The sequence below is a fragment of the Mastigoproctus giganteus genome, chromosome 9, assembly GCF_048544385.1.
Source record: "Mastigoproctus giganteus isolate SK-2022 chromosome 9, ASM4854438v1, whole genome shotgun sequence".
NCBI lineage: Eukaryota > Metazoa > Arthropoda > Arachnida > Uropygi > Thelyphonidae > Mastigoproctus > Mastigoproctus giganteus.
Window position 1 is genome coordinate 44,439,273 of NC_143583.1, and position 144,179 is coordinate 44,583,451.

At 38.8% G+C, this 144,179-nt stretch overlaps 1 protein-coding gene across 1 annotated transcript; it reads left to right on the top strand.

Annotated features, from left to right (window-relative positions):
- The first annotated feature begins 31,972 nt into the window (after nucleotides 1–31,972).
- On the top strand, nucleotides 31,973–84,484 carry LOC150080193 (uncharacterized). Its single transcript, XM_090381325.1, has 3 exons — nucleotides 31,973–32,086; nucleotides 68,034–68,156; nucleotides 83,855–84,484. The coding sequence occupies exons 2-3, from the start codon at nucleotides 68,051–68,053 to the stop codon at nucleotides 84,058–84,060; spliced, it is 312 nt and encodes a 103-aa protein (XP_090237451.1). The 5' UTR covers nucleotides 31,973–32,086; nucleotides 68,034–68,050; the 3' UTR covers nucleotides 84,061–84,484.
- Nucleotides 84,485–144,179: the final 59,695 nt, after the last annotated feature.

Consider the following 144,179-nt stretch of genomic DNA (forward strand, 5'->3'; position numbering starts at 1 on the left):
TTTGTGAACCTTGAAAGACCAACATATAGTGTATACACATCAAATTATCTACCACAGATAGAACCATCTGTGGTAGATGCTTTGACGTGCATTTCGCCTTCCAGGAAGAAGAACATTTAAGAAAAATAAAAGAACACGGAGCTGCATATTGAGAAATGAGTTTGCGCAGATACTCATAATGGCGGTTTGCCTGCATTTCAATTCTAAGATGTCATATTCATGTTTTGTGTACTGAATTATTCACCAAAACCTATGGAAATGCGAGCGCGTGATGGGAAGTCCTAGCAATGACTCTAATAACATCTATAAGGCTGCAGCGAAATCGATTCTGCCGCTATATGGGAAGTGTTTTCACACTGTGAAAGTCAATTTAGCTGAAATTATTGTCTGGTTCTTCAAACTTCACAATTGTCTTTCTTACTAAGTTTGAGTAAACATAATCCACGATGTTTTGCTTACCCTGTATAGACTTTAAGAAACGGATTCTGCGATTGTAATGTAAGTAAGAAACTAACAGAAATTTCAAGGTTCTGAAAAGTGCGTTTTATGCTTGCTGGTTAAAATGGTTGTATTCTCATTACAAGTCAGTTCTTTTGACGAATTTAAGTTAATTATCTCTTTAAAAAGTTCACAACTCTTCGGCTAATGCGTATTTACGTAGTAGAGAGACGTATGCACCAGAATTAGCTGTCATAATATTAAATCTTGTGCTTCTTGTGTGTCCAACGATGCTGGTACTATTTGCGAAAGATTACTGCCACGCGTGTAACAGAAAGAGTGAAGCGCTTTTCCAATTCCAGTGTTAACACACAGTTTTCGATCTAGGAGGCAATCATGGGTAAATGGTGAGTGGAGATGAAGCAGCGCTGGGACCGTAATGTGAAAAGCAAAGAAAAGCATTTCTTTGCATGAAAATAATTTGAAATAGTTGGATAGTTTACAAATTGATTTTTATTGCCTAAGTGAGCGATACAATTCAATTGCCTAACGCGACCCTTCTGTACAGCAATAGAATTGTTTTCAGTATCACTGGCCAAAAAATTAGAAACATTTTGCAAATGGTGTCAACAGATAATTAAACGTATGGGTGTACAAGTGCTACGTTGTCACCTGGTGTGATCACAAGTTACTTACTATATGGTTCCCTGGAGCTTCTTAGTCGATCCATTCACAAGAAGAACAGGTTATCTTTCCGATTTTCAAAAAGGTGTTATTTTTGGAACACTTTTATCAAGCGGCCACAATAAAGAAAACAAAGTAAATCACTGGTGTGTCGAAAGCAATCATCTCAAAAGTATACAACGAGTGAAAGGCGAAAGGGAAATTCTCTAAAAGGAAGAACGGCAGCAGAAGGTTTGGTACTTCAAGAAGGAGACCGTAGGAATTTAAAGCTGTGTGCTTAAGAACAGAAGGTCCAGTTTTCAGCAAATGACTGAAAAATTCAGTTTAGGAAAAGACTCATTTACAACCGAATTCTGCGGAAGAAGTTAAATAATCTGAGATTTCGTAGTTGTGTGACTATACTGAAGCCATTTCTTTCTTTTAATTTTCTCATCTGACATTCCAGTCTTGTCTTTATTAGGTGTCCCGTTCGTTTTCTTACTGGGGCTCTGGGTTATCTCGACACGTAGCGAACAGTCCAATCTCAATAATAAGATGATGAATCATGCTGCAGGGATCACAAAAATTAATATTTATTTTGGCTTAAAGATCAACAGTCAAAAATTAGCATTATACCCATATCTGAAAATGAAAGAGACCTTTCCTTTTCCTTCTCTCTCAAATGTACCAATTCTTAAGGTCCTCTCTTCCCCCACAAAGATCCTGGGAATAATCATTAACATGTTTAAAACTCACGTATAAGAACTCAGAGTCTTATTATTCAAAACACTGCGGCTTCTGAGTCAAATTTTGTTTTATGTGAAAAGTCAGGAAATAATTGGAAAATTCATGTTTTATCCATACTCTTTGCTATTTTTATGGCTCTCAGATTTAGCCTAAGGCTGTCTCCCTCTACCAATTTCAAATTCAGTACTTTCTTTTAGAGGATGGAATATCTCCTCGTTCTTACAATAAAAACCAAATAGTCCTCGGTGTTAAAATTTGGAAGGTTAAAGAGCCTCGATTCCATTATATACGTATTTGCGAAATTCTAGCAAGATTATGATGTGTATTTTCTTCTCCGGTTTCGTGCTCTCGTGGGTAGCACAGTTGGTAGAATCGCCGTCCTCCCCACACCGGGTAGAAAAGACTTGGGTTCGATTCCTTCGATGACGAGAGGAATTTTTATGGGACTCTTTCACAACGTTGCTGAGTTAGTACGTCTCAAGCCAGGGTAGCATGGATTTTCTCCAGGAAACTCGAGTTTTTCGTCCAGCAAAATCGTCCACAGAACACACGCAATTTACAGACAGTATATACGGAGCAATACAGCCTTAGTCGCTAATGATGCTCCCAAAACCCAATAATAACAACAGCAACATGAAGTTTCGTTCTATATTTGTAATAAAAGATACATCTTTGTTTCTTGTACAGTATATGACAGGTATAAGTGTTGTATAATGGTGAGAGGAGCACCTAGATACCTTCACAAAGGTTGTAACAGTAAGTAGTCTTGGTTTAAACAGATATTCATTTCTGCAGTATGTGTGGTTATAGAAGAACCTAGGGATGTTTATTTACAATGTTTTTATTTATTTCTTTATTATTATTATTGGGAAGCAAAAGCGCGCTTCGTAGGATTAAAAAAAGTTAAAATTACTAACTTTCTTAATTAAAACTTTCCTACAACAAAAAGACTATGCCTTCATATGTATTCTGATCACTGCCATCTGAGAATCTTGAAGCATATGTAGATTTTATCTTTAGCTTCGAACAGAATGTAAAGGAGTCTCAGCTGGCCATCAAAATTTCGCTCTCTTTTCCTTCCTAATCTGTCCCCAATACTTATTAGCTCCGTGATGGTTAAGGGGCAGCCATTAACAGCCTTTTCTTGAGCAACACCCCTGGGACTGACATGATTTCGATCATTATATTAAAATTTGCTAGCTCTTTCATCTATGAACTACTTGCTGTTATCTTTAACAAATGTTTGGTTTTACTTTTTTGACTGCTAGAATGAATACTCTATTATTCCTGTAAGAAAAATTCCGAATCCTAAAAGCTCAAAAATTGGAGACCTGTCTCTATCTTGTCGTTGCTACTAAAACCTTCCTAGAAAATTCTTCTTTCTTGCTTAACCTCTTAAATTTTGTCGTTTAGTTCTGATCATGTTCACTTCGATGAAAATCCTCTGCAGGTTTATCATTTATAAGTTTCTCTTTTCTTGCTACTCAAGCAGTTAACTAATGCTGAGCTGGACTAAATTCGTTTTGATGTACCTGCTGGTTTTAATGCTGTCAATTCTCAATCATTTGTTCATTTCCTATACGACTACTGTTCCATTTCTGGCTCTCTTCTCTCCTTCATTCAAAACTCCATATAACAGAAAACTTCGTTCGGGGAAAATGACATTGATTAAAACATCATCATAATTACCTCAAGAGAGTACACTATCTGCTATACTTTTCTCCATTTTATTCTTCCCTAATTAGGAATAAACTCTCCAGAGCCCAACAAAAGCCTACGCTGATGATTTGAATATCTAGTCTGTCTTGCATTCTGTGGAAGAAACTAAGGCAAATAACGTTTTTGTAAATCAATGCATTGATACCACTGTAATGTCCTTCCTTAACGTCTTGGTCTGAATCCTCAAAAGTTTATCTCTCAATAACTAGGAAATCTTTTCCGCATCAATTTAACCTGCCATTGGCAACACTAATTCAAAAGGCCAATAATTTGTATATCCGATCAAGCCATAATAGTGAAGTACATGAAAACTCGTCTTCATCCAGTCGTATTTTACAGCTCCGTCAGTCGGGCTGCTGCTGCTGCAAAATCCAATCTTTCTCTTCTCCTAATTCCACATTCTAAAATGTGAAAGGTGGTAATTTGTTTACCTGGCCCACATCAGAAATGTATGGCTCTCTTAACCATACTCCTATTTCAAAATTGTTCTTGATTCTCTGAAGACGAAGAAGACCTCTAAAATGTATACTTAAATTCTTTAGCTCTCATTTATCTGGGATGAAATTGGAATCAAAGGCCTCAGAAAAACAATAGATCCATATGTTCTCCCTATACCTTACAAAACAGAACAAACACTCTGAAGCTTGAATGAACGAAATACTAGACGTGTGTTTGTTTGTAACTGACAGTCTCAGTGGAGTTGTGTTGCAACATTAGTGGTTCATGTACTGATATTTAAATTTACATTAGAATTCATCCATTAGTGGTTCAAGAATAGATAATCTAAAAATAAAAAAAAAAATTATTTATTTTTGTTATATTAAGTTTGACGTAAGCCACTGTGGACACGTACCATTCAGGGCAGGTCACTCTTCCTTGAAAGTGTAAATTCTTTTATGAGGCCCTCGGGGCTAGCACAGTTGGTAGAATCGCTGTCCTCCCCACTCTGGGTGGAAAAGACCTGAGTTCGAATTCCATCGATGACGTAAGGAATTTTTATGGGCCTTTTCCCAACGTGGCCGGGATAGTCGGTCTCAGGTGTGGCCAGCGCAGCTTTTTCTCCCGGAAACTCGGATTTTTCGTCTAACATTGAAGCAAATGGACCACAGAACTTACAAAAATAATATATATGGCTCAATATGGCCTAAAATATTACAACATCTTTAATGAGTGAATAATAAACTGATTTTTATATTTTATTTAGTTTTCTACAGGGCAGACTAGGTATGTACAGTATATTACAGGTGAGAGAGAGAGAGAGAGAGCGTATAAATCTAAAATAACTAGATCGCTGTAATCTCAAAAGATCCGCTAATGATGAATTATCGGTTATTAACAAATCTGTTTCTCTAGAAAGAGCCTTGCAAATCCTTGTGAGAAATACGAAATTTGAATCGAACTGTTCAAAGGAATTGAATAGCGTGATGCTGCGGGATATATTCAATAATTACGTCATTCTGTTACTGAGCCTGATTAAGTCGTAGGATAGATGCAGCGTAGGAAATTGCATAACAGCGCAGAAGTTTCCAAGGACGGTCATTATTAATCAGGTACTTGTTATCAATAATACGATGCTATACTTAGATGTTGCGAGCGGAAAGGGCGAACTTCCGACATCATTGCTGTAGTTCAAGCCTGCTGTCAGTGATGTCAGTGATTAGTAACAAATATCCACGCTATTTACATATAATTACATTATTGAAGCACAGTATTTCGGTAAATACAGCATTCAATAATAGACATTTGCTCCGTCTGGTGGCTAAATTGTAATTAACAAAACATATACAAGTGGAAATCCGATGATCTGCGTAAATTTGAGACGCCTGTAATGGCTGTTTCAAAATGATGGATGCCCTCTAGTTCAATATCCTCTATATAGGAATAAGCGAAAATTTTATTTAATTAAACCGAAAAATGCCAAATAGCGGATTGACACATCTTCCATCTTTTTTGGTTGTTTAAAAATTAAGAAACACTCCATCTCACTTGGGAAACGAACTTGATTTTTTCTAATTTACTTCTAATGTTTTTTTTTAAGTCCCAACTGCTGGGAAATTCGCAGCTTTTCTTGTAGATCTAAACACCGAGGAACGATATGAATCACGGAGGACGTACTGATATTCACACTTCATCCCCAACAAAAGCAATAGCCGCCTGTTTTTGTTAATGCGGTATACGCACTTATACTGAATGTCTACTTTATTAAGTACAACTAACTAACTAATAGTGAGTAAGTGCCCCAGCCCTCAGAGTAGCATGGATTCGTATTATGGACTCAACGTTCGAAAGGGTTCCACAGGGAAGCTGGGCAATTTGGATGGTTATCGATCTCTACTCCAAAGAGCTCATTCCACCTCATACCACAGGTGCTCAGTTGGATTGAAATCTGGTAATTGGAGAGATCACATTAATCTGGATTCGCTCTCATTTTTCTGGGAGCAGTTCTATAAATTCTGGCCTGTGACATAGCGCGTTACCCTGTTGGAAGAAACCATTCGCATATCAATACATATCAGCCATTAAGAAATGAGCTTGGTTGAAAACAATTTCTAGATAACCAAACGTTGCTCCACTGGTATAATGGGACCTAATATGTACTACTAAACCATACCTCGCACATTACGCTGCATTTGCCAGCCTGTACTGTTGGACGGACCTAGCTTCTCACGATGGGAGTACAGGAACGTGTTTTCGCCATACTCTTGTCTTCTCATTAATGTGAAACAACAGGAAGTGGGATTCATCAGAACAGGAAACATTTATACAATTCTCCATTGTTCAGTGTTGGCGTTCCAGAACCCAATATAATTGTACCTTCTTGTTTTTTTTTCAAAGGCGTGAAACCCGTTTCTACCGTTAGCTGATGGACCTCGTCCGTAAAAGGTACGACGGGTTCTGTGTTCTGAAATGCCTCTATGGTTACCATTGTTGTATTTGAGTTATTTTAATAACTGTAGGCTTTCTGTTATCCGGTACAAAGCTTTCCAGCTTCCGCTGGCCTCTTGAATCAACAGACAGCTTCCGACCATAAAATCGCCGTTGATTGGACGTTATTTGATTATTTGGCTAATATTCATACACTTGGGACATAGTTATGTGTCCCAGGTGTATGAAGTTCCAATGGGAAGAAGTGGGGAACGGATGAGCTCATAACTCAATGGCTATAAGAAGAAAAATCTAAAATCCGGCCCTCTTCAGAATATTATACTAATAAGATAAAAAGGTAGCTATGAGAAAATAAAGATGTTTAATAACTTCAACATGTAGATAATGATCTGATCATTAAGATTATGATCTGATAACAGCAGAAGCGAATTTGCAGAATAAAAAAGACAAAAAAATAAGATCCTAAAGCAAAAAAATTCTAAGAAATAATATTACAACAGAAAAGAGTAAAGTGTTCTAAGAAAGGAGGGATATGTGAGTGGACTGTGTTATTAACAACGGACCGGACAATAACCAGCGAACAACACGCTTAAGCACTAGACTATTATATAATGAAAGGAGCGAATAGCAGGTGATGCAAAGGGGCTAACGAAAGGTTGATGAATTACATCACCGCTAACCTCACTACGCAGTAAAATAACAGCACTTGTTAGTGGAAATCTCCTGCAGTTGGCATTTGTAATTGTTCGTTGGGTCAGAAGGCAAACACGATCTCACAATGCTGAGAAAGTAGATTAAAAACTGGATGTCAAGTCTGCTCCGTGCTTCGCACAATAGATGGCACGGTTGACAAATGTTTGTGATGGTCACCTAGGGTGACAGTTATTGAAAGCTACAAAGGGACACGGAGCGAAGAACAAAGATGGAAGAGGAAGTGGTCACCCGCACTTTAGTACAGGCGTTGCTGTGTGGTTTCAAAGGAATATTCCCTGGTGCTCTGAGGAATACATCACTTGTTTCGAGGAGCGTAAATAAAAATGAGCAAAATATGCATAAATTTAAATTGTTTTGTAATTATTAGGCTATTTAATAGAATAAGAGAAGAAATGTCTTAAGAGGACAAGCGTAAGAAATGTAATTGTTAGTATTCAGTGCAAAAGGGCTTTTAAATTCCAAAATTTAATTCTATTCAAAATTATAGTAAAAAATTAAGACAATTGTACGTTACTTCACATCATTAATGCAATTTTAAATGGTTTATCGAACCCATGAAGTAGAAATTGGACCGAAGATACAAACCTATAAATGCTACTGCGAAAAAAAAAACGTTGTTTACAACCCTAGTGAAGAACACAGTTTTTTTCTTAACTGAAAAATAAAGAATATTTTTTTGCAAAACTTTTATTTTAATTTTTTTTTCTCTGCAGGCGGTTTATCTTTCAGATCGCAATTTTCTTTACTCTGTATTGGTCCTGGGATGAAGTATGGTACCTCTCCTAACAGGTACATCTCCTGATCTGTACCATCGGGGATAAAAAGGAATCCTTAATAATAGCTTCAATTACTTTAATCTTAGCTCGGTATCTTTTCTTTCTTTATTACTCTTCTGCAGATTCTTGCGCGATACCAAAGTTAATTGAACAGTTATGAAAACCTCCCTCAGAATAGCTTTTTCCCTACTTCTTGACATTTTTCTTTTCATCGGAGTCTAAATTTTTTATTCTTCCTCATAGATCTCATCTCATCCTTCTTGTTTATTGATTTTTCCTTTGACAAACTCTATTCAGTGCTGTATGATTGCTCTAAAGATCTTCCCATCCATCGGCAACATTGGCAATTTCGAAAGCTTTCGATGCTAATTCTCATTTATTGAATAAACTTTTTATTTTTATTATTCTCGACCATTCGTAATGTTTTTTCTAAGTCCGTTCCATAAGAAAGAAGCACCTTTTAGATTCAGCTTTATTCTTCGTCCTTACAAATATGACAAGGTCGGCGCACGTGGATGTTTTTCAAACAAACCACGCTGCTGCTTTACTAAAAGATACCTCGTTTCTTTTCTTTTACTCTGAGAAGTGCTCTGAAATGTGTTCGCATTGGAACTGTCAGATGCTTGATCACTGATAATGATCTGAAAATGTTTAGATTTGTGTGAGTCTTTTTTTTTAAATCACGGCCAGCAAAATTTTGATCAAAAAAGGAGGATAAGAAAGAACTAAGCAAGATTAAGCAATGTTACTTTGTAACATTGCTTAATGTTACAAAGTACTACTATGGTGGAGACAAATTTTAAAACTTATCTCTTCTTATATCTAATATTTTTAGATTTAAGCTGATGAAATTGCGATGGTTTCGTTGATATGTTGAAGAATATATTGTGAAAAGGTGACCAAGATATCTATAAATGAAATAGAGAAATGTATTTGATAAAGTATTTTGTTTATTTCTTGTTAATATATGTAAATTGACCCACAGTTATTACTTTTTTATTAAATTAACTCACGACATTTAAATTGAATTCGTTTAATATAATTAAACGAATTACTAAAGGAGATTACGTAGGAGCTTCCGAATTATTATAATTAAGGAAATACTTAGCCCACGTGTGTAATAAAGTTCAGTTTTATTGGAATATAATAGAAGCTACAAAATTATTGGCTTAGCGTTCCCAATTTAATAACATTTTATAACGTTTAAGACTGATAAAATTTAACCTAAAGTTATAGACTTTAAAATTTTAATTTTGAATAATTGAATATTTATTTTTATAAACTGTATTAACTGATATAAAATAAAATACAATCAAATAAATTTAAATATTAAATAAAACTATCATAAGCCATTGCACAAACTATCTAATCAAGAAGTCATAGCATGCCGAATAGCTATTTAGTGTAAACCAGCCAAAACTCGAAGAATTAAAAATTAAAACTAAAACTATACATATATATTATAAAGATTTTATGAATACTTATATAAACTATATTTTGATTCAAATCAGTGCTGTGTATTTCCTAATTTTGGCTGCGACATAAACGAGATGTGGGTAAAACGTCAGCTTCATATCGGGGATGATGCCTAAAGCATTTTATTTCAGGGAATTATTTTATGGGTGCTCCATTAATTTTTATGGTTGGTGGGCTAGTTAGATGAAGCGAACCCTTGAGCAAAATATGCCTTTTTTTCTCACCAGAAATAGTGACCCGATGTGTGGAGGTCCAGCTCTGGAGCCTTGTGAGTGTCAGATTTGCATTGACTTCCAACTGGGCTCTAGAACAAGCTTAGACAGAGGAGACTGAAATGTGGACAAACACTGAAAAGTGTTTGTCCACATTTAGTTCCTATGGGTGTGTAGCCCACAGCCCAATTGTGCGCCGTCGTATATAGTAAACATGTTACGATTGGAAAAAAAGATGTTGTTGTTGTTGTAGTTTAGGGGGCATCAGAAATTTACCCCATATTGAGTGAATTGTTTATGTTCTAGGTCGATTTTCTGTTTGCTGGACAAAAATTCCGAGAGAAAAACCATGCAGTCTTCGCCTGAGACTGACTAATTCCGTTACGTTGTAAATTCTTCGCGTTATTGATGTGATTCGAACTTAGGTCTTTTCCACCCGGTGTGGGGAGGACGGTAATTATACCAACCGTGCTGAAAACAAGAGTTGTAGCAGGTCGTACAATAATTACAACCGGGACTCTGTCTCAGGTGAGGGTAGCATGGTTTTTCTCTTGAAAACTTTGATTTTTCGTCCAAAAAAACAGAAAATCGACAGACGCAATTTACAGATAGTAAATGTGGAACAATATGGCCTTAGTCACTGATGCTCCTAAAACGATACAACAACAACAACAACCGGTACCATACGATGGAAAAGTTAGGGAGAAACTTTTTGGGCTTTTTTGTTTTGAGATTGTGGTGACATCCGACTGTCTCAGAAGAGCATTTGGGAACAAACGAACTAATAATACAATAAATACAATTTACGGACAGGATGCACTGACACCTCAGGAAATCCACAGAAAACAAGATACAAAGTGGCACATGTCGTTCATATAATTCATGCAGAGATTTAAGCTATATTTAAAAGCTTATGTCATACCCACCATAGTCTAAACTTGCTATCCTCCCCTGAAACATCTGTGATCGAAATATTCTTAACTGATCATGACGTGATAAGTGGGGTTAAAAAGCTGCAGGTGATTCTGGGTACTCGTCCACACCACGGGAAGGTTGGCCAGTCCCAGTGGAGCCTTGCAATTTCTTCACAAAGGATGTTCGTGCGCACATCCATTAGAAAGACAAACAACTAAAATATTGGAGATTATCTAGAAAAATAATATTCCGATACTTATACCCCACGCGCTACGTTGTGTTTAATGTCAATAAATGAAACACTCATTTAACTTAATTATGACATCAATCATCGAGTTAATCTTAGTATATATACGAATAGAATCGATATTTATAAACCGGGAGATTTTATAGGATTTGGTATATACTCTCCTGCAGGTTTAACCACTGCGATTTCATTTTTCTTTCTATGTTTTTATGTTTTTGAGAAGTTAAGACGTTGCTTCTAAAAAGCATTAACGCTACAAAAAAGATGAAGACGGAAACAGGAGGGAATCTATTTTACAATAACTGCCGCGTTCTGTTACAAATAGACAATAAATATCGTCGTGAATTTGATATTTTCCTTTTCGGGTGAGTGAAAAATCGATAATCAGCAATCTGACTCCAAAAACAACAGTAGTTTCACCTTTCCCTTTTACCTTCTCTTACTTCTTTGTTGTTCTTTAAAAAATAATAACTTATATTTTCATAATTCATTTTTATGTGACCGATTCTCTGAAATTTATCTAAAGTCTTGATTTCATAAAGGTTTTCTGTATTTTCAGTTTCCATAAGAAAAAAAGTATGATGATAACAAAAAAAGAAAAAAAAATTCAAAAATCCATCAATCTACTTTTTTTTTTCTCGGAATAGCAGGTTGCTTTTTTCTTAAAAAATCAAAGTAGACGAATATACGTAATCATGCATCTTTTGAATCATTTCTCAGTCAAAAATGTTCTTTTTAACAGATGGTGTTTAATTAGATTTTCACTTGGAGTCATGATTCAAATAATATTCTAACTATACATTACCTATTTGCTATTAATTTTTCCAAAGTATATTCGCAAGAAATATATAATGTATAAGGATCGTTTTATGTGGATTTGCTGTTTCAGGTGGTGTGTATGGGGAGGAAGGCGAGTGGCTGCATACATTCGGAATGTTTTTAAAGCCATCCACGCGCAATCCTTTCCCTATACACAATGGAAGTATCGACCAGAAACGTTCCATTGAATCTTGGTTTCAGCATGACCAATACATGAACGGGAGGAAAAGGATTCCACCACCAAATGCCTGGTCAAAGGGCATCCGTTTCTCAGTGTAGTCTCCACGATAGTAGTATCTGTTCGTGGGAGGTACGCAGCGGGAAGCAGGATTCGTGGGGGACGCATTATTTTATTTTTTTATGTATTCATGTTTGAATATTGTAGACTTCATCTGCAGTTTAGCTATTCATATGCAGCACAAAGATACAGGATTCTCCTCTTTGACAGCGTAGTGTACTTTAGAAGAAATAGTGAATTATAATACAATAAATGATTAAAAAATAAGACAGTAACGTGATTTCACAATTTTTATGAAAATATGGTTTCCCACCTGCCTTGTGCTCTTAGCTGCGCGATTGTTCAGTTGACATCAGCGGATTATAGATCCTTGAAATAGTCTGCACCGATACATGCGTCACCTCCGTTATTTCATGGGACTGAATAATCGTACCTCGCTTTAACTCGCTGATATTTTCACTTTTTTATATAATAAATTATTATTGATGATGTCGAAGCTGCACAGGTCTATTTATTGATCCTTAATATCTATACATTACTAGGGAGGGCTAATCCATACAGATTTTAATGGAGGGAATTTTCTACGCTCTTTTCACACAATGGGGAAGTATCTCAGTATCAAAAAGACCACTTCACAATTACTTTGACCTTCGGCTTTTCAACGCTGTAACAGAAAGATCAGTAGTTTGCTTGATTAACCACGTTTTTCTATGAAAAACGAAAGTTCGTTGAAATTAATTGAGTGTGTTATTTATTCGTACAGAAGAACGAACAGTTACTGAGATTTTAAGTGATTCCTAATGGGCTATTGATTTCAAAGCAGGCTGCGCATCGAAGAAATTTCAGTTGTTTGCAGCTGTGAGTACAGTTTCTTTCAGAGCCCTGCCCTTCAGAGCCAAATGGCAGGTGGATGTTTCAACATTCTGATGTTTAGTTTACTGGTCTTTTTGTAGGGGGAGTTACACATTCGGCCTTTATTGCCGATCATCTTAAAACCAGCATAAATTATTCTTGTGTAAAATACAGTATATACGAAGATAAGTCAATAAATTACATTAATATTAAGTTTTTATAAACATAGTTGTTATATACTTAATACCATATACTCTTATTACTGCACGTCTCCAATAACTGTAATTTATGCAACATAAAGCTGGCAATATCGGCATTGACTAACTTTAAAAATTACCCTCGTTCTATCTTTAAAAATTGCACTCGTTCTTTTAGAGGTGGATCGTTTTTTTACAGCGAATCATCACTTTGGTTCACTTAAATAACTAGAGCAGCTGTGCGATGCACAGCTGAAAAATGAAATCACCCAGTTATACAGTTAATCTCACACACGTGATAAGATATAAACAAGGACATAAACAAGAATTAATCTCTCTAACGCTGTCGTCCCAATTCAGTACACATTTCAGAATAAATAGCAAGAATCTTGCAGAATAAATGAAAGCACCCTTAATTTATCGGCGCATTATAGCCATAGCAGCCACGCCACAAAACCCCCATAACAATAACCTTAATTTATCAGGAAACCTGTTAATAATCCTCAAGCCAGTCCTTCCTGAAAACTATCTTCATAAAAATTTCCTGATAAAAAAAAAATGGAGGGTATACTCAGAGCAACCTTCTTTGCAATACTTTAGACCCACTCTGATTTCTTAACCCCCAACCTATATTTTAGATCACCTGCGTATCATGATATGCAGATGATCTAAAATTCTTCATTATATTTAATAACCACAATATTGAAGCTCTCATTCTGCTCATCAGCTGCTCAACAACTTAAAAATTATCTTAGAACCATAGGACTTGAAATCAGTGACAGCAAATCTGGTCAGATCACCTTCACAAAAAAGAAACACCCAACACTATCTCGCATCAAATTCTCTCCTGTCTCCAAGGTTAATTAACAGTAGGGCGTAAATCTCAACTTTCTTAATCATTTCGAAAAAAAAATCAAAATCAGCTACATCCTTACTGCCCTTGGGCCCATGTGATAAGAACTCGCGAGAGTCAGTAATATTCATTTCATCATCCGATACATTCAAATGTGTATTTACTGAATTGTACTATATGCCTCAAAAATATTCTGCTCTTCCTCTCTCAACTGAAGAGCCTGAGTTTTACGCCCTCCGATAAGAACAAGATGGATTGGAATCCATTCTCTTGCTCAAAACCCAAAGGATTGCTATTCAACTCCTAATTCCATAGAAGCCACAATTATTTTGGAGAAATAATTGTTGCAACGTAATTTATCAATGGCAAACTCGATACATTAAAGATTTACCACACTTTTCGAAATCCACAGACAGAATAACATTCTCTTGATCCCAGATTGCGAGAGATTCAAACAAAACTGCTTTAAAAATGTGTCCCCCGTGAATACTACGACTTTTGTAATAACTGTATGGAAATTGATCTAAAGAAAATCTGCAAAAATAAATGCTGAACGAAAGAGATATTCAATGAAACATGCAGAATACAGACCACGATTCTGAACTTAAGCGACCAAATTAAATTTAAATTTAAATCGTCTCAGGCGATTGTAGCACGGTTTTTCTCATGGAAACTCAGCAAACACCAAATCAACCAGAGAACACAAGCAATTTACATACATATTACTCGTACATATACGGCGAAAGCCTAAGTTGCTGATGCGCGTAAACCCTACAACGACCAACCAACCGGAAAAATTGAAAAAAAGCACCATTTTGGAACAGGATTTGACCACGTTTTTCATCGCCTAAAGATTCTGACCTGTACTTTTAACCTTGATGCACTTATCAATGATAAACTCAATACACGAACCACAAGTTGAGGCATTTGAAGCACCAAGGATGTCCCTCCTCTAGGCCTGGATATAACACAGAGAAGAGTTTTAAAAGTCTTGAGGCAAATACTAAGGCGAATTCATAGACGTTCACATTTGCTAAATTAATAATTCCGAATGATCGTATGAACAGTATGGATTTTGTTAATATTAGTCGATCGGTTATCAAGAGATGAAACCATCGCTTGCTAGTAAATGGAACATCACCTTATTTCCATCGAAGTGTAACTAACCTTCTCTGGAATGCAAAAAAGAGCTTCAATTTAAAAACTTCTGGCTGTAGGAAGCGAGTCTTAAGAACCCATACTTAAAAAACCCAGGCTTTTCATTTATTAGAATTGAGATATACATCTAAAAGAAGTAGAGTATTGACTCCAATCACTTTAATAACTCTGGAAGTAATTTTTTAATGAAAACCTCAACACGATATTAGAACCTACGGTATGGTACTTAGTGCCATAGACAGGGGTAGGTTGAGAAAATGAAAGAAGATACTTGTTGGCATTAGAATTGAATTTCCAGACAAGAGTTAATAACTGAAAATGAAGAAGGCCAAATAAAACATTTGAATTGAAGCTATAAATAGAGCGCCGCAAACAAATTACATAAATAATTTATGTAATTTAAAAAATAAACAAAAAAGACCCGCTGCACATGAGGGGAAAACTTTTCTTTTTCCTTTAAATAAGGATTAATCAGATACCGAATAATTTGTAAAAAAAACTTTTAAAAAAGTTTAAAATTTGAAGAATAAAAAAAATTAAAATTTGCAGTTTAGCCTGCATGGGTCCAAATGTGAATACTTCAAATTCAATCACAGACCGGAGGGCAGTTCCACATTTTCCTTTAGTAAAAATGCAGTCTTTTCTTCTGGACTGGATCCCCTTTCGACACTCTCTGCATACCAAATGAATCATCATTGAAATTTCCTTGCTGCCTGAGCTTGCTTACATCATTACCGTTTATTTTCTCTTGTTTACTTTGAGCCACCATTTTGCCTATTTACTTTTCATCAGTTTCTTTGGAGACGGTATTTCATCATTTTTTCCGAAACCAATCATATCCTGCTGGATTGGTATTGCTATTGAAAGGATGACTAATGTCATTCTTTTAACAAAAGTATGGGCATCGTAATGCTCTACACATTACTAGAAAGGTAAATTTCTCAACCTAATGAAATATTGAGCTAATTTTTCACCATTTAAAGTTTCTATCCAGCCTTATGGACCTGGTACGCATTTGGTGGAATTCTTTTGTAATTTCGTAATTTCTTGGAGTACATATCCAGCTAGCCATTATAAAGAGTTTATGGAATTCAACATCCTTTATTGATTGTTAAATATAAGTAATGACTACAGACAAACGTTTCAGAAAAAATATAAATATAAATTGAGCCCAACATGCTTTAAAATAAACGTTATGGGGAAAGATACCAACTCGTGTTATCATGTCCCGCACATTTACTGGCTCGTTTCCCTACATATTGGTGTAAGACGACAGTAATATTCATTATAAGATGGTCCTTCTACATGTTACTGTATTAAAATCAAAATCTGGCAAACAGTCTTAAAAACATTTGTATCCATGAAATATTTGCTTTAATACTGTTAATTGGCAAAGAAATCTTATGTACAGAGAGCTAAAAATCGTATCGGCTTCAAAATTTACTGTACCTACCAGACGGTGCACAGCAACCCCTTCTATTAAATAAATAAATATTAAGACGTTGTGCTTATTTCTACCCTCTTGTTTATGGAATTGGAATTATACACCTTGTGGTATCTTCCACCCACTCTTTTGCATTTTCCACAAATATAGTCCATCGTGTGGATGGATTATTCTGGTCTGATCGTGTGCAAAACTGAAGACAGAAAGTAGTGGTTAAAAGTCTAAAAATACGGAAGAGATGGAAATCAAACTGAGACAAACGCATATAAGAGTAAAAATAAATAAATACTAAGGAGAAATAAAGAGAAGGAACTCTGCGTTTTTCTATTTCATTCTAGCAAACTGGATAACTGTATTTTAGTGTTTTTAATATTTTAAAGAAGGGTCCCGATAATCTTGTTCTGAAGCAGATATTTTCAGCCGAAGTTTGAAGATCTCATGTTTGATCAAATATTTCTCTAATAAATAAATCTAGTGAAATATCGATTTTCCGAAGACATCTGGCTACCTAACCCATTACGACTATCCAGTCCTTTTAAATTTAAATGCATTGAGGACTGCAAGAGTATAGGAGGTTTCTCTTCGTTATAATTGCTCTCAAAATCATATGTAGCATTTTTATGAAGCGAACTTGAAATGATTATTACATGTTGGCCGGTATATCTCTAGAGAAAGGGAAAAAAAACGCCATTATAACATAAATATAAGATGAAAAAGAGCGAAAAAGTCATGGATATAACAAAGAAGAAGACAAAATATACGGTTGTTATTTACGGTTGTTATTTTCATATGTGAGAAAACTTCATTCATCTCAAATTTTAATGACTGAAAAATGCTGACTTCGAACTAAAGCACTCCGAATTAGACAAAAAGGGAGGTTCTCCACCTTCAGGACATTTTTATAGTCCATCGTGATACTGTTAGAGAGTTTTAAGCGCATCCGCGACTTAGACTATATATTGCGTCAAATATATCATGTCTGTAAATTTCGTATGTCCCTGGTTGAATTTTCTATTTGTATGATGAAAAACCAGAGTTTTCTGGAGAAAAACAAATCATGCAACTCTTACCTGAGACCGAATAACTGAGCCATTGTTAAACACAATGAAATTTGAAGATGAAATAAATGTTTTCAACTGCTCCCCTATCTTGCAATCACACCTTGTAAAGGGGTGCGCAAAAGAAGTGGACAAAGACAAGGACTAAAAATACATAACCCGAAATATTTAAGTTGTATGAACTCTGCCAAACCTATGTATTCTCCTCCACCTAATGAAATAAACCCGATGTAAGAGAAGGAAGAAGATTTAAACGGCATATCATCTTTGATTAGGATGATTGCAGAAACGAAATAATCAGAGACTAATTTCTCTGAAATTTCATCGACGCCATTTAGGATGGTTGCTGTGACTAAATATTTATCTCATTTAATGTCATGCGATAACGTGGATAAAGTAGATGAAAGGGTGAAGTGGATCACATTAAGCTGTTGCATGTACTTACTGGCCAAAAAAAATAAAATAAAAAGCTTTTGTTGCAGTTGGCGTTAATAGATAATTAAACCTACGGTATGCAAATATAAGTTGTCACATGGTACGATCAAAAGTTCCTTGGCATCAGATAAATGCTGTGCGATTTCTTGGGATTTAGTCGAGTTGACCATGCGAAAAACAGGTGAACTTTCCGATTTTCAGAAGGTATCGTTGGAGCGCGTTTAACAGGAGCCGCTTAACAGGAGCCGTTTGAGAAAACAAACGAAATCGCTGTTGTATCAAAACAACTATCTCAATAGTATAAAAGAGTGAGAGCAGAAAGGAGAATGTAGCTCTAAAAGGAAAATATGCGGCAGAAAGTTAATACTCTTGCAGAGATAAGGAGGTAATTATCCCATTGTACAAGGCGATGTTTAGGCCGCATCTTGAGTACTGGATACAAGTCTGGAGGCCTCACTGTAGGAAGGATATAGATCTTCTGGAACGGGTTCAGAGAATGGTACCGAAATTAGTGAAGAGAACAACAGGGTGGTGTTACCAGGAAATCTTCAATTCTATGAATTGCAGCGTCTTGAAACTAGGCACCTGCGAGGTGATCTGATTGAGGTGTTTATGGCTTTGAGTGGATTGAGCAAGCTCATTGCTGATAGCATTATTCCTCTTTCCCAAAAAAACACATATAAGGAGGCACGAATTTAAATTTAGGAAGGATGGGTGCAGGAAAGATGTATGGAAGTTTCCATTCAGCCAGGGGGTGGCCGGCTGTTGGAAGAACTTCCATCCGTTGTAGCGGAAGTGGGTAGTTTGAATGAATTCAAGAAATAACTAGATAAATTATTGGAGGGGATGGACAGGTGATGTGGAAAGGGTTTTTTTTATCTTTTTTGTCTGATGCTGTATAAGCTTGCTGTCTTGCACAATTTTCCACTACTAATACTACTCCAATAACGAGATTGCAACAATTTAAATCGAATTGTTCTTCAGAATAAAAGGTCCGTTGTGCAGCAAAAATACTACTGAGACTTCAAGATAGGCTAGGCAAAAAAAAAAAGACCCAAATGAATTATACTGCGGAAGGTAGAAGAGTCTAGGATTTGGTAGAGGGGCCTATGCAAATGCCATTTCTTTCTGTTAAAACATCAAAAGATCCGACTGTAATGATGTTATCAACGCCATGATTGGATTGTGAACAGTTGAAAAAGATCATGAGGTCCGACGAGTCGCGATTTTCACTTTTCTGCACCAATGGTAGGGTGAATGTGCGTACCTCATGAAGCTTTGCATTCAAACCATCTCGTGTCCACCACTCAAGTGGCTAAAGGTGATATCATAGCATCGGCTATGCTCTGTTGGCACGGACTGGGTTCGTTCATAGCGTTAGAAGGTTATATTACCTCCAATGAATATCTTTCTTTCCTTTAGGAACAACTTCATCCTGAATTTCTTCATTTTTATTCGGATTACGATGAATTCTTTTATGACGACAGCAAAACTATCCACCGTGCCTCTGAAGAGTTCGAGAAATATTATCAAAATTTCCAGTATCTACCCTGACCGCCTAATTCTTCAGAGCTGAATCCAATTGAGAATGTCCGAGATATGGTGGAAAGGGCATTCCGACTACGTATTTCTCTACCGACCACAATACAGCAGTCGACAAATATCGTGATGGAAGAATGGTAAAATCTGACACTTAGTAGAATCCATGCCGATTGTAAGTCCAGGAAATGGTGGCCCTTCTAGATATTGAATAAAGGTTTATTTTTTATATATTTTTTGGCCAATGAGTGTAATTAGCAATACATTCAAACAGATAATTTTACTAATGAAATATTTGAAAAGTTATTCGTTTTCGTAAAGTTTAGCAGAGAACTTTGGAAGTAATAGTCTTCTGAATAGATATTTGCAGATTATAAAAAACTTGGATTCTTTTTCAGAAATGTCACCATTTACAGCAGCTCAAGTCCGAATTATAATTTTGCATCCTATCTGAAATGTATTCATTAATCTTTTAATGTGAAAAAAAATATATATATATCGCATGCAAATGATTTTCTACGTTTTCTTTTTTTTTGTTATGTTTATTATTAATAACCTACGCAATGGGAAATTATATTTGGAATCGTTAAAAATATCCCAAAAATTTTAAAGAATAACTCTAATTTTATCTTCCATGAAAGCGTAAAAATGCATTTAACAACCCGTTCCTGCTATCTTTATTCAAAGAATTTTCTAAGTTGTTTCTTTTTTCCAATCAAAGGCCAATCATTTGAGCTGCTTGAGCATCTCTTTGCTGCGTTATTGACTTTAAGTTTCTCTCCAAATCCAAATGAACTCTACTCTCCTTTTCTCATTGTATTTGTTTTCATTGACACCCAAGTAATATGAATGTTTATCAAATGGAAGAAAATCAGAAATAAAAATGCGCTTATTTTTTTATTAAAATTATGGATCAAATCCGTTTCAAAAGGACTTTATTTTGAAATTGTTATTGCAGTTGTTTGCTAGATTCTGACACACATAGCTAATTTTCAATAACAGGGACAGAGCTGTTTCCCAAGGCTATTCTCTGGTCTTATCCACATTGAATATTAGATTATGCTGCATAAATCACAAGATTCCCGAAGATTCTGGAAGTGATAAGTACAGTTGGCTGTACTTATCAAGGAGTCGTGCATATGCATTTTGCTTGCACAGGCCACACATTTGGCACCAGCATAATACATTACTAATGGTTGTTTTGACAACCACCAGTGAGATCTATAAGCATCACTTCAGAAGTTTCCATTATGAATGAGTATGCCAATAGAAACGATGCCACGACAATCTACTCCTATCCGATATTCAATGCATTATCAGTTATTCAGATATTGTAAAACTATATGAACAGCCCACATATTTTTTTTCTTTTATTCCCGTTTTGCATTTTCTAAATTGGTGTATTTAATAATGACTGGGATGCAAGTAACGCTAGAATCTGACAAGTACAAGCATTAAACAGATTGTGTTCAATATGATTAATCATCAGGTGTTGTAATTTTATCATTTGGCTTGGTCACCCTACCTTGGTTCAATTATTCTCATAAAAACGTTTTTTCCTGAGTGGTCACAAACAAGAGGGTTATCCAAAAAGTAATGCATATTGCGGTTGTGCTCTTCACTTCGCACCACTGTATGACTTACATTTATCAGGCTAACAATTTGAAGTTTAACCTCAACACTAGTGTGCTTGAAACAGAGTTCCTGACTGAATGTTTATGCTTTTAAAGATGAATGCTAATTTTTCTTCTTCTTCTCAGACTTCGAATCAAAGGTCTTTTATCAAAATTGAAAATTTTCGTGGTCGAACGCCAACACAAATGTATGGGTTGTTGCAGGAAGTGTGTAGTGAGCCTACGTTAAATCGTAGCACGTTTCATGTTAGTCTCAAAGTTTCGTCAAGGTCAGACTAATGTGAAGGCAAGCAACGCTCAGGTAGACCGAGGACATCTACTGGCAACACATCGCAATCATTATTACTACGATTTTGGAGGAAGACAGACGTACGTATTGTGGAAAAATAGCCAACGAATCTGGAATACCGCCCTCATGGGTAGCACAGTTAGTATAATCACCATTCTCCTCACACCGGGTGGAAAACACCAGAGTTCAAATCCCATCAGTGACGGCAGGAATTTTTATGGGTCTTTTTGCACAACTTGGCTGAGTTAGTCGGCATGGTTCCTTCTCCCGGTAACTCCAGTTTTTCATCCAGAAAACAGCAAATGGACCACACAATATAAGCAATTTACAGGCATTATATACTGCGTAATATGGCCTGAGTTGCTAATGCGCCTGAAACTTTACAACAACCTGCCATCTGGAATACCGAAATCACGTTCACCAAATTTCATCTGAAGGTTTTATAGAAAACAGACGAATGCCGTTGAGTCCCACGTCTGCTATCAGATGGTCAACGAGAAAAGAGTAAAGAAAGTACAATGCAGTTACCTGCAAGGCGGTGAAGAGTTTTTAAAAGACATGGACACAAGACTTGGAACCTGAACTGAAATTCAGTGGAAGCATTCCAAATTTGCCAAGCCCATTTAATTGTCCCCGATAACAATAAAAGGTGAAAAAACTGGTCATCATTGCTTCCGATTATGAAGGCATTATTGCCTGTGATCAATGTTTATTGTCAAGTGGCGCGGGAGTATCCTGTAAAACTGCCTTGTCGGTTATCATGTGCTACTTGGAAGATCAGTAACTAGAGACCAGGCCACTGTGCAATACTTCTTCGTCAGAAATTACGCCCGAAAATTCGCCAGAAGCTGCTATAGACGTTGGAAGCAGATTTTCTGATACTCCGTGACAACGTAAGACCCCTTCACAGTGTGCACAGCATGTTTTCCTCGATTACAAGTGAGAAACCCTATCTCACCCACTTGCAGTCCCGATATGAGTCCTTGCGATTACGATCAACCCGCCAAGCTCAAGGAACCGTCGTGTGGACAGACTTCTGCTTTGTTAAGCATTGGGTGCAATCATGACTCAACACATCAGACATCAGACAGCTTAATTTCAGCAGATAGTTAAATGACATTCAAAAACAACCAAAAAGTTTGGAAGCAATAAAGTGTGAAGGAACATTGAAGGTTTATAACGTAAATTACGTTATAAAATAAATTCATTTTATATTAACCGCTTTTGTACATTACCCTTGGGATAACCATCGCATTATATCTTCTGATCGTCGATTTTTGAAAAACAAATTGTCAGAAAATAGAGAAAAAAGAAGAAAAAGGAAACTCAACATTGAGTTTGGCGAAACTCATACATAATCTTAAAGATAATCGTGTTCTTCAGTTTGTAACATTTTAAAACTTTAGTAAACAATACAACAGTTACACATCAGAGTATGCCAGGGTTACATGCAAAGCTAGCTCCTGTTTCAGATTTTCTTGAATGATATCGACTACAGAATAATGAGTACTTATAAGATATTTATTACTCGATGCCTCCTTATATTGAAATTATGATTTGGCTGTGACGTTCTTCTTCTTCTTCTTCTGAGAAATCCGTGTAACACACCACGCTAATAAATGCTATACTTCTCCTCAATAAATAAACTGAACTATATATATTGAAGAAGATAGGGGGGGTGACCGTACAAGACATGTTACATGGGTCTCATTAAACTGCTACACGTTATCTTAAAGCACGCTAACAGCAGCAAAATCGAGAGAAAAGAGAGGATTAAGAAAAGAGAAAATGATAAAGAGAATTAAGATGAAACCTAGTACTAAGCTCCGTGCTAAGCTCGATCAACTTGAGTGCTTTCAAGCCATGTGCCCCTGTCTAACGCCCTTAGCCTAAGGCAGAAAAAAAGATGATTGCTCTTTCGTCTATCTACCAATTATCAACATTTCATCCAATTAAGCAATAAAGATTTTTTTCCTAGCTTCCAAGCTAATTCGATTGGTTTCATCAATGAACTACATGGAGACCTTGACTACATCTGCACCGATCGAACGTACAGAAAACAAATATTTGAAGAACCTGCAACTACCACCGTTTATATGGAATATAGATCACCACAGCTTTTACACTTACCCGGAGGACGCGCTGCGATGTAGGTCTAATGAGATCTCGTCAGTTTAACTTTTTCTTATGGTCACTGGAGATCTTAGAAATGTCAATATAAGCTAACGATATTTCATTCTGCTTGAACCTTACTGCTAATCTATATGTTTGAATGCTGTTCGCGTACAAACAGTAACGTGATATTTAATTTTCTTTTTTCCGATAATTTATGAGCTGAAAAGGGAGTTTGGCACAATACTTCCTGTTTTTTTTATTTTTATGTCCCTGTCTTCTCGTTTTGTAAATCACCCTCCTAGCATTCCATGCTGTTTTGAGGTGATGCCGTTTTGTTTAATTAAAATAAATAAATAAACAAGATTAGAATAATAAAAAAGAAGGTATGTGCGGGAACAACGTAAAAAATGGCACAGTAAAAGCGACGTTGTAATTTTAATTTTGTGAAAAATATTAACTCCTCGTTTAATTTCCAAAATATACAAGCAGCAAAAAGTACAGGTAGATCTCCTTCTTTTGAGAAGTACCTCCCATCTTACTAGTTACAAATTGCGTGATGGATTTTCAAAGAGAATGAAATACGCTAGCCGTCAGTTGACCTTTTCATGTGGTCCTCATCTGAGACCCTTCTGTTCGTTCTGCGTCTATTGTATTTGGTATACCAGTCAGTCAAAAGTCCAATGTTTGCATACTCCTCAAACCAATCTCACGTACTACCTTACAAGTATATTAATCGTCCGTAGCATAATCTGCCACACTCAACATTTAAAGCTACTGTTCTTTGTTTGCACACTTATGCCACGGCGAGAGCAGTAATTGGATCGGCTATTGGACCTTCAAAATCTTGCGAGACACTCTTCATCTTTCCTGTGTTTCCCCACAAAGACTACGCTTCGGTGACCGCAAACAATCGGGCCAACCATGTTGTTTGTCTATTTTAATTCGCCTCCTTATCTACACCTCTGAATACCAATATTGATTGCTAAAAGATTGTGGCAGTTTGTTCAAGCATACACATGCACGTTCACTCTCCTATTGCTGTTTTTATGTAACTTCTTTTCCACTAAAGAAAATTAATGGGCATCATCTTTCACTTCATTATTGTGAATTTGAAATGGCAATTTTAAAATCCATTCTCTCTCTCTCTCTTTTGTTTTATGCGCTTTTTTAAATTTCATTCAATTTGTTACATTCGCTTTCCTCTTATTACAACTAGTGCAGTGGAAGGTTCGATTATAAATCCTCTTAATGCTCACTGATTTGGTAAAATCTATGTCCGCCCACTCAATTAAGCTTTGATAAATAAATGAACACAACAGTATCCATTCATTAACATCCGGTAATTGGATTTCCATCTAGAAATTACCTTAAATTCTGAACTAAGAATAGTAAGGAGGGCTTTTTGAATTTTGAAAGGGGCGAATAGAAATGCATAGCTTAAAAGGAATTTCAGATGTATGCTTTAGCTGATAGAAAAACGTCACCCCATTATGCCTTTTTTGTCTTAGCAACAACCAAGTTGTTGTACACGAAGGCCCTGTATTTTAATAGTATCTTAATCTGCATTAAGTAACTTCTTTGACGCCACTAAGGAACTATATATCGTAACTTTTACTGGCCAAAAGGATTCAATTGTTCAATGGGGAGGTCGTTATGTCGTTAAGTTGAACATCTGAAGCAATAAATTGCAGTAATGTGAGGGAAATGATCGCTTAATATAATATATATTTCATGCTCACGAAAATGAGGTAAAGAAAAATAATCTTCAATGGAAAGGATTCTTTTCTTAGGTCTTGTAAACAACTGGATTTGAGTTATTCTGAAAATGCACTCAGTCATCATAAAAATAAATATTTATTGGTTATTTTAGTCAATGAAATTACATGTACTGTTTATACTAGTTTAAGCAGATTGAAGTTCTTTTTTGGCTTCTGAGATAATGCAATATCTAAACCGGAAAAAAAAACTATAAGCTTTTTTTTCTCCTTCTGAAATAATCAAAGTGATCTTCAAGCTAAGTTTCGTCGACAAAATTATTCGCTCTCATCGAATCCTAGAAAAAAATTCTTATTGATATTCTTATACCAGAAATTTTAATCCAAACTGCCTGGTTACAAACAACTGAGGAGTTAACTTCTTGCTTACAAAACAAATCAAAACAAACTCATTAAACGCTGTACTTACCATGAAAATATTTCATAATAAACATAATTGTAGCGTCTTATCCCCTCACAAGGTCAGCGAGAAAATGTTTATTGTAGGTGACTCACAGGTTGGAGATCAGTAGTTATTTTGTGTATCTTCTTATTGATGTCTTTTGTCTTGTATTTGATGCACTTTGGACTAATTTATATTATTTATATTGCAAAAAGGGACTAAAGCTGGGAGAAAGTGTAATGGCTGTAGAGAAGGCAGCCGCCCGATTTCATTGGAGCATAGTTGTTCCACCAAGCAAAAGAAAGGTGGAACAAGCCCCCGGGAAAGGGAAGAAAGTCACATATCAAGAGAGCAGGGTGGTGACCGCCAAAGAGGTAGTGGTGGTCAAAGACCCCCAGAATCGTACTCTGTTCAACGATAGGATTAACAAATCCTATCCCGATAAGATTTGGGTCAGCAGATATATTGAAAGTTTGATTGGCAGGGTAGAGCCCGTGAAACATACGGTAGGACCATTCATCTGGCTAAAGTGTAAGCATCATCATGGTTCTCAGTATGAGAACCATGATGATGCTTACTAGGCTGGAGTGTCTTGAATGTCTTGAGAAGAGATCTTGGACACATTTGGCGAATGCATGACAGTACTGATCTTCTGTAATGATCAAGTGTTCATTTTCCTGTGGTAAGTCTTGGATCCTGGTGTAAAAGATGCTACGAAGATCCTCATAGAGTGGACAGATGTATAGTAGATAGTTCCAGTTCACACATTGTCTATTATGCCCATAGAAGTCAATTTGTCATTATTGGTACCATGCCCAGTTATTAGATACGTTTTGCGTAAAGACATGGGGAGAACCAGAGTAGGGCTTTTGGGGAAAACAAGTGAAACGTCGGAAAGAAATTTTTTGGTAATTAGACCCAGGTCAGTTCTGTCCATGTATCCTGCCAGGTCTATAGAAGCATGGTTGCAATTAGTTTTTTCTCCGTCTTGCTGCCATTGAGAGTGCTGATGGTATATCCAATGATGGAGGTTGGTAAGGACTCTATTACTGCCCTGGACAGGCAGTAATAGAGTTTAACGCAGCTCGGTGAAACCAGACCTTGGAGCCTTATGTAATGATTAGTGGAAAGATGGATTTGTAGAGCAACTTGAGAGTGCGGTGGTTCAACCCCCACTCTCACCGGATAACCCGAACAACCAGGGCTGTATAATTCCTGACCTTGGTAGGTCTTGTTTTTGGTTTCTTATGGCGCAAATTCGACTACGGTTATAATGCGCCACGTCACCCTGACCTTAGTACGGAGATGAGAAATATGTGAGAAAAAGATTAGCATAGAGTCGTCTTAGACGATGCCCAGGTGTTTAAGTTCGATGACCAGTTTGATTATAGCTCTTTATATTTTAATCTGTGGAGGTCTCTTGTTGTCTGCAGGATCTCTTGGAAAGGATGGGCTGCTTTTTATGAGGGGGGGATGTAGCTTATGCAGTTTGGCTCGGTCCTGCAAGATCCGAATGGCGTGATTTGCGATGGTTTCAAGAGATGTTTGAGTGCAGTGACCGATATGGCCAGGTCGTCGGCGAATGCTTGGGCGGTAACATGGCCCAAGTCAAGAGCAAGGTGTTCATATAGTACAGTGTTACAGAAGAAAGGGCACAGGACTGAGCCCACGGGGAATCTTCGGACAGAGCTTGTGAGTCTTCTGTATGGAGTGCACGCAAGATGCTCGGCCAACAGATCATATCAAATTCCCCGGCGAAATCTATTGCAATGACAAATAATATTTATGTGTTGCTGTTGTGCCTGTAGTGACTAGTATCGTCCTATGTGCAGCATCCTGGACGAAAACTAGTGGACATCAGATTGAAGGCATCAGAATCGTTGATACAATGAGCTTAGAGCCACGGTTGGAGAAACCTTTCGAAGAGCTTGCTGATCATGGATACAAGAGCAATGGCCGTGTAAGAATTGGATTGCTTGGGTGGTTTGGATGAGTTCTTAAGTAGGAGTCGAATATCAGTCCTCCATTCTTCCGAAAAGTAACCAAAATTTAAGCATTTGTTGAAAAGATCAGAAAGGAACTGGGGGTTGATCTGTGCTGCCTTCTTAAGGATTTCGGGATTTATATTAGGTCTGGTCCAGGGCATTTCTTGTTCTTCGTGTGAGCGAGGGTCTGCTGCAATTCCTCGATGGTGAATGGAGCTTCAGTTGCCTCGTTGTAATAATAAGTGCTGTTAGAGTGTCAGATTCCTGTTGGTGATCTTAATAGGGTTCCACGTTGTTGATAAACTGGACGTTGAGGATATTATTAATTTATTCTCGCAGGACGTAGTCATAATACCTTGGGGCGTGATGGTAGAATTAGTTACATCATCCCCTGGGGAGCCTGTTAGTGGTGATGCGATACACCACTCTCCAGAGGTCGGAGTTTTCAGAGGTGAATGCAAGTCGCTCTCAGGAGGCTTTTTTATATAGCAGTTCACACTCGAGCAGTTTTATCAGCGATTTTATCCTGCAGATCTGGACTCAGGCGGTCCAGGTGTGAGGGGAAAACCACTCGTGTGTTGCTGCCAAATGTCACAATGAACCTCGAAAAAAATAAAAAAATCAATGATTTTAATAATAATGATTATTATTAATGATGATAATAATTATTTCAAGTTTACACGGGAATAAATAATTGTGATTTATTATTAATTTTAATTGAAAAATGTTAATTTCAAGGTGTTCTCTGGATTAATTTGTAATGCCGTAATAATGTCCAAGTTTCTTGCAATAACCGACTGCACAAATTTAAATTTGGCAGCAATTAATGTAGACATGTGTAGTATCTTATAGAGGGCAGCACCTGAACATCAGTTTAACAGCAATTAATAGTGTATTTTTGATCATCCGAAACTGTACATTGTCATTTTAAGCACGTTTGCCTTTTTTGCCATATCTGTACGTGTGTCCTTCCTTCCACATGTAATAACTCAACTCCCAGTGGATGGATTTTCATGAAATTTTAATTTTCCCTTTTATAGACAGATTTGTCAAGCCAACCCAAATTTAATTAAAATCCGAACAATAGAAATTCGTTAATTATATATCACATAGACTACCCATATAGTGTATACTGTGGCTGAAGCATTGGACATTATGCTTGTTGATCGTGTCTGATTGCATAAATAATTTGAAAATATGGCAGATGTGCAGAAGCTAAATGTTCTAGGGTTGCGAATAAATCGTTGCAATTTTTTGGTTTTTGTTTTCAGTTTACGAAATACATAAATCATGAATTATTAGCTTATTATATTAATCAGTGCAGAAGCATTAAAACATGTTTCATCTGCTATTAAAATCCTGGAAGAAAACATACTGCATCACAAAAACGTTGACAATATACATCAATTGTTTATTTTTTTTTAAATCACAAAGCCTGAAATATGTGTTGCAGTTCATTCCCCGTTGATTACAAAGTATTACAAAAACGTGGAGCGAATGCTATGTTAGGAGGTACGTGTAGTAAAGTGAAAACAGTTACTTTGTAAAAAAGAAACTGCCTTCTGTTCATTAACTAACTTCTTTTAAATTCAGCTATAATGGTAACCGTCCCGAATCGAACACTTGTTTACATGAACTTCTTAGCAGGTAGAACTACCGTTATAGTTCTGTGGGGTAATTTAAAAGCACCCTGTATAATTTAAAGATGATAAATCTCTTTAACTATCTTTAATCTAAACACTGACCTCGAATGACTATTTCTCTGCATGAATTGTGTATTGTGCAGAGAAGCTACATATAAAGGAGTAGGAAAAGAAACACTACAATATAATAAATTTTCAGTTTATCCACATTTCGTGATTTCGGTATGTTGTTTTCGAATATGACCTCAGATTTTTTCATAGCTTCAATGGTTGCTCAGAAGTTAAAGAAAAGTATATATGAAATAATATTATAAATGATTCATTAATATTGTTTAACTTTGCATGGAACTGAGTACTAATCATTGCTACAACAAAACAACTTAAAATCACGAATATGAAATAGACACCCCTCCTCGATATAATAAAAAATCATTAAAAAGCTGAATTTTAACCTCTTTGGATTCTGTGGCCAATGTGATAAACCTAAAAGCAATAACTAAATATAGTCTCCCATCTTAGTTCAGCCTACCTTCCATGCTACCTCTTTTATATTGGCTGTTTATCCTGATCGAATCTCTCCACATTCTCTTCACTAACGTCGCCCAGATTTCATTTGAAAACGTCGAGATGACAGTGCAAGTAATGAAGCTCGACTGACGTTCTGCGTCCCATTTTCCAATAATTTCACCCAATATTAACAATAACTTTTCAACTAGTTATTATGAATTTTTACTCTTAATTTTATCAAGAAAATTAACTACAAGGCAAAACGAATGCCAGAAATTTCGCTCAGCATCGGTCATTTTGTCTTCCAGTTTCTTATAAAAAGCCAATACCTTCCTAACTTGTGGATCAATGCATATGCCACTTTGCATCAGATAATTTTGGAAACACAGACTGTATGTGCCTGAGAGGGTCACCCGCTGCTTTAACAAATTGTTTGACCATTTGCCCAGCTTAAGACGAAGTGGTGGAAGTAAGATTTTGTTTCTTGGAACCAATGTATTGCTTACTAGATTGTGTGATCACCTTTAATCCTTTAATCCTGATTTGGTGTCCTGATGTTCTTGAGGCAGAGGACCCAAAACGTAGTGAAAGCGCCTCGCAAACTCAGTATGAACCCGAGCATCTTAAAATCCCCACAAAAATTCCATTTATATTGATTATACTTGATATTCTCTTCATATACTTTTCTTTCTGTTGCCTTGTTTAATATGAAGTTTTTTTAATGTATTATACTATACTCCCAGCCAACTTTCTTAGTAACCCTGCAACATATTTACAATGCTATACCGCTCAACAATGTTGATGCATAATTATCTTAGATTCCCTCATAGAAGGTCAATTCATTCTCAACGTAATGTCCACGACATCGTTGGATTCAGACACAGAGTGCATATATGAAGCCGTTAAATATAAACATAAACAATTTTGTTACACAGTGTGGTTAAATTAAATTAAATTAAATATCTATAACACTAATAAATATACAATTCTATAAGATAAACGTCTTAAAGAGAAGGTTAATTTTCAGTGAATGAAACGGACTATAATTTCAAAAAAAAATTAATAAACAGAAGATAAATTCTTCTCTGTGTTTATTGTGCCCCGACAGCTACTTATTTTTGAATGATAAGTATTTAATGGTGAAAATTGCCTTTTTCTTTAAAACTGTGCAATGGCAAATAAATGCCTGGTACACGTGAAGTTTCGCATCCTCTCCATCTATTTTATTTTAGTTCCTGACGCGGTTTCGAATAACGGATACTGGTATTCCCTACGTTCGTGAAGATATCGATTATACGCCCCCTTCCCTTTCTTTTTCTGCCTCTTTAATTACTTTCTCATCGGGACTTGATTTATTATTGCTGTTAGTTTGAACTGAAAATGAGAAATAGACAGAGAGAGAATAGAAATGAAAGTTGACAGGAAAGAGAGAAGAGCAAAAACGATTATCATGTTTAATGTACCATCCGTATCTCACATATGATACATAGATGGATACCATTTTACAATAAATTTATTAGTTCATTTGAGAATCAGTTTTTTAAGACAAATGTTTGATTTAGCGGTGATTTACAAACAGAACATTCAAGATTAGGGATTGAGTAGTCAAGAGATGGGAGGATTTTTATTTAGTGACTTAACTCGATATGTTCTGGTAGCAAAGTTGTTAAGATCGCATCAGGAAGTGAGTTGTAACCAGATATTTAATTTGCTGAAAGAAGATATGCTGAAGAAGTAAAGTCCCATTTAGGTGTTCTTTTCCTTTGTAATGACCTCGAGGGAAAAGCTTCCATTAGGAATTTCACAAAGAAAGAAAAGTCGATGTCTTAATACACCAGAAAAGTTAAAGTGGAAGAGAAAGAGAAAGAGAGCGAGAAAGGGGAACTAGATACAGGTTACTTTATTCTAAATGGTGGGTCAGATAAACTCTAGACAGAAATATTTCCATAATTCAAAAGAAACAATGTAAAAAAGTAAATCCATAAAATGAAAGGTAAAAATAGAGAGATGAGGAACAGAAGGTTGAGTAAAAATGACGCGCACCCGAATACAGTGTGTCTTCAGAATGCGTAAAAGGAGCACTTTGTGACCTTCAGAGAGAAAATTGGTGTGGGACAGAAGAAAACCACCCACCTACGTTTAACGTTCTCCGTTGCGCCTACATTTTGCGCTTCTTCGATAACGAGTGAAGGGCGCGCGCAGAGAGAAAGTGACGTCACTCTAGAAGTGCGCGGATTCTGGATGCACACGTTTCACCGAGGACCTATAAAAAGGATGATCCGTCCACAGAATAGAAAGATCATTCAATCAACAGGCGGACGAAGTCGAACACAGTTCCTGAAATCTCCCCCGGACGAAAACCTTTTGTGGGTGAGTAGATATACATTCCTTAAATAAACAGAACTTTTTTTAAAGTTTAGAATTGCAAGCGAGAGTTTGATTAATGAAATTTTGGATCGTTTTAATCCGTTTTTAATTCCCGGGGTGTTGTCTGTGATGTCTTTATCTTTAAGTCGCCTTTCACTGGTTTCGAGAAATATTAGCACTAGTGAAGAATCATTACTAATCGATGTTCATTACTTGAAGCAGTTTGGGCCCAGCTCGAACTTGTTTTTTTTCATGCTTAACAGTAGATGTAAGGATGATAATTCCACCAGAAATCTTTTGATATATGCAAAGAATATTTATTTGTCTTCGTCCCTTTAAGTGAATGTCCTCTCGGGAAGTTATTTCCATGTATACTGCAAAGAAGCATCTAACTTCTTACATCTCAGCTTTCCTTGTTAGAATATTGCAAGTAGTCGGAGTATCTCTTTATATATGATACCACTTGACATCCTTTATCAGCTCTACTAGTCCATTGTATATATTTATTAGATGTCGGGAAACATCGGTTCAGAACCTGAGTTTATATCCCCATAATTAGTAGTGCTGAATTATAAATCTGAAACTGATATGACGTCTTTAGATATGATATAAGATGCAACAGTCTTCCCCTTTCTTCTGTGCCTGGGAAATTTATATAATTTGGTTGGAATGTATTTCAATCATCTATCATTTGCGATTGGTTTCGAAAGCTCTCGGTCCATCTATTTTTTTACGTTTCATTAACTGCTGAATGCTTTTTATTTTAAACACGTTTTTTAAACAAATATTTTAAACAGATGAGTGGAATAGAGTTATGAAGTACTGGATCTTCTTCTCTGAGGTTATTCTAAATAAGGAGTAAGTTAACATCCTGCCAGATTATCATTAATCTTCCAAAAACAAGAAAATTTCAATGTGACAAATCCGGAATGGACAGAGACTGTCCTGTCACTTCCTAATGCAGCTTGTGGATAGTTCCCGTTTTATGGTGGATAACTTGTTGCATAACAAATACTCTCAATCAAACGTCCAGGTCTTTTGTTTTTAGTAACACGCAGAACAATTTAAAGAATTCATGCGTAATTTTGTGAGTTCACTGTTACACTTCTACTCGCGAAATGGCACAGCAGCAGTCCCTATGAGTCGAAGAACAGCACGAACATAACCTTCTCAATACTTTCTAGAGTCTTGAAGTTCTTCAGCTGAGATGATAACTGTTGTTTCCACTGCTCGCTACGGTCGCCTGTTCTTTGGCTTAAGGTGCCTGTACTATGTCCCATCCATAGTCACTAGGACCATGGACTTGTCGTATTACAGCCTCAGATGCCGTTGAGCATAAAACCACAAATAGGCCAACCAAAAAAAAAAAAGAATTGACTTTTATCCAAGAAGTTATTTCTTTTTTTTTTTTTTTCATATCAGGTCAGGTGTTTCAGACAGATTCACATTGTGCAAACAATTCGGATAATCATTCAGACACACTTTAGAACACACTTGATCAGACTTCCTTGCATTGCAGTCTGCTATGGATCGTGGTGTGGAAGTGCCTATAGACAGACCACATGACTGTTATCCATGTGAGATCAACCACCGATCCGTCCTGATGACGTTGGTCTGCTAATACATTTTCTTTTGTGACAACCGTATAAGCTTGTTTGTACGGAGATCATCCTCCAGGGCTTTTCGTTTTTCTTCCTCATTGGTTAAATATCTGCCCATTCGTAAGATCGTACATATGACATTCTGTTGTCGACGTACATCTTTCCGTATGCTAGAGTTGCGTTTTTTATAATTAACTGAACAATACTGAGGTACGCTATTTGGACGCACCTATCACTGTGAACACCATATTACTACTGCTGCGCATCTTCATACATAACAGCCGACGTGCTCTATTATTTAGGACTCATTAGTACCGTTTTTCCTAAATTTAGATAATCGAAATCTCGTTTTCATTTGACTCACCCAAGCTGATATACATAATGGAACTCCAGAGGGAATTCGGAACTTATAGCAGACCTCGGTGTATTACCCTTAAGTGTAATACACTGTTCTCCACTACGGAAATAACTTTACATAGAATGGACCGATGATGGACAGTGGATACTTCCTCATATACAATAAACGGGAATTTATTTATTTATTTAACCTGTTGAAATTATTAGACGGGTAAGAATATGAAGTTTCATTTATGACTTCTGGCCAGGACAAGAGCAGAGGCTGCCTAAAGAAAGGAAAAAAAAACACATAGGATAGAGAAGAACAGGTAAGCCTGGGGGGGAGATGATGACAGGGAAGGCATTCCTCTGGCACTCGGAAAGTCAACGTAGAGTAGGTGGGAGCCCTGAAGGAGGGTGGGACAGGGTGCTAAGAAAAGTAAAAAGATGACAGGAAGAGAGAGACTGTTTACAGGGCGATCACTGAACACCCACACAAAGCGGGCCCAAGGGACCCGAAAGGAGTGGAGGACCCCACGGAGAGCAGTATACTGTCAACATGAAGGAGGTCAGGACAGCAGAGGTGCAAGGCAGGATCGCCAGTCGAGCGAAGCAGCAGAGGTGTCAGGCACAGGAGACCGGGAGGACCGAACAAGCAAAAAAGAAGCAAGTCAAGAGAATGTGGTGAGATCACGAGCGCCTATGGTAAGAGATATGGGCTGCAGCTAGAAAACTGTATTTTGGGTAGTGCAAGCAGGCTCAGTGTTCAAAGTATTTGCGTTCACGGTTCAAATTCCTTGCCTTTGAAAAGTACGGCGTTGGAAGACAGCTTTGGCATAGGAGGTCAAGGCTTGGAAGGTTTCTTTGGATGCGATAATCTGATGTTCAGGTTGCAGTGTCGTGATACCCAGCGCTTGTAGTAGGTTCAGTCTAAGGTCAAGATAGATTGGAAAAACGTTCATGACGTGGTGCCAAGTTTCCTCATCCACATAAGAACAGAGTGCATCTTTCTAGATTCATGGAACCCGCAATTTGCTATTAAAGACTCCATGTCCTGTGAGGAGAACAGTTGTCTGTAGGTTTGGATTCAGCCATGAAGTAGTTGTCTTATTAATAATAGTCACGTTGGGAAAACTTTTTTCCTGTTAATTTCACCTTTTTGGACTGGCTCTCCGCCTGAGCGCGCGAAGTCAGGAAAGACAACGTAGCTGCGCTCATTCTTTAGTAGCAGTTTCTCATTATACTACGGATTCTCTTGGATTTTAGTGTGGAGCCTGAGTCGGAAGTTTTTATATAAGGGACACATTTACATAATGTAGTTTAACTTTCTTCAGCTCTACATGAACATAGCGAATCGTTTTCAATTCCTAGCGTTGTTAGCGTTAACTTGAAGGGCCCATGTCCAGTTGGGAGAAAGGTTTCTTGCAAGCCTAGCGAGTACCAGGGAGGAAGCTTTGGACTCGTGAACCAAATTGTAGGGATGCATTTCTCAGTGACGAGACCTTTATTCATATAATCCCAGTTTTCCTGCCAGATTCGGGTGAGCTTTTCCACGATTCTCTTCCTTTCTTGCTTGGAGCTATTAACAAAGTCGAGCGTAATACCAGCTATCTCCGTAGGGATGCGCTTCTTCGGACTTCCACGTTCCAAATGTACTGAGCCAGCTAATGTTAGAGACGCTGAGGCCTTTGTTATCGCTAATGATCTGACATAAATCGTTTACTTAATTTCCGGAATAGGAGATAATCAACGCTCTCTTACTACCCTTGATCTTTTCCTCATTGACACACTGTTGCTGTCCCAGCAGCGTAACTGGCTGTTTTTGTTCCAATCAAATTCGATGACGTCATTAAAATGCACTGCCACGCGAAAGTCTCCTAAGGAACCTAATGAAATAGCACATCACTTATTATAATTAGAGAGCGTAGCTTCGATATTGTCATTCAAGCGGAACTTACTATGGCAGATGATTTAAGTCATCTCGTACTTGATAATTTACGATTCTTGTTTCATCCATTATGTTTTATGGATATTTTTCAACTATATAATTATCTTGCACTGTTTGCTATTGAAGTCAGTCCTGTCTTATATGTAATAAATAATAATAGATTCCCACGGGAGTCTTCAAAGGCAACTGAAGAAGTTGCCTTTGAAGACTTCTCCAAAGTCTTCTCCAAAGACTTATAAACATCAAAAGTGGTCTTGCCGTTGGCCACATCCAAAATCAACTTAATTCAACAATTCAAGATCACGGACAGAAATTGCACTAAGCAAACAGCTTCTAACAACAGATGCCCATAAAGATTCCAGAAAAGAGCTACACTTCCCGAAAACTTCCTCATTCATTTCATAACTATACTTGCAATCTCGATTATGTCCACTTCCACTCTTTTAATCTATCAAGTTCCGCTTAGTTTTTCTGACAAAATTTCAATTATCAGGTGCCTCAACTACTATTCATTTTCAGATACTCTAATTCGCTTTATGATTCCTTTCAATTAAAAAGTTGGTACTTGCGCATATGTCCCCTCTGATACTCCATGTCAGATACTTCGTATGGAATCTCCTCCTTTTGATGACCTCGAGCTTAGAATCTCTCTGCTCCATTTTAGCAAATTCATCTGTTGCTTAAATAAATCAACTTTTTGCTTTCATTTCTTTGAAACTCGACTGGGTCCAGTCTAAATTTCCTATAGTGAGGTAATTTTTCTTGCTGATTTTAATACTTAAAACTGCAGCTGGATTTAGCTTTCTAGTTACACGGAATCAGCTGGTGGTGATGCTGAGTCCTTTGCTAGTACTAATGACATCATACAGCTTGTTCATTTATTTACCAGAATACAGTCCCCTCTTTCCCGTTATCGTAAAATTTCCCCTATCTTTACCTTTTCCAAAGTAATGAAGAAATTCTTCAAACGCCAACTTTTAAACTATCTCCAAAATTTGCATAATATGAATGATCATCGATATGAATTCCGTCAGTGCCGATCCACTAGTGATATATTGACTTATGCTACTGGCCTTTTCACAAATCCGATGGAACAGTTTGGTGAAGCTTTTAAGGTTTTGGATCGTATTTGGTACGTTCTTATAAACAAGCTCTCATTTTCTGATTTCCGACTTTGACAGTTCCCTTACCTATTTTCTCTCTGGTCGCTCGCTCATTCGGATGAAATCGAAGGAGTAGCCAGAGAGAAAACTTGAAAACTATTTTTCACTTAACTTCTCTATTAATGCTAGTGTTCCTCAGGTTCAGTTTTACTGAACTTTTACTGGACCAGTTAACTTCCGGTTTAACAAAACTTCTATTCAAAATTCTGGTTTTGAGAAATATTTCTCCGCAATTTTCGAATATTCACCACCAATTCCATAAATGCCATTTTTCAATGGGGCAAAGGTAAACTACTTGACTGCAGCATTTGACTCAATAAATGTTCCTGCAATGCTGAAGCTACTTTCAGACCATTATCAAATCAAGGGAGACACTCTACAGTTCCTCACTTCACTCCTTCAAAATAAAATAATCCGGCTTACTGTCCACGGCCAAACATACGAGCGATGTGTCTCTTCAGGCGTGCCACAGGGTGGTGTCTTATCCGGCCTCTTATTTACAGCGCTCATCTCGCCGCTTGTTGAGTCCAGGCATGATACTCTATGCTATGCTGTTGATATGAAACTCCTCACTGATTTCCCCACATGATGATCTTATCGTGATAACAGCATCAATTAACAATATACTCCGGGAATTTGCGAACTACCTCAACCAGTTTGGACTAAAAATAAATCCAGAAAAGTCTGAATTTATGATATTCTCGTTAAAGAAAACGCCTTCCTATATTCAGCCAACACTATGCAATTCCCCTATTCCCATCGTCAAGAAACATACTGATTTGGGGGTTGTTTTTGATCCTAAGCTCTGCTTTGGTAACCACATGGAAAAGCTGTTCACCCAGGCAGCTCGACTCCGATGGATGGCCAAACAGCATTTGCATTATATTAATGAAGTAACGACCACCAGAAGATATATATAAAGCACGGTATACTCTCCGCTTCTATATGCTGCAGACGTATGGGCATCTGCCGCCCCTAGCACAATTCGACCACTCTTTTCTACTGAGCTTTGGCTCTTAAAATGGGTCATAAACAAACATAAACTTCCTCCACAGTTAAGGACAACTGAAATGGCCAGTTTGATAAAAAATCACAGGCTTCCCACGCTGATTATGATGAAATGCCTTACCACAACTGTAAAAATGATCACTGGAAAGATCTCGGCACCATCATTCTGGGACCTTTGCTCTTGGAGAGTCCCTCAGCCTTCCCTCAGACCGACTCCAACTCTATGCCCACATCTCAGCCGTCTCCACCTATCCGATACGTTTCTGCCATATCAGCTACTATCATGTGCCCAGTCTTTGGATGCTGATCTTAATAAGTTTTCTAGTGATAAGGAGTATAGACGCCGCATCCTTAAATTGTACTTCCCCGTCCCTGAGTCTGCTCCTTGAAGCTCGCCTTAACGCCGCAATCCAGCAATGCGACATGAAGATGGCTTACCAACCAACCTTGTAGTTTTCCACCTGTATATTCTTTGTACATTGTGATGTTTATAATTGTGTTATACTTTGAGTGTTGAGCTCTATTTACTTTTGATTCGTTCATATATGTATTTTATATTTAATTTATTAATTTCCTTTCTTACATATTGTAATATCACTGTTAACCCCTGGCCTTGTGGCCGTGAAAGGCTTATTGCAATGTATCCATTGTATTACTATTATTATTATTATTGCAATAAAGATTTCTAATACTTAATTTCAATCCTTCTAAAACTCAAATATGGATCCTAAACAATAGCCATATGTGATCTAAACAAGATCACATAGAAGCTCACTTTATGCTGTATTTTCTGTAGATACTTCCATAGGCAATGTTCTTCTATCATATCTCTGATTCCTCTACACTTTTCTAAACCAGTCAGGACTTAATCACTGTCCAACTCTGAACTCACACAACCAACGTTTTGTCTTCTTGTTTATCCCTTCACTGCTTTCTGGAAAACAACCTTCCTTCATGTGTTTTTCTCGAAAATTCAAGTGCAATGTCAACAAATAGCTTCTGTCTTCTCAACCTTCAACCCATGCACGGTACTAACAAACTATTTATTAGGGTCACCTAGAATGTTAATTCAACTACCCATGTGTATTGGGTCTGTAAATTGCGTGTGTTCTCTGGTCGATTTGCCTGTTTTTCTTGAAGAAAAACCCCAGTTTTACCGGGGGGAAAACCTTGCTATCTATGCCTGAGATCGACTAACTCAGCTACGGAGTGAAAAAAATAAGACTATAAAAAGTTCCTCGCGTCATGGACGGGATTCGAACTCGGCCTTTTCCAACCGGTGTGGGGAGGACGGTGATGAGAGCGGTATTAGAACATATAATACTTAGTACCCGCGCAAACCATGCACGGTATAAGGTATAAGGTATAAGGTATGTTAGTGTCTAACGGCTCCTGGGATTTCTCCCATCTCCGCGGGTGTACATTGTATCGGGGCCAGAGATTTGAAGTGTGTGGGGGTCATGTGCTGTATATTGTGTTGTGCCCTTTGTTCCTCCGGTCTATTAGCCGCCGAGCCCCTAGTGGGACCCGACGTTACCACACCATGCCACGGGGAGGCTGACCGGGTGTACCACTGTAGCTAGAGTACTCTGGCGGGTCCTGCCACCTACTTTCCTGGGATTTTAGTGGCTAGGACCAGATTTAAGAATGAGATGATCGCTGTTTCTTGAGCAACGGTTGTAATTTTAACAGAGCGTAGGGTTGTTCGCTGATAACTTGTTCTAGGGCCAAATAGGTCGGGCAGTAATTTTGATGTTTTTAGATTTAGACCTGTGGGGGCATGAGTGTGTGTGTATATAAAAATATATATACACACACACCCACACACAAATATATATATATATATAAACTAAAAAAAAAAAAAAAAAACGTTGTGCAAGAGAAAAGTAAGGGAGGAAGGCAAAAAGACTGGAGGGTAGGAAACAGAAGAAAGGGGCCAATAGAGAAGATGGCCCCTGATGACACTAATAATACTTAGTGATAATACTTAGTACCATGCACGGTACTAAGTATTATATGTTCTAATACCGCTCTGGTTTGGAATTTTCTAAAAATATATGCCAAAAGCATTAGCACAGGCATCCCATAGCGCGAAGTGCTTTCTGGCTTGTCGTTCACTACTATTTTAGCGCCCTTTGTGAATAGCAGATTAGACAAAATCAGTTAGACCTGATTTTGTCCTGAAGGTCTTTCCCTCGTTTACCGAAATGATAATCCATTACATTACAAAGTAACAAAAGCCTGCTTGAACTGGCTCAGTACTTCCAGCAATTTAGCCTCAAAATCAACCCGACAAAATCTGAGTGCCTGCTGGCCTGCTGTTTTTATTAAAGCCATCACCATCTATCATAACACCCATTCTTCATGATACCTTGATACCGATTGCAGAAAAACATTCAGATTTGGGAGTCATCTTCGACTCAAAACTGTCGTTCAGCTGCCACCTTGACGTACAGATTTCTCGAGTTAATCGCATAAAATATAAATAGTCACACTACAACATCTTGACGACGATTATCTGAGTTAAATACATTAAACCGTAGTTTATCTGCTAACACTAATTATTTATTCTGCTGAAATTTGGGCATCAACCGCCTCTAACACACTAAGACCGAGTTTTGGCTCATAAAACGGAAAACTAGATAACACAGACTTCCTCCACAACTACGTCTTTAAAGGCTTTCGGTACCTACACAAACGTTGCTTTATTACATTTATTAAACTCGCGCGGAATTTTTATGGGCTTTATCCATTACATGACTGATTTAGTTGATGTCAAGTTACTATAGCAAAGTCTTTTCTCTCTCTCTCTCTCTCTTTCTCTCGGAAACGTGAGTTTTTCATACAGTAAAACAGGGACCTGACCACAGAACACATGCAATTTATGGACATAAACCACACGGGTAGACGAGATAATTCTATTGGCCCTAACATGGCAGGTTCCCCCCATAGGGCCATCCTTCGCTCTACCATCACAAAATTGCCTTCATCTAGGTCTAGGAGATAGATTTTGTTCTGCACCAAATGCTATAGCAAGTGCATAATCTAGACATCAACCTCAGAGAACTTCCGTTGATCGTGTTTATCGTAAGTTCCGTTACAACTTTTTCCTCTGGAAGGTAACTTCTAAAGAATTCCTGTCCGACCAAGGACAATAGTCGGTCCTCCTTGAATGTGATAGCCCAATTTACACTGAGTGATCACCGAATTATGACCACTTACTTAATACCGTGTTTGGGCCACTATTCGCCTAGGTACTGGCGGATAACAGTTGCTATTCGCCTAGGCATTGACTCCACTACATGTCTGAAGACATTCGCCGGGACCTGTATCCATGATGCCTGCGTGGCTTTTCACAGTATTGGAATAGATGATGGGTGCGTGCCGGTACACCTCACTTCCCCTTTCAAAACAATCCACAGGCATTCAATTGGATTGAAGTCAGGCGAATTTGGAGTCCAATAGACCACCAATCAAGACTTCACTGTACACGAGTGGTTCGAGGAACCACTCATGAACAGTGCGGGCCCGATGACACGGCGCATTATCGTCTTGAAAGATCCTGTTTCTGTCTGGGAAAAAATACAAACATGACAGGATGCACAACGTTTCCTAAGACATGTGGATATTTGCATATGTAAAGGGCGGCTCCTAGAATTAATGTCCGAATCCCTTCATACGAGGGGTTTCCGAAAAGTAAGGTAACACATTTTTTCTCTTAATAATGGTGAAAGGGAATGAGATGAAACGCGGTGGACAGATAGACCCGTTAATAACATACAAAAAGACCGCCAGTGCAGTGTTGCGGTACTGTCGCCTCACAACAGATTCCAGTTGCGAAATAGCGGCTACCGTGCGAGTGGGGTCCAAAACAGGTGTGCGTGAAGTTATTCGCTTTTTGCAAGCATAAGGGTGTTCACCAAGTGACATTCACCGTGAACTGGTTGCTGTGTATAGCGAAAAGGTGATGACAAAGAAGCAGGTGTGTTTTTGGTGCAACAAATTTAAAGCGGGCCGTGTTACATTAAAGATCGACATCATGGCCACAGTGTTCTTGGATCGTCAAGGAATTCTGTTGGTGGATTTCTTGCCGAAGGGAGGAACAATCAATGCACAGCTTTACTGTGCAACGTTGGAAAAACTGAAAGCCAACATTCGACGCAAACGACCAGGACTCCTGACAAGCGGCGTGATTTTGTTGCTCGACAACGCAACTCCACACACTGCCCACACCACTCGTGAGTGGCTGCGTCGTAATCGTTGGGAAACTCTATCACATCTCCCCTACAGCCCAAACTTAGCGCCTTCAAACTTCCATTTGTTCGGCCCTCTAATAAAACATCTTTCAGGAAAGCATTTCACCACGGAGGAGGAAGTTCATCAGACGGTGCGATGTTGGTAACTGCGTGTGGGCACGAACTTCTTCAGTACTGGTATTGATAAACTGATTCATCGTTGGGACAAGTGCATCAATAAAACTGGAGACTTTGTGGAGAAGTAGTGCATGTTCACTTATTTCTTGGTGTGTAATTTCAACTTCTTGTTAATAAACATCATCGAAAAAAAAAATGTGTTACCTTACTTTTCGAAAATCCCTCTTATCTCTCTGAAGAAGAGTAGCAGTGCAAAAGAGCCAGATATGTGATTAATGTGGGTTTGTGTGTATTGTGTCGTTATGGCCACTTGACCATCTAGAATCATCAATCACCTGGAGAGATGATTGTGGGTCCTCTTTTACACCGTAAAAAGGTGGACCAGTCCCCGTAGAACAAATAGTACTTTCTCAATATGATACTCTAGTCCACCTGATGTTGCCAAAAAACTGACCGAATTTCTTTTTTTTGGGGGGGGGAGGCACTCCAGAGGAGTAAAACAAAAGCCTGTGGTGTTAATAAAAAAAAAAAAAAAACTCTGATAGATAAACTTATCCAACAAAATCTAAAAGCTTTAATGAATTGTAATCTCTTTGCATAAACCTGTACGTTTTAATAATCAGAATACGATGATATGTCAAACTGTTAAGTAAAGGACGGAACATCAAGGGCCATGACAATCAAGGACAAAACAAATGTCATAAAAACTTCTAATACGTTGTAATCCTCGCGTCAACAAATCATTTTGTTAATGAGAGCTAGTACTGTACTTTTTGTTAAATGTATCAAGTTTTGAAATGTTGCCAATGACTGTAGGAAAAAACGCAACAACATAGCAAGATGCACAAGGTCTCCTTAGAGCTGCCGGTAGATTTCACTAGTGAAACGTTGGTCCATACGCACCAAGAGTCCCAGTTTTTTCCAGCAAAACATGCCCAACCACCGCCACCGGCCTGGACACTGAGCGCGATGCACGATGGGTCCATGAACACGTGTTGCTTTACTTGAAGATGTCCGTCGGCGTGTTACATCTGGTATTTAGACTCATCTGACCAGCACACTCGTTTCCAGTCTCCCAGTGGCCAGCCAGCATTCGCCGTCGACGATGAACACCAGCAAGGAGAGGTTGTCTCTTGCGTCGTCTGCTGCGGAAATCCATATATCTAAGTGTGTGATGTATAGTCATTTGGGATACTGCTTTTACATTCCCCATATTGTATCGCGATGTCAACTGTTGCACAGTGACCTGCCGTTCAGCCAGAACAATGCGCTGCATCTTCGCTCACTACGAATGTCTCCTCCCCCTGCGTAATCCTTTAAAATTCTGTTGTGGTTTGACCCTAGGATTCAAAATCTCAACTAAAAGAAAAACTGTTCAATAAACTATAAAAATGGTCAAAAGCATAATTCTTGTAGGGATGTCAGCTTCATATGAAATGCCTTTGATAACCTTGTGAACCTAGCCGTCAGCAAGTTTTTAGGGAATAAACATTGGGCTACTTTAAAGTAATAGAGACACTAAGCGAATGTTTTATGAAACAAATTGATTTTCCGAATCCACAATCGAAGATGTGTGCGTTCATTTGGAAAGCAGAATGGGCAACAGCTGCCAACGAATATTTAAAACTTAAAGAGTGCTCTTATAGGAATGGAACACTATCAGAGATATCTGTTCACGCGAGCCTTGTAAAATGAACGTCAAGGAGAAGGATTGCTGTACATTACTTCTCTGAAGCAACCAAGCATAATAAAAGTTCGCGAAATGAAAATACAATATATTTTACACTGAGAGGGATTATTATTTTGAAGAATTTTTTATACAATTTAGGATTTCTATTAACGGTAGATCATGTGTTGGCTCTCTACATTTGTCCTGCATCCATTTTCATTCTGCATTCGGAGAAACTGTCCGCTATCCATGCCTTAATTCTACTTCTGAGCTCTCAGCTTCATACCTCATATCTCAATTGAATGCTAATTCCAATCGTATCAATATGACTGTTTCGGCTTTTATAAATAATGTCAGGAGCTTGAAATTAGTAGTTATCTACTGGCTAGTTGGTAGTTGCTGTATGTTAATGCCAAGACAACTAAAGCCATGAGAAATCAATACATTATATCTGAATTTTCGTGTATTCATCGGTCGTTTTGCCTGTTTGGAAAAAATCTAATTTTTTTGTAGGAGTAAATCCTTTAATTCATTCCTCTTTGACCTATGGTCCATTTTTTGAAGCTTGCTTTTGCAACAAAACAGCTAAGACTGTTCAGAATAAGAATAAATCTGTCACAAATTCTCAACTTTGCTTACTAACTAAACTAAACCATTCGCCTTACAGCTTCCTCTACATGCAAAAAAAATTGAGTTTTTTTCTCGTTTGCTTCAGGTGTTTTCTTCTAAAGGGATTTTAGATATCTAAAACATATATGGGATATTATTTATACATTTTTGAAGTGTTCATAAAACCACTAAAACTTCTCGATTCTATCACAAGAAACGAGTCAAAATACCTTGCGCCACTCTTCATTGCATAAAAGATTCGTTTCTGTTGCGTGCTCTTCTGCAGATATTTCCATGGGTGCTCCTCTTCTGAATTGGTATCTGTAACTCCACTTCTCTTTTCGAAGTAGTCCGAACACGCGAAGTTATCGCATTGCCAAAGCAGGTTCAACTTCAACCTATTTGAAGTAACTTTTCGTCAGCTCCTTCTGCATTTATTTCCACTATTTCGGCTCTTTGGAACAGTTCAACTGTACGTGTATTTCCTGTAAAATACATCCAACAGAAAATCAAGTTCGGTATCAAAAGGTTTGTTTTCGCTTCTTAACTCCACTACTCCGTACCAATAATGTAATAAGTAATGATGTTTATGTGATTTCTCCTTTAACCTGAAGAATTTGCTTTGGTCATGTCATTTATAGAAAGAAGACCCTTCGATAAATATTAGTCTACAGATCTAAAAAGACAATTCTTCAATCGATAGGCTAATATTTGTCGAAGTCTAAAACATAATATATTCTTCTGTTTTAAGGAGCCTGATGCTTCGCAAAGAAGTACAAACAAAGTTTAAATTCAAGAGACACAAATGATCGATGTGTTACAGAAAAAAAAGAACCATTAAATACGGTAATTGAGATATTTCTTGTCTAATGGCTTTCATCATGTCAGACTGGACCTCCTTTCCTTCTAGCTGTCTGTGTAGAAAATTCCATTTAGTCATTGCTGGCATCATTATCATAGTCGATTTTGTCTTACTTCATCGCTCATATTTCCTAAAATCATCATCACAAATGACCTTCACATACAAAAAAAAAAACAAAGATTTTTGTTCCAATACGTTTCTTTTTTTTCTCCCAATTTGTTAAAGGTCATCTGCTGTTTTGCTTCCAAGAAGAAGCGGTCAGTTTCGAACGGGAATGAGGATTCGAGTTACAATTTCTCGACACAACGCATACATTACTCTCTTTCCATCAGTATTCTCTTGTCTTCAGTTTTTTGTAGTTTTTTTTCTCCTAATCCCTCATCATAATTATCATTGGATGAAAATCCTACCATCATACCACTCTTTTTCCGGATGGTCTCGTCTACGAAACCTTTTCCAACACTTCCATATCTTCACCGACGAAACAAATACGAAGAGGGACCATTAGGTTGGCTAGTGTTGGTTTGTAATGATATTTCTGTTCAATAAGGAAAAGATATTAGCGGAAGCAACTGTTTATAAAAAAAATGTCTGTAGTGTGCACGATTTATTCCTGGACAATAGCACTTTTCAATTTCCGTTTGTGAATACTCTGTTATGAGTTTTATTAGATTCCTATGAAGTGAAAATGTCAAAGCTGTTGGAATTCGTTTCCGGTTCGGAGAGGGTAGGACTATACTTAGAACATCATGGAATAAACCATCTTCTGTTACAAAGGCATAATGGTTTTACACTCTTGACAGCTCTTCTCATTCAGAATATTGTAACCAGGACTGGTTTCTCAGATAGAACTCTATTAACAGAAAAAAAGTGCGGATCTCTAAAATTACTAGAAAATCTGAAAACGTGTGACGGAGCTTTTCTATTTCAAGCAGAAACCACCTCTTAGAATACAAAAAGGGAGTCACTATAATTTATCTCTTCAGCTTAAGAAAACTGCAAATATCAAGGAGTCGCTACTGAAATAAAAAGCATAAAGTCAATAAAACTGTATCTTTCTTAAACTTAACGGCTTGCTAGGAAACGTGTAGGTGTTATTAATGACGCCAAATTCGCCTATTACGGAGGAATGGAGTAATTTATCTTAGTGCTTAGCGTGTTTACAGTCTTCTGGAAGGATCCTGCACTTTGAGTTAAAATAGTGAGAATCTCCACAACTTTTTCCATTTGTTTGTCAGCAAATTTTTTTTATTGAACTCTCGACGCTCACATAAAGCACACGATAAGAAAAATAACGAAGACTTTTTATCTTCCTTTAAGTTTGGTGGTAGGAGATAAAGTCTTCACGCATGCCCGCAGACGGTTTCTAGTGTCAAAACACATCTTTATTACCACTAATCTTTGAGTGGTGGCAGCAGTTACAGTTAAAGATGCAGTTCGGATGCGGATATTTTCCGAACTGGTCATTAAATAATGCACCGTATTTTTCTCATATTCTCAAATATGAAATGTTTTTACTTATTTAAATGCTATATTTGAACTACCAACTTTTATCTATCATATTACCGAATCGACATTCCTTTAAGTGAAGTTGAATGCATCCATATATTCAGCATTGCTGAATTTCCTAAATAAAACTACCAGTAGAGATTATGTACGAAATTCTACATTATCTTGCAACATATTTTATTTTTTAATCTAGCTTCGGTTGAGACCGATTAACTCGGCCACGATGTGAAAAATGCTCATAAAAATTCCTCACGTCATGGACAGGCTCGAACTGAGGTCTTTTCCGCCGGATTTGGGGAGGACAGGGATCTTACCAACTGTGCTACCCACTAGGGCTTCTAAGCGAGCATCCCTACTGATGGTAGAAGCGCATGCATATGAAAAAAATAATGCATAATACCATATTATCAGTAACATTACTACAGTTTATTGAACATCAAAAATTAATTATTGGAAGAAGATCCATCGAGACAATAAATCTATTTCATTAAAATCCAGTTTCATTAAACTGGTTATAGTATCAAACATTCGAACCTTCTATGGCAACTAATTTCCATCATACAGTGTTCCTCGTTAGGTCTCTAGTATTACAACCTTTTCGTTATCGGAACGATCACTAAAATTATAATAGAGTGGCTTCCAATTGCAAATATGCCATGTCCAGAATAGTCTATAAACTACAGGAAATTGACTACTGCAGCAAGATCTAGAAAACTCCTGACTCCAGAACTTCTCAATCAGCAGTCTGACTAATACGAATAGACAGACTAATATCAAAGTACGTAAAAACTAAAAGATGAGATATTTGCTAAAAAAAACAGATTGCTCATTACCATCGTTAAAAAAGACATTAGTGCCGCTAATCAAATATTAAATACGTCAGAGATGTTTTTAACATTATAAAGTGTTAGCTAGCACTCATGGTGTCACCATCCCTTACCATGAAAGTTGAAAGGAGACAAGCTGATTTTTCTCTTGCTTCATCGTGCCTCTGTGGGCGGCACATCAGGGATCATTATTTTCGAGGAGTACTTGTCAGGTGCTTCTCGATAATGACGTTCCCGCGTTAACCGTTAACCAATTATTAAAAAGAGGAAAATTTTTCTACCTTCCTAAATATAATGAAACTTTTACTCCAATAGTTTTTTAAGTGATTTTCTTCCTATTCTCGTATAGAAAACTGCAGCGGGTGGTACTGTTTTTGAAACTATTTGTATTTTGCTTGAAGAATGTCATGGTACCGAACAAGCGCCAATGATCTGTTTGTTTAAAGTTTCAGATTACTCGTTTTTCCTTTTCCACTAGCTTAATAAGCATCTACCGTCTTACCCTAGTTGTTGGTGAAAGATTTATTATTGTTTTCACTGCATAAAGACACGAAACCCGGTATTCTCTCAAAAAAGGGCCGCTGCTGTGCTGAAGCAGTTTTAAATTCACTCAATCTGAAAGCGCAAAATTTGAAATGAATAGTGAAGTAAGCCTGAAAATGAAAATGTAACTAATAGTATCGAATCTGTATAATGTGTTTTTTTATTTTATTTTTAATAATGTTTATACACATAATAGAAAGAAATATTAAAAAGAAATGGGCTCTTGTCAGGTACTTGGCCACCGTTTGTGCAACAAATGTGGCGCCACCACTGCCGCGTTAACTAATTTATGTTGCTTTTTAGCCTTCGTTGCCTGAATAATTATCTTGAAACTGATGTTTCTATCAAAATGTAAAATATTAACAACATCTTAAGTATGACCTGTTACAGCCTATATTTTCCATAACTTTGCATCTCAGAGGGTCTTGGAAATGTCTTCCAAACATGCAAATTTACCCACCGAACGCCTCCTTTCATTTTTGGAGAGAAAGACGATATAAAGATCTGAAATTATATTTGTACCAAAATCTGCATCAATGTCCCACCAATGTCCCACCATCAATGTCCCACCATCAACCCCTGCTTTTTGCGCTTCTTCCTCTTATTTCAATGAGGGTTTTTTCGTGTTACGTGAATAACTGTAGACATCTAGATTATTTCTAAAATGCAAAAGAAATGTCTGAAAAATAATTATCGTCCAGTTGGGTAACTCCAACTATTTCTAAAGTAGTCTGAAAATCAATTACCCGCTGTCAAAACCATCCGTTTGATTAATGATCAACAATATTGATTCCGTCAGTGTCAGTGTCGATTCACAAGAGATCTGTTGATTTACGTCACTCGACTTTCGACAAGTTCAATAAAAAAAAAGTTAAGCGAAACTCAAGCCCTTGCTTCAGACATTTGAAAGTGTCTTCGATTAGGTGTTTTGGAGGAAACCTACGCACATGTGCGTAGGTTTTCTGTAGACTCCAAAAACTTGTACTGCTTCTATTTAAAGCGCAATCGGTTCAATTAACGATCAGACCCTTGCAAATCCTCTCCATTCGTCTTTCATACACACGTTTGGTTCTGCGCGTGCCTTTTCTTCAGATATTTCCAGGGGTACCCTCCTAGAATTGGCAAGTGTAATGCCACCTTTAAACCAGTCTAAACACATTCATCAATCAACCAACCAACATCTTCACAATTACACTTCAGACTCCTCATTAAAGTAACTTTTCTTTTTCTTCCTTTATTTCCTCTACTTCTGTACTCTGGATCAACCTTCTTCCCTGAAATTTTTCCGAAAATTACACCCTACATAAAGGTAAGTCTAATCTCAAAAAGTTCGTTTTTGCTTCAACCCATCGACGGTACTACCAAACGTTTTTACAATCTTTTCGTTTGGAACATTAAATGATGTGAAAATGCAAAAACTGATTGATTTGAAAAGAAGTGGCAATAATTTTTAAAGAAAGTGGAGGTAGCAGTTAACGTTCATTTTTTCTCGCCTTCGCGTCGTTGTATTATGCCTACTTTTATCGCACGAAGAGAATTCATGATTAAGAAATGAAAATGAGTCCAGGAAGGAGTATAAATGCTGTAACTGAGTCTTTTTAAGCTGATTTTCACTTTCGTTTAATAATAGTTACTGCAAGGTTCACGGTAAATCCATTGCTGCTAGCTGCTCTTTCTTGTAGAATAAAAAACATTGATGAAAACAGAAAAATAACAAAAAATAACGCTTACAAACAATTATCTGATCATTTTTTTCAGCTTTAAAATTGGATCGTGATAACGCTCATGCACATGTTTATAGTCTTTAAGATTAAAAACTGCTTAAAGAATTTTAATTTTATTTTATGAAATTTTGCTGCAGTGAATGACAATGAAAATATAAACTTTAGCCGCATAGCTTCAAAACAGATTATTCCAAGAACACATTCGAATAAACTATTCCCCGAATAGCAAGGATACTCGTAAATTATTGACTACGTGTATCCGCTTTGCACATGTACTCAGAAAACGGCTGGATCTAGTATGCGGGCTCGATCATTTTGTGATTATCCGGAAATGTAAGCATGTGGGGGAGGACTCTGTCAGAGTGATTTGTTTTATACGGCGCATGTGTGAATGCTACGAATTTTATTAAACAGTTTTGTAATTTCATTAAATAACATTTAAAAGAGTGTCCCAAGCTTCCCTCATATGAGCCGTGCTTCAACGAATCGCTCCTTAAAGCGCCAGAACTATTCGTAGACCGGAATCCGAGACACGGACACGGAGAGGAGTCTGTCTCAAATCCGACACGGACTCCTCTCTCTCTCTCCTCATCATGTAGAACATTTCAGGGAAGGTCCTTTTCAGACGAACGCAGAAGTTGATGTTTATTCATTATTCTCACAGGCGCGTGCACCTATCTCTGGAGCCAGAGAAAGGTAAACGTGTGATCTACCTTTCTCTGATTCCACGAACTAACTGGTTGTGAATGTTAAAATAAATGATTGACGGTAATACACTCTCAGCTACTTTATTAGGACCATGAAGTAATAGCGTGTTGGATGGAATCATTGTTCAGACGTGACGTGACACGATGTCGAAAGTGGCACGAGTAATATTGGACCATTCATGACACAAAGCTGTCCTCTGTTCTTGGAGTGAAGTGGGCAGATCATTGTGATTACGAACACGCCTTTCCAGTTCTCCTCATAGTTGCTCAATAGGACAGCGAACCAGAACTTCGGCTGACCAAGAAAGCGTGAAGTCTTCCTCGTATTCTTCGAGCCTACTCTTTCACATATTTGGCTCAGTGAGTGATTGCACTGACACCTTGAGAAGACCCCTATCCAAAGGGATAAACATATAACATGGTCGGGTGTACGTGATCTTATCCACAACGATATTTGTAAATGCTCTAGCGTTCACGATACGCTCCAGAGGGATTAGGGGACTAATGATATGACAAAAACATATCCTATACCACAAACCACAATATCTCCTCCTATATACTGTCATACGTACAACCCGTCCACGACGCGAAGAACTTTTGTTATTTGTGTGTTGTAGACTTCAGGCTCATCAGCGACTTAGATCATATTGCGCCGTATATAATATGTCTGCAAATTGCGTGTGTTCTGTGGTCGATTTACTGTTTTCTGGACAAAAAAACCAGTTTCCGAGAGAAAAAAAACCATGCTACATTCGCCTAAGATCGATTAACTCAACCGCGTTCTGAAAAAGGTCCATAAAAATGCTTCACGTCATCAACAGGATTCCATTTACGTCTTTTTCACCCAATGGTAGGGAGGACAGCGATTCTACAAACTGTGCTAATCAGGAGGGCCGAGGAACTTTTATTGGTTTTCTTACTCGTACTGGATGGGAATAGGAAAGTTTCCACCTCAGAAATTCGGGTTTTTCATTAAGAAAAACAGGCAAACCGACCAGACAAGACATGCAATTTACTGGCATCATACATACGTGTAAATGTAATTGTCAAGGTCACCCTAATATGACGTCGATGCATACAAGGTGATCCCAGTCCTTCCTATGGTTTTCTCCACATGTGCACTCTTCCATCATTGCTGGAAAGCATAAATCGGGACTCTCGCAGTGATTTGTCTCGGAGACACCTGCATCATCCTTTTGGTTCTTAGAACCAACATATTTTCTGCTGCCATATTATTTAGATGGTGTTCGATATCAATGGATTCCGTGAAGCTCTCCTCTCCCTTAATGCATTCTTTATGGGGTTCTTCCGTGGTGTGGGAAGAATCCTACAAAGAATCTGAGGTTAACTATTCCCTGGTTCGATATGTAGTTTTGCACCTCGCTTCTTCACATTACATTTTCGGCCGCAGTTGTGTCTATTCACAGATGTTTTCTGAGAAATGTTTCTCATCGCACTCGTGAAAAATTACTCTTAAATGCCTGAATGCCGCTATTCTTTGAACACCCAATAAGTGTTGTGCCTTCCCCATTGATGGCGAACTGATTTGGGTACTAGTTGGATCACATACTTCTACAGCACTTTTCTGCATCTATCCTTCGCCATGTGACCTCTTTCTGTTACATATTTCTGTAAATTTCTTCAAAAACATTTGAAAAAAAATTACATATTTTTCCAAACCCCCATGATACTAATAAACTGCCCAGGTAATATATATAAGTAAGTCTCTTCACGTGAGCAAAGTTGACTGCTCTTTAACTTTTTATTCACCAGTACATAAAACGGAGAGTTAAAACCTTAAAAAATAAATTCGCCTTTTTTATTAACTCAGGTCGTAGAACAGTCTTGACTCGTTTCTTTCGATCCCAGTCACCTAATAGTTTTCTTACACCCAATGTCTTTACAAAAATATTTCTTTTTGCAACACATTTGCTTATAAAACCCTGTTAATCACAAGAAATTTCTCTTGAAAAGTAATTCAGACAGTGAAAAGACATATCAAGAAAAAATATTCGACATGAACCAAGAGTATTTCCAAATGCTGGTTGTATTGCAAACCAACCATAAATTTTTAAAAGATCCTCCTCAACCGCTTAATATAAACAAGTTGACCACTACAGAACTTCAATAACGAGTTTTCACGTTCTCTTTTTGCTACCAAATCCAATTAAACACACGTTAACACCAGTCGCACTGGTGTACTGATGGTGATCGGATCTGAAGTAATTAACAAACCACTAAAGAAACATATCAACGTCAGAGACGCCTTTTGGTGATCGCTTATTCAAATTAAAAGATAACCAGTCACTGGAAGGAAATCGCAACCAGCTTTGATCTTCCTTCTGGGGAAAAATGCTAAAAGAAGTCTGTCATCGGAAAGGCATTCAATGACACAGAAACTCTACTACTCAGTCTGTGTAGGCAGTTCTAAGTTACTCCCAGTGGAACTTTCAAACAGGTTCCCTCTAATGCATAAAGCGGCGAATGAAAGAGCGAGCAATTAACGATTGATCCAATTAGTACTTTATAAGAAATATCAAGGAGTTCTGTTCACTATTAAGGAACGGAATTAAAGAAGAAAGTAATTTTGAGTACCGCTTGAGGTAATGAAGTATTTTTCTCACGTTCTTCTTCAAGAGCGAAAAACATCCAAAATTTCTACAAGGAACGTTTTATGGCATCAAACAATTGATAAAAGGAGTAATTCTTTTCATGGTAGTGCACGCCCAAAGGCTGGCAGTCCGATTCAGGCCTTTGGGCTTGCTTAAAGCGACGCAAAGGAAGGCAACCCTAAGTACAGTTGCCAAGTGACATTCATGTTTTTCGTCCTTGGAAAAATTTTATGAGGATATCGTTAAAACACGGATTCGAACCCAAATGCGCCGATTGAAGAGGTCTTTTGGAATTCCTCTAATCTCCGACTAGAGAAACTCCGAAAGAGTTTGGCTTAAAGCGTTTGGTTTTCTTCGTGAGTTTTTCGAGGTTTTTAGCCAGAGCGTGAAAATCGGCCCAGAAACACAAACACTATGCATAGATAAAATACACATTTCCGAGTTTATGAATACCTCCAATATACATAAACAAAACTTTCTGTAAATAAATAACCAAGAAATTTATCCAGACTGTGATGTATCCTGCTGTGCTCTATGTAGCAGCAATTTTGGGCGTCAGCAGCCCAGAAGGCTCATAACCTCTACCAAGCCGCTAACTGGAATCATTCCATCCTCAAATTTCTGGGATCTTGGTATTCGACGCACTCCTGCATAACCTTTGATTGATATAGATAAATGTGCAACCCAATCCCCATATAAACTACTCGTAGCATTCGCGAACACTTGTTGTTTCTGTGCGTTGCCTTCCGATCCTAATGATGATATTCAATCCTTGTTGAAACAATGCTCATCAAAATACAGTGCCTGTAGGTACCACGCAGATTGAGAAGCTGTTGTCCGCCAAACTGAGTGCTCCGTGCTTCTCCCGTCCAGTTGATGCAATGTCTAATTGGGATCTGGTGGCAGATGTAATGTGAAAAAATAATCGTGACCAATAATGAGCGCAGCATTTGGTTTGCATTTCATATGAAAAATCTAGGCTATGGTTTGGTGTGTGCAACTGGCTACCTTCTTCCCAGAAGCATGCGCTGGTGGGTAGCATAGTTGGTAGAATCACCGTCCTCCCCACACCGCGAGAAAAAGACTTCATTTCGAGTCCTCTCGATGATGTGAGGAATTTTATGGTCCTTTGTCGCAACATGGCTGAGTTAGTCGGTCTCAGTCGAGGGTAGGATGGTTTTTTCTCGGGGAAACTCGGGTTTTTAGTCCAGCAAACAGAAAATCGACCACAGAACACACGCAATTATATACATGGAGCAAAAATGGCCTTAGTCGCTAATGCTCCTAAAACCCAACAACCAAGAAGTATAATTGCACATTATGGTGTCGACTGGAATTAATGCAATAAAGAGTTCTTAATTTCTGTGTATATTTTTCTAATGATATGTAATTTTAATTTAAATATCGCACAATTTGTACTTTAACTATAATTTACCTTTTCACTTTAGAAATTGCTAACCTATTTTATATTACATCGAACTTCCCATTATCATAATGATATTATAATTAATATGTAATTAATTTCTTTACTGTTATCTCATTAATTGTACATTGAACTACTCTTGGTGTAGGCTGTAGTGGATAATTTTTGCCTTTTGTGTTGTAAAATATTATTTATTTATTTATAATTACACATATATACCAATAATTAATAAAACATTAATTGTGTATAAGTGTAAAATTAATTTTTACAAGTTTAATTAACTCGTTTATTAATTACGAATCTTCCAGAAACTTGTCATAATAACTGGATGCGCATGCTCAGTATAAAACGAAAATTTAAGTCTGCTTTGAAATGCAAAATATAAAACGCAATAAGGCAGATGGTCATCTTTATAGATACTAATTCGCTTCATATTAATACATAAAATATAATATCAATTAATAACACATTAAATGCAGAAAATGGCAATGTTCTAATGTATTTATTTGGGTAATATTTTTTTTGTTCCACTGCTATTTAAATTTATCAAAAATTACGTTTAAAATAAAGTAGAATGCGTATTAAAAATTTAAGTCCTTTCAATGCCGTGGTGATTATGCTAAGGACCAGCTGCCTCATAACCTACTTATGTATGACGTTGTCTTATTGTACTCCTATACTGTACACGCGTTCGCGATTAAACCTGCAACATGAGGCACTTCAAAAGTAAGCTGTCATTACAATCATTAGACTCTACAAAGGTCACGTCTTTCAGTATTTTAATTACATTCTGCAAAGTGATAGATCCGGTCTTCAAGCTGTTCCTCGTTCGATAAACGACTGGTCGCCTTCCTTAACCATGTAAGACAGCGTTTTATTTTTAAGAATTTTTTAGGTTTCTTCGGTCTCTACGAAGGCGTAATTTAAAATCAATATCCGTCATCATCATTGAGAGGTCCAGGCTCACATGTCTTATCAGTAAATGAACAGTGCAAGAGGGAAATTTAAATAATAAATCGATAAAGGGAAGGCCTCAGTTTTTTTCCTATTAGCTGCGATGGCTAAGATGGAGCTAGTAGTTTTTGGAAGTTCTACTTTCTTGAGTTTTGAGCAACAAAATACAGAAATTTAATTTTTTTTTTACATCACGTCTTTATCCATATCTATTGGGAACATTTTAAATGCGCGCAGTGAGCGAAGACATTGCATTTAAAATCCTATGAGATTAGAATCCTGTCCTCAGTGGAAATCTTATTCAAGTTTTCTGTTTGTCTGAACCCTATAAGTCCTTAAGTTTTGAAGAAAAACTTTAACAATAGAAAACTCATCCTTCTCTGCGATGTCTTACCAAGATGATATTTTCAAGAGAGGAAACTGCGGTTAAACCTCAGTTTCTTGGCAAACATTAAAATAGATATATTTTGTCTTTAACTTACACAAATTCATTTCTAAATGCGATATACAAGTACATCCACTAGCCAAAAATTTAGAAACATTTATTATTCAATATCTCGCGGCGCTACCTCTTTCCCGAAATACCCATATACGTTGTGGCATGCAATCCACTGTACCTGTAGGTACATGGAAGTCCGGATTCAGATTGGAACATCTTCCATAAGGATATTTGTGAGAAGTCTATATTGTAGTCGGTAGAGAACTGCGATTTCGAACTACCTTTTACAACCTATCCCAGACATTCTCAATTGAACCCAGATCTGGAATCTAGATTTGGATCGTCGAACAATCCTACATTTTCACGGTGGAGAGTCGCTTTGTCGTTGAAAGAATTCATCACAATCCGAATAAAATTGAGTGGTGGACACGAAACAGTCTAGATGTATGGCATCATGAGGTTCATGCCACACTTTTACCCTGCCATTGGTACAATAAAGTTTAAGTCGAAACTCGTTAGACCACATGATCTCTTTCAACTGTTCAACTGTCCAATCTTGGCGTCGGTGGAACCATTTAAGTACACTTACCATACAATTACATGCCGCACGTTTGTCTGTTGACTCAATTGCAAATGTTTTCTAATTTTTTGGATAGCGAGTGTATTTTGATCACATAAAATACTCCTCTGTGACATTCATGTTTGCTGAACTTTCGGTAAAATTAAGACTGTACATTACTCTGAAAAATTTAATTTGTTTTTCCTCCAGTAATACAGTAACGGAAAGTGAAATCATTACTGTCTTGGGATTTTATCTTAATTCAAATATGAGGGGGATTTCGTGCACTATCCACTACTCATTGATCAGTGTGTATCTGGTTACTAATGTTCCTTTCTGAAATTACGGTAGCTGAAGAAATAAAGATTTGGAGTCTGTCTCCAAACATCCATTGTAATTTAACTCCCTTGATAGAGTAAACAGTAACGATCACAGAAAGATCATTCAATACTTTGAAGAAATTTGGAAATTTGAAGGTTATTTTTGATATTAAAGTTGCTATTCAACGGAAATTAGGTAAAACTTATTTCGCTTGTACTGAAATTAGTTAAGTAATAGTACTATTAGTTAATAAACATCTCTTTCACATAGTATGTTTTGTACATTACGGTGTATTACAGAAAGTGCTCAAGCTTTCCTGTAGTCAGTAGTTGAAGGATATTATAGGAAACCAAACCGCACAGCGTATTGTCAGAAACTCTGCATCAAATTGGTCGAGAAGAACAAATAAAGGAGTTTTGATTTATCGGCGCTTCTTCTGTTCTTTTGATGACGTTTGATAAAGTTGCACTTCAGTTGGTTTGGGATATTTTTTGGTCTCAAACGTCCGTAGCTAACGTAGCCAGTTACACACACACAGAGACGTAAAATTTGCTGAAGTATGTGTACCGGGCAACTGCATTAGTCCATCAATGTGGAATTACGTTGATCTTCGTCATAAGCACTCGCGACGATCATGGCAAATGCGTTTCCATCAAACGCACCCTTCCGTGAAAGAAAGAGATAAAAACTCGGAACGTCTCCTATTTACAATCGCTGCCAAGAATTTTCTTCTCATCCTACAACAACTCGCACACCGCAATGCCGAGTTAAGACAGCAAGAGAAGCGTCTGTTATAAGTTCCTCCTTTTATTTGGAGTCAGAATTCTTCTTTGTGCTCTAAATAAACTCGGCAGTCCATTTTCAGGTCACAGAAATCAAAACGCCTACAACCAATCTGTAAAAATGTCACGTGTTGGCTGACAAAGAAACGCAGAATCTTAAAAATTCTCATTTTAAGAAAGCAACGTACCGGTTCCCTTGAAAATACGCCCTTGGCATAGATGCAGATAAATTTATTACAAACCCGAAAATTGTTGACTTTGCTGCCATGGTAACGACCACAACAACAGTTGCAATAATTGACCACGCAACCCAATGTTGTGTACTTTGTAAGGTAACAACTATGTGATAAGTCGCAGTAGACAACTACCGATCTCATGTTACTATGGCAACGAATGTCACACGATCGCAGAGTTTTGGAGACAAAACTTTCTCACTCGCATCTCTTAGTTTCTTTGGCAACACCTTTGTTAATAATGGCACTATCCTGTCTCCCGGAAATGAATGAACTTCGTAATAACTTTATTACTATGGCAACGGCCGAAGAAACACTTTTTGGTAAAGTACTATTTTTCGGACTAATAATCGCAAATAGTTCTGAGAATTCAATAAACAGGCGCTAATGATGCTGGAATGTTAAAACGTTTTTAACAAAAGCTAAATATTTTCCTGAACGTCAGACCAACTTCCTGCGACTGTGAGAAGAGCAAATGACTGTTCAAGGTCACTGACGGAATTCTGCTCTTTTAAAGAGAGGAAATTTGGTGCAGAATTTCGGAGAATTCGAGATCAAGCGAAGAGAATGCTACAAGGAAGTCCATTGATTTAATTGTGCGTATCGGCTAATGATAACAACAGGCAGGAAGTAAATCCGGCAGCCAAGCCATCTCGGATGCCTCGGCTCATCCATTAACGGAGAACATTTCGTCATTCTGTAAAGAAAGATTAGCGCTACCATTTGAAGGCCGTGTCCACATAGAAATTCTCCTCCATTTGTTCGCTTGACAGCTAACACCATTCAAGTGTCTTACGGATAGATTACTAATCTTAGAACCCTTGTTTTTATGCCTTTTCTTGCTTTTACTGGTTTCAAGAATGTTTCCAGTTCCCTTTATCAAATGTTCTTGTTCAGTTTGCTCCATATTAGTTTCCATTGTATTAATTTACCATTTTGATTAACTGTGGCTTCTATAATAAAAAAAGACGTACACAAACTGATTGCGTTCCATCGGTAGAAAATTATTCAGTTATAATTTTAAAAATTTTTCTAATATCTTGTAAAAGGTTTAAGAGTCACAATCTGTTATACGTTATCAAAACTATTCTTGAATATATACTGGGTGGCCCCTTTATTAGTCACATCTACCTTTCATGAAATAGTTGGTTTCTGTTTTTCTGGAGCAAAAAAAAAAAAAAAACTGCAGCCATTATCAATCCGCTGCAGGATGGAAGCCTCCTCAACAATTCTTGCTGAGGGACACGGACCATAATCTACCACGCTGGTCCAGTGCGGGTTGGCAGATCGACCGTATTTAGCAGTCAGGAGCTTGAACCCCCGGTCTACTCAAAGAGCGTGTGCTACGGCACTCCCGCTCCTGACCACTCGGCTACGGAAGCAACTGTCAATTGATCTCAATCAACAGTCAATAGATCTCAATCAAATTGAGCACCTGTGGGATGACATGGAACGAGCTCCTCAGAGTAGAGATACGCAACCATCCATTTTTGCAACAATTGACTTAATTGACCAGCATCCCTGTGGCACACTTTCGCCATCTCTTTAAACCATTGCAACGACGGATGAAGGCTAGTCATAGAGGAAAAGGAGAGCCTACTCACTATTCGGTAGTTGTACCTTATAAAATGGCCACTCAGTGTAGAGTTGTCTACGATTTTTCCCTCGAGTTTTGCAACTACGTAGATATATCATATATAATTCGAAAGATCTTGACGAGTAATCCACTTTATAATATTAACTACAATTAAATCCGTTAATTTTAATTACGTAATTGAATTTCCCTCTAGTGGAGAAGTTGCGTGGTTAGCTGATTAATATTGTATCGTGGCAGTGGATCGTAATAAATGAGTTATAAGCAATTTGGCAATGGTTTAGTTAAAATTATCCATAATAAAAACGCCAATATTGACAATGCAGACGGGTTAAAAGCTCAGATTTTTGAAAAACGCCAGCTTTTCAAAAATCCGTTTGGTTGAAAACACTGAAGAAGTCATAACGCTGACATTTTAAAATGTCGACAAGTTACAATGACAACTGATCACGTTGTTGTCACGCAAAATGCGTGAATTATAATGTGTGAACCTTCGGTCAAAACATTTTTAAAGGAATTTTCACCTCCTATTTAGAAAAACACCGTAGCTGTAAGTTAATGATCAAAACTTGGATCCATCACCAATTGAATATTTCTATTATTAAGAAGTCCTTTATTAAATTTTCTGTTTTACCGAAGTACCATATAAAAGAAAGATAACAGATAGTATTTAATGATTCTGTTAAATCTGTATGGTATAGTTGTATTCTGTATATGGTTAAAAGTATTACAGTATAACGTGTATTACTAGTTTCATTATATAGTATTTTTTCATAATAACATTCTGGCAACTTGAACTATACATATGTCTTCGAGTTTAATCCTCGGCTCGATATTATTTAATTTAAATCATATAAGAGCATTGAAAATTCCTGACAATGTACTGCCAGAGACAAAGTCGTATTATAAAGGTCAGCAGCTGATATTTCATTGTGTTGCTGAGGATATTAGTGTAGTAAACGGCTCAAACACAGCCATCAATTTTCTCACATTTCCATCTAGTATGGTGCTTCAGTTGCATTACATGTTAACCAGGCATCAATATCAAGAGCCGCCAATGTACAGCAATGATTAATCTCTGGATAATACTGCTTAGTCCAACGCCTTCCACCACAGCAAGAACTTGTTATTTATAAAAAATACTTGACGTGTCGCACAACTCAACTCAAATAATGTAATCCTCCGCGTGACTTTTAGACCATTAAAGATAATTAATATGCTTCTTCTTGTTACGCAGCTTAATCCTACAGAAGCATTCCAGCTCGTGGTACCCTTTTCGTCCTTCCTTCCTTCCCTCCCCTATCTTTCGGAATTTCCCAACTTCCTTCATTCACCCCATTCAAAGGAGTTATTCTGCCTGGCTTCCTTCTTATAAGTATTACCTTCATTTTCTGCGTGAGATGAATTAAGAATAAACAGGGTAAAGAATACATAATAACATTAATCCTACTTGTAACGGCCTTTAAGTTTAAATAAGAAATCTAACATTCCAGAAAAAAATAAATAAATAAAATTGACTGAAGCTGAAATGAAAGCGATCAAAAGGGATTGCAATGTCATAATTGGCAGAACTCTTTTGAAAAACTTATCTTTCATAAACTCTGATAAACTACAGATTTTATTCTTCTACCTAGTATAAGAGTGTTATTTAATCTAGAAATATAGAGATGCCTATAAATTACCATCCACATCTAATAATGTTTTCTTTAATATTTATCATTTATATCGCTAACCAATGCTCGTAATACGATCAACGCCATCTGCCGGTGCTTAAATTTTATTAGAAATTACTGTACGTCATTTTCGCTTGGATTATTGAAGAAGGCAGACATTACCACATAATAATGTGCAAATAAACAAAGCCCGTAATGGGAAACAAGAGGTTTCTATCGTCAGAAAAATAAGCCACCACACTCGCTCATCTAAAGACTCATCACGTCAACAAAAAGATCCGCGCGATATTTACATAAAATTTAATAGTCATACATGACAATTCTTTGTTAGACGATGATCATCTTGTAATTGTCTACACCGAGAAGAGATCACACATCAAAATTCTTCCCGTTAGCACAATCTTCGAAAATCCTCTTTTGACAAGCGAATGCGTGTCATCTCAGACAGATAAGCTTAACTATAGGATAACTTGGAGTTTGGAACTTAATTGGATCTGTGACCAGCGAAGGATATGTTATATGATTAGCCAGTTAATATGTAAGGTTGTTGTTTTTGGCGTATCAGCGACTTAGATCATATTGCACCATATATATTATGTCTGGAAATTTTGTATGTTCTGTGGTCGACTTTCTGTTGGGTTTGCCGAACGAAAAAACCCGTTTCCGGGAGGAAAAATCGTGTTTCCCTCTCCTGAGACCTACTAACTATGGAACGTTGTGAAAAAAGCCCATAAAAACTGCTCGCATCATTGACGGGATTCGAACTCAGTTGTTTTCCACCAGGTGTGGGGAGGACGGTGATTATTGCAACCGTGCTACCCATGAGGGCGATATGTAAGGTGAATACTAGTGGTGTAAACTATTAAACATTGCGAACTCTATATTATGTTTACGGATTAATTTTTTGCTGACTTTTATTTTTAAGGCTTAACCATTAAAAAACAGTAGACATTGCAATAGTCCATTACTAATCGGCAGATCCTATATCTTCAAAGATCTGTTGCAGCGGTTTGAATCCAAAATATTGATCTATTACTCACTTTCAGAATATGTTTCCCACACTTTGGTTGAATTCAGTATGCTTTACAACGTATCCAAAAATATGAATATCTGCTTGCGTAATCCTCCCATTCTTTTCACGTTAATCCCTAGTGGCACGAAGACTAAATGCCAGCTTTCATCAACTGTTTAATCTAAATGTATAGAGCGGTATCTTAATCTATAGAGTTGGTCAATGGAGTTATTAGTGTAATAAGTGTTACTTAATAAAGGGCAATGCGCTGTTTAATCAACTGTGCCCTGTCTAATAACTCTTCCCCAACTCCATCTTAATTGTCTTCTTAACAGCGTGATCTATACCCATATTTCGTCGCATTTAAACGTGAACAGCTACTTCTAAAAATCAATAATTATCCTTCTTTGTTCACCCAAAGAAAGGTTTTCAGTGTCAAGTAGGATTAAACACCCAACCGATTTGGATGATTAAAGGGAATGGTATTAAGCTTAGATGCTTAGAATTGGCTCACTTGAGTTGATTGTAATGTCAAATAATGTTATAGCTGAAACGTAAACAATGATTTCAATGCCAAACAGAAATCCTACATTTATTTTTAAATCGTTGTGATCATTAGTATACGTATTTATTTTTAGATATAATAATATCTGTGTTGTGTCTGTTTTAAGAGGTTAGAGAGTGCCACATATGCAGAATTTCAACGGGTAAAAATAGAAAGAATTTATCTTGTATCATGTCTGTACAATAGTATGTTCACAAACCGATTTCAGTGATCTATATTTATATAATAAGCTATATAAATGGAGGATTCTTGAAGTAATCAATTCAATGCATCAAAAAGCCTTCAAAATAACATTTTTTTCCGTATCTCTCTTTCCGGATGAACTAAACCCTCATGGAATTTACATAGTATCTTATGCAATCGCAATAGTGAAATTTTAAGCCTTATGATCGTTTTTCCATTTCTGTCTTATCAAAACTGCACTTTAGCGATCTAAATATATTCGCGTTATGTTAAACGATAATCTGTGTGAATCACTTTCCCATTTGTCTTAAAGTGACAAAAGATTTTTATGAATATTTCTGTCCATTAACTGTTTCTTTTCAACGCATACTTTTCTCCTGAAAAGTATTTGACAACTGATTTCCTTTGACATATTCGTAACAAGTTTCTATGCCTTTCTATCTATAACGACCACTCATTTAACTGCACACGATGCTTACCACTCCTTGACACCTTGTGTTGCCGTTCTGTGATGTCACGAATCTACCGTGGCTGTCTCAAAAAAACGGTCAAATCAGCCAAAGGTCACACGTCGTGACCTTTCTTCTCATAACACTGCATGTCGTGTGTATCTTCTCATAACACAGCAGCGATGCACATGGCCCACTAACCACTCAGTATAAAATAGGAATGGAAATACCATTGCCCACATGGACTAGGTGTTTAGGGCTACATAACAAGCGACACCGGGGAACCCACCCCTCCAACTCCAAGAAGCGAACCCTGTGTCGTATACAAACTCTGTAAAGGCCGGAGAGTGTCAGTTAGTGTGTGTGCGTGTGTGTTTGTATAGTGTTAGTGATGAGTTGTATTGTTATTTTTTGGCCTTTGTGGAACCGGGGCAGGAAGTAGAGAGAAATAAGTACTCTGGTGGGACGAATCCCGGGGTGGCCTGGGCTTCACAGAGAGGGCCCAAAAAAAAAAAAAAAATAAATAAATAAATAAAAGAGGTGTGCAAGCCGAATTCCCACTCCAGTCCCCAGGAGGCCAATGTCAGCAATCCCAAACCACACAGTAAGAAGACCAAACGCTGTCATTATCTGTGGGTGGTGTATGGCAGCGACTACCCGGGGGTTGCGCCTCCGTAGCCAGATGGGAAGGAGCAGTACTGCGTATCACATGCTTCTTGATTAGACCGGGGTTCGAGCCCGTCACCACCAAATACGGAAGACGAGGAAAGGTCAGGGAATGACCACCGCATATCCCGGACAATATGGCCTTAGTTGCTAATGCTCCTACAAACCAAAACAACAATAACAACATCCGGGGGTTGTGGGTCTGTAGTCGGCACTCTGCCCTTTTAATGCCCTATTTTACAATCATGAGCGTTTGACAAATAGCAATCCAACATGCCCGGAGGCCAATGTCACAGCAATAATAATCCCACATCGTGCCAAGATACAATGTCACCAGTCACTTGAGATCTATTTTTTTATCTCGCACTGACATGAGCCAATGTCAACAGTCCCGTATCACACCATGGTGCACTGTCAGCACTGTCTACCCCCTACTGAGGCCAAACATTACCCACACTTGGCCTCGTGGAGGCAGACCAGGTACACAGTTTCCTGTGATTTCAGTGACTAGGGTTTAAAAAAAAAAAAAACTTGGTGAGGATGAGCGCTGGAATTATAAAAGCGAATTGAGGTTAATTAAGTTTTTTGCAGTTTGTGTGGGGTTTACGCTGGCGTCTTAGGCAGAGTAGGGGGAGAGCAAGACAGAAATATGGGGACGATAGAGTAAGCGACCCCAGGAAGTTCAGTGAGGCAGGCCGATGCCCCACCAGGAGAAGAATAAGGGTTGGTAGGGGAGGACAGGAGACAAGACTGTCTCCTCCTCCCCGCCAGGGGAAAGGGAGTAAAGGTACCAGGCAAGGGAGCCCGGTACAGATCGCCATCAGGCATTGGCAATAGAGAGCATGTGAAGAGTCCAAGCGATCTGAACCGAATCTTCGTTGGTGAACATGTTCAATGTAGGAGTCAGATCCAGTCGTAAGGTCATACATGAAGCAACTCTCGTCCTCTGGTTGGTCATGTAACCTGTTCAGGTCGCCCAGTGTGCATGATATGAGGATGCTGCCTTGGGTCCTATGATATCATTTTCTTAGTTCGTGCGTTGGCCATTTGGTTTAGCCATCCAGCTAGTGGTCCAGTGAGAATAATTTGTATCCAGTTCATGTCAAGTCCTGTATCAATTTGTCTGGTTCAGACGTAGGTCTTCCTGGTTGTCAGTTCCCTCGTGAACAAGGCTAGATGATGGTCATGTTCGTGGTTGTAGGCTATTTTGGTATGGTTTTCTTGTGTATTCTACTTTTCCCCAGTCCTAGTTTCGTGATTCATCATCAACTTAAGGGTGCTGTGCATGGTAGTCTGCTACTATAAGTGCTCTCCTTCTAGCGAAGAGTTTCTGTGCAAAGATGGTAAGGGCTTTGTATTCATGTTCCGAGTTGAGAAGGTGCTGTTCCATGTTCTGCGGGAAGTAGGTGATAGCAGTGGTGAGCATACATCGCGTCATGATTTACACATCTTTTAACACAGCTTATGAATTCAGCCTCTACGCTTGAGTTTTTACATGTCTCTCTAATTTGTCTCACGGGTGCTCAATGGAATTACCATCGGTGCTCAGAGAACCAATCGTAATTCATGTGGTAACCATTATTCTCTTCAAACCAGATTATCACATGTTGGACTATAGGACATGATGGAAAGTCAATGTTCCTTCAACTTAAACTTTCAGTTTTTGACAGCATGGTACGATTACAGCAGTTACTGATTTTGATCACTAATTTTGTGATTTGTGATCTGTAATTTGTGATCTTGGAGGTGGTAGGCGCAGTTTGTGTATGATAACTTTATGCATTGCCGTATGCTCGGTAATCATGCTGTCATTCAAGAGACAGCATGATTATCGAACACTGGATCTAGGACACTCATTAATCTCTTGAGTGACTTTTCTGCTGCATTACTGGCGATTTTCTTTGTAACATGCCTTCTTTCTCAAAATATGCATTGAGCTGCTTAGATATTCGATATTTATTTTCTTTAGTCTTGCACTTCCGCGTAGCGTGCAAGATAGTGGTTGTGGGAAGTTCAGAGCTTATAAAATCGATCAAACCTTGCGTCCTACAGTTTGGCACCCAACAGTTTTCTCGTTTTCCAACTCACAGAACTCCGCTACTGCTAGAATATCTTTTCGCTTGATTCCAACAGCAACACATTGCCAATTTCCACAAAATGGTTAGCAGAATATTTTATGTTAGTCTGTACACTGTGCTCCCACTTTATTAGGTAGACCTACCTAGTAGGGTGTTGAGCCTCCTTTAGCCTTCAAAACAGCCTGAATTCGTCTAGGCATAGATTGAACAAGATGCTGAAAACGTTGTACAGGAATGGAGTACCGTGGAGACATAAGCGTGTCACGCAGTTTCTTGAGATCCGACGGAGGTGTAGACCTGCAGCAAACAGCCCTTTCCAGCTCATTCCAAAGATTTCAATAGGGTTGAGATCCGCAGACTAAGCGGGCCACTGCAGCAAAGAAAAGTCATTGCCATGTTCCTGGAACCATTCCATAGTGATTCAGGATTTGTGCACCGGCGCATTATCCTGCTGGAAGTAACCATCTGACTGAGGATAACCTGTCAACGTGAAAGGATGCACTTGGTCTGCAACGATGTTTAGGTACGATGTGGCATTCAGTCGTGAATCTATGGGTATCAATGGACCCAATGTGTGTTAAGAAAACATTCCCAACAGCATAACACTGCCTCCACCACCTTGCACAGTAGTCGTCAGACATGACGGGTCCATGGATTCACGTTGTTTTCACCAATTCTGAGCCTTCCATCAACATGATGCACCAGGAACTTCGACTCATCAGACTAAACAACTGTTTTCCAATCCTCGACAGTGCAGTGCTGGTGTTGCTGTGCCCACAGGAGGCGTGCTCTCTAGTTCTTCATTGATAACAAAGGTACGCGCTGTGGCCGTCGGCTGTTGTAACCCATTTGCGACAAAGTGCGACTAGTGGTCCGTTGCGATATTTTGTTCTGCGCACCAAGGTTGTATTGCGACGTGATATGCGAGATCGTGGCCCGTCTGTTTGCTTGCACAATTTTAGCCATCCTCCTCTGACCTCTCTCATCAACAAGCGATTTTCTTTCAGAGGAGTGCCGTTGAGAGGATGTTTTCTGTTCGTTGCATCCTCGATACACCTATGAAACTGTGTTGCGTGAAAAGTTCAGGAGAACTGCCGTTTCAGAGATGCTTTGTCCAGCACATCATGCGCCTACTACCAAGCCATGTTCAAAGTCCGTTAGATCACTCCTTTTCCCCATTATTGCTACGGTTTGTACGCTTAACTGATACTAGAAAGGTTGTTCTGCTGCATTTATATCCACAACTGTGGTCATGTGATTTGCAACATTGTGGGACAAACCATTTACGTGCACAGCAAGGGTGACATAATAGAGCGGCAGCACAGTGTATATCCGTATGATCTACTATCTTGCAGTCAGGTCACTACTATCACCTTAAAGTAATCGTGTATATAAATAGCGGGATGATTTAGGCTTGCTGTTGTGGGGTTGAGAAATGAAAAAGCCAGGAATGTGATTGCTCGCGCAACTATAAATTTTGAAATACTATTCTCTCTTTTCATTTAAATATATCTGTCCATCTTTTCAGCTCATTCTACAGCCAGCATGCAGACCAGCAACGTTATACGGGTGTGTGCAGCAGTCCTCTGTGTGTTTCTCTTTGTGGGAGAATTAACCAGTGCTGCCCCCTCACTCTACACGGATTATGACAGTAAGTAAAGAAAAGTTTCATTTACTACTTTGAAATAATCATGTAAGGTACATCATAATGTTATAAATGTTCCTTACCTATAAATAAATATAAATATAAAATATAAAGCAATTATTCTAATGGGAAGAAGAAATGCTTTGGTAATCGGGGTGGGTTATTTAGAATTAGTAGTAAGGAAGTTAAGGCCATGAGGTTTCAGTGTATCTTGTCTATGAAATGCATATAGTATGAGATCGCTTTGTCCGTTGTCTGGATGGACAACTCCAAGAATTCAAGAAGACCGATTAATTTGCCACGAAAGCTCTCCCCTTCTTACACCAATGGCACCTGAGTCTGACATATGTTGACGTATACAGTTGCAATATAAATTTTGTAGTGTGATCTTATCAATAGCGCTGCTTATGAAATATGTTGTTACTTCTCGCTAATTCTTACATTTCTGGCTCTTTGCTGCCACTCTAACAAAGCTGACACCGTTTCACAACTGGTGTGCCTCCCACTGACAACTGATGATGTACAGAGCAACAACTAGAAACATTCCAGTCTCTAAAATGAAGTCAGCAACTGACATTAATTTCCAACTTCCGTAGGCTAAATACTCGAACATTATACGTGGTTGTAATTCGTTGTTATTTAATTATGCGTAAATAATCACTGGCAACGAGAGGGGGATCTAACAAAAGGGTGATCAATCATAAGTTGTTATTCCACCCCGACAAACAGGACACCGAATTTACAACGTAGAAATTCTAGACTGGTTTCTCATTACCGTCTTTAATTAACATTGAAAGGCTGAGTTTCGTGGTTGAAATTCAAACAAGTTTATAATGGGGTTCAACAGGAACGGGGCACAGAGTGTGGGTGGAGAAATGACAGTTATGGTGCTCATCGTAACGCTCATCCAAAGCGGTAAGATGACAGTAGGATTCACTTTAGGTGATATCTTAGTCATACATTTCTGTCCTTTGTTAACACCTTAACAACGTTACGTTATTATGTAAGAAAATAAATGTCTTCAATCTTGTAACAATCGAAGATTCGCTTTGAAGACTTGAAAATGCGGTTTAGCTGTTTTGTGATATGAATGCGTGTATTATTTTACTTGGATGCAAGTTTATTGACTTTTGAATGTGTCTTAAATTTGGTACAAAGTTTGTGAATAAATTGCATGTGTAGTCGTTTGCATATATGCTGAATCCAATAATTAAAAACCAATATCAGATTCGATATTCTCATCTCACTACGTAGGCGCTCTGTATACACACCCACACTCGGAACTCCAGGTTATTAGGAAGGTAATCATTCATTGATAATGATAATTTTTGATAATTTTATTTATCCCTATTTTGTGTTACAATTGTTGGGAGATAACAGCAAGAAGGGAAGGAGAACAGATAAGCCAGAGGCTTTTTAGGGGGTGTACCCTTTGAAAAAGATAACAATAAAAACAAATACATCATGAATCGGACATGTTTCTACATTCCATTACAGAGACTTCGTAAACAAACCACAAATGTCGCGTGGTTAACAACAGTACTTATAATTACATTGTGAGTACTTTTACAGTATGAAAGAAAAAAATATGAAATAATTGCGTAGAGTATTACAAGCTTTTTGACAGCTATTCCTTCAACTTGTTTACACAATTTCCAAACTGGTATGCATTGTGGAAAGTTCAGGAGTTGAGTGGAAGGTGATTTAGATCAGACATCCCTGGTGATGTGTTCAGTCAGGAGCTTCTTGAACTTGTTTAGTGAAATGGCATTTTTGATGTTTTCAGGAAGATTATTCCAGGTTTTTGCGCCTCTGTATTTTATATTTTTCTGACCTATGGCTTTTCTGAAAAGCGGAACCTTCAGGTTCGCTTCATTTCTTAAATTATATCTTATTCCTTCTTCTTCTATTGTTATAAAAAAGGATCTGAAGAGAGGAGAAAAGTTCGGTTTTTTCAAAGCATTGTAGACAAAAACCGCCTCAGCTTTTTGTATCAGTTGGTAGATGCTTAAGAGTCTCGCTTCCTTATATCTCGAAGTCACCGATGCATTCCAGGGAAGGCCCAAAATTGAACGAACACATCGATTGACAATTGAATTGATTCTCGCAAGGTTATCTTGACTGGTCGTACCCCATGAGATGATTGCATATGTGAAGTGAGGCTGTATTAAGGAAAGCAATACTAGTCTGAGAAGGGAAGGAGGTACCCAGGCAGAGGCTCGGGCGAGTATTTCTGCTAGTGACGAAGTTTTCTTTCGTAAGGTGATCATTTGTTTGTCCCAACTCAGCTTGTCATCTAGCCAGATTCCTAGAAACTTGGTATCATTCACCCTTTCCAGTTGTTTTCCTTTGTATGTTATTTCTAAATCAATATTTAATGGTTTATTTTTCGTCCTAAACACCATATATTTGGATTTTTCTGGGTTTAGTATCAGCTGATTCTTTTGAAGCCAACTATGCATTTCAGAGAGCAGGGCAGAGATCTTGCATTGAAGTTGGTTAGGGTCTTTATCAGTGATTAGAATGGAAATGTCATCGGCATACGCTACTAGGTGGGAAGATGGAAGATGAGAGAGAAATTCATTAATGTAAAGAACAAATAGGATAGGTCCGAGAAGTGAGCCTTGAGGTACTCCCCTGGAGAAATAAGAAATGTCTGAAAAAGACTGGTTTGTTTTAACGACAAATGGCCTATCAGTAAGACTTCAAGGAAAAGGTTAATTTTTTTCTCACAAGCCGAGATTGTTGAGCTTGTTGAGTAGGATTTTATGATTTATGCAGTCAAAAGCTTTTGATAGGTCCAGAAACAGTGCTATTGCATAGTGACCCTTTTCAAAACAGTTCGTGATCCTAGAGCAGAAGTCAGCAATTGCCAAGTCAGTGGATCTTTTCGAACGATAAGCGTACTGTTGTTGATGGATAAGCTGATTGACTTCCAGGAAGCCCATGAGTCTGCCGTGAAGAATTTTTTCGAATAATTTTGCAAAAACTGAGAGTAGAGCTATTGGACGAAAATTGTTGATAGATTTGCAGTGTTTCCCCTTAGGAACAGGAACAGTGACTGCTTTTTTGAATTGAGACGGGAATTTACCAGATTGAACGGAAAGATTGTAAATATACTTCAGTGGTGTTAGAATTGAGTTAAGGACCTTTTTTCAGCAGAGCAGGAGATATTTCATCAAAGCCAGGGGTTCCCTTTTCTTTTAATTAATGTCCTGCTTCTAAAATCTCTTGATCTGAGAGCGGAGCGAGGAAAAAAGAGCTCCTCATTGAGTGCTTGACAGATTCTCTCGTTGCATTATCTCTAGAGTCAACTTCGTCTTTAAAAAGGTTATTCACGCTTGAGATAAAGTGATTACGGAATGCTGCGGCTTTTTCCTGGCCATCCGAAATGAGTACCTCGTTCTCAACTACATCTCCAACGTAGCTCTGTGATTTCGTTTTTCTTCCAGGTAGTAGCTTGTCCAAGACTGTCCACTTTTCCTTGCTTGTAATGACGCCTTTAAGTTGTGAACTATAATATTTCCTTTTCTCCGACCTAATACTGTCGGTGACTTTGTTTCTGTACGTTGTGTATTTGTTTTTATCCGCCTCCTTTCGTGTTTCTCTAGCAATTCTTGCAAGTTTGTCCCTTTTCTTTAGCATGTTACAAATTTTGTTTGACATAAATGGGCATAATTTCCATCTTGGCCTAGTGGTCTTTTATTCCCTGGGATCCTGATGTATGACGCGCGTTTTACGTAACTATTTAGGATATGCTCAAAGAAGAAATTCGTCGCAATTTCAGGATCATCTGTAGCCGCCACCCATCCCACGAAGACTGCTGGAGATCATAACAGAGCTAATTGAGAGAGCCTGGAGTCACAGATCTGTAAGTGCGCATGATCTCTTCCACAATTTCTTCATTTTCAATTACCATTAAGATGGGACGATGATCAGAAATGGTTGCATCCAGTACTGCATAGGTTAGTGAGCATTCCTCAATTGCGAAGTCAAGAAGGGAATTGTGGGACTCTCCCATTCTAGTCGGGATAATTCCGTCAGTCAGAAGAGAAAAACCATTGGAAGAAATGACATCTAGGAGGTCTTGCACTTGAGAGGAAGAGCTTTGAAGTATGTTAATATTAAAGTCTCCCATCAGCAGAAGACTAAGGGATTTGCTTGTGAAGTGAGATAGAATATTGTCAAGAGTTACAAGGAAACTGTTGACTGAAGCTGAGGGAAGTCGGTATAGACACCCAATCACCAGAGAAGCAATGCGGATAAAATTGATTTCACAAGCTTGATCAGGCAGATTTGTGATAGGAAAGGCAGAGCATCGCAGATGATTGTGAACGTAAATAGCAACTCCACCCCCTTTAGAATCACATCTGCAACTGTGAAAGAGAGCATAATCTTGAAATCGGACTGAAACTTCAGGGGAGAACCAGGTCTCAGTAAAAACCGTCAGATCTGGATGGAAATTCCATGATGTCAGTTGAGCGAGGATTTCATCATTATGTTTTACAAGACTGCGTGCGTTCATATAGAATACAGTAATTGCATCTTTTGATGCTGTAGTAAGGCATAAGTTATTTGGTTTAATTGTTGGCAAGTGACATGGCAGAAAGGTATTTTCACAAGAGTTAGAGTCATTCAAATTCTGGTAGGATGAAGAGATAGATGATCCATTTATAGAAGTTCTTCCCAGTTGAGATTCCAGAATATCTGAAAAATGCTCGATATGTCATTCCCGTTGACTAGTTTCGATTGCTAAGTCACTGGCTGATGACCCAGTACGAGGAAGAGGGGGGCGTCCATAGAAGGCCGAATAATGGCTCCCTCAGGCCAGCAGTGATCGTTTAGTAATAGATCAAAATCCGTTTGTTGACACTGAATATAGAAAGAGCTCTACGAATCGTGTTTGGAATTCATTTTTATTACGTTTACTTCTATCTGCAGTTGAGTTCTGATATGCTGCTCTACTTCTGTACCGCACATTTAATTTTGGTTTTGCACTGCTCTCGTAGAAAACTTAGTATAACTCGTGCAGCTTGCAATAAAGCTGAACAAAATTTTGTATGGTGGTGGTGAACGATAGAATAACGATGAAATGAGGAAACAGCGAGAAACTTCGGACATTTATAGGGTTGTATAAGAATTACCAAAAAGGCCACATTACGGAAGTCAATATAAGATGTTCAAAAATGTGGTCACCTGACATTAGTACGGAATATGGTTCTCTCTAACAGTTAAACAGGCCTGGCAGTGATCAACCATGTTCGATATAAGGGTGTCCATAAGATTCTATGGCAACGGATCCCATTCTTCCAACAGCGCAGACCTGAGCTCACCAAGTGACCGAGGAGTTGGATTCGGCATCCCACACGTTCGCCACATTAGGCCACGGCAGTCGTTGGATATCTTGTTTCAAGATGTTCCTCCACCACTTGAGCTCTATGTGCAGAGGCGTTGTCGTGCATGAAAAGAAATTCTGGGCCAACGGAACATCTAAAGTGTGTCGCACCTAGGGTTCAAAGATCTGTTCTCGGTACCTCTGCGCAGTTACAGTACCCTATCAAAAACATGAAGAGGAGTGTGGCTGTTGATCATTATTTAGCCCCTTACGAGAACACGGCCTCCGCCTTGAGTGTCCCTTTTTCTGATGTTGGAGGGACAGTACCGCATTACTCATTGTCTCCAGATAAAATAATGTCTAGAATCTGTTTGTATGCTAAAATGAGACTCATCAGAGAACAGAACTGTATCCCATTTGTCAGGTCTCCAAGTGACATGTTCATGGCACCAGTTTCGATGAGCTTTTCGGTGGTTTGCGGTTATTGGGATACAAACCAAGAGCTTCCTCGAGTAGAGTGCACTTGAATTGAGCCTTCTTAACACAGGTGAAAACAATAGTTGGTGTTTTCACCTGTGGTCGCAGCAACCTCAAGAGACAGTTGAAGACAGGACATCAACATTAGGATAGAGTTCTTGAGGCGCCTCGCGTTTTGTGTATATATCTTCAGATCTGTTTATATTTTGTTTGTTTTTCTATAGGGATTCAACTTGGCTTTTATTTAGTTAATTCGTCTTTTAGTGATAAATTTCGATTGATATAATCAGATCCAATCTTAGCTATTCGTTGTTCTGATTGAGAGGTGTTGCGTTTCTGAGTTTAATGCATCCACGGTGGGTTATGGTAAATAACCCCACTGACCATAAAGCTGGTTTCAGGAATGGTTAAAGGAGATGTTGGAACTGTTTGCTGTTTAATCTATAAAGTTTACAAATTAAAATATACAAAATATAGTTAAAATGAATTCCAAAACGATTTTTGTTTGTTTTTCATTAACATCGTGCATAGGTCGATAAGCGGTAGAATGAAGCTTCACGGTTAAAACTAAAATCCTTTAAATATTTCAGTGATCAAAGTTTTAATAAGATCACCTACGTTACATTAGAGCGCCACAGATACTTATGAAGTTAGATTGAGCACTGTCAACAGGATGCCCAACCCTACTACAGAAAGACACTTCTCTCCTGTGAACTTTTTCTTGCCAAAAAAGAAATACTATCCACTGAGACGCTTGATCAATATTCACTCCAGTCGAGCTTGTTATATTTGAACATTAAGAGAGAGGAGAAGGTTCCTATACCGCAGTTGCTAATAATCACTAGGAGGGTCATTATAAGTTATTGATTCAAGCATGAAAACACGATATGCTTGGTAAAAGAAATGCAATTTTCTTCACGAAGCCACTGAATGATTGAACATCATGAAATAAACTTGCTTCAGCTAACAAATATTATTTGTTTCAAGGTGAAGGAAACTTTCTCAAGAAGTCTGTTAGCGGTGAGTTATACGAACAGTCACTTAGTCACAAACAAGTTTTTGATAATTGCTTGATAGTAAAAACATGAAAATTCATTTTCCCCGAGAAAGAAAGAAAGAGAGAGCCAATGTACTGTGTTAGTTGTGTACGATGTGGAAACGTGTATAAATCACTGAAAGTAGTTCATCTTCGTATGTCTTTGGAGAAGCAACCATCGATCACCCACGGCTTTTGGCACTCTACTAAACGTCAACGTGCTTTAAGCTTAACGAGAGGAATGTTCCGGAAACGAAAAACAATTAGGCAGTCTTTAAGCATCTTTTTGTCTGAACACACACACTGCACTCAACCGGCTGTGGCCGATAACAAGAAATGGTTGGATGTTCTTAAAATAACGTGATTTCTATTGACTACGCTACAAGACAACGTGATGAGGGAAAGACATTCCACTAATGATGGATTGCCCGAGAGGGAGAGAGAAAGATGGCAAGGCATCCAGCTAGATAATATTCGTTTACACTAAGGGATTCATCTGGCAAAAAGAAAGAAAAATGATGATGAATTATAAGAAAATCTTTTCCTTAACCCATCAAGTAAGAAGCCGACTGGCGGCAAAAATAAATAATATATGTGTACATATAAGTAGACTTAAGCAAACTCTGGCACGTCTTTAGACAGTTTAGAGCCCTGGAAGGTTGATAAATGTTAAAATCACCGAGTAGAAAAGACTTCAGTTCAAATCCAATCAATGACTCTATAAATGTGATGTTTTTTTTTTTTTTTTTCTTGCGATGTAGCTTAATTAGTCGGTTTCCTGAGAGGGTTACATCGTTTTTGTCGCGGAAACTCTGGTTTTTCATCCAGTAAACAGCAAACCGCCGACCAGAAGGTATTGTTATTGTTGTAATAGGGTTTTAGGAACTTCAGAGACTAAGGCCATATTGCTCCGTATATACTCTCTGCAAAATTGCTTGGGTTCTGTGGTCAATTTTATGTTTGCTGTACAAACAACCCCAGTTTCTGGGAGAAAAACCATGCTGAGACCGACTAACTCTGTCACGTTGCGAAAATGGCCATTAAAATTTCCAAGGCTGAGTTAATCGGCCTGTCGAGGAATTTGTCTCCACGAAACTCGGATTTTTCGTCAAGTAAAAAACAGGCAACCCGCAGTGATCACACGCAATTTATGAACATAATACACGTGGGTAGATGATATCATTCTCGGATGGCCCTGATATGATAGTTTTTTTGTTTGTGGTACTTGCCTACCAAATATTGACTTAGAGCTTATAATATTTTTTCTAAACAGCATATTGAAATTAATCTGTTTATAACGTGGCAGTACAGGCCCGCGGATTCACTTATCAAATATAAATAATATCAAGTGATAACTTAATAATCCGCATACTGCGTACTCTTAGTATTTCGATCGTCAAATTTTATGACTTGTATAAAAAGTTTGGCCACTGGTGAACGGCAAACAGCATATTTATCAAAACCGATGACTTGTACTTCAGGCTTTTATGAAAATCTTGATAGCCATTACCAGCTGGTAAAACTTCATTTCTACCGGGCCAAAGTGGTTATCATGTGTATGGCCAGTTTAAGCCCATATCTATTTATTACTTGAAACACGAAACTGCTCATTGGAAGAAACGATGCTCGAACTACAATGGTAAATAGCGAACGAGGTCATCAGGCTGGAGACGAGCTGACGGTCAGAGTACCGTTGCATTGAATAGCATGGCGGCGTTTCTCCTTGTCAGGAGTCATTACATCTTCTGTATCTGTAGAAATTGGTTTCTCAAGACTGTAAACAACCCACTTACAATACAGTATTAACAGTGAGATAGCAGAGAAATCGAAAGACAGAAACACATACAGGAAACAGAAAGGCATAATGGAACAGAGAAAATGAGAGAAACAAAAGACTGAAATAAGACAGGATGATGACAAATATAATGAATGGAATAGAAGAACCAAGTCCATATAAATGGGCCATTCTCAAGGCTAATATTTAGCACACACGCACCTTTTTGATTGCTGTGCTGAACGTAAATAGCTGAATCCACTGTTTAAACTGAAATTGATCTATCAATGGATTCCAGTTCGGTTATAAATGGAATTTTGTGACTGACGTATATAAATACGATGTACAAATATATGCTCCCTCCATCACACGTAGTGTTGAGTATACTGTATTATACTTTACATTTAAAAATTTAATATCTAAACATTAAAATATTGGTTCAGGACGATAAAGACTCAGGTCTTACGATTCAATCTAACATGGTTTTCATGCAATATTTTCCATGTTTTCTATGCTTTCCAAATAGCTAATGAATGCACACACGGTATGCGACCCATAATATATAGGACCCTTGCTAGTAAGGTGAGGGACACCATTATCCCTCTGTACAAGACGATGTTTGGCCGCATTTGGGGTGCTGCGTTCAGGTCTGAGAATAACACCTGAAGGTAATTAAAAAAAGACAGAACCTTTGAAGAGGGTTCCCAGAAGGGTGACCAGACTAGTGACCGTGCAAATCGACGCTGGTACGAATGGTGTGGATTGCAAACTTTGCCAACTAGGCAATTAAAGGGAAATCTGATCAGGTGTAGTAAGCTGCTGAAAGAATTGAGTAAAATGAGTAGATAAGAACAAGAGGGTACAAATATAAAATCTCGAGGAATAACAGAAGATTAAATCTCATGACGTTCATCTGTAGGCAACGGGTAGTCGACAACAGAAAAAAGTTGCTTCCCAAAGTAGTAGAGACGATGAGTCTGGCAACGTGCAAAGCAGAATTGGATGATTAATTTATGGGAATTGGAATAATGTAAACCTTCTGTTTTGTTTTTTTTATTATTATTATTTTATGGCTTTACAGGAAAAAAGGTCTAGTTCTTTGCATTAGTGGGCCTTATTTATACTAAAATTTATATAGATAAAGTACTTCGCATTCAAGTATTTAAGCATACCAGTGTTGTCAGTTTATGAGAATAAAGAGCAACTTTAAAAAACAACTCACAGCCATAGGAAGAAACTAAAAGCTGAACACCACGCATGTCACCATCACACCATCGATTATTATGTTCACTCAATAACATACTCTCCTTACTAGAACTATAGGATGGTCAATGATCGTAAAGGATTACTCAATATATAACCACTATTAATTTTTAAATTATGGTAGGTCTTTTTCGGATTCCAAGCAAAGCATATACGGATTGAAAGAAAAAATAACTTTGATTATATCCTAAAAACTGATCTAACAGTTGCTGTATTACATTATCCTACGAAAGTGATGGACTGATTTTCCGTAGGGACAGTATGTATGGAAAACCAACATTTATATTATTGGGAATGGCATCCTACAACAATTTATACTATAATCTATACAGTTGGTTTTCGGTTATTCTGATGCTTTACTCCTGCTGTTGACGAATTTCTTCTTTTAATCGAGTTTTATGCGGTTCGTTTAACGGGTCTCTCCACTTGATGATCACCATCTACTCGGCATGTTAATTACTTTGTGTCTGTGTCCAATCTGTTAAGTAATTCCGCCAAGTGTTGTGCTCTTCATTAGGACTGCTTGGCTCGTGTTCTCTTCATATTAAATGACTTGTTGAAGATCTTTTCCCATCTGCACCATTCAGAGAGACGTTACATGTAGCGAGCTGGAAGGTCATTTTCGGTAATTTCTTCACACGCATTTTAACCCCCTACGATGCTGCGAGTAACTTTGTCCGATGCCATTAAACTACATTAAGAACATGAAAATGTCAACGTAAACCTCGATGATTACTTCCTCCTGGTGTTCCTAATGAGTACCTTCTGAATCAGGGTTGTACACTCAGCGAATCTAAACGGAAACAGTTGTTGTCAAAATGGGACCTTTTCAGTAAGTTCACGAAGCACAGCCATCCTCTAAAGTGAACAGAACGAATTGCAATTTCGTGGTTCGCTTGCTTCTTCTCTAGCGGAAATATCCTTTACAGTCGCTGTGTTCCTCTTTCATCAGGCATGAACAATCGATCAGTCACCATGAAAGAGGCTGCTTGTCAGTTTTACGTCTATGTGTGTTCATTCAAATGACCAGCAGCTGACCTATCTGTATAATTGCTTATTAATATCGTAATTTAATTTTCCTGTTATCCCTTTAATAACTTTTCATAATTGCTTTGTCAGACGAGATTGGAACAGCAGCGCGATTTTTAGAATTTTATTTTTTTTATTTATTTGTTTTATTTTATTTCACTTATATTATTTATTTCCTTTCAGTTATTTTGTTTGTTAATAATGTCGGTATATTCTGTTTGTAAACTGCATATATTCATGGTTGGTTTGCTTCTTTTCCCGATGAAAAATCTGAGTTCTCTGGAGAAAAGCATCACCACGCAATTCTAGCCTGAGACCGACTACCTCGGCCACGTTATAAAGAACTCCATAAAAATTCTTCTCATCGAGACGATATTTGAATTCAGGACGTTTCCTCATATTGTGGACGGACGACGATTCAAACTACATCATACTAGCTATGAAGGATGCAATACTTCAATAAATATAAGAAATTTAAACTTGAGTGTCACTTTTTGATGTTCTTTACGTCAGCCTTTTTTTTAAACTTGTTATACTTTTTGTCAGAAAAATTTCTCGATACTACAACACTTAATGATCCTGGCATCCTCTCTTTGGAACATCCGATGAAAAAGCACAATTACGTAGATGACTAGTGGAGATGGGACTGCGTTCACGTTGTACATTGCTTTGACTCCCAGCACGTTATCATACATAGTCCAGCGACGTCACTGATTCAGAGAAAGGATGAGTTCAAATTAAAAACGGCGACGGATTGTCTTTAGTGATGGTCAAATAATAATAAATAAATGCCCAACTTGGGCCACCCGGAATACACTTGGGTTGTACAATATCGACCCAAGTGCATTTTATTCATGAATTGCGTGTGCCTTTTACTACTGCTACTGGTACATTGCTAGCAGAGCTTTAAATAAAAGGCATAAGGCAGGATTACAATGTTCGTTTCTGAGTAGAGCCACAGGTCACAGGGTCTGATCATCATCACCGCAGTGCCCCTAATGTCAGTTTTCAAATGATTTCGGGACATTACTTTTTGAGTGAAGTTTGGGAGAGTTATCATGCACTGACTGACACTTTATTAGAAAAACTGTCCGAGACGAAGTGCCATGGAGTTAAGATGGTGTTGAGAAGTGGCAAGAGAAATATTGGCCAGCTAAAGTAGCAAAACTACATCAGTTACTGGCGTGACGTGGGCTCCTCCCAGTTCATCTCACAGATTGTAATAAATTGAGATTAGGGAATTGAGGTGAGGCAGATATTTGAAGCCTTCTTCGTGTTCCTAAAACCACTCTCTCACATATGCCTGTTTGCTAGGCGAAAAACCCGGGGAAACCAAGGTTCCCCAAGGTTTCCAGGGGTACATTGCTATCTACGCCTGAGACCGACTAACGCAGCCACAGAGGGAAAAAGCCCATAACAGTATCTTGTGTCATTGACGGGATTTGAATCTGGGCCTTTTCTACTCAGTGTGGGAAGGAGGTGACAATGCCACTGTGTTACCCACGTAGACTAGTGATTAAAAAAAATATATATTATTTTCGGGTTGCCCATAATTAAATACATTAACCCGTATTTGTGTCTGTAAATTGCGTATGTTCTATGGTTGATTTGCCTGTTTTGCTGGACGAAAAAACCCCAGTTACTGGGGACAAAAACCTTGCTATCTACGCCTGAGACCAACTAACTCAGCCACGGAGTGAAAAAAGCCCATTAAAGTTCCTCGCGTCATCGACGGGATTCGAACCCAGGCCTTTTCCACCCGGTGTGGGGAGGACGGTGACGATACCACTGTGCTACACGCGCAGACTCGCAGACTAGTGATGGTCAAGGTTCTGTTTGGGTAGCGATGACAGAAGCATCTGGAGAAAACACCACGCAATTCAAATCGAACACCAGGAACAATGATGTGGGTCACCTTAGCCAAATGGGCACGCGCGAGGATAAGCAAGTATATGTGCTTTGAGTGACCAGAGTTCAAGCCCGTGACTGTTAAATACGGTGATATTTCTTGTATTCTTTCCACTTCTCTGACCCTGTGGGCGTCCCGGAGTGTAATTAGAAAGATTTATTATTTAAAGTGTTTTTATATCGAGTGAACCCCTTCATGAGGACAGTGCCTCAAGAAGATATCAGCTACCTTTTGGACTTAGGGCAGATTTGGAAATAATGACCAATGTTTTGTTTCAGTGACACATTTAGTTTTTTGTGTTGTTTCTTATAAAAGATTCATGTACTCTAAATGTGTTCTGGAACTTCAAAGTAATGCCCATAATAAAAATACAATTACATTGTTATTATTCGATATTTCTTGCCCTCTTGGATATCTCAGTTAGTAGAATCACCTTCCTCCCTACAGCAGGTAAAAAAGACCTGGTGTAATGAGGACGATAACCGTCCTCCCTACACCGGGAGTTGGAGTCCCATCGATGATGCGAGGAATTTTTTATGGGCCTTTTTAACAACGTGGCTAAGTTAGACGGTCTCAGGCGAGGGTTGCATGGTTTTTTTGTCCCAGAAACTGTGTTTTGTTCATAAAAACAGAAAATCAACCACAGAACACACGTAATTTACAGACAGTATATACGGAGCAATATGACCTTAGTCGCTGATGTTCTTAAAATCCTATTACAACAAATATTTGAAAGATATTTCTTCATAGGGATACATTTTAGGTGATACTCTCCATCTGCAATTTCATACTGCAATTTCAACGGTCGTCGCAATTGTGCAAGCTCCCTGTATCATTTTACAATTTTTTTTCGCCTTGAATCATCCACATTTTTCAAATAATGCAATTAATCCACTCTACACGGGAACCATTTTTGTCACAGCTGTTCTGTTTCTATGCCATACAGTCATTTTGGCGTTATTCTTCGCCTTGAATCAGCCATTAGATCTGCGAGATTTTTTTTACAAATATAATGGATTTTGTGCTGACAAATTCTTTTTGTCAATTTTTTTTTTTTTTGGCCCTATAGTTGCCAAAGTGCACCTTGGAAGTCTATCCAAAATAGGAAGAAGACATTATGTGTTCTTAGCATTCTACACTGACAGAAAAGTGGACAGAAATCATGGGATACCTACCTACTAACAGGTAGGCCCACCTTTCGCCCGGATAAGAAGTCACACCGCGAGGCATTGAGTCCATTAGTTCACGTAAACGTTCCACAGGTATTTCCATCCATGCTTGCTGCACCGCTGTCCAAAATTCTCGCATTCTTGGGTGGAGGATCCAAAGCTGGAACTGACCTTTCCATAGCATCCCAAAGATGCTCCACAAGGTTCATTTCCTTAAACCTTGATCGTGACCTCTATTTTATGTCCTAATATAGTTTCTAAGCATTCTTCGACATTTTTTTCTGAAACCAAGTATATACATATAAATAGACAGATTTTATTTATTATATATTCACTGATGGGATGTGTGTTCTATCCTCTGATGAGATGACAATGGAATCTAACAATTTTCAAAGTAGTAGCGCATAGTAAGAATAAAAAATATAAGAAAAAGTGCGTCCATTATTTGTAGCAAACTACAATAAAAGGTAGTGTACTCCATATAAGAAAAATTCATCCTTTCTTAGTCAGACTTCGATTTGTCTGTAGCGTAGCACAGCAAAAGTACTCAAGTCCAACTATTATTAATATTCTTCGACGATGTTTTATAAATTGAATAAGAAATATAAAATGCGACACAAAAATTGCAATTATGGAAAAGTTCTGTGCACAAAGCACTCTCAATTGGCTAAGAGATTCTCATCGATTTTTCATTCCGGGTGAAGAATGGAATAGAGAACTGTTTGTTTGGTTTAGAAAGGTGCTGGGAAGAAAGAATATTGAAACATTGTCGTATTTAAAGTTTCGATATTACGATTGGTTTGGGCTAGGATTTCTCTGCTGTTCCTTCTGTAGAATTGCGCATCTTCTATTGATCGATTGACCTCTTTTTAGAGATGAAAAGATTTATTCATGTTTTGTGCATGCGTTGTTTTCAATTAATATTAAAAGACTGTTTAGGGTGGATGGTGTTCAAATTCTAAAATAGTTTAAAGAAGCTGTAAAGAACTTAAGATTAATATGATACTAAGGAAGTATAAAAAAATCAGAATATTTAAGGGAAATTAAGAGAGAGGGGTGAAGTCGTAGAGTTTATATAGAAAACTGGTAAATGTGCAAATGTTTTGCAATAAAAAAATCTTTAACGAGATTTATCATCAATGTCTGCAACTGCGCCTTACTAAGTGCCATCTTCGCAAAATAAAATCAAATCAGAAGAAATATTACACGGTAAATTTTGATATTAATGCTAAATAATACAATACAGAAAGTTTTTAACATGTTGGTAATTTTTGAAATAAAAAAAAACGAAATAAACATATTCTGTTATTCACAGTTAAATTGAAGAATCGACACTATGCTCAAGTGATCACAGTTTGATAGTTTGAAAAAAAAAAAGTGGTTACACTTTGAAACATTAAGGGAACATCATTAGGACATCTTAATAACTGGAAATTTGTGCAAATTAGAACTAACTCGTTTTATGGAAAAGTGAGTTAATTCTGATTACGCTTAAGGGAAAAGTAACAGAACAACATCATTTAAATACTAGCGCGTGTGTGTATATATATATATATATATATATGTGGTTATTTAGGTGGAAATGATGTTATTTAGTTGACTAGACAAACGGATAGCATCGGAAATGCAATGGTTAATATAAATTGTGTGTTATGTTAATGTTATTGTGTAATTAGAAATGACAAATCTAATCAACTTTCCTATCGCTTCGGGTTCTCCATTAATTCCAGACTTACGTGACCTATACGAGCTTCTACTGAGGAACGAGGCTGTACCACCTCTCTCCCGGTACAACCACCAGATGGAACGCAAAGGAGGAAGATCACCATCCCTTAGGCTTCGCTTTGGCCGCCGTGCTGATCCCGTATGGAGCTCTCTATCTTCTGCAGAAGCGGCAGCGGAGAATCAAGGCAACTAGTACCTCTTGCTCTCTATTACCCTTTGTACCCATTCAGTAATGTATCTGACCAACATGGCTGAGTAGCTTGTTTCGACTCCATGTATATTCTGTACAGTCCTGTGAGGTTTTAACACTGCCTTCTTGTGTGGTATGTTGTAGTCTATGCTGCTTTTTATTCTTGGTTTTTACGAGGACATCATCTACCCAACCCATCTTCAAAAGAGAAGCCTCACGGCACAGTTTTGTAGCTTTGGAAAATTCGAGAAAATAAATTACTTTTGTTGTTACTATATTGTGTTAAAAATTCATACTCTATTTGTTCGTGATTATTGAACAAAAAAACTGCATTAACATCATGATAAAAGCATTAGCTGTTGTATGAAATTTGCCTGTATTTTATGTATTCGTTTTGTCATTTAATAAAGATAAGTTGTTTATCCCACTATGAATGATTGTGCTCATTTGAAGAATTAATCTGAAAAACAAACACTTAAAAAGACGTATGCGCAATAGGGTAATTTCTGTATAAAGAAAGGAATGAAAAACTTCGGAATTTATCTATTTCACGCTATGGGGCAGCCTCTGTCAACTGTTATTAGAAGCTTTCTTGTAGCTAAAGAAGATGCAGTTACCAGTAAGCGTCACACAATAATGGCCGCATTTATTCTGCAAAACAAAGCTTGTTGACTTTTAATATTCTGTGGTAACACCCAGATGTAAACCAATAACGGCGTATGATGGCTAAAAATACTTCGCAGCCGAAATCCCTTTATGGTTGTTTCCCCGACAGCTTCAGTTGTAAAACAAAGTTATTATCTCGTACCTCTGTTCACCCAGATCCCTGGATTATGGAATTAAACTCTTAAGTAAAGCTAATTTTCCCTGAAGGTATATTCTAAACACTTAAAACTAAATAGAATAGACGATATTATCCTAGTCTTGGAGTTTTAAAGTCATGATCAAGTGGCATCCTTTGAAAAGGAAACGTGAACAAAGTAGCATACTGTGCTACCCCAGCGTATCAGAGTCGTAAATCATGCACGCTTAATGTATTTAAATCGGGTATTCTTTGAAGCTGCTAACATGAAAACTTTCTTATGTTTAAACTGAAAACTGCACCTACATTGGAATTCAAATTTAAATACTCAGCTAATCGCGAAAAATATACCTTCAGGGAAAATTTTAAAATGATTTCACATTGTCCCTAATGTCAATTTTTAAATGATTTCGGGATATTACTTTTTGAGTGAAGTTTGGGAGAGTTATCATGCACTGACTGACACTTTATTAGAAAAATTGTCCGAGACGAAGTGCCATGGAGTTAAGATGGTGTTGAGAAGTGGCAAGAGAAATATTGGACAACTAAAGTAGCAAAACTATCAGTTATTGGAGTCACGTGGGCTCCTTCCAGTTCATCTCACAGATTGTAATAAATTGAGATTAGGGAATTGAGGTGAGGCAGATATTTGAAGCCTTCTTCGTGTTCCTAAAACTACTCTCTCACATATTCCGGCCAGCAGATTTCCATAGGAGTAAACATGCAATATTTTTGTGTATGCCTGAACCAGGTTGCAGATTATGGAATACCCGACAATATTCCATGTTTACTCCTATGGACATCTGCTGGACCGAATATGTGAGAGAGTGGTTTTAGGAACACGAAGAAGGCTTCAAATATCTGCCTCACCTCAATTATGTTGTCCAGTATACCTGATCCGCAACGTGGTTCAGGTATACCCGACAATATCGAACCTTCGGAAAACTATCTTCTTTGCAGTTGAACCTGCCACCGACAATTAATTCGGAAGTCCGTGAGATCCTGTCCATTCCTCATTGCAGGTGGAATGCTTGGGTACCAATACGTTCACACGATTTTAAAGCGCTTTCCTGCGCACATCATCCACTGTGATCTCTTCGACTTACATCTTTTTGCATAGATCACTAAATTTAGACCAAACCTCCATGGTCCGAATGAACTGGACATAGTAAAAATAACAATAAATAAATTATTGATTTAATTATTAAAAATAATTATTAAATCTTTGTTTTCTGAAACTACAAGCCGATTTCAATGCAAACTGTTTGAATGAGATTATAAGAACATAAAACGTTTTTATTTCTCACTCATCTATTTCAAATTTTAATCTGTCGAATAAGAATTTATATTCAAAGAACATCAAGGGACTAACTACTATTAGGATGCCTAATTGATTCCTCTATATGTATCTTAATCAAATAATTTTATATTTTTCAACGATAATTTTGGATCTCACTTAAAGCTTATGAATTAATAGATAAGCTCTTTTACTAAACAAAAGTTAGTATATTAAAATTAATATATTGGTATTAGTCAATATTCTAATTAATAATAATTAATTAATATTAACATAATAATATTAATAATTGTAAGATTAATTTAATAATAACTCATTTTTATGTGAACCCCAAAACGAGAGGCATTACAACCTCTAGTGCTTAGTACCGTGCATGGGTTGAAGGTTAAGAAGATCAAAGAAGATACCTGTTGACACATTAGATTTGAATTTCTGTGGATTGTAATTTTCAGGAAATACGTATAAAGGGAGGTAATTCCAGAAAACGGAAGTTGAAGGAATAAATGAGGAAGAAGAAAAGTTGTTTCTGTGAGTTTGACCTTGGACAGTAAAAGGACGCTGATTTGTTGGGGCACGTGTTCGGACTGGGTTGGGAAACGGAGCGGAAATTATAGAAGATAATCAGAAGAACAGTGCCCATGGAAGTATCTGTAGAAAAGGCATGCAGCAGAAACGAAAAGTTAATGAGACAGAGAGTGGAGAGACTTTGTTAGAGATGAGTCATTAATTAACTTTTAACCTAACTGCACTCTTTTGAATGAAATCTAGAAGATTGAGAAAGGTTTTGGGGTCACTGTCTCAGATGTGGGAACAATATTCCATGGTAGGGCGGATTTGTGATTTGTACAGAGTGAACAGCTGTTTGGAAGAAAAGTATCGCAGGGAGAGAAAAAGGGAAAACTCAGTTTTTTAGATGTAGAGGAAGCAATATTTGTGATGTGCTTAGGCCAAGAGAGATTAGAAGTCAGGGTAATCCCAAATAGAAATATATGATCTTGTCTATAAATCAGAGTGTCATCGAATATCAGCATAGGAGCAGAAGTATAATTTTGGCTAGATATAAAACAAGACTGAGTTTTATATTTGACAGAGAATATCAGAGCGGACATATGCACAATTACCATCTTTGAAGCGAAAGGAATCATACAGAGAATAATTTGGACAACTGAGATAGGCAGTGGCTGAATGAACTGATAATTGGAATTATGATAGAAAGAGTAACTGGGGTTTGACAGACTGTAAGGGGACATGGACATCATTGAGATTGGAAATGAGACCAAGTATATTTGTGAAATGAACGATAAAATATTTGGGAGGTTTAGATCTTTTCGCAGATAAATTTGTTCTATTAGTTTCACAATTCATGATGAACTCGGTCGTAAGAAAAGGTGCGGGGACATGCTCAAATTATTTTATTAGTTACCCAGAATTTCTTCTATATAGCCATTTATGTAATGTGTCTGTAAATTGCGTGTGTTGTCTGGTCGATTTGGCTGTCTTGCTTGGCGAAAAAAAACCCAGTTTCTGGGGGAAAAACCTTGCTATCTATGCCTAAGACCTACTAACTTAGCCACGGAGTGAAAAAAGTCCAGTAAAGTTCCTCATGTAATCGACGGATTCGAATCCGGACCTTTTCCACCCGGTGCGGGGAGGACGGTGACGATACCATATGCTACTCGCGCAGAGGGGATGGGGGAACATCCTGTGTGAAGTAATAAAATTCTTGGATATGGCGTACACTTGGCGAGAATGTACCTACCTTCTTCAAATAACGTGGCCTCGACAAATCGCAGCAGAAATCAACTCACTACTCGATTATTAGAGATGGCAGAACTGCAACTAAATGCAAATTACTTTCAAATTTCCATCACATAATTAGCGTAAAAATTGCATTCATGTCCAGATTAATGGCAACAAAGTTAAAAGTTACATCCCATTCAATCTTAAATTAATGGATTCAGGAGAGGTCCCCTCTGACTGAAGCTCTGCAAATGTCTCCCCTATTCACAATGGGGGTTCAATGGGTGACACAAGTAATTACAGACCTGATAGTTTAACTTTTGTTTTGGATAAAATGATGGAGTCACTGTTAAAGAAGCATTGCAGGATCATCTAGACAAGACGGCAGTATTAATTCACACAGCAAATTTGATGTGGTTACTATGATGAGGTTACAAAGGAACTGGATGCAAAAAATAATTTTGTTATCATATACTTGGATTTCAGGAAAGCCTCTGCCACTGTTGCGCTTGGAAGACTACTATACAAATTGGAGCAGTATGGCATTAAAGGAAAGTTCTTCCTATGGATAAAGGAATAGTTGAGTGGGAGAAGACAGAGGGTGATAATCAATGGACACTGCTCTTTGTGTACTAATGTTATACGTGGAGTCCCACAGGGTTCGGTGTTGGGTCCACTGTTGTTTTGTATATTTATAAATGATATTGATGAAGGTTTATCAGTCTTAATGTCCAAGTTTGCAGACGATATGAAAGCTGACAAGGTTGTTAATGACAGTAATGACAGTGCGCTACTGCAACAGGATCTAGAAAAGCTGGACAGATGGGCTGAGAGGTGGCAACCGAAATTTAACATTGGCAAATGCAAAGTACTGCATATGAGAATCAGTAACCTCAGAGTAACTTACCAACTGTGTAGTACTACATTCAGAGTAGTAGAGAATGAAAAGGACCTTGGGTAATTGTAATTGTGCAGTCAGATATGAAGTTTTCTGATCAGTGCAGACAGGCGGCCAGAGCAGCCCATGGGGTCTTGTCAATAATATATAGCAATTCTGCTATCAGGCATAAGGATGTGATTATCCCCTCGTATAAGTCAATAGTGGGCCCCACCGTCGGTACTGCATACAGGAATGGAGGCCTCATTTTAGGAAGGATGATGTAGAGTTGCTCGAACGAGTACAGAGAAGGGCAGTCAGATTGGTAAGGGGAACAAAGAGTTGCTCTTACCAAGAACGACTTAAGTACTGCAAAGTCTAGTCCGCTAGGTGGCGTAGGTCAGTGAGTTACTGAATTATGTGCTCCTAAAAATACTCAAATACCTAAGTTAAACTGAAAGAATCATAAATGAACTGCATATTGACAGAGAGCTTATAAGAAGTGGAATCTGGATATAGTGTCTACCAATGGAATCCTGAACAGGTAATATGTCTAATCTTGATTTTAAGCATTCATACTTCGCGTAATAGTTGAAAGGAACGGTTGGTTTATAGCGATTCAGTGCAGCGGAACATAGCAATATTCTGCTTAAGGCAATACGGAACTTAAGCTCTGAACAAGGTCAAGCGGTGACAAAGTTAGGGATTAAAACCTCCCCCATTTCCACCTGCATATTTCATAGGCTAGTCATCGAACGATAGAAGTGCCCTATCTTGTTGTACTAAAGACTACCTACCTCGAAATTACTGAAATTCCAGCCCCCCATTTGCATTTCAGAATGACAGATTTCATCGCATCAGCCGTGCCGCTTACTTGCTGCATATGTCTGACCAATGATGACTTCATAATTAAATGCGTTACTTGTCACAAAAACTATTGCAATAAGCCTGATTGTACTTCTGTAGATATTAAGAAATTAAACAAAACTAGAAAACGCAAGTTTGAATGTAACGCCTGTAGGCAACAAACAGGGAAAAATAATGAAGAATTACCTAATGAAGTCATTTGTGAAGATTCTTGCACAGAACAGATTAATGACCTTGAACAAGCAACAAGAGAAATCCTCTCGCAGACTGACCTTGGAAATGGCATCTTGGGCCATCCTGAAGGATCAATTTTTGAAACCTTGGGATGCGATATTTGCCCGGAAGACTGCGAGCACTCTGAAGGGGGTTTCGCTAGACAGACGAGCAATCATAGCCCGGATGAAAGGCAGGAAGAGAACCGTAAAGAATATGTCTCGCGTACGGAATTAAGGGATATCCTTGCAGACTGCATCAGCCCCTTTTCGATGCAGGCTGTGGAATACGCTGAAAACCTCGCAAGCAATTTCATCCCTGTACATAAAATGCTACAGGAACTGCAGGAAGAGAATTTTCTTCTCAAAGAACAAAACAGTAAAATATTGCACACCCTTAAACGACTGGAGGAAAAGCTAGGATGCTTTGAATCCGTCCTCGTTGCACAAGGTGGCTCAACGGCTCCCGTAACCGACGAAACTTGCTATGCGAGGCAGAGTTACCCAAAGAAAAGTAGAAGTGATATGCATGGATTGTACAGGAGGACAGAAAGCATTGAAAATCACAAACAGAAGACAAGAAAAGAATTGAATTCGGGGGAAAACATATCAGAAAGAATTGCAAAACTACAAGACAGCCAAATAATATGTGAATCTCAAGCCCAGCCGCGAACTGTCTGTTTGCAGCAGGACCTCGCAAGCAATAGCACCAAACCCAGTGAAACTTTAGGGGCAGCACAAGGAAATGGCTCCACACATTCCACTAGGAAAAGTCGAAACCAAAATAAAGAAGCCTCAGAAATATTAGGACAACAGGAATCAACTGAAATGATTGGAGCATGCATATATTCCAAGAGTACGAACTCCAGAATTACATCTTCCCCCTCAAATCATGTTCCTGCAAACCCACTCACTTATGCGCACATCACTATGCTACCTAAAAAGCATAACACTTTTGAGGGTAGAAAAACCCGCCCATCCCAAAATTTCATGCCTACTCTCGCCGAGGACAGCCGACGACGTAATCCAGTTCACAGAGAAAGTATTAACGTGTCTTCCTGTAACACACCTGAAACAAACAAACGGTTTTCTGAAATGTACAACATTACTTCCGTTGCAACCAGAGAGCAAATTTTTGTATCAAGGCTGGGACCCACAACACAGCCCAGAAACATTAAAGCCATGTGTGAGGGCGAACATGGGATAACTGTGGAAGTCAAGCAAGTGAAAACACGACACCCAGCTTACTCCTCCTTTATAATCTCTTGTCCACCAGATAAAGCAACTCGCCTACAAGACGTAAGCGCCTGGCCAGTAGGTACCTTAGTCAAGCCCTACAGAGACAGATGGGCCAGACCACTGGTTAAAAATGATGCAAGGAATCGGGCTCAATAGCAATCAAGAAAACTACCCCCAGCTGGGAATGCAGAACATCACATCCACCTGTTTGTACAAAACGTGAGGAGTATCTCAAATAAGCTCCACACCCTACAAACGATGATGATGTACGAGGACCTGGATTTCATTTGCCTAATCGAAACCTGGTTGGGAAATGAAAAACAGTTAGATCGGCTAACTGCGGCAGCAAACTGCAAATGTGTGGGAACCGGAAGAACAGATAGGCGAGGAGGGGGAGTTATAATTTGCTATCAAAATAAATACCAGCCTATAAGAGAACGAAAAACCAATTCAAATAATTTTGAAGGGATTTGCGTTACCTTTTCAAAAGAGCACGTGAAAATACAGTTATGCATCATATACCTCCCACCTGAGCACACAACGGAGACAAGAAACGAACTCTATGCTTGGCTTGCTGCAAATCTAAAGCCATCAGTCGACACAATAATAGCGGGAGATTTTAATTTGCCTTTTCCGAAACACAGGGAGGCCAAGAAAGAGCTGGATGCGACATTGGGTGCACTGCACTTAACGCAGCTTCCGACACCAGTGACAAGGGGAATGCAGCAACTTGACCTGTTGTATCATAGTTCCTTAGACATAAGGCTAGCGCAAAACTGCATAAAATTTAAGTCGGACCACAATCCCATTGAAATAGAAGCAGCACTGAAGATACACAAATACGAGCAGGGTAACCGCACGAACTGGGAAAAGCAAAGTAAGTATCTTTTCTCCGTGAAGTATATTAATGCAGAGGTCATTCTCAGTCACCTGACTAGTTACAACTGGAATGACCTGAAAGAAAAGCCAGTAGACGAAGCTTTAGAAATGATCACTAAAAAGCTATACCAAACAGCATTGGAAGGAGCAGCAAAAGAAATCAAAATATCTGAGAGAACAAAAGAATGGTTTAACCCACAACTGAAAGCAAGTTTCCTCAGGAAGCAAAAACTGTATAGAAAATGGCAAAGAACGGGTCATCCTGCCGATCACATTCGTTATAAGAAAGAAAGAGCACATTTCATCAAAGCAAAACGACAGGCACACTGCAGTGTTGTTCATAATAAACTAAAAAGAGCAAAAAGAATTACTAGCAATAGAAATAGCACAGAGAATATGACCGAATGCATTTTCAAGGAATGGGCTAATAACACTTTTAGTAACCTGCATGGACTGAATCAAATTGAGAACACTGATAATGGTAACAAAATTTTTGAATTCCTGAAAGATTTAACCAAGCGAAACCATTCGGCAATAGAGGAACCAACAAGACCTCCTTTGAGTGAAATACAAATCACCAAAGAGAGCGTAATGAAAGCAATCAACGATCTGCCCAATAAGGCCACTGTTGGACCAGACAAATTTCCAATGTTCATCCTTAAGATAAGTAGCCCATTTATAATAGATCTATTACTGCACATCTATCAGGAAATCATTAGGTCAGGAGCTTTCCCGCAAGCCTGGAAAAATTACATTGTAACCCCAATACCAAAGATTAAACACCCAAAATTGGCTAAGGATTACAGACCAATTTCTGTCAGTTGCACCCTACAGAAGGTATTCGAAAAAGCACTGCTTCCCACCATCAATCAACACTGCTTCAGCCATAGACCACCACATTTGCACTCAGTTATTTCGGGTAGATCAACAATAACAAACTTACTGGAAACCCTTTTTCGCGTGCAGAAAGCACTAAATGAGAAAAAGCAAATCGATATTATTTTTTTGGATATCTCCGCAGCCTACGACAACGTCTCAATTCCAGCGCTCATTGCGATTTTAAAGAATTATTTTAATGTAAGAGGAAATTTGTTAACTATAATAACCAGCCTGCTAGAACATAGAAAACTTATTGTTAAGCACCAAAAGCTACAATCTTGCTTTACCATCTCGCGAGGAGTGCCACAAGGGGGAGTTCTTTCGGCTACTCTCTTCGCGGCCGCCCTGGAGCCGTTTCTTGCACGGTACTACAATTTTATAACATATGCTGACGATGTAAAATTCTTCATCACTTCCAAAGACCATGAATCAGCAGAAGGTATTTGTCAGATGGCAAATAGCACAATCAGAGAATTTGAGAGCTACCTGGATTGCATCGGGCTCCGTATTAATGCGCAGAAGTCTGCCCAAATGACCATAACTTGCAAGCAGAATAAAAATGACATCTCGATCTCTGTGAACGGGTCTAATGTGGTAAAAGTGCACTCTCACCTGGACCTGGGTCTTAAGTGGGATGACAGACTCACCTTTGCTCAACACTTCGCCCATATGAAGACAAAAATATTCGCCGCTTTATGGGCTACCAGACAGGAACTGGTAGGAATTAGGGATCCTCAGCTAGCGACCAAGTACATTTTAATGTGTGTCCTGCCAATTGCAATGTATGCCTCGCAAATCTGGTCTTCAGCTCCAGATTCACATTATAAGTCCGTCCTTGGGATCGAGTACTGGTTCTTGCGATGGCTTAACAGAGTTGCTGGCCACCCTTTTACTATCTCAAGGGCCATTCTCTACTCGAACCTTAACATCACACCCTGGATGCAGCGGACAATTAACAGGAACATACACACTCTCGCACAAATGCTCACAGGCAGAGTGGATGCTCCAGTCCTGGATAATATTCTAGTCAAACCGCGTGCCACTGCTAGACGTTGCGGAGAAGTAAATAATCCACTGGGTTCAGTCCTGAACAATCTTAGTAGCCTGCAAAGATTCTTCCCATCAAATGCGGCGAAAATATTTAACTCACTACACATAGATGCCGAAAAACTGTGTGAGGATGCAACATACCGGAAAGAGATCTTCCAGGATTCGTATAGACTTACCAAAATATGAATCGGCTGCAAAGTACCAAAGAATTTAGAGTAAAAGAGAAACTTTCTGCTTTAAGAACAATAATAATTTGTTGACTGTAAAAATATACCTTCTGTAACAGTTATGTTAATATGTAATTTATAGATGGAATTATTAGTGAATTGTAAATATATCAGTTGTATAATGTATGTACAGAATCATCAATGTGTAAATACTGTATATATTAAACATAAAATGTGTATATAATATTTCGGGACGAGACTACGTGTTCAGTATATGTAACCCACTGCACGTAGTATCTCGTACCCTGATATGTACTTAGCACCCTCCTGGCACTTTGCCGTCCCGGGGTGGTTTCCTTATGGAAATAAACGGATAATAATAATAATAATAAAAAAAAAAAAGTGCAATGTCTTTAGACTAGGCACCTGCGGTGTGGTCTAATTCAGGTATATAAGGCTTTGAATGGTTTTGAGCAAGCAAATTTAAGTTATTGATATCTTGTAAATACATAAAAAAAAAGTAAAGTGCAGCCATTATCAACCCACTGCAGGATGGAAGCCTCCTCAACAATTCATGCTGAGGGAAATGGACCATAATCTGCCACGCTGGTCCAGTGCGGGTTGGCAGATCGATCGTATTCAGCAGTCAGGGGCTTGAACCCCGGTCTACTCAAAGAGCGTGTGCTACTGCACTCCCGCTCCTGACCACTCGGCTACGGAGGCCTGTATATACATAGTTAAACTTAACTCAATGTTCCTTCTGAATTACAAAGTATTTTAATTACAAGATACACTTGAAGAGAAAACTTCAAAACTCTAACCAACTAAAAGAAAACTTAATTGTTTTCTTTTAAATATGATATGTTAAATTCGATTTATAACGTTCTCGATAACCGAAAATTTGTCGAGAACGTAAATGACAATAAATGTCTAAAGAACAGTTTCCAATGCTATTTCGTCGGGAAATAGAATAAGTTAATCTTCACAGGAGTAGTACTCCAATTGCATCTACTGCCTAAATAAAGATCACAGAGGAACCGTGAGCCTTGATTATAAACAACAGATAACCAATTAAGCAGGCACGTAACCAGATAACCCGGTATAATTAGTCGCATGAACTATGTTATCTCACTTCCTGTGTAGTCCTGTGTCAATCTGAAAAGTGCAACTGTTTCATTAGATGAACAACCCGAGATTGAGGGGGTTTGGTTCAAATGCCAACAGGGATTGAAATTCCTCTAAAGTCTTCTAAATCTAGGCAATAGTTAGGTGATGTCAAGCGAAGGGAGTCTAGATCTATATGCAGAGGCGTACTTACTAATGCTCCTATGTGGTTATAGAAGTGAAGATTGGAGTCGAAACTGACTCCCATGTCACTGTGGCTACTTACGACTAGGACAGGGCAATCTCGGAGAGACGACTGGAGCTTATTTGTTTTAACGAGAACAGCATCATTGCCGATTTATTTTGGTTTAGCCCAAGCCCAAAGTTGTTAGGTAGTCTGTCAGGTGCCCGATCTTATTATTAATGATAAAATGTCATCTCTTCAGGATCGGCTCCGGGAGGAATAGGGATAAGCAGTTTGATGTCATCTGCATGCATCAGTATATTTTCTCTGCCGATGATAAATGGCATTAGTGCTGCTGTAAATAATAGTCCCAACAGCAAACCTCCTTTTTGAATCTTAGAATTTATTCTCAGATGTACGTTATGTTGTTGTATTGTAGGAATACAATTCTATCAGTTAACAGCGACGTTAAAGAGGCTAGCATATTACCTTTGATATGGAAATAGCTCTCAACAGGACTAGGAGATATTTATGCTGTTAAATGCTGCTTCAAAGTCTGAATACACTCCCACTAGTTCTTGTTAGCTGTTTAGGGATTTATGGGTAATGTTGATGTCACAGTAGAGCGTTTAGGGATTGTATAGTGACATTGTGGTGGTTGACACGGCAAAAATACGTTCTGTTAGTACTAGTAGGACTGCTATTCTAAGATTTTTAAAATGGTTGATGCTCTTCATATAGACCTGTAATGGTTAAACATGGTTGAGTTATTGGTCTTTGGTATGCGTTTTAGGGAATAATTGTTCCATACCTCAGGGAATGCGAGAGGCTCCGTAGACTCTATTTTTTTCCATTGTTTATAGAGAACTTTCTTGCAAGAGAAACTAAATTAAAGTCGCGGTTCCACCATATTCTTCACCTTTATTTGTTTTTGACGGCTATTTGTTTTTCAGTAGCTATGGAATTAGCCATCTAGTTAATATGTCTACTGCTATATCATCTTGGCACATATTTCTTGCTGCAATTAAAGATTTGTTGATTTCTAGGAACATTGGTGAGATTATTTTTGTAGTTTTTCTAACGCTTGGTGTTGAAATCAGAGACAGGCGCTGGCACAGATAAAAACTATTGGCTCATGGACAGAAATTAATGTTCTTTCCGGTTTACAGTGAAACATGCAGCAAGTAGATGTCAGAATCAAGTCCAGCTTAGTTTTCCTCAGGTTGGATGTTCGCGTTTGATTTTCAGGCCAGTGGGTTCGATCTTTCTCAGCAGAGATTCTTGTAGGTTATCTAGGTGTGGTGGGAGGTTGAAATCTCCATAGAAGATATGTATGGCAGATGTATGAGGTGCTGTTGTACAATCACAGGTTTCTTGATCAGGCACTGGTGGTATATATATATGGATTCTATATCTATCAGCATTGCATTTCGTTTTATGGTTACCAGCAGATCTTCAAACATTGGTGTCTAATTTAATTTTGAATGAACAAACTGTAAGCGTCATTCATTGAAGATAATGGCTACTCCATTACCCCTTATGCTTGATCGTGATGTGAAGCAGGTTTTGTATACTACCACTACAGCGCATACGATAGCTTCCTGCACCGGTTCTAGCTGTGCTTCCGTGATGCATATGATGTCGGCATTTCCGTGGATAGCACAACTGATATAATCATCGTCCTTCCCATACCGGGTGGAAAAGACCTCAGTTCGAATCTCGTCAATGACGTAATTAATTCTTATGAGCCGTTTTCACAACGTGGCTGAGTTTAGTAGGCCTCAGGCGAGGGCCGCATAGTTTTTTTATTCGGAAATTGATTGGTTTATTGTTTGTTTGCAGAGTTTGAAGTGTATCAGCAGCTTAGACCATATTGCACCGTATATAATGTCTGTAAATTGCGTCGATTTGCTGTTTGCTGGACGAAAAACCAAGATTCCTCAGATAAAAAACGATGTTAACCATCCTTGAGTCCGACCAACTCTGCCACGTTGTACAAAAAAAAAAAAAAAATCCTTAAAAATTTCTCGCATCATTGATAGGATTCGAACTTAGTTCGTCCCCAACCAGTGTGGAGAGGACGGTCGGAAACTCGGATTTTTCTTCCCGCAGATAGGCAAATCGACTGACCCCAAAACAAGCGAAATTTACAGACGTAACATGTACGGCGCAATGTGGTCTAATTCGCTTATGCACCTAAAATTCTACAACAACAATGATAGTGTCAATGCGGTACAGAAAGATTACTTCAAGTGTATCTAGCTTGTTACGGAGATTATTATGGTCATTCGATATTTTATCTCTTTCAATGCTGATCTGATCCCTGGTCGATTTATATTGTAACGTTCTGCTCTATCGGTTATTCATACTTGTGTTGGTTGAGTTGGTGACATTGTCAGCAGCAGCAGCATAATTGTGCGCAGGATAGGAGTCAGCTAGAATTTTTCTGGTGTGTGTGTGTGGGGGGGGCACGGCAGGCAGGGGAAGCTTTTTTTTTCGCGCAGGATGTGTTGTTTCGTAAAACAGCCGAAGGACAGCTCTAACCGGGAAGAAAGATGGTTGACTAATAATATGGTATTGATCGGCCCCATATTTTACCTGAATGATTAGTAGATAGGTTTTATTGCTGACAGTTGTAGAAAGTGCGTCATATTCCCTTAGTGCAGCTACAATTTTATCTGGAGTAGCGTGGGTGCCAGCCCCGAGACATACAGACCTGTTAGTTATATAAGGCTGTTTCATAGCGTACTACTGCTAGAATCTGAATGTGATGGATGTTCCGATGGTGAGATTGCGACTGGGACGGAAACAGTGGTTGGAGGCCGTTTTGAAGGATTGTGTTCGTTTAGAAAGGGCCCTGCCATGCAGTGAGGAGTGACTGGCAGCAGCTTGCGCCCAGTATCTTGGCTGAGAAGCGGATGTCCTTAACTGCTGCTGGGCGGCATGAAGATTAGATTGACCAGAAACATAGTGTACATAATGTTACTGGCCAATAACGCCACCGGTGATTTCCCGCATCTGCGCATCAGTACTTGTGTAAAGAATACATTGCCACTGTAAAAAGCAGAAAAAAAGGGGTTAAGTGTAGTACATGTATATTGTGTTGGGCTTTGATGCTGTGTTCTGGCGTTTGGCTGCAGGGCCCCCTGGTGGAACCCCACATTGCCTGTACACACCTCTATGAAGCCAGGCTCCCAATTATTCTCTGGCTGGTCTCTGCCAGTAAAAAAAAAGGTAGAGTGCAAGGAGTAAATAGCGTGCACAAGAAAGGGTGGTGAAAGTGAGAGTGAGAAGATGTAGATTAAGGCATCCTCCTAGTTTACAGTAAAATGTGAGCTCCACCAGGGGAAAAAGGGAGAAGGGATTAACCCTAAGGTTGGGGAGAAGGCCACACAGCAAGGATGATGAGTGTGATTGCCAATGGGCATTGGAATGGTTTTAAACCACTGGTCATAAGAAATCCTGTCCAGCCAAATGGTTTGGTTAGCAAGATAATCCTGGAAGTAGCAGGGTTAGCAAGTCCGCACTGATGGTGTTTTCAGTCGGGAGGTTGATTCGGTCGAGTCCAGGTAGGTCAGGGTTGGTACGAGCATTGCCATTCTAGGAGTTTGTCCATTTTCAGGGGTAGAAGCACTCAGTATTAAGGTTTGGACCTGCATGAGCGGGTTTTAACAGTAAATTGTTTACTTTGGTTGTCTTGGCGAAGTTTTCCATGATTTCTATGTCAATACAATTTTTTTGCCATTTTTTTCGATATGTTTCCAAACACACATCAGGTAGTACTAAAACGAGTGCAGCAGACAGCGTGGGGAAAGGAATATCTAGCTCCTGAAAGCAGTTAGACGGTTGAGGGGACAACGATTGGATTGTAAGGTACTATATATATATATAGGCCAGGTGAGTGATCATCACCTAAAGGACAAATGTCACATGTGGTTTCCATCACAGATGATATTTAGTCTTGGCGTAGAAGTAGCGTTTAAATTTATAGAGAAGATGACTCTGTGGTTAGCATTTTGGAGATTGAGAATTTCATCAAAATCTGGTAAATTTTCTTCTTCTCTGTATATTGACACTTCCTTTATTTCCATTTGTTTGTTTGTCAGTTAGTGGAGTAATATCGGCATCAATATCGGCTTTCTATCACATAATTATTTTCTGTTGCTTCACTAGACAGCGTGTCGTTCACCTGGAATATGATTCTGGATGAATGGCTTTTGCAGAGCTTCCCCTATACCACACATCTCTCATATGCAGATAACCTGGTTATCGTTTTGGAGGACCCTACTCGTGTAGCTATTGAGACAAGAGCCAACACGGTCTTGAATGCCCTGTCGGTTTGGACTGAAGTGAATAAGCTGGAAATCTCTACAGATAAAAGTAGAACCTTACTTCTCAAAGTCTTGACATCAACAGACCGCCAACCATTCGTTATAAAGACATACTCTCAAGAATCAGCGTTCAATCAAATATTTAGGTGTTACCCTAGATCAGCGATTCCCAACCTTTTTGATCCGCGGAGCCCTTTTTAGAATCAATTTCTATGGAGGAACCCCTGTGCCGGAGCCACTATGCCGGTGCTCCGCTTTGCCTCATCGTCTGTCCGTCTCGTACTACCATAATTTTGAAGCTAATGGCAGCAAAATGACTGAACGCCGTCTGCTAGAGAATGCGCAAAATTCAACTTAGCAAATTTTTATTCAGAATGTGATTTCTAGTTTTCTAATTTATGTTTCTAATTCTTTAATTTCATTCAATTTTTAGATATTTTGTTTTACTGGAGCGCCCGCGGAGCCCTTAGGGCTCCGCGGAGCACAGATTGGGAACCACTGCCCTAGATGATCACAGAACTTTCATGCCACATCTAAAGTCCATGAACGAGAAGGCCAAAAATTATATCAATATGCTTGCTGGGTTCATCCCCAGAGACTGGGATCTTACGGGACCTGCACTCCACCTTCTTTATTCAGCTACAGTTCGTAACATACGGCGCTGCCGTATGGTTCCATAGTTTGTCCATCGTCAGCACTAAGAACCTTATGCTGAAAATACAACGGTTGATGTTATTAAAAATGACTCGGGCATGCATGACGACATCAAAAGCAGCACTACAAGTATTAACAGGCCTGATCCTCCTTGACTTCCAAGCAGCCTTCACAGGGCTTTCCCATGCTATCAGAAAGAACAAAGAAGCTGAATTCCTGGAAATAAAAACTATTGTTGATGCAGATCCAAAACAAGAACTCTGGCGTACTTGGCAGGAACTTGTCTCCCTCTGGCAAATCCGTTGGGATGATTCCACCAAAGGCAGTACTACCAAGCTATTTCTACCTAGTGTCTTCTACCTCAACAAACAAAGACTTGGTTGGTTCTTCCCTAATTTACGTCCTACCGTTCTTCTGCAGGGCATGGGCCATTCAAAAAGCGACTTCAGGACTTTGGGCTTGTAAACGATGCCCATTGTGTATGTGGAGAACTGACACCACGTAACGCACTCGTGTAACATATATTTGCACCTACGTAATGAACTGTTACTGGATCTAAATTGAACCACACTCATTCAAGAGAGAAACCTGTTAAAATCAAAAGAAGCATTTTTATCTTTTAGCAGTTATACCTTAGAGGTCTTCAAGAGGCGTTGGTATCATCTCTCCACGTCTGATTCCAAAACATAGACATCCAGACCAGACGTTTCTGAAACCGCTCCGCCTCTCCTCGTATCGGCTCTTCCCTCATCATCGGCCACACGCAGAACTGAATGAACACACAACTGGGCATCCTCCTCGTAGGAATGACGGCACTGAACTGAAAGCAGTTAAACTCACACTTCCCATTGAGACAGTGCCTGAGGAGATTTCGTGACATTCGTTCTAAGAAACTGAACATTGGAAATTAGGAAAAAAAAAAAAAAAAGTATTTAATCAACAGTGTAAGTGCTACAATGTATTTCCACAAGAAGACTAACCTTATTGGAGTGCCTTGGTGAGAAACCTTTGCTTTTCTTTTGGGATTTACGCCAGATACTAGCGTTATTCTCTGTTTTCCTTTGTTTGCGAGACTGTATGGTCACCATGCGGCTCGCGAAGGGAAAATAGAGAAGTGCTCCGGTATAACGCGGCTGCCGCGCTAGGATCTGGCCCTTGACTGGGGAAGGATCCCCCAAATAGTGTGTACCCTGGGCTGAACGAGAGCCCCAACTTTCTTGCGACTGAGTTAACCTTTAATTACAAACTATGCGTTCAGTGACTGCCCTCCCCCCCTCTCTACCATAAACTTTCATGGTGAAGTGGAACTTCTCTCTCGTACATTTCCCAACTTTTTTGATCTTTTCATCTGACCATCATCTTTAGCGTCCTCAGAAACCGCTAAGGAAAAAATTCCCATCATCCTAGGGGAATTTCTACCCTCGGCTGTTTCCCCCCATGTGTTTCGGTGGGGGAAGGAAAAACACACACATAGTAGTATACTTCTCCAAATTAACGTACGGACTCGTGTGAGGCATCTCTCAGCGACTCCCGAAGAGACCTGTGTAGGAAAACAGCAGCACCTCGATAAACCAGAAAATTCCGATTATCCGGAAAACAAATAAAATGCATGAAAACGACATGGAAGTCATTGAGATTGGTACCCTCAGCCAAACTGAAGAGAAACAGGAAGAGGCCGAGGATCATAGACCAATTGCCAAAAGAAAAAACAAAAATGGAACAGTACCAAAATCTGACCGGAAAACCCGGAGCACCAGCCAAATAAAGGATCAGCATGACCACCCAGGAGGGACAGATGACCAACCCAAGCCTTCAGAAAATGCTAAACTCGATCCAACACTACCAAAGGGAACCGTTCCAGAGCAAACATTACTGCTGCGAACGGCCTTAGAAAATCTGATGAAGGAAAACCGCAGCAAAATAACATCCGTATTACGAGCAGAAATCGTACACCAATGGAATAAACTTGAAGCCATCTTAATGAACACATTCGGCCAACTACAGAAGGCAGAGGCAATATTGGAAGCACGAAACATGGATGGAGACAAACAAATGCTACAGCGCGCTCCGTCGTATGCACAAGCGCTGAGGACACCAGCAAGTGACTCGATAGTGGCCGGCAAAGCACCCGAACTCGAAAGAAAGATCCTACCTAAACAACCACACTTAGTGGTCCTACGACCAACAAAACCCCACGACAACCAGTCCAGTGAACAACTCAAATCCCAAATAATGACTAACCTAAACGAAGAATTTAAAACAACAAGAATAAAGGCCGTAAGGAAAACAAGGAATGTCGGACTACTGATAGAAACGGAAACAAGAGAGGAAGCACAAAGAATAATAGAAAATCCGAAAATACCTGAACTAGGACTAACCGCTGCTGCGCCCAAAAACCGAGGCCCTTCAATCGTAATATATGACCTGGCCAAAGACCTTACCCCAGATCACCTATCAGAGGAGCTATTCCAAAGAAATCTACAGGCCATTTTTCCGGACAGGAATAAGGAAGACCTAGTGACTCCCAAGTACATAACCAAGTCAAGAGACGGAAGCCACCAAAACTGGGTTGTCGAGCTCGCGCCCATGGCATGGAGGGCTTTAAGCACCCAGAACAGAATCTATGTTAACTGGGGCAGTCACCGCTTTCGGGAGCATGTGACTGTGCCCAAATGCTACAGGTGCTGCAAATTTGGGCATACAACCCACACATGCACCCAGACAATTCCCACGTGCGGGCATTGTTCGGCAAAAGGTCACGCCTTCCGTGACTGCCCAAACAAAAACACCGACCCAACCTGTGCAAACTGCAAGAGTTTAAAGTTAGATAGCGCGCATTCAATCAGAGATGGTCAATGTCCTACATACCTGAAAGCAAAGAGTTTATTCCAATCAAGACTCAACTATGGGAACACATCCTAAAAAATATAACATCACAGAGGTTAAATTCATGCAGATAAATGCACATAGAGCCAAGGCGGTCGCCGACCAAATCCGCAAGAAGGCGGAAGAAGAAAACATTGATGTAGTAATATTACAAGAACCATATGTACATATGAAGGCTGTCAGGGGCTATCCCATAACATACAAAGTAGTCCAAACGGGGGATGACACCCCATGGGCAGCGATTTTGGTAAGAAACCCAGATATAACGGTGACCAAAATCACTCAGCTATGCACATCTTGGGCCGCATGTGCCCAACTCACTACGGCCTTGGGCGCGTTTTATGTCATAGCCCTTTACTGCCGTCCGGGTGAGGACATCGACTTCGCAGTAAGGTACCTAAGTCTGGCTAGTGATATGCTCCCAAATGCAAAAATCATCGTGGGAGCAGATGTTAACTGCCGGTCGCCAATGTGGCACAGCCATACTCCAGATAGACAGGGTACCAGAAACGGGACCAAGTTGGAAGAGTTCCTGGCAACCTCAACACTAACTGTACTAAACTTACCCAACAATCTGCCTACATTCTGCAACACATTATGGGAGGCCACTATAGACGTTACCATGGCAACGAGGAATGCTGCCAACAACATTTCCAAATGGACCGTCCGTGAGGCTTGGACAACGTCTGATCATCGCGCCATTACGTTCAGTCTAAACAAATCACTGGCCACAGTACCTGTGAACAGACAAACTGCCCATAGATATGCCATAGCAAAGGCAGACTGGGAACTCTTCCAGACCACCCTACGGAATAGCATACAACAACGACAGAGAGAACTCCAACGTATCGAGGACCCAAGAATCCTCCAAATTAAAACGACTGAAATCATAAAACAAGCCAGCGACACAGCCATCAGGAAGAAAAATCCAACACCAGGGAAAGTGCCCTGGTGGAATCAAAACCTCCAGCGACTCAGGAAGGAGGCACAGGAAAGAAGAAAGGCCTTCCAGCGAGCCAGACGCTCCTGGCCGATGGCGGAAATTGAAACCCTACGACAGAGCTACAAAGAGGCAAGAAACGCCTATACAGCACAAATTAGAGAAAGCAAAAACCAATCCTGGGAGCGCCTGGTCTCCACCACTGGAAACAAGGACCCTTGGGGACTTGTATACAAGATCGTCACCAACAAACTTCCCGGAGGGGAAGTAGTTGAAGCCACTAAAACACCTGAAGGAAACTTGACTATCACTTGGGAACACACCATCAACAATATCCTTGACGCTGCCTTTCATCCAGAGATACAAACAATGACAACAGAACAGAGCCGAGTTTGCCAAGCCAACGAGACTCATCAAACGGCAACAAAAGAGCACCCTTTCACCATGGAAGAGATCAGCAATGCAGCAGACCTAATAAAGGGAAATAGATGCCCTGGACCGGACCTTCTGGAACCCGAAATTATCAAAAAAACGGTAGAGTACGCTCCGAACTTACTACTAAACCTATATAACCTCTGTCTCAGAGAAGGTATCTTCCCGAATTCCTGGAAGATGGCAAACGTTAAACTCATCCTAAAGAATCCAACAAAGCCACCACACCTTCCAGACTCCTATCGGCCCATTGCACTTTTGACAGTTATCAGTAAGCTATTTGAACGACTACTTTACACACGGATCCAACATTACTATGATGAGGCAGGCCTGGCCTCAGCAAACCAATTCGGCTTCAGACGGGGAACCTCCGCCGTGGATGCCTTAACTCACCTCCTGACCAAGGTAAACAGATGTAATACAAAGTACTTCCTAGTGATAGCCGTCGACTTCGCTGGGGCGTTCGACTCACTTTGGTGGCCGAGCGTCCTGGCGAGGTTGCGCGAAGCCAACATGCCGGAAAACCTCTATAACACCATCAAAAGTTACCTAAGCAACAGAACCATCAAAGTCACCGCCCCCTATGGCACACTCTCCAGGCATGTCCATCGGGGCTGCCCTCAAGGTTCGGTCCTTGGCCCACTACTGTGGAATATTGTCTTGGACACCTTTCTTAACATCGATCTCAATGAAGTACAATCTCAGGCATTTGCGGACGACCTCATTCTCACAATACAGGCAAACTCAAGAGCTGCGTTAGAGGTCCTCGCAAATCGGGCCCTGACCACTCTCCAAGAATGGGCAAACCGAAATCAACTCAAAATATCCTCCACAAAAACAAACTCCATCCTACTAAAGGGACGCCTTGATCTTAGGCGGCCTCCGCAAATAAAAATTGGGCAGGAAACAATCAAATTCTCTAACCAACTGAAATACCTAGGCGTGATATTGGACCAAAACCTGTCATTTCAGGACCATCTGAAATATCTCCGTAAAAAAATAAGACGCTACGCAGCCATTGTTGCCAGGGTCACGCGTAAAGAATGGGGCTTGAAAAAGCGAGTCCTCAAACTGTTCTACAAAGCTATCTTCACTCCGATCGTCACCTACGCATCCGGTGCATGGTTTCAAAAAACTACAACAGCAGTAAACAGACGTATCACGGACCAAATTCACAGATCCATCCTCCTAACCATCACTCGCGCTTGCCGCACGGTGAGCACCCACGCCCTGCAAGTGCTCGCAGGCACTCTCCCGCTGGACCTAGAAATCATACAACGCGGCCTACTATACTACCTAGACAAAGGCACCCCACAGACTTTTCTGGGGTTCACTATTGACCTAGCCAGCAACAGAAATGTGGAAAAGAAGAGGATACAAACTCACCTGCAGCAGGCATGGCAGGAAAGGTGGAGCAACTCTCAAAAGGGAGAGATCACAAAGAAATTTCTACCCAATATTGAACAAAACTACCCAACCTCACCCAACTGGTTCTCCCCAGGTCTACAAGCAACGTACCTCTTAACTGGACACGGAGCTATAAATGCCAAACTGTCTCTACTTGGGATTCAGGTTGATCCAACTTGCACTTGCGGGGGGCTGGAGAGCTGGCAGCACCTAATGTATGACTGCAGGCTCTATGAAGACCTACGTGGTGTTTTCCTCACCAGAATCCACTACTTACCACAGGGACAAGAACATCACCTCCTAGACACGAAGGAGGAGTATCAAGCCTTCTCGGATTATGCACAGGCACTGTTCACGAGGAGGACGACGAGGAGAAACCAAATGGCCGCAGCCCACAACCCACTACCATTATAACCAAAGAACATCTGTTCTTCAGCTCACCGGGCTCCCTTGCCTGGTGCCTTTCCACCCCCTCCCCTGCGCCGGTCCCCCCGGCGCCCCCTACTTTCTCCTGGTGAGGCATGGGCATGCCTCACTGACTTCTGGGGTTGCCTACTCTATCATCCCCATATTTCTGCCTTAACCCCCCCAGCCTTCAGTCTCCCACCCACTCTATCTTTATGCTAGTGAATGTCCCACACACAAAAACGTAATTATGTCAAAATTCCCGTTCGCCCATTCTTTCGGCCTTTATTATGCAAGCATTATCCCCCTCACCTAACGATCATCAAACCGACGATGATGGATATATGTCTCTGTCTGTACATACGTGCATTATTCCTTCGGTAGAGACTCGAAGGCTGCAAGAAAGGTGGCCACATCTGGGATTGCACCAGACAATGGTGGTGACTGGCCATGGGCTTGGGGTTCGTTTGAAACAGTTTGGACTAATTCAGCAAGATACGTGTGCCTGTGGGCTAGCAGAAGATAGTGAGCATATTATGTGGTATTGCCCAAGATATGATGGGCCCAGAAATAGATTCCGGCAAAGGATCGGAGGTGTAGTTGATCTGCATGAGATCTTCGAGGACCTAGGTTTTTATAAGGCTTTTTTGTGTTACATTGATGAAATTTTTAGAATAAGAGATGTTTAAGTAGCTACTGTTGTGTATATCGAGATGTGATGTTTTATAGTGATAAAACAATATGTGATTGCTTCAGGCAAGCCTAATTTGTATTTCGGGAAAGCTTTTAGTATGTTTTTAAGGAAGTATGTCTTTTAAGGTATGTTTTATGGTAAATGTACTATGGAAGTTTTATATTTTAACATAGATAGTAGAGGACCCACCTCCACGCGGTAGGGGCGGAAACCCCTATCACAAAAGCTAACTGCGTTAGCTGGTGGAAGGGGCCAAGTGGTCCGAGGGCATATATGTAAGGAATAATCTGTTCTTTTTAGTTAAATGTGTTGATGAGCTTTTGCTCAAGGAACACAAATAGATTATATGATGATGATGTACATACGTGCATATAAAAGAGCGCGCGCGTTTTTTTTTTTTTTTTTATAGGTCCTAGCCTCTGAAATCTCAGGAAATTAGGTGGCAGGACCTGCCAGAGTGAAACTAAAACTACTGGGTTCCTGGTCTGCCTCCACGGGGCGAAGGTGGGGCAACGTTGGGCCTCAGCAGGGGTCCAGCGGCTAAACGACCAGATGAACAACGGTACACGACATCACACAGATACAAAGCCCACACACTTTTAAATCTCTGGCATTTCCCAGTGAACTGGTACACCCACAATGAAAGCAACACGGAGATGGGGGAAACCCCTGGTGCCGTCTGACACTAAATACACCTTACACCTTACACCTTCCCATTGAATCTACTAATCTTTTCCTGTGCGAATTTTCCTGTGGCGATGTGCGAGCACATTTTTAATTCTTAGAGTCAAGGTAGTGCCATTTTTGAAGATTTGTTATACTCATCTTCGCTAAATTCCCGATTCCGCTACACTTGGCACAAAATGCACTTGATTTATCAGTGAATGCCACTGTCAGAGGCGCCATCTTGAGACATCGTGTCACGGCGTGTACGGGCAGTGAGGAGAAACTCTCTTTTGTCACCCTTTGGCACTGTGGTAAGAACCTGCTTTTTTTAACTTTTAGGAAGCAATTATGTAAATCCAAGAATCTTCGATTGTTTATTCGGAAAACTATTTGGAACATCTGCTATACTTTGATGTGCAGAAACATTTGCGATAAATGACAGATGTTATTAACTTTGAAGAATTGGGGCAAGAGGATGTCCCTATGGGAGGGGATAGAGCAATTGGGTGTAACACCGTATGTTTGACCTCGTTTGTCACCTTAACCTTCAGGGTGACAGAGGGTTTAGTTGATGTGTAAAGGTTGGGGTTGCGCATTTTACTGCAAATAGTCACAAGGCGCCACAATAAATATGAAAAATATTAAATATATGTTTATCTGATCAGGAAGATATTTAATCACGATTGGGATGCAGAAGGACGAATCCATTGGTAGTTGAATCATACTACCATTAGCAATAGCCAAGTATAACTCGGAAAAACGACAATATGCGGCAAAATTGTATAGCAATTCAGTTGTTTTTAAGAGAAGGGGGAGATATTTTTATCGGCTATGGGTTAACCTATTTATATTTTAATATACATATCACGCATATACTAAACCCTATTAGATAGAACGGGTCAGCCCATATTACAATGTAATATGTACTAGAACGGCCTTTCTTAGTACATCAATGTACTAAGAAAGGCCGTTCTAGGTCTAAAAGGTGTACTACCTTTAGACCTAGAAATTGTCCGCACAGGTCTACTCTATCAACTCTCCAAAGGAAAATCAGACACGATATTAAACTTCACCTCTGATCCACTCAACAACAGGACTGCAGAAGAAAAGAGAGCTTATCACCCATTTAACGCAGGTCTGGCAGACTAGGTGAATAGAGTCTACAAAGGATGCCATAATCCGAAAATTTCTTCCAGAAGTCCAAACAGTTTATCCCAAATGCCCAACATGGTTCTCCCAGGCCTATAAACCACCTTCCTTCTCACAGGCACGGTTCCATTCGTGAAAAACTGACTTATTTCCATATAACAGACAACTCTTGTGTAACTGTGGATCCCAGAAAACCTGGGACCATCTTATGTACCACTGCCTGCTTCACGAAGACTTTCGACGCATTCTCATTACAAAGTTTCATTACCTTCCGCAGGATCAAGAAAATCATCTTCTGGAACACGAGCAACGCTACCGCGCCCTTTCCAAGTTTGCCCAAGACCTTTTTGCCAGTCGACGAACTTTACCTCAACCGTAAATCTCCGCAAGAATGGCGCTATACAACTCCTTCCTTGATTCGTCCCAGGAGTGACACCCACCAGCACAGTTCAGATGCTGCCATCGGGCCTTCCTAGGCACGCTCCCTTGCGTGGTCCTTTGCCTCCACTCTCCGGGCGGGTGGGGGACGGTGACTCCGATTCTCTCCCCTCGCCGCCCCTCTTTTCCCTCTGATGGAGCATAGGCTTTTTCCACTGATTTGGTGGTCATCTTCTCCATGGACCCCTTATCTCTGTCTTTTCCCTCCAGCCTTCAGTCTCCCCACCCCTCTCTCTCTAACTTACAACTACTAGTGTCCGAATCATCTCTAATTGCTAGAGCCCTACACCCAAAAACTTAATAACATCAATTCGTATAAATAGTACTCCTTTCGGCTGATCCCTGTCTATAACGGGTTATTTTTTTCCTTCATTTTATTTTATTTATTTATTATTTTTATTTTATTTATTTATTATTTTTATTTTATTTAATTTTATTTATTTTTTTAGGTCCGAGCCACTGAAATCTCAGGAAATTAGGTGGCAGGACCTGCCAGAGTAAATAACCATAATAGTGGTGTACCTGGTCTGCCTCCACTGGGCGGAGTGTGGACAACGTTGGGTTCCATTAGGGGCCCAGCTGCTAAATGACCAGAGGAGCAACGATACACGACACTACATATCTACAAAATCCATACACTTTTAAACCTCTGGCATTGACAGTGTTCTGTTTCACACCCACAATGTATAGTACGCGGAGATGGGGGAAACCCCTGGTGCCGTTTTACACTAAACACACTCTACTGTACTAAGAAAGGGGGCGCTACGTCAACGCAGATTAAATAAAAACTTGAAATTAATACAGCTACATACTGTTTGATGATGGAACCAACGAGTTCTGAAAACGATCACAGCATTGCCTTCAGTTTTTAATAGATAACGGATTTGTATGATGTTGATGTTATCCCATTAAAGCGATATTAGTTACTTTAAATTGACTATGCGGGCAAATTTGGTTGTTTTTAGACAGCTTAATTCCGACCGCTGTGACCATCACTGGAGGGATAACAGCCCCCACAGAGGATCGACTTAAAGACTTAACATCATTTTAAAAAAGCGAAAAAATAGATCTCTTTGCTGCTCTTTGGATTGCTCGACAAGAACTGGTTGAACTTCACAATATAAAACTAGTCACAAAATATACATAGTTGAATCATCCCGTTTGCTAATTTTTAAGCCTCAGAGATTTAACCATCAGCCCCACCAACATATCTGAAACAGTACATCGACTGGAATACTGGATACAAGTTGGCTTAACCGAATAGCTGGAAACTCCCTCACCACCTTCTAGTCAGTCTTACTATTAGAAACACATTTATAATTTCCACCAGGAACATTGTCAGCCTTCTAAACTTATACGGAAAGATTGATGCGCCGGACATCCATAGACTCATAAAGAAACTAAGGGAGAAGATTTACAGACTGACAGAAAGCCCAGATACGTCCCTCCCTTGGTCAGCTTCTCTGTTTGGGAAACGTGTGCCCAGCTAACACTCAGATGGACATTGATTTTCGGAGGATATGCGAAAGTTTTAAAGGATTATGGTTTTTGAAGAAACCTACACCATACTACAGTTCTCAAACAAATGTCTCCTAATGAAATTATAAGCTATATTTTTTACACAGTAAAAAGAAAAGAAAGTCTTAAGCCCATAGATCACCTTTTTAAATGAAAAAGAGGGCCCTTGGATCACAGATAGTTGCGCTGCTCCAGTAACTGCACAATTAATATACACGGTGGTCTTTATTTAATATTTTATCTTTATTTGATAGTTCCGTTTGGAAACGGAATTGTCATATCTAGCATTCACTTAAAAGTTTGTTTAATCAGATAAAATATAAGACGTGAATGAATAAAGGTAACAAGTCGAGGTAACGTATTTTAAGATTACTCTAAGGATAACATTGATGCTAAGTAATCTAATCTTTGCTTCTTGCATTATTTAATACTTATAATAATAACTTATTTCAATGATACGATAAGCAATATGGCCTTAGCTGCTAATGCTCCTAAAAACTAAAAACAACAACAACAATGATACGAAAATTAAACAGAAGTGCATGCTGAGCTGGCAATTAGACTGGAAATATATTAAAGTTTTATGTTTAGTAAATGAAAAACAAATTGATAAGATTTAAACCAGAGACAGCATCAGTTGAGTATTTTTCAACGTAATCTTCTTTAATTTGCATATTAAATTAACAAAGAACACCATGTCAAACTAATAGAGCAAGCTTATCTGCGAAAAGATCTAAACCTCCCAAGCAGTTTCCTAATTCATTTCACAAATATACGTGGTCTCAATTCTAATGTTAACGATGTCCATTTCCACTTGCAGTCTGCCAAACTCAATGTACTTTTTCTCACAGAATCTCAGTTATCGGTTGATTCAACTACTGCTCATTTCAGATGCCCAAATTATTCGCTGTATGATTCCTTTCGCCTTAAAGGTGGTACTTGTGCATACAAGGTGATTCACTAATAGTGCAACAAACTTGCAGGAGGGGTAGGGGGCACAAAGACGAATCGGAATCACATAGCATTGCAGGGTACGAAATGCCTTCGTCATGCGGTAGAGGACGTTGAACGGTAGGTCGCGTGAACAGTGATCCCGCTGGAAGTCAGCATTTGCGAACCGGTTTCCGAGGCAGTAGGATGGACGAGTATTGAAACGTTGAACTGGCCGGCATGCACCTCGCGTATGGAGCTGCGCGAACTGTAACGGGCGCGCCGCTCTGCACTTGTACCAGGAACGTTTCCCGCACAGGCGTGCTCCTCATCATACGATTTTCGCACGTGTGCACAGAAGGTTACGTGAGACTGGTTGTTTCACCAGAGGTACCATGAATCGAGAGCGAACGACGAGGACGCCAGACAATGAGGAGAATGTCCTACGTCTTGCAGAGGGCAATTCGAGAACGAGTACTCGAGCGATAGGCCAAAGATTGGGTATTTCCCAATCCACTGTATGGAGGATACTGTCAACAAACCAAATGAGTTCATACCATCTGCAACGCGTCCAATCTTTGGAGCCTGCGGATTATTCACTCCGGAGGACTTTTGCTACTTGGTTTCTTCAACAGAAACGGTTCGCAAATGCTGACTTCCAGCGGGATCACTGTTCACGCGACCACCCGTTCAACGTCCTCTACCGCATGACGAAGGCATTTCGGACCCTGCAATGCTATGTGATTCCAATTCGTCTTTGTGCCCCCTACACCTCCTGCAAGTTTGTCGCACTGGTAGTGAATCACCCTGTATGTCCGTTCTGATATTCCCTGTTAGAGACTTGGCAATTTGGAATCTACTCTCTTTGATCTTCTCTGGCTTAAAATCTCTCTACCTCTGTGTCACATTCATCTATTTTCTCTACTGTTCTCCCAACTCCACTAATCACTTGGAGCTCTTTGACTGCCTCTCCTTGCAACTTGACTTTCTCCAGTCCAACTTTCCTAACAGTGAGGTAATTTTCCTTGGTGATTTTAATGTTCACAACTCCAGCTGGCTTCCGTTTTCTAGTCACACCGACCCAGCTGGTCGTGATGCTGAGGCTTTTGCAATGACTAATGACCTTGCACAGATTGTTCATTTACCTATAAGAATACCGGACAATCCTAATCATACAGCCAACACGCGTGATCTTTTTCTCACGGTTGAAGTGAGAAGTCCTTTAGGCACTTCAGATCACAACTTGGTAATTGTCTCTTTTCCAATGGAGCATTTATCTCATGGTTATTCCCAACCTCGTGTTGTTTGGCATTACAAGAATGCAAAATGAGATGACCTGCGAGATTTCTTTTCTTCTTTTCCTTGGTCGGATTACTGTTTCAAAACTTCTGATGTCAACGTTTGCTCAGATCGTGTCAGCGAAATTATTCTTGCAGGAATGGAATCCTTTATCCCACACTCCACTTTAAAATCTTGGTTTTCCCATAAATATGCTAAGGCTATCCAAGAGAAGAATGTTGCATATCGTAATTGGCTTGTTTCTAATTCTTCAGTTTCATTTTCTGCCTACACCAAAGCTCGCAACAATTGTAAAGCAGTTATTAATCATTCCAAACTAGAGTTTGAACAGGCTAAGAGTAGAAAACTTGCTTCTTGCCCCCAATGGTAGTGGAGCATTCTAGTCCCTTGCCAAAGCTATTGGCCGCAACTTTTGCCCATCTCTGCTCCCACCTCTGTCCTAACCAAATGGTTCTGTTGTCACTTTAGCCAAGGATAAAGCTGACCTGCTAGAATCCCATTTTTCTGCCAACTCATATATCAATGATCTTGGTAAAACACATTCCACTATTCCCAACACACTCCATTCAATGCCTCCTGTGGTCTTCCGTCAAAAGGATGTTAGAAGGGTTTTGACGAATCTTGATGATAAGACAGCTCCAGGTCCTTTTGGTATTTCTCCACTTGTTCTCAAAACCTGTTCTCCTGAACTTACTCCTATTCTTTGCCGCCTTTTTTCACTTTCTTATTCCAAAGTTGTTTTTCCTTCTGCTTGGAAATTTGCTCATATCCAGCCAGTTCCTAAAAAGGGTGACAAATCCTCCTATCCAATTATTCTCCCATTGCAATTACTTCTACTCTTTCTAAAGTAATGGAGAAATCAATTAACCGCCAACTCTTTAACTACCTAGTCACCTTCCGTCTGACTAACGATCGCCAGAATGGATTCCGTCAATGTCGATCCACTGGTGATGTTCTGGCTTATGTTACTCATTTATGGACTAATTCAATGGAAAGGTTCGGTGAAACACAAGAGTTGCTCTTGACATCTGAAAGGCTTTCAATCATGTTTGGCATAAAAGTCTCCTAAACAAGCTTCCATCTTATGGTTTGCCAATTGTTTTTAGTAATTCGTTATTCAGTTTTCTCTCTGATCGCTCACTGAGGGTGATGGTAGATGGCTCTCTGTCTTCTAACTTCTCCACTAATGCCGGTATCCCCCAAGGTTCAGTTTTTCCCCCCCCACTCTTTTCCTCTTGTATATCAATGACCTTCTTCCATTGACTGGAAATCCTATCCATAGTTTTGCCGATGATAGCACATTGCATTCCACTTTCCATTTTGAGAAACCTTGTCCTGCTCAATCAGCATCAACTTCTCGAAAATCTGCTACCAATTCCTTAAATGCCGATCTTCAGGTAATTCTCCAGTGGGGCAAAGACAACTTAGTTGATTTCAACCCTTCTAAAACTCAGTCTTGTCTTATATCTCGCAAAAAGGATTCTTCTGCTCCTATGCTTATCTTTAGTGACACTCCGATTTCTAGGCAAAATGGTATATCTCTTTTGGGGATTACCCTGACTTCTAATCTCTCTTGGCACAAGCACATTACAAATATTGCTTCCTCTGCATCTAAAAAAACTTGGTTTTCTCTTTCGCTCCCAGCGTTACATTTCTTCCAAACAGCTGCTCACTCTGTATAAATCGCAAATCCGCCCTGCCATGGAATATTGTTCCCACATCTGGGGTGATGCCCACAAAACCTCTCTCAGGCTTCTTGATTCCATTCAGAAGAGGGCAGTTAGGTTAATTAATGATTCATCTCTAACAGAGTCTCTCCACTCGCTTTCTCATAGACGTACTGTTTCTGCTGCATGCCTCTTCTACAGATACTTTCATGGGCGCTGCTCTTCTGAATTGGCTTGTATAATTCGCGCTCTCTCTTTCAAAACAGTCCAAACACGTGCCGCCACCAGCCAACATCCATTCACTGTCCAACTTCAAACCCACAGAACCAACTTTTCATCCTCCTCGTTTATTGATTCAACTGCCGTTTTCTGGAACAACCTTCCTTCATACGTATTTCCTGAAAATTACAATCTACAGAATTTCAAGTCCAATGTCAACAAATATCTTCTTTCGTCTTCTCAACCTCCAACCCAAGACCGGTGCTAAGTACTATAGGTTCTAATACCTCTCGTGTTTGGGGTTTACATAAAAAAAAGGACAATTTCTCTTACAGAAGTATTATAGAAAGGCGTATGTCCTCTGATTGTATTTTTGTTAACCCACAATGAAATATCCCAGTTCAACTTTTGGAGAAATCCATTACATTTCAGAAGCCATGCTCACTCCCAAACAACGTCATCCATCACTTTATACAAATATTCCTAACTGTAGCTGCTTTGACGCTATGCCCGTTACTGTATTTCAAGTTTAAAAGTGTTTTAAAGAAATATCTGTTTTCTATTAAAAAAATGTTAGAAACTCTTGACTTGGCGGTTAAACTTTAAAATACCGCGACATGTTTCGTATGTAACAAAAATACTTCAATATTGATTATTATACATAAAAAATTTCAATTTTGAAACCAACTGCACAACACAGTGGTGGCAACACAATAAAAGTGACTGAAACCTATATCCAATCGGCTCGAAGGAAAACTACTTCTCTTTTGATTTCAAATGCTGATTACAAATACGATAAGAACATTTAAACTTAAGCAGAGAGAGAGAGAGAGAGAGAGAGAGAGAGAGAGAGAGAATAGTTTTTCTTAAATCCATGCAGATGACATAGTCTTGAAGGCAGAAAGGTATGTCGTCCAGGAGCTGATTTTATTGGATTTCGAAAAGTAAGCCTTACGAACAAAACCAACTTTCCTCCGAGACTCTTGGCCTACCGGAAGCCCTAAGTACTTGTCCCAAGAACGAGTAACCATACCGTTTATAGCATGCATAAATGTTTTCTTCAGGTTGGTGGTCCTTTATGAAACCAGTCAACATGGCACTTTTCAAATATACACACAAGTGGCTGTATCCGTGGCCAAAAAATCAGAAATCTCTGGAGAACACACAATCAACTTAGCCACAAATATTTATAAAGACAGTAAACACATTCGGGTCCTTTGTGTGAACTCGAAAATATTTGTTCCAGTGAACAGCATAATCCAAATACTGACAAAATATCGATGCTGAAGTCCAATAGAAGAAAAGTCGTTAAGATGACAGATTCCTTTAGAAGTCGTGAAACAGTTTCGTGAATTGATATTTCCATAATTTCCAATGCTCAATTCCACTTTAAAATTTTTGCTTCTGAGAAGTGAAATTTTAGTAAGTACAGTTAAGGGATGGTGAAGATAAGTGCAGTGCAGTTCCGGCCACTAAAATGCATGGGATGCATACAAATTATCAAGCGACTCAGAAGCCTATGGCAGATATAAGCCAGTCTGTAATCAGCTCACAAAGGAGGTTAGGCAGGCTAAGGCAGATTACGAGAAATCCTTGGCAAAAGACGCTAAGAAAAACAGCAAGGATTTCTTTACTTAATAAACTCTAAAAGGAAGGAGATCAATCTCATTGGTCCACTTGACATCGATGGTTCGACTGTTGATGATCCTGCTCAGATAGCAAACAAACTGAATGAGTATTTTGCATCTACATTCACACATGAGGAATTATTAAGGTTTTAAAATGGCAGATGGTTATCAAATTGTAGCAGGATGCTTAATGATTTTGTAATAACTAAGAGCAAAGTGGAGGAAAAATTGTTGAAGTTAAACAAAAGAAAAGCACCTGGGGTGGATGGGATCTATCCTGTTATATTAAAGGAGGCGGCAAAGCAACTAAGCAAACCCTTAGCCATAATTACGAGAGCATCCTTGGACTCAGGGGAGGTTCCCACGGACTGGAGATGTGCAAATGTATCCCCAATTCACAAAGGGGGATCGAAGGATGACACGAGTAATTACAGACCAGTTAGTTTAACTTCTATTCCGGGTAAAATAATGGAGTCACTGGTTAAAGATGCATTGCAGGATCATCTAGACAAGACTGCAGCAATAATTCAGACACAACACGGGTTTGTTAAGAGAAAGTCTTGTCTGACAAATTTGATAGGATATTATGATGTGGTTACAAAGGAACTGGATGCAAAAAATAATTTTGATATCATATATTTGGATTTCAGGAAAGCTTTTGACTCTGTTGCGCATGGAAGACAATTGTACAAATTGGAGCAGAATGGTATTAAGGGTAAGTTGCTACAATGGATAAAAGGATGATTAAGTGGGAGAAGACAGAGAATGGTAATCAATGGGTGCTGCTCTTCGTGGACTAATGTTATTAGTGGAATTCCACAGGGTTTGGTGTTGGATCCACTGTTGTTTTGTATATTTACCAATGATATTGATGAAGGTATATCAGGCTTAGTGTCCAAATCTGCAGATGATATAAAGGTTGGCCGGATTGTTAATGACAGTAATGGCAGTATGCTACTGCAACAGGATCTAGATAATTTGGGCAGATGGGCTAAGAAGTGGCAACTGAAGTTTAACCTGGACAAATGCAAAGTACTGCGTATGGGTAGAAGTAACCCCAGAGAAATGTACCAACTGTGTGGTACTACACTTAAGGTGGTAGAAAATGAAAAAGACCTGGGTGTAATTGTGCAGGTAGATATGGAGTTTTCTGAGCAATGCAGACAGGCTGCCAGGGCAGGTCATGGGGTTTTGTCAGTGATATATAGGAATTTTTCTAGCATGGAAAAGAGGTGATTGTCCCTCTGTATAAGGCAATGGTCAGGCCACGCCTTGAGTACTGCGTACAGGTCTGGAGGCCTCATTTTAGGAAGGTTGTCTATTTGTTTGAGCGTGTACAGAGAAGGGCAACAAGATTGGTGAAGGGAATGAAGGGATCCTCTTACCAAGAGAGGCTTAAGTTCTTCAAATTGCAGTGGCTGGAGATTGAGGTGTATAAGGCCTTGAATGGGTTGAGCACTCTGAATTCTGATGGGATTCTTCCACTTGTTCAGATTACGAACCTAAGGGGGCATAAATTCAAATTAAGAAAAGACAGATGTAGAATAGATGTGCGGAAATTTGCCTTTAGCCAGCGGGTGGTTAATTGCTGGAACAAGCTTCCATCTGTCGTTGTGGAAGTTGATAGGTTGAATAAATTTAAGGAGGAACTGGACAGGCATTTGGAGGGAATGGTGCGATTTTTTTTTTTTTTTTGGCTGATGCTGCATAAGCTCATACACTTTATTTCTTGCATCACATGCCACTGCTACTACTACTACTACTTCTAGTTCCCTCAACATCATTTCCATGAACACACACCTCTTCTCTTATCAGGGCGTGAAACTACAGCGGTCATCATTAATTAATACTTCATCATGAGAAGATGTTGTGGGATCGTGTACAGCCGTTATTCGGGATCTTTTTCCATATTAGACTCATTCTGTAATGGACTTAAAGATTATGGAATAATTAGCTCATGTACACATATTCAATCGAGTATATAAGTACTTACATAATATATACATTTTTCGTTCTGTTTACAGTAAATTGAAAATCCGGAGCCCTTGAAGATTGAGATGGGCAAATGTTAGAGAGGTAGACAAATGGGTGAGCAGTTTTAGAGGGCACATTTCAATGAACGTTCAGCGCATAATGTTAATAGTCTAGCGGCACGGGGGGGGGGTCTTCCCCAACTCCCGATGAACATTAATCACCAACAACTGAAATTATTTATAATTATCTTGTCCTTTGGTCTGTTTTTGAGTTAAACTGCGCGAATAATGCAACGGTCTTAACTCTAACAGCAGAACAAACTTTTGTTTGTAACCAGTTGTCCTGGTATTGCACTATTTTCAAATATTAATTTCTATTTTCAAAATATATTAATTAAATACGTATACTAACGAGTTAATTAACGTGTGCAGCGCATTTCATTTTTCCGCATCCGGCATATTGTTCGTTGATTCATTCTCCAAATGAGCGCAACAAACATAATATCCATTGCCTCAGCTGTAATTATGCAATATATGGATGGCCTATGAGATTTGTATATATAAATAAAGAAATAATAATTGGAGTATTTCTACTAGACCAATGCAGAGATGGATAAATCGTTATAAAAGAGTCAAATATTTCATATTTGACTCTTTTATATCAAATATTAGTAAATTATTTCACATTTAGCTTTCTCAGCACTTGTGCAGAGAAAGGAACTCTGTTTCCACGGCAACTGTCTAGTTGTTGCGTACATTGACTCAGTAGAGAAATTAATTTATATTTCTTTCAATGTAGATTGTGTATCTCACAACCTTCTTACTTAACGCTACCCTCGTCCAACTCATTCCGAGCAGCTACGACAAGAACGGTGTAACCTTGAACTTCTACCGCTCTCGCACGTGAACTATCATCGTGTAAATATAGCGGCAGCTTCCCCCAAACCCAATAAGGTTGTCGCTCCTCGAAAGTAACCCTGTAGACATCGTCGTATGTCACCTGTTCTGTATAAACGGTTTGCAGGACCGTTCGCCTTTCTCTGTTTCCTCTGCGGGGGTTAATTACGCTCGGGTGCATACGTTGCGTTCGTTTTCGCTTCTTCCTTCCTCCCCAAAACCCCTTTCCCATCTACGTGGAAACCTAATAACTGGGGACAATTTTGCAGTACTCCGGAAGTGAGGAGCAAATAAAGTTTCTTTAGCATCCGGTTTTACCTTCGTTTGACCCCTTGTGGCACCAGCGATGTAATGAGAAAATCTCTCGCAGTTTGTTCAAATGCTGAGCGCTGTAAAAATACACCAAGAAAAAATCTTAATTGGTGGATTGAATTATGTTGACATCATTTGTCCCTTTCCTCTAATCATCCTGTTGCTGTTTCGTTTGCTTTTTTTCTGTATTGCTATAAAGACGACAGGTTAAAACTTTTAAGTGCTTTCAACTGTCTTGCACTCACCTTTTGCATTATGAAGGTCACACAAAAGCTTCATGTAATCATCTCTCTCTCTCTCTCTCTCTCTCTCTCTCTCTCTCTCTCTCTCTATATATATATATATTTTCATAGTAGGAAAAGAACTAAAATTCACCTTGCACGTAAAAGAAGTCCTTTCATTCAGTTTTAAAATAAACAAAACCTTATGACATTGATTGATAAATATTGGGATCTAATCTAATATAATCTAATCTTAAAAACTTCCTCATCAGATCACACGATTTCATTGGACAAATTTTCATCATCTTCACACATCTGGAAATTTTTCAGCAAACCCATTCTCCAATTTGAATCATCCTAATTCTTTCAATATTCTTCTTGCTAAAGTTTGCTATAAAACCTTCTTTTGAATTTTTGGGGTTTACCGAGCCAGAGCTTAACATGTATATCATTAGCTTATCTTCTGTTCAAGCTGAAAGTAGTACTCCTCTTCTTGGAAAGATTATCAACACTTCTTGGCTCGTTTAAACTTTCGTTCTTCATTCTTCCAGGAACAAACAAAAATGTTCGCTCTTTAAATAACTTTCTAGGACCAGAAAGAGCTGTTTATGAAATAATTCATAAATAAAACGGCTAAAAAGAGTCCAAAGAATAGCAGATCAGGGATAGATTCACAAATTTACTGATTCACAGATTTACTGAGACACAGACTTGAAACGTTATTTAAATCAACAGAGTACTTTTTCTTAGATTTTGTAGAGTAGACATTCGTTAGAAATTTCTCGTCTGAGGAGGAACAGCACAGGGCTTATATTATTCATGGTGCTGTCCACCAACACACCACGTGCATTCAATCACAAGGAAGCTAACCTACAATGAAGAGCAAACAGGTCTGTTTGTCACGTTCGTGTCGTGAGAAAGAAAAAAATCCTTACAATATTATTCCCCACCCCCTTAAAGAGAGAACCATCACTCGTATCCCTTTCTCCTGAACTGGGAACAGGCGTCCAATTTCCTAATGGCCTGTAAACTCTATCATAAGAAAATGTAATCTTCACGGCGTACGTAATGGCATGTCCTCATCTCCCCAAACGAATCCCTTAATCTGGGAGTTCACACAAGTTCTTTGGTTTACGGAGAGGAGAGGAGAGGGAAAAAAAAGTAAAACCACCTCCTTGGGTGCATAAATACCCAGAAGGTGAAGTCTTTAGAGGATTAAAAAAGTTTATTGTCACGAGTGTCTAGTGTCCGGAAAAACAGAAGAGGTTAACGCTATCTAGTGGAGTGTATATTTTTCACAAAAGTAAATGTAAAATAAAGAAATAGAGATGAACAGAATGTCGCATGTTTGTTGCTCGATATGGCGATTATCTCTATAACTATATGATGCCCCATGCAGTTCACTAATTAAATTATTCTCTTCGAGAATTCCAGATGTGTTGTGTTGGCATTACACGCGTTTCACAGAAGAAATTTCTGCTTATTCTCAGTACAGTGATGCGTCCTATCGTGCAGTCAGTGTGCGTCGATCTTTATGCAATCAGCATCCACTGAAATATAGGAATGCCGATATCTAAAATAGGTTTTACACCTATGAGTCTACGTAGAGGGTATTACACGTCAGAATGCCGCGTCTGACCCAGTGGTTAGGATCGCTATCTTTCCATGCCATCTAGAAAAGGACTTAATTACATTTTACTTCGATGTAAAAATATTTATGCCTTTTTTTTAATCAGTCACAGTGTGAAAAATGCGAATAAATTTAGAATTTTATTCTTCTACATTATTTCACATAGAATTTATAGTCTCGGTTAATTCTTTTAAGAAATCCTAGTATTTTGCTAGATAACCTCACAATGTTGGATACATGGAAACCAAAGGAAAGTGATTCTTTGATGAAAATACTCAAAATTTTGACAGAATTAATTTTTTTGATAGCCTTGTTGTTGACGCAATAAGAAGTTTGCTTTTTTGTGTACATTGGCAAAACTCATCAGCTCACACTTATTTTCATTGATAACCATTCTATTCTCATTCAGCCACTGAATTACTCGTTGCAGAGCTTCGTCAAGAATGGTACAGTCGATGGTATTGCGAATCGCTTTATAAATTTTTGTTGTCTGAAAAAATGTTAATTTTGATTTGGTAGTCTCTAAGGATACTTGGCAGGTCGTTGACGTAGATCAGAAATAGTAGCGTGCCCAAGGATGATCCCTGCGGGACACCCATTTCGGATTTAAAAGGATGTGAGATCGTACCTTTAAAAACCATCGGCATTTCTCTCCTTCCAAATAGTTTGCTATCTAGTCAAGAGCCTGTCCTCTGAGCCCATAACGATCCAGTTTATTAATTAATTTTTGAGATGAACTTCCTTGTCGAAGGCTTTGCTTAAGTCAAGGAACAAGGTGTCGATTTGTTCTCTTTCGTCAAGAGCCTGGGAAATATCCGATTCAAAAGAGATCATAGTGCAGGTGGAACGTCCCTTGATAAATCCGTGAGAGAAATCCGACAAATTAAGTTTCATAAAATTAATAGCTGCTTCATTACAATGGATTCAATTGACAAACTAGTCTGTAGTTTGTCAATTGAATCCATTGGATGATGAAGGGTCTCTTTGTTGGATGATGAAGGGTCTCTTTTGTTGGATGATGAAGGGTCTCTTTTTTATAAATAGGAGTAACAAAAGCTTTTTTTAAGTTGAGTGGGATAGATTCCACTCTCAAAGAACAATTTTATTAAGTGAAGGAGTGGCTTAATCAGTGTAGTTCCACATTTTTTTTTTCCATAAAACAGTAGGAATACCATCTGGACTCGTGTGAGGTCCTTTTTCATACTGTGGATTGTGCTCAACAATCCTACTTGGTTTATTTCAAAGACTCTTAATGTATCAATGTAATTGAGGGGGGGGGGGGTATTTCATTAACATCAGGTAAGTCGTCGTCTGAATCTGTTTTGTATATTTCTTCAAAGCTGCTAGCAAGGTAGCCCGCCTTAGAAATAGATGAAAGACCTTTGGGAATATCCAGCGTGCTTACAACAGCCTTGAAATAACTGAATACAGTATAGGGTTCATATCTTTTGCCTCAAAGACATTTCTTTCAACAAAGCCCAAGTATTTGTTGTAATGTATTCTTGGCCTGTTTTCTTAAGGAAGAATATTTATTGTACAAGCATTTCTTTATTTGTCTTAAACATACTATGCAATTTAGGTTTTTTTTTTACCAGTAGATATTTTAATTCCTTAGAGAACCAGTGTGGGTAATTTGAGTCTGGAGCACTATAGTATGGAACAAGGTTGTTTGAAACGTCATTAGCGGTTTGACAAAAGCAGTCCAGAGCTTCTTGAGGATCTTCAATTTTTAATAATAATTCGCAATTATAATTTTTGAATACATAAATCATATCAGGCCATTTCACTTTATTGAAATTAAGCTTCTGTTTTCGATCCAAATCCGTACCCTTAACTGAAATCTTCTTAATGGAGAAAGCCATGGGATTGTGGTCTGATTTGAAAAGTTTTGTAGTCTTATAGATCTCCATCGGAAAGTTGGTGAAAATTAAATTCAAGTGGTTTTTATATCTAGCTGGAAATTTGCAGTTCTGATTCAAGTTGAAAGAAAATAAATTTTTTTGGAATCTACCTTTCAGTGTCCACACATTAGTCTGATTGACATTAGATCCGTTGTAGAAATGTGGCATATTAAATTCTCCTAAAACAATTAAATAATCCAGTCCCAGATGCTGAGCAAAAATTTGGTCGATAATGTTCTCAAATTCAGTCAAAAGAGAATTATCAACGGGTGCTGGAAGACAGACAAGCATAACATAATATTTAACCGAAATAATTTTAAAGATAGTAATCCCTTTTTTGCGATGATCATGAGATGTCAAGAGAGATCAATTCAAGAGAAATTACAAAAACAGTATAAAATTAAGGTTGAAATCAATGAAGTAAATAGTGAATTGTTAAGAAAAATGATTAAATAAAAGAATTGCAATCAATAAAAGGATCCGCCTCAAGAATATTAATTAAATTTAATAATTTATAAAGGAGGCTGTAATGAGCTTCTATCTGGTTATTCTGAGGATACGTGGTAATTTATAAGAGGGAGATTTGAATTATATTGTATTTTGAATGTGGGAAGAGAAAGAGTGAAGAAGACTCCAAGATCTTTATAGGAACTGGCTCCATAAAATTTTAAATTGTCAGCATAAGCTAAAAAGATACGCCAGAGTTCTTGAGAAAAAGTAGGCTAAGTCGTTGATGTAGAGAATGAAGGGTAATCTGTCCAGAATGAATCGGGCAATCTTAGGTTCTTCCTATAGCTGTTAGTGAGATATCCGTTCTTGGTAACAGCATTACACTTGTACGAACTTGCATACTTATGATCTTCTAGTATTTTTGAAGTATTTTAAAGTATTCTTTTCGGATAAGAACCTCTTTTAAATGTGTAAAAAGAATGGGATCATTGTTGGAAGTCCTGCATGAGGAACTTCTAGGGAGAAATGTTTGTTGAACACTAGAATTAACATAAAGAGAAGATCAAGAGTCCTGAGCAAGAACAAAAGGGGTTCCAGCATATGGAAATCGAACTGTACGTCGAGAGAAAATCACATGTTTCTTCAATTTAAGCAAAATTATACTATGGACGACTCTACCACATGCTCTGCTGAAGTAATAGAACATTTTAACATAACACTAAACAAGTAATCCTCTAAAAAGAATGAAATAGTAGGCACACAGTGTTACGCAAAAGCTAAGGAACAAATATAAAAAAGACGAATGCATATTTAAATGATAAAAAAGTCACGCCTTATTATGGTATGTTTCAATGAATTATTGACAAGTCATTTTGGAAGCTCATTGCTACGAGTTATATTTGCAGAACTCGTAACTTTTGGCTGTTTTTGATGATGGAAGTTACATTGAGGTTTAGAAATCCCAACTCTGTACAGCCTTGCTGTTACTTGAGGATGGGGGGAGCGATTTCAGAAGAGTGTTGTTGCCGGAAGAAAGCACAATATCAGGTGTACTCAGTAAGAAGGCTTAGAGCTGCTTTTCTGATTGAAAATTGGTTTGTCCGCCGGAGTGCCCCACCCAATCATCAATATCTACGTCCACTTGCTTTGGTATTGTGCTACTGAAGATAATGAAAGATAGTATCCATTACTGTTTTCGATTTTTTGATCATTTCCAGAAAGGAAAAAAAAAAAAAAAAACTGGAGGTATCCATTTCTACATTGCATATACGTACTCAATGGATAAACAGAACGATTGCTTTCGTGGTACGGACACGGAACAGGAACTTGTTTTCTCAAAGGTCAGTATTTTACCTGTCACCGGATCGCGTCTTTAGATCTAAATTTAAAACACAAGCGCTTAAGATTATCTGTAATAACATCGTTAGTCTGTTTATCCAGGCTTGAATAAAGTTAATCCTTAGTGATTTATGCTTTATTTTTGACCTAGCATCGCGACTTATAGTATTGGTTTCTATGGTTACTCTGCAGCTTGAAAATACCTACATTTAAGACATTCCTCCACTTATTCCTGTAAACTTATTTGAGATAAAAGACGCCTTGGACCGGAGGTGAATTACCAAAGCAATATGTGTATAATTCATGAATACGAAGTGTAGAAGTGGAATTATAAACGGCTACCAAATTCATATGCCAACCATAAATTCCCTAAGAAAATAGGCATCAATCCTCAATCGTTCTCGAAAAGAGCAAATATTCTTGCATAAATGTCCGAAAAAGAAAGGGAATTTTCAAGGATGACCTGTTCTTTTTTCGATTTTATTTTCATATTTACTCCTTTTTATTAAGGATAATAAAATCGATGCATCAAGGCAACCGTCAGAATAAATAATATTTAATAAGAAGCAGAATTAGAATTACAAACAATAGTAAAACTATAGAGAGAGAGAAAAAGAGAGAGGGTAACTTTGCGAAAGATTTATACAATACCCTCGAGGGTTGTATAATAACTCTCAAGAAATATTCAAGAGTGTAGAGTCAAAACTAAACTTGTTAAACAAAAACGTTTTAGCTTGTGGAACTATCTGATCTTTAATTGGAATATTACTTTAGGGAATCCTCTGGCTGAAGAGGTGTAAAGGACAGGTTGTACAGCATCGTGTACATATACAATTATCCAAAAGTTAAGTTACAAGCATTCTGGGTTATCAAGAAAATTTTGTACTTAATGGAATTCTATAATTTTTTTGTAGAAAAGTTTAAAAATAAATAGTGAGTATATTCCTCTATTTTCATAAATCAAATTCATGAAATCATGACAACCAGAAACATAAGGGCTAGTCCTGCATGCATTTATCTCATTTTTTCATATTCATCATTATTTCTGTCGTTATGCGGCTTCATTTTATCATAATGGATAACTGCAATTTCAAAATCCACGTATTCACTTTTTGCAAATACAGTACCTGTAAGAAAGACATTGCATATTAACTCCTTTCATTTCGGCCCCCATTTCTTAAGGCATACTAAATTGGATTGCGGATAGGAATCTGGTCGTTACATCATAAGAATATACCAGCACTTTGAATGAATTAACTGAATCAATACGGGGCTTTTAATCAATTCGTTGACAAGCTGAGCCCTGTATGGAAGACTACCATAATCTATCAAAATAAATCAGGGCGGATGGCACTTATAAAAATCCTCACATAGTAGCCAAAGATATCGTCCCATACCTTTGACCAGTCAAGTTATAGAAACGAGATCCTTCCTCAAACTTGTATTCGAGACTTTGAATTGATATTCTTGACGAGCTCCTACTCTGACTAAGGCTGTCAGATGGCTCAATACTTAATTTGATTTCTGTGCTTCGCAACTTAAGATTATATTCAGATGTTAATGTTCATATTCAAATTCATCATTTTAATTAACAAGTGCAGGGCAATGTTGGAAAAAAGTCGCGAGTTAGGATTGAATTGGAAAGTGTCTGCAATTCTGCCCGAACATGATAGAAGAGAGTACATGTTGAGAGCTTTATCAATTAATTCGGCCCTGGAGAGAATGTGCAAGGCTCATGGGGAAGAATTTTTCTCAGCGTAGAATTTCATGGGTTAGAATTTATCAAGTGATTCAGAAGCCCATGGTAAATACAAATTAGTCTGTAATCAAATCACAAAGGTGGTTAGGCAAGCTAAGGCATATTATCATAAATCTCTGGCAAAGAATGAAAAAAAACAGCAAAGACTTCTATGCTTATGAGTAGAAGGAAGGGGTTGAATCGCATTGGGCCACCTGATGTCAATGGGTTAACTGCTGATGATTCTGCTCAGGTTGCTGACAAATTGAATAGGTATTTTGCATCTACATTCACACATAAAGAATTCTTTAGGGGAGAGGATGCCAGAAGTTTATCAAACTCCAAGGAGCTAAATGACTTTGTGATAACTGAAAGGAAAGTGTAAGAGGAATTGTTTAAGCTGAAGATAAAAACGTACTTGGAGTGGATGGGATCTATCTCATCATAGTAAAACAGGCAGCAAAGTAGGTAAGCAAGCCTTTAGCCATAATTATGAGAGTATCTTTGGATTCAGAGGAGATCTCTATGTACTGGAGATGTGTGAATGTATCCCCAATTCATAACGGGGGATCAAAAGGTGACATGAGTAATTACAGACCTGTTAGCTTAACATCTGTTCCAGGAAAAATAATGGAGTCACTGATTAAAAAAGTAATACAGAACCATCTGGAGAGGAATACTATACTGCAGTCACGGCATGGATTTGTTAAGAGGCGAACTAGTCTAACCAATCTGGTAGGTTATTAAGATGCAGTGACCAAGGAACTGGATGCAAAAAATAACTCTGATATCATATACTTGTACTTGGAATTCAGGAAGGCTTTTAATACTGTTGAACATAACAGACAGATGTATAAACTGGAGCAATGTAGCATTAAGGGCAAGTTATTGCCGTGGATAAAGGGATAGTTAAATGGAAGACGACAGAAAGAGTTCCCCAGGGTTCAGTGTTGGGCCGACTATTGTTTTCAATATTTTTAATGATATTGAATAAAGGTATATCAGGTTTAATGTAAATGCATATCAATGTATAATGATATACAGAAAGTAAAGTATATAAAATATATATCGATGTTCAATGACATACAGAGACTTTGCTAGCAAGACAAGGAGCTGATTATCTCACCTCCTTACTTTGCTAGCAAAGTTTATCTCGCGGCCTAAGCATGGCCGTAGAAGGCCATGGTTAGGCCGCATCTAGAGTATTGTATACAGATCTGGAGGCCTCACTTTAGGAAGGATGTAGATCTGCTGGAACAGGTAGAGAGAAGAGCACCCAGATTGGTGAAGGGGAAAAAAGGATGCTCTTACCTAGAAAGACTTCAATTCTGCAAATTGCAGCTTCTGGATAATAGACACCTGCGGGGTGATCTGGTTGAGGTGTTCAAGGCTTGAATGGACTGAGTAAGCTGAATGTGAATGGCATTCTTCCTCTTGCTGAGACTATACAAATGAGGGGGCATAAATTTAAGTTGAGGAAGGATGGTTGCTAGATAGATGTGCCGAAGTAGCCTTTAGCCAGCAAGTGGTTCATTGTCGGAATAGGCTTCCATGTGATGTTGTGGAAGTGGATGATTTGAATAAATTCAATGAACTAGAAAGCGTCTTGGAGGGTATGAAATGGGCGAAGTGTGTGTAGCCCATAGGTTTTTTTTTTTTTTGGCTGATGCTATATAAGCACGCGTTCCTGTATCATTTGTCACTACTACTATATGCATTTCTCATCATCGAAGTCGCCCACCTAGAAACAAAGGACCAATTTACCTGAATAGCATTACTGTGGCGTATATGGATGTAAATGATTGTCGTGTCAACTTGTTATTTTATAAGCTTAATGTCTTATAAAATAACATGGAAAAAAAACTGTATGACAATGTCCCATGAAGGTTTCTAAAATTAAATTTTTTACGTTGGTAGATGGAAGAAGAAGGAGTATCCAACAAATCCAGTATCATTCAGTAAGTAATCAATTTTTTTTACTAGTGAGAGAGAGCAGAAATACTAACGAAATCCATGAAGGAATGAATAGCATATTTGGTCGCCATCGTTGACAGAAAAAATTTAGAGAACAGAATAATTAAAAAATATTCTGAACTTGAAAAAAATAATAATCATTTCCCAGTGAAGCAATATAACAATAACACGTGAGCAATTGGGACGTTCAAAGTTTGTGCAAGGTAAGTTCCCAGAAACCTTTCCGGGTGCAGTCATCAAAAGAGCGTTTAAAATGAATTCTTGCTAATCCAGATAGATTTTTTCCCGTTTGGAGACTAATGATGGAAATTGGGTATATTTTTATGATCCGGAATCCAAATTAGAAAGTATGCAATGGACCCACAAGGGAACTCCAACACCGAAAAAGTTTTGAATCCAACCATCAGCTGGAAAAGCATTGCCCTTAATTTCCTAGAACACAAAAGGAATGATGTTAATTGATTACCTTGCACCTAAAACCAAGATAAGAGGGAAATATTGTGTGAAAGTTAAAAGTTGCAATTCGGGAAAAAAGACAAAGAAAGTTGGATCATTGGATTTTGCTTCTCTATGACAATGTACCGTGCAGAATGCCCAGATTGTAAATTGCAATGTCCAGGTTGCGATGCCCAGATGTAAATTTTATGAATTTAGCTTGTGGAAGCTAAATCCCGTACAATTCAAATCTATCATCAAGTGGCCATTATTTGTTCAAAATGTCTGAAGTCTCATTTTCGTGGAACTCATTTTGAAAATGACGAGAGCTAAAAAGCAGCTATGAAAGCCTGGTTGACGCCCAGCCGTTTGGAGGATTAAATTATTTGCAGTCCCCTATGTCTTTTTAGTCCGTTCCCAGAACTTTTTGACCAGCCCTCGTAACTACCCATTAAATATTTCTGAAAGTAATTTATTTTTGTCTCTTTCGTCCACGTAAACAGAGCTGAATAAATCTAATCTCACTATTTCACATACAGCTGTTTATGGTCATTAAAACTGTTAAGATATTCCCATCTCCAATCGCCTTGCCTTCCCTCCACGCCACCCGAAAGCAATCAGGTGGTCCACCTAATGATATTAACCCGCTCTTATTGAAACCCTTATTAAAGACTACGAGTTGTCCGGCGACAACAGAAATTACCTCAACTTATTATATCCGCTAGGGTGGTATTAGCCGAGAGCATTTTAATGAACTCATGGGCGACACCCGCCTTTAGGTAACTCTACTTATTAGGACCCATTCAACGAGAAACTTGCAACGTGTCGGCTTTCTTTGAAGAAAATCATTCATCTAGTGCGTGCAGAAACAGTCTCGCAATTAAATGACTCGGAAAGAAAATTCCTACTTCTTAAAGTTACTGCGAGGGACCCGTAAGGTACTTGTTTCCTTTTCTCATTGTGTGACATTCTTAATGGATCTAAGACTAAAGTTTTCGTCGCATTAAAGGTACCGAGTATATTCATTCTGACACACGATGCTGTTTGAATACTCGTTGTTAATTCTGTCCTGTTGAGTCTTTTTATCCTCGCGTGCTGTTCGCTAATTGCTGATCGATGTAAAATGTAACAGTTGGTAAAATTGCTCAAATACATTTGACGTTACGATTGCAAAATTTGAAATTGAAGCGAAGCATAATGTACGACAAGTTCGGTGCTGTCTCCTGTAGCGTGAATCGAGAACTAAGGAATGATATTATTATTCTATTAATACAAACTACGTTTCTTTTAGAGAGTGGAATGTTCCTCAAAAAAAATCTATCATTTTTTTCAATTATTTTAAAGAATAAAATAATTTTTATATAAAAATCCTTCTATTATCAAAGGCAGACAATAGTATTTCTATATAACACCAGCTACATCATCCACAGACCGAAAAAAAAAAAAGACCATAAACGTTCCTTGCATCATTAAGGGGATTGAACTCGGTCTTTTCCTCTCGGGGAGGAAAATGATTATAACTATTTTGCTACTGCGCGGAAACATAAAAGTAGGTGGTTACAAAAAATTACGCTTTTAATTGAAAAACCCAACATATAACAGAGCCACCTTTAAGCTTCAATTACAACTTCAACCCTTCTGGGCGTATTTCTACCAATTCCCTGCAAGTGTCGACTCCATACCGGAAGTTGGATAGATACTGATGGAGTTTTTTCTTGGATCTGTTCCGTAATATCTTCGACAAACGTCGTAGATGATGCATGAATTTGTGGTTCGTAAAACACCTTTTGTGACTTTATGAGTTCATCAAGATCCCTGTTTTTTTTCGTTGGATATCACCCGCGGTTTTCTATTTTTGAATAACATCCGCCATATTGGATTTTTTGGAGGCTCAAAGGAGCAACATTTGCGGTCACAGAAAGGTTGCTAATGTGCCATACAACCACCATCCCACGTTTACAGTCTGCAAGTTTTGATTCATACTGGCCTTTATCGTAATGTTATAGAGGCAGACCCACATGGTTTATATTTGTAGGTTTAAATCGATACGCATGTGTGGAATAACTTCAGGTAGAGTTCGTAATATTCGTGGAGGGGCGTACAAATACTTTTGGTTATATTGCGTATACCCAGTCCTAATCTCCTTCACTGGTGGGGTTCTTGGTGATATTTCAATAACTTGTAAAAAATTAAATAACGATGACAGGAATAAACAGTGGGACTAGTCACTTAACCAGTAAGAAGTTTCGAATCTAACAAAAATGTCGCTTTCTTAAAGCAATATAATTCTCTATTAGAGTAGTATTCAGAGAGTAGAAGACAAAAGCCAGCGGAATGATCTCTAAAGGACACAGTTCATTAGTAAATATATACTATGAATTTGTTTTTGTTTTTAGTTTTATATACAGGGTGATTCTGAAAATGTGAGCATAAATTAAGGAGTTGATTCTTCAGCCCGAAAGAAACAAAAGTGCCCATGTGCAGATTGGTCCTAGAGTCACCCCTTTTTCTAATCTTTTTCTTTACTCTCTTCCTTCTCTTCCCATATTGCAACCCTTCCTGTTGCCGATTTTATTCATTGACCAGCTTGCGCAATGATTTCCTGTAGGCAAAAGACAATCATCGTATCATTGTGTAAAGGAGACATTAGTTATGGTAGTACCTTGCCATGTTTGAACCGAGACCACGTATGAACTTTGCCATGTATAAACCATGGGCTCTACGAGTAGTTATACCATTTCGGCATTTGTTCATATTCTTCCACAATAAATAAATTCGATGAGTCAGCTTTCTTTACACAAACTGTGGAGTTTTCAGATCGATTCATTTCTAAATTAGAAACTGGAATGCCCTGTTTCACACACTCGACAAATTATCACCAGCTGAATTTCACACGTTTTATAAATGTTGCAAATAGTCAGATATATGTGCATTTCACCAATATAATGTTTTATGAAATACTGTATGTGGTTTACGTTTTTTATTTATTTTTTTGCATAATCCTACAAAGTTTTCCAATACACTTAAAAATAAGCTACTCAAGCTGCTATTTCAGCAATATATTCATGAAATGCTGAAGTTGCTGGTTTAGCAATGAAACCAGTGATATACAGACGAATTACTATCGATAAAAGGGTAGTTATCAGCACGTACGACAAAGAACCGCTGGTGGAATTCCAACTTTATATTCTAAAGTAAATAAAAACTCCCTCTTTTGTGTAACTCTTAAGCTACGCTCAACTGAGGTATCTTTAGCTGATTCGTTGATTTTCAAAGGATTTTCCTTTTGGCCCTGGATTTTTCTGTTTCCGTTGATTTATCAGAGGTATTTTAGAGAGAAAAAAAATATTTCCTGAGAATTACTATCAAAAATCACTTTGAGTTTCTTAAATAGTGCCAGAAATACTCTAAAATTTGATATTTTTCTACCGTTAAAAATAAGTATTTATTAAAAAATGGGCAAAGTTATTATTTTAGCGAATTTGTCCCACACACGAATTTCAATTAAAATCATGAATTTCTCGGATGAGTCAAAGCTAAAGCTGCGAACATAATAGGCCGATATATCTCGGTAAGAATTCTCTATAAAGAATGCATTTATGTTTACACTGAATTGATAATTATGAAAGTTGCAGATAAGACTGTCTATACGAAGGATAAAACTCGTCTTTCAGCATCTTACTGGCAACAGAGAGCAGCACCACACGAACATAAGCTCGTGTACCAATATGAAATTGCAAATCGAAGATTAAAATTAAAACGTGCCACAAGAAGCATTTTAAAGTATAATTCGGATCTTAAACACGGTTCATCAGAGCACAAAAAAATAGTAGAAAAACAGGAGATTAATAAATACAAGTGAGATTGGGGATGGGGGAGTGTAGATTTGGGATCTACAATAACAGCAATTCGTTAGTTAGGAATCTCGGAAGACAACTTACAATTACATTTTTAAATAATTAAATATATATTTAAAATTCGGGTTAAAAATGTACGAATTTTATTTCATTAAAGTTTCATCTTATTAATTTTTTATATGGGGTTTATATATGCAGTTTATATTTATAAATTCCTTGCATCCAGTGGACGCAATCGACTTATAAGGAAGAAGAGTTATTCTATTCATTGTATCCACCAGAAATGTTTATGACAAAATCTATATTATACACCGATGAACCAAAATATTATGACCACCTACCTAATATGATGTTGATCCTCCACGTGCAACCAAAACAGCTCGTATTGGCGAAGCATGGACATTACAAGATTTCTAAATGTGTCTTGTGGTATCTGGTAGTAGCACGTAACCAGCAGATCCTTTAACTCCTGTAAGATCCTTGCGTTGAATCTTATAGGAGTTAAAGGATCGGAGTTGGTGTTCCAACACAAACCACAGATGCTCGATGGGATTGATGTCTGGAGAATTTGGAGGACAGAGTGATACCTGAAAGGTTCCTCATGTTCCACGAACTGGTATCGAACAATCCGGGCGGTGGGGCATGGCGCATTATCCTGCTAAAAAAACGGCACCGTCAGGGGGGAGACCGTTGCCATGAAAGGGCGTACCTGGTCAGCAATGTTTAGGTACAAAGTACAACGTACAAAGTGTGTTGAGGGTCAAATGGCACCAGGGGATTCCCTCATCATCGCGTAGTTTACATTGTCAGGTGATACAGTTCACTGTAAAGGCCAGAGATTTAAAAGTGTGTAGATCTTGGGGTGTGTGACGTTATGTACCGTTGTTTTTCTGGCCATTTAGTACCCAGATCTCTGCTGAGGCTCGACGTTGCCCGCACTTCGCCCCGTGGAATATGTCATTCCCAGGATCGGGTCTCATCGAGGGTAATTTTGGTTAGCTAGGTTTCCGGCTGAGCTCATAGCTCGCTAGTTGTCTGTCAGGTGGAGATTTTCACTTACAGTCCCACTGTGTCAGGCCAGCGTTTTAGCGATTTCTAGAAAGCAGATCTGTCTTGGGTAGTTGTCATATCTAAATGTCCATATGGACAGTGTCTTTGCCAGTTATTCGGTCCGTGGATTTAAATTTCGGAAAAGAAAGTCTCTTTAGGTTTTGTCTCTTCTATGTTTTAGCCATTCCTAGTGTGGGGTCCCTTCCAAGTAGTTGAGTCTTAATAGGTGGGTATCTGTGTGAGCGAGCATCTCTCTGGATCTGGTGAGAAGCGGAGATTACGGTGTTCGCGGTTGCCGTGGTTGTGGCACAGGGAAGGTCCTTCTGCTGAAGAGGTCTTACGCGTATTTCGTTAAAGCTTTGTAGCTGTATTCCTCTTCTAGTTCTGCACATAGAAAACTCGGAAGCAAAATTTGAACTTGCCATCTTCATTGACTTCGAGGGCACGTTTAACACTGTCTGGTGGGGCAGTGTTCTGGCATGCCTCCGGACAGCCTCCTGTTCTAGCCATCTCTATAAACTTTTCCAAAGCTACTTTTCAGACAGAACAGTAATTCTAAAGTCAAAATACCATCATGTCTCCAGGCCAATCACCCGGAGGTGCCTTCAGGGCCTAGTCCTAGGACCTCTCGTATGATATGTGATCCTACAAGACTGGCTTTGTATCTTTCGCAATACAAAGATGGTTGCTTTTGCGGACGATCTCACGATTGTGGTGTCCGGCCGTTCTCGCAAAGCCATAGAAGACATCGGGTCCTTGACGACCTCTCTTCCTGGGCTACACTAAATAAACTACAGATAAATCCAAGCAAGACTAAAATAATACTCTTTAAAAATAAGCTGGACCTCAGGCGGCCTTCGCAAGTTAGTCTCTGGGGTACAACTCCTCATTGTCACACAGACCAGTGTGCTAGGGGTGGTTCTTGATCATAAATTAAGCTTTCACTCACACCTCATCCATCTCAGCTCCAAGTTGAAAATATTTTCAGGCTCAATCATCAGAATCACGAGGAACGAATGGGGCCGCCCAAGCGGTCGCTTCAGCTGTACTATAAAGCCGTCTTCCTTCCGATCGTGTCGTATGCTGCAGGTGTTTGGTTCCACCGAGCTAGATTGGTAAATATCATAGGCAAATTAGGCATTACACAACGGACAATGCTTCTGGCTACCCATAGGGTATGCAAGACAGTATCTACTGATGGTATCCAGGTCTTAGCTGGAACCCTTCCACAGAACCTGCATGTAACCTTCCGTTGCCTGACCTTTAGAATCAACAAGAAAATTCCGACCAAGATCTTGGACATTGAGCTAAACCTGGACACTGACCTTAAGACAGAGAGAGAACTCGCTGTTATAATGAGACGATAAACATCTGGCAGACAAGATGGGACACTTCCACCAAGGGAGCAGTTATAAGGAGATTCCTGCCGGATGTGACTTTCCCCTCCTCTAAGTCAGCGCAGAAGTGTCTCTCTCTAACTCTTGAGACATCATTCCTAGTCACTGGGCATGGCTTATTGAACGAGAAGCTCTTTCAACTAGGCCTAATACCTATCGACGCTTGCTACTGCGGGACCAAGGAGAATTGATTCCACGTTCTCTTCGAGTGCGCTCTCTACGAGGACCTGAGGCACGACCTAGCAAATACCATCCCTCTCACTGAAAATCAACTGAACTTTCTGCTACAGACACCAAAGAACCTGACTGCCTTCTAGAACTTCTTGACGCAAGCATTCACGCGCAGGAAAGCCTACTACAGAATATCACAGGCTACGAATGGGGATCCCCAGACAGCAACTTAAAAGTTTTATTTCAGACTAAGGCGCATTTAGGGCTAGAGCCTCAAGCTGCGAACAAATTTAGACTATGTATATAAAGTGCTTAGCATCATAATACACAGCCATTTCTGAATAAACAGAAAATTTTTAAGGTGGCATCGTTTTAGGTTAACCTAAAACGATGCCACCTTAAAAGGCCTAAAATTGAACGAACACATCGATTGACAATTGAATTGATTCTCGCACGGTTATCTTGGCAGGTAGTACCCCATGAGATGATTCCATATGTGAGGTGAGGCTGTATTAAGGAAAGCAATACCAGTCTGAGAGAGGAAGGAGGCACCCAGGCAGAGGCTCGGGCCAGTATTCCTGCTAGTGACGAAGTCTTCTTTCGTAAGGTGATCATTTGTTAATCCCAACTTAGCTTATCATCTAGCCTGGAGATGGTAGATGTATTTCTAAATCAAGAGGACCGTGTACTGTAAGAAGAAACATGGACATGTGGACATGTATTTTTGTAACTTATAAAAGCTGGTTCGCAGGTTAGCCTCCTGGAGCCTACTGAGGACGCTTGGCCACCAGAGGGTGTTAAACTTTCCAGCAAAATCCACTGCGATGACAAGAAATTATTCTTTGTTTGCCGTTGTAGCCTTTCGACGATATTCTCCAGGGCATCTACAGGGCAATATGAGCACACACTGCTTATTCAGTTTATTCCACTCCTAACGTTTTACGTTGTTTGCATTTCTGTTTTTATGTACAAGTAGTTCTCAACTTTACAAGTTAATTCGTTACTAGCGCGCATTTAAAGCGAAAACTCGTAAAGCGCGATTTTTTTCCCATAGACATAAGGTAAAATGGGGGGTTACGTTCTCAACAATGAAATTAGTTAGCTAATTAGTTTATATTTAAAAAATGATTGATTAATCGGAAGAAATAAAAACGTAGCCTGTAAAATTAAGCAAATTAAAATAATAGAGAAATTATTTACGAATTACAAATGTTAAAGAATGTTTATTCTTCACCATCATCATCGACTAAATGCACAGTCGTTGATTACTCTTGGCGCCTCCGTAGCCAGGTGGGAAGGAGCAGCAGTGCGTAGCACACGCTTCTTGATTAGACCGGGGTTCGAGCCCGTCACCACCAAATACGGAGGATGCGGAAAGGTCATTCAGGGAATGACCACCGCATATCCCGGAGCAATATGGCCTTAGTTGCTAATGCTCCTAAAAAAAAAAACCAAAAAAACCAAAAGTTGATTACTCATTATTGGCTCGGCACTCGATGGTTTGTTGCACAAGGAGTCGTCTTCTTCAGAAATGTTTCAAGAACCGTTTGATTCTAACAGAATCTTCTCTTTTAATTATAAAATTCACGATTGCACGAATTAGCATTTTTTAACGGCACACACAAATTGCAACTAACACGATTTGCGCGGAGTAACAAGTTTAAGAAGCTTTAAAAAATTTAATGAAGAGAAGGTTATGAAAATTTATTTATTTTTTCATATGATTGAAGATTTCAGTAAATGGGAAAATACATTTCACAAGAATAACGTAAAAAACCAGATAATTCCAGCTATCGGTATTTTCGCAAATGCAAGAAGATCGAGTTTATTACTCGTTTATAATGGCCTGCAGTAACAGAAAAAGCCTCATAAACCGCAAAGTGCAAATTGTTTTTATTGTTTTAAGCTTGTGACCTCCAGAAATGTGCTTTAGAAAAATATCACAAAAGCGTTTAAAACTGATTCTTATAACGGAACATGATAACGATGAAAATGTAGCGCATTTTAATGATTTGAATTGGTAACTAATACAATGTAGAAACCACGCTCACGACCTTTAAAATGACCAAAATGACATTTTAGAGAGATAAATAGCTTAGTTATACAGCGAAAATTTCAACTTCCGAGATGTTGAAACGAATTACCAAAAAACAATGCGTTGTTGGGTTCACATTCCGATATTTTAACGATACGATGGTGTCTCTGGAACGGATTAATATCGTAAAGCTGGGTACCTACGCAAGTGGGTTGAAATTCGGTATTTGTGAATGTTTGACATTCATTTTCTTGCAATTAACGTTCATATTTTCGATTTTGTTCATACTTGGGGAAAGAAACTCTTAAATCCACGAACTCGTAAAGCGAGAACTGACTGTCTTTTTGCACAAATGAAGACGGGTGTCGTTTTAACAGAATTCATCAGAGAGGGAACTTCAAAAATAGCCGTACACTACTCCCAAAATGTTTGGTCCGACTCGTCCGTTAGGCAGCACATCAGGGCGTTGGATCCCTCGATACAAAGTTCAGTCATTAAACTTAGAAAACTGCACACACCGCGAGATGGATGAAGGGGCAGTAAAAGTTTCTTGTTTCTGTTAGCATATCGTGTGAATTGGCGATTTAAGACCAAGGCTATCAATGGGAAACCGTTTCCCCACAAACGGAATCAACGCCACTGGGGGATTTAAGCAGAATATCACTCAATGATTTTATTTTCAGGTATTTTTATGTCATAAAATCTCTCCCTTTTTTTTTTTTTTTTTTACCATTTTATTTATTTTATTATTATTTTTTTTTTTGCCTGGGGTAACAAACATGATTGGTCCATTCCAATAATGATGATACGTCATCCTACTATTACGACTACAGACCAAATGATTACAATTGTTGCTTATGGTTCCATAACGACAATTCCTCAATCCTATCATCTGTTCATCTCTGCCAACAATCGCTCTTTCTCACTCTCACAGCTCAACTGAACGTGTTAAGACTACTTTAAGTTAAACGGGAAGAAGATCGAATAGTTTTCAGAATTTAATATTAGGAAGTGAAAGGTGACAGAAATAATAAAATCTATTTTAGAAGAACAGGAGATAATGGGTAAATTTAAAGCATTTCTTAAAAGTGAGTATTTTCTCAGAATAAAAATTGATATTCAATTCGGTGACTGAAAATGACTTATTGCTTTAGTTAATGGAAGTTTCTTCGTTTAAAAATGAAGCGCAGCGGGAACGCAGTGAGTGGGCGGAGTCACAATCCGTCAATCACTGCTTTCCCCCCTCTTCTCCTCGCCGCCATTTTGAAGGGTGCACCATCAACTAAATCTTAACCTTTTGTATTTATATTGCAAGAAAGTTCGTTAATTCGCACTCCCTAATAATCCGCGTTTAGTGTTTCACTGTCCAATTAAAAGTGCAGTTTAGGAATGGATTTCTGCAAATGTGCCTTAAAGGGTTTTCCCAGCTGACATTTGAATCTTTCGTTAGTCGAATTATACGCTTCTTGTGGAGGAATCGCCCCATTTCAAACTACACAACGCTTTATCCCGACGCCCTTGAGTGTATCAAAAGGTCGAAATCATCGTCCTCAAACCAGGTACAAGTGGCGAGAGTTCAATCTCTCAGTGACGCGAGCAACTCTTATGGACTTTCTACAAATTTCGCCCAATTATTCGGTCATAAGGAAAGGTTGCGTGACTTTTTTTTTTTTTTTTTCTCCAGAAAACTTGTTTCCATTAAATTAACCTCAAGACATTTTAGATTTTTTAGAATCGATCCAATAACACTCGAAACGTTGGATTAAACCGAAAAATATATATATACTTTTGCGGGGCTGAGTTTATTAATTATATATAATTTCCCATTATATGAGGCTTTTGTTAGACCACACTTGGAATACTGTGTTCAAGTATGGAGACCGCACCTAAAGAAAGACATCTAGCTTCTTGAAAGGGTGCAAAGACGGGTAACTCGCCTGGTGAGATCGGCAAAAGGGCGTCCTTATGAAGAAAGACTTCGAATATGTGGGTTGCAGAGTTTGGAAACTAGACACCTTAGAGGAGATTTGATTGAGGTCTTTAAGGCTCTGAGAGGCATCAGTAAAATGAATGAGGACAAAATTTTCAAGATTATAAATGATGCTAGAAATAGGGGACATAAATTCAAGTTACGGGGGGGGGGTTTAGATTGGACTGCAGCAAGTTTTATTTTATCCAGCGAGTTATAAATTACTGGAATAAGTTGCCTACATGGGTGGTAGAGGCTGACAGTTTGGGGAAATTCAAACGTCATCTGGATAGTACCTTCGGGTGAGGGAAGCGCATAGGATTCAGATCCGGCGCCATCGGGATACTGGGTTAAGTAATAAATGTTTGCCTAAAGAAGTTTCACTTAATTCCGCTATGCGTGCTCGGCACACACACACGATTTTGTTTCACTGCGTGGCTGAGTTAGACGATCTCAGTCGTAGATAGCTTATCTACCTTGAGCAAGAGTAGCATTGTTTTTTCCCAGAAACGGGTTTTCTCGTGCAGAAAAACAGGCAAATCAACCGAACAACACATGCACTTTTCATAGCCATATAAATGGGAATATCTGTAAGAAATTACCGGGCGATCCCAATAGAATAGTTCGGTTTTGTCCAAGACGGAAAAAGTTGGTTGTTGTAGTGTTTTAGCAGCATCGGCAATTAAGGCCTTGTTGGTCCATAATATTTTGTCTCTAAATTTCGGGTTCTGAGTTTTGTTTTCTGAACGAAAAACTCGAATTTGAGGGAGAAAAAAACCAGACTGCACTCGCCTGAAACCGACTAACTCAGCCACGTTATGAAAATACCCATAAAACATTTTGTCGTCACTGAAGGAATTCAAACTCTGATCTTTAGCCCGGGTGTGGGGAGGACGGTGTTCTTAAGGACTATGCCCAAGAGGGCGAAGGAAAAGGAAAATAGAAGACATACTCACTGTTAGGGGGTGAGGTGTAAAGTGTATTTAGTGTCAGACGGCACCAGGGGTTCCCCCCATCTCCGCGTAGTTTTCATTGTGGGTGTACCAGTTCACTGGAAACGCCAGAGAATTAAAAGTGTATGGATATTGTATATGTGTAGTGCCGTGTACCGTTGTTCATCTGGTCGTTTAGCCGCTGGACGCCTGCTGAGGCCCAACGTTGCCCCACCTTCGCCGCCTGGGGCAGACCAGGAACCCAGTACACTTAAGTTACTCTGGCAGGTCCTGCCACCTAATTTCTGAGATTTCAGTGGCTAGGACCTAAAGAAAAAGAAAAATAAAGTAAATAAATAACAAAAAAAAGATAGGGGTGGTGGTATTTTTGTTTTAAATGGAAGTGCACTTCTCCAGAAACGAGTGGTAGCACGTGGCATTTATGTTAAGTAGTAACCAGCACGCTGTAAATTATCCAGTGCGGTAGTTCGAAATAATCAAAGTTTATGTGGTATATGCTTTGAAGGTGTTAAGGCAATAGGAAAGTCTTGAACATCCCCCCATTTTCCCATTTCATGGATAAGAATCGTTGAGACTGATTTGTTCCGAAAGGTGACAGCGGGTGTACTCAGTGGCCAATGCTTTTTTAGCAGTCGTGGTGTTCCTAAATTTTGAACAACTCCCTTAAAAACGGTGTATACACGATGTGTGCTCTTTATTAGGTACATCTACCTGACGTTTTCATGAAGGGTAACCCCTTTTGTAACAGCGTCACGTGTTTGAACCGTTCAATGAGAAGCAGAAGGACAGAGTCGGGATGCTGTTCCTGGGAAATTCGATTGGAGAATGGACAAGGCGGCAGATTTAAGTGACGTTGAACGTGGCAAGTAGTGTGCACGAGACACTCCTGCAAATATCTGGTGTGTATCGATATTTCACCAAAAACTAAGTACATTTCAGCCACTGGCGGCGGTCCTGGTGTCGGACTCAATGTCTGGTGCAAGAGGTCAAAGTAGGCTGACAAGATTTTTGCAGAGAGACAGAAAGGCTGCGCACAGGCATAAAACAACCCAATAAAGTAGTGAACTGCGATTGTATAAACACAACAGAATTGTGCAATCATCAGTCTCTTTTCCAATTATAAATAGCAGTGGTTATTATATAGTTTTAAAATTACAATTCTCGGGGATGCAATCAAATCTCCATGATTTTTTGTTTTTGGGAAAAAGTCAATTCCTTCCCTCTCATACACAAACACAACGAATTTCTAAGAAATCTATTCAAGAAGCCAAATGCTCAGCGCAGATCAAAAAAGACTTAAAAGATCCCACGTTACAGGAAATAATATGTAAATTAACCAAACATTCTGATGACTTCAGTTCAATAACACTTCTAAACAGCTAAGATATTAGATTCAATTATCCAGAAAGAATCGTCATCGTATATAAACACCAAGCTATCGCATGATCTGTTCGGTTTTCGTCTTTCATGGGGGTGGACTCGATTGACCCGAAACTTTCTTTTGCTTCTCAATCGATGGAAGAAACTGGGCAGGTGTTATTTACATACACCTGTTAAAGGCATTTCACTCTTCAGACCACAACCCGTTTTGCTTCGCCCAACACTGATATGATGCTCTGCACCGCTTAATCATTTTTCAAGGAGAATATACAGGATTAAATTAGCGGTTATTGTTAGCATTAGTAGAGGCATGTGAGGAACGTCATTAGTAGATGTTCATTACAACTATCAACCACCAGATGGCTAAAGAGAAATTTCCACACATCTATCCTACAACAGTCTTTCCTCAATTTGAATTCATGTTGTCTGAGGTGAGTGATGTAAGTAAGAGGGCGAATCCCATCAGCATTCCGTTTGCTCAATCCATTCAAGCCCTTATACACCTGAATCATGTCACTTCACAGGTGCTTAGGCGAGTAGGATTCTACAGGTCTTCAACCTCTACCCCGCCGATTTTGGCAATTATTACACGGCTCCCTTGCTGTGCGACTTTCTTTCCGTTACAGAGAATTGTTTCCTCCCCTTTTCTTTCTCCTGATGGAAAAACTTTTCTCCACCGAACTCGGGCAATTGCCTTCTCTACAGCGGCTACACTTTCTCCCAGCTATAGTCCCTTTTTGCACTATGTCCTCGTGCTCCACTAATTGAATATTTTTTTAGGACCCGCTATGGAAAGCTTAGGCTACTCCGTGGAATGGTGAGTGACAGCCAATGAGGCCCCGAAGGCCAGACGGAAAACGCAATTCAAAACTACACGTCATAAACGCTAACCTTTGACATACACATTCTGGCCTTTAGAGTGAACTGTATGCATTGACGAGTTACTGCTCATAGTTGAGGGACACCCCCTCCTTGTGCCGCTTGACAGTGAACATGATATCTCCGATTGCTCATTTGCAAATTTTGGGCAAAGTTTATGAGAGATCAATCTCTCTATGATATCCGACAAGATAGAATCGTTGGGCATCTTCAAAACAATACGGATTTAATAAAGGTAATAACAACTAAGGATGCAATCAGAAAATTAATAAGTGTTCTGGAAGAGTTGCGGCGATATGTCCTCGGTTTGTTCATGGACTTCAAGAGTGAGTTCGATGTGGGGTAGTGAGATAGTATCCTACGGAAGGCTAGAATTTCCCCCTGTCTCCGAAATCTGTTTAACTTCTTTAATAATTATTTTCTGACCGCGGATTCTGATTCTGTCTCGTTGGAAAACGGAGTTCTTTGTTCTTGAGCGCAGGTGTTCCAACGGGTAGAATTTCGGGCCTTTTATGTGGAACACACTTTTCGACGGCATTTTGAGCGTAATATGAGTAACATTTGAACCATCACCTACTCGGAATACTTAGGGGTAATTATTGAAGGGGATTCTCGAAAAAGAGTTTGAGGACAACTCCTGTTCTTCATAGCAAGAACTCCTAATTTGGCCAAATTTACAAAAGCTATAGCTTTTCAACGAAACGACCGTGGTTCTCCTTTTTAAGGGTAAGCTCAGTTTGACTTGGCCACCTCTTGTACGCTGTGGGGAGGTCTCCTCGACGTATGCAAGGTGAGTCAGCTATTTGGGTTTTCGCTTGTAGGAGCGTTAGTTTTTTTTTTATTATGTAACATGCCAAATACTTGAAAGAGAAATTAAATCTAAAGGATATTTCTTGGTTAAATGCCTAAGGGTATGAAGGAGTTTAGTTATGCATGGGCAACGACACTCTTTGATACTCTTAGGTATTTAGCCAAGAAACATCTTTTAGGCGAAACTACACA

Bases quoted from the DNA above. Each gene is read 5' to 3' on its own strand.
- LOC150080193 (XM_090381325.1), top strand. From the start codon at position 68,051: ATGCAGACCAGCAACGTTATACGGGTGTGTGCAGCAGTCCTCTGTGTG. The intron at 68,157-83,854 runs GTAAGTAAAGAA...CTATCGCTTCGG, and splicing joins ACTCTACACGGATTATGACA to GTTCTCCATTAATTCCAGAC.